The following is a 142,225-nucleotide window of genomic DNA, read 5'->3' on the forward strand; positions in this document are numbered from 1 at the left end:
GACCCCATTCAGTGGGATGGGATGAGAGTGGGGTGTCGTGTGTCCTGTGGAAGTGTGAGTCACTAGAGACTCCCTTGTGACTTTCAGCCAGAGTGAATGCTATCATGTATCACAGCTGCAAAATCCTTCTAGCAGGGCTCTGGATGTTATTAATTTTAAAAATTCATGTCTCCAAGAACATCTCCTTTCTGAGCTCACTTCCCACCTGTCCATGCAGGAGGGTGGCTGCTTCTGTCTCCCTATGTTTGGTCTACATTATTCATCTCCAGCTTCATTTCATGGGCTATTTAGTTTCAGGAGGGTTTGTGTGTGTGTCAGCACTACCCAGTTCCTCAGCCCTGAGCTGGCAGATGACACAGGACTCTGGCCGTTGCCATCCAAACAGCTGCTGGGAAAGCCAAACTGTAGACGAGGCTAGGGAAGGTGACCACAAGGTTTTTGTTTTCTGTTTTTTGTTTTCAAGACAAGGTTTCTCTGTGTACCTTTAGAGCCTGTCATGGAACTCACTCTGTAGCCCAGGCTGGCCTCGAACTCACAGAGATCCTCCTGCCTCTGCCTTCCGAGTGCTGGGATTAAAGGCATGCGCCACCACTGCCCAGCTTGACCACAAGTGTTGTGGCTGATGCTGAGGGCAGGTGAAGCCTGTATCCTTGTTTAGGGTCCCATTGACAGGTCACCTGTCTCCTAAATCAGTGGGGATCTTAGCAATCTGACCAGTGTGAGCCACGTAGGTGAAGGCTCACTCAGAGTGCTGGCCTCTAAATGTACTTACCCAGGAGGTGGTAGAGGCTAACCCAGAGTCTGGGGGAAGTTTAATGGGTTCCTCCAGCACATTATTGAGTATCTCTTGATCCAGAGTCCATCTAAGAAGAGAAGAAATGAGGTGAATGTACCTCCCAGTAGATCTGCTCTGATTATAGGACTCACAGCTGTCCTCCTCTTTTACTCATGAAAGATAAACCTTGCAGCTCAGCACTCTGGCCTTCCTGGACACCCAGGCCAGCTCCCTCCTCCTGGTGTGGCCAGAGGACCTCCCTACACACCTGCCAGTGAGCATTGAGCAGGCTGCATGGCCAGCCGGACACGACACAGGGCACTTCATTACTGAGAGGCTTATGGATCAGAAGGGAGCTTGCAGCAGGGGGACAGGGAACATTTTCAGTCTTTGCCCTTTTGGTTTCTCCACAGCCTAAACCCAGAGCAGAGATGAACAGTGAAAAGAAGGAAGGCAGGATTCCTGGGCAGCGACAGCCTTTTAAAAACCAGGAAGGAGACTCCTAGAGTCCAGGAGCGATGCTGAGGACAGGGACAGAGAGGCTCAGCCACAACAGCAGAAGGAGTGGAGGAGGTCACATAAAGTCCCCTGATCTCAGGTGGAGATCGGGGAGAAATGTGTGGATCATGCCAGACGTGCCTCTGCCCAGCTGTCACCTGCCGCTGAGACACATCTCTATGTAGACCTGGAACTAAGAGCCAGTCTTATGTGTGAGCAGTGTGAGCGTGTGCCTTCTGATATGCATGTGAGCCTGTGTGTGAGCAGTGTGAGCGTGTGCATTCTGATACACACACGTGAGTCTGTGTGAGAGCAGCACGAGCATGTGCATTCTGATAAGTATGTGAGCCTGAGTATGAGCATGTGCATTCTTATATGCATGAGAGCCTGTGTGTGAGCAGTGTGAGCGTGTGCATTCTGATACACACACGTGAGTCTGTGTGAGAGCAGCACGAGCATGTGCATTCTGATAAGTATGTGAGCCTGAGTGTGAGCGTGTGCATTCTTATATGCATGAGAGCCTGTGTGTGAGCAGTCTGAGCATTTGCATTCAGATACACATGTGAGTCTGTGTGAGAGCAGTGTGAGCATGTGCATTCTGAGATGTATGTGAGCCTGTGTGTGAGTAGTCTGAGTGTGCACATTCTGATATACTTGTAAGCCTATGTGCGAGCAGCCTGTGTGTGTGTGCATTCTTATATAAATGTGAGCCTGTGTGTGAGCAGCCTGTGTGTGTGCATTCTGATACACATGTGAGCCTGTGTGTCAGCAGTGTGCACCTGTGTGGGAGACCCACAACAGTCAGACTGAAGCTTGTGTGCCAATGCCACACCCCAAGCCCCCACCATCTTTACATGCTAGACAGGACCCAGGTCAGTGGGGGAATGCTCTTCTAGGAGAACCCTGCAGTGAAGAAGAAGAAAGGCAAGAAGAGACCCCTGGGAAGTGTTGCCACAGCCCAGAGCCTGAGAGCATGGTGCCCCGACACAGCTCTCTGCCTGCAGGCTCTGCCTGCTCAGCTCCACTCATCAGGCCCGAAGCAAGCCTGATCTTGTGAGTCCCTGCTTCTACCCTGGTCCTTCTGCCAGCAAAGCAGGCACCATGGGTCTGGCTGCATACGGAGTCCAACTTGCCTCCAGGAACCGTTCATATACTCTCCCTTGTTCTGGGCACCAGCCTGCCCCCACGTGACCAACCAAGAGGTGAGTTACCCACTGAGCTCTTGATCACCCCAAGATTGGATGGCAAGTGTGGGGACTCCCTGAATGAGCCACTTTGGTCCCCTCTGCTCTGCTATAATTGTAGCTAAGTTTTTTTTTTAAATGATTTTTCGAGACAGGGTTTCTCTGTGTAGTTTTGGTGCCTCTCCTGGATCTTACTCTGTAGACCAGGCTGGCCTCGAACTCACAGAGATCCGCCTGCCTCTGCCTCCTGAGTGCTGGGATTAAAGGCGTGCGCCACCACTGCTAAGTTCTTGAAGGGCAGTTCTGTGTGGCTTTTCGTTGCCACTCTCCTACTCTGTTACACAGAGAAGAAATCAGTAAATACTCGGCTGGGTGGCTGAGTCAAAGTTGGATTAAAGATTGAGATTCAAGTGAGTGCATGCTTTCCTTCTCAGGAGACAAAGTTACGTTTTGAAATCGGACCTACCTGATGTGTGTATTGTTTCTCCCACTGACCACCCATTTGCCTTTGGAAAGTTTATTCAATGCCTTGATTTCCCCATCTGCGAAAAGCCCATGGCATCAATGAGGATTAAATGGCAGTATGTGGAAAGTATAGTCACACAGTGAGACGCACAATAGGTACTCAACCAGGGCCAGGCCTGTCTGCCTCTGACTCTACAGTTCCTAGAGCCTTCTGAAGGCAGGGTTGCTTTAATGAAAGCTCCTGGGTGTGGGAGCTGCTGGGAGGCTTGTTCTTGAGGCAACATTTGAGCCCAAGAGCACAGAAAGGAAGTCCAGGCAGGAAACCTGAGGCTGTGGTAAATACTTTGCTGCGAACAGGAAGGAATCTGGGGCTGGCGAGGAAGTGTGTGCCTGTCGTAACTGCTTAGTTACCTTCCAAATGTCAAAGCAATTTACAGGTCTCTCTGATGGTCTTCAGGCCAGCAGAAGGCAGATGTCGTCATCTCTCACGATTGCTTGCTGGGGAATCGGAATTAGATTATATTTTAAAAATACCCAGATTCCAGACTATTGCTCCCCATGGAGTTAAGCCTGCTATAGCCAGGCCTGGGCCTTGAGCAGCAAGACGGCACGAGGGAGATGGATGAGGATGCTGCTTCAGCATGTGATGGTTTTCTGTACAGTTAACTTTTCATATAGGAAGAAGGACATGTTCTGAAATAGCAAGTCATGTGATAACATGTTGCATGAATTCTAGAAGGTCTTGTAATAAAAAACTCAGAGCCAGATATTGGGGTAATTGCTGAAAGATCAGAGAGACAAAGGAGCAAGCCACTAGAGAAACTTCTCACCACTACCGAATCCCCAGGCCGAATGGAAGGCGAGATCTTATCTCCACAAATCCTCAGACTGCAAGCCTCTGAGTCTTCAGCCGAAAAGGCCTCCAGTTCCTGTCTCCTCACGCCTTATATGCCTTTCTCTGCCCAGCCATTTCATTCCCTTCCTAGTGCTGGGATTAATGGCATGTGTGCTTCCCAAATACTGGTAGCAAAGGCATGAGATCTCAAGTGCTGGGGTTAAAGGCTTGTGACTTCCAAGTACTGGGATTAGAGGTGTGTGCCACCACTGCCTGGCTCTGTTTCTTTCCTAGACTGAATCAATCTTATGTAGTCCAGGGTGGCTTTGAACTCACAGAGATCCAGACAGATCTCTGCCTCCCGAGTGCTAGGATTAAAGGTGTCTAATCTAGTGGCTGGCTCTGTCCTCTGATCCTCAGGCAAGCTTTATTGGATACACAATACATCACCACATAAACACATAAAAACAGCATAGCCCTTTACCAGCAAGTCCTGTGCACTGTACACTATGAGCAACGGTAGAGGCCTCTCCCCCCTCTACTCTAATTTCCCTGAGGACACCCTCCCAGACACACCCATAAATAAGTCCTTGGAGCTATGATGGTACCCCTCAGTTCAGTCAAACTGACATCTGGAACAACTATCATCAACATCCACCATATTGTGAACAGGTTCTTAAAATGTCCCTTCATTGTCCAGCTCCATAGTTGTGTGAGGTTAGATTATCCCTACATATTCCAACCAACCAAGTCCACCCACCAAGAGAAGGGAGAGCACGCATCCACATGATGGGAGCTATTCCTGGAAGTTCTGCATTGAACAGCCTGACCTTACTGAATGCCCAAGTGGCCCCTGAATGAACGGATGGACTCATTGTCACAGAGTGACACAGTCCAATCGGAGGCAGTCACTGTATGTGTGGGTTTCAGCTCTGAGCTCTGAGTGGAAGAAACCACAGCAAAAAGCACTTTGCGATGACTTCTAAAACGCTGCACTGTGCTGAATTACCAGGGAGGAGGGGCTGTGTAGGGGTTCAAAAGAAAGCCAGGAAAACATGGAGTGACAGCGTTACTGGAGTTTAGAGGGTGCAAACCTGGGCTCTGGCAGTCCCAGCCAGCACGGTTTGGCTCCTGTCTCCAGCATAGCAATTACAGAAATAAGGGATGTGAGAAGCAGAAAAGGGTTTATTCAATGTGGCCACAGCAGGAAGAGAAACAAATCAGTATGTCCAATGACCTCAAGTCTGTCTTCTGGGTGCTGATATGAGGTTTAGGTTTATCGAGAGGGTATGAGGTGAATCACTCAGTAGCCCTGGTCCGTTCGATACTCATCATTGGCCCATCATGGTCTCAGCTCTGGTCTGTCCTGAGAGATGGTCTGTTAAGTTGTCAGAACGGCATGAGGTCTCTTCCTGGGAGGAAAGTTCCTTCTCTGGCTGGCTTCAGGTCCCCAGCCTTTCCCTTCCATCCACACCAGATTCTCAGGGAAATTTTAACTTGTGGGGTCCATTTATTTAATACTCTGAAAGCACGAGAACTTATTTTTGAGCTATCCTCCTTCTTACCAAGACAGCTACAATGGATGTGTGTCAGAACGTGGTCCAAGAACGGAGTCTTGTGAGATTTCTGAGTGCTTGTGAGAAAACGCCAAGAAAATAAGACACGAGTCTTGTGATCTCTGTGTCTTCAGAACACAGAATTGTTCTTGGAGTGTGTTTTCACGCCCCTCCCAGGTGTAGTGGACAGGAGTGAGTTTGCTTCAGCTGTTGCTATTCATACGCGTCTATGGAAAAACATGTTTTTGCCACGTGTGGCTTGTCCTTGGGATTGTACACTTTACTGAGGTGACTCTTAACCCTCAGAGCACAAACTGTCTGATGCTCTGGGTAAAGTTGGCTATCGCATGAGACTTTGGTCAGCCTTGTTTTTAGGTCCCACTGCCTCTAGAATGGGAAACAGATGTGTCCCCATCATGACTGTGCTGGTGATTTTGTGGATGTATATGTCAAAGTCTGTGACATGGCGCCAGGGACACGGCTCAGCAGGTGAAGGTGCTTGTCACCAAACCTGACGATCTGAGTTCAAAGCCCCGGATGGTGGGAAGAGAGGATCAACGCCCCCACAAGCCATCCTATGACCACCACACTCATGACATGGCACATGTACAAGCATGCACGTGCATGTATAGATGCATGTATGCATGCATATAAATAAATGTATTTTTAAAATATCTATTAATTTTCCATTTCAAAAAAGTAGAGTTTGTTGTATGCCAATCACCTCTCCCCAAAGGAAGCTTTTAGTGGTGCTCAGACACACACCTCATTGCAGTCTTCAAGAGAGGGACTCCTAAGACCTACTAAGGAACTCAATCACTGGCGTGCAGCAGACATCCTCAAACTTAGTTATACCAAGCTGTGTTGCTAATGTGTATACACAACCCTTTAGACTCAGAACAGTCAGTTGTGGCCAATTTTGTAAAATACTTGGCATGTCTCCCACTTCCTGTAGTTTGGACCAGGGCAACCGGGCATCTGGTGTTCACAGACCCCCCTGGGCAAGCTCCTGTTAGCACCAGCCCCAGGCCCCTGCCAGAGCCTGCCTGGTTCCTGCAGCTGCATGTGGCACCTGCCTGTTCCCTGTCCTCTGTTGGCTGAGCTGGAAACATGCCCGGTATCTCTTTAGAGGCCATCTGTCTCCACATCTGCATCCCTACCAGGGTCTGGGATCCTCCAGGGCCAAGCAGGGGCATCTCTCTGCTTGTAGTGACTAGCTCCTAGCCAGGTCTGAGCAACCAGCACTCAGAACAAAGGTACTCACCTTGCCTGGCTGCTACTGCTGCCTAGATTTCCTCCACACGGAGGGAGCTCCCCATCCCCCCACATCCCAGGCGGCTTAGACACCAGGGGTCCTTGGAGAGTTAGCCAGATGATGCCATGGGTAGCAGATGAAGGAAGGCTGGGCTGCTGGGAAGGGTGTGCCTGGCTTGACCCATGCACACAGTTGGAAACCCCTTTCAACCTCCTCACATTCACCAGGAAAATTTCTCTCTTCCTGCAAAGGCTTTGGCTGACTCTGGAAACTGGCACACAGAATAGCTGCTATGGGTCTGGTGTTGGGAGGGGACAGCACCCAGGGCCCGGCTCCCCAGGACAAAATAAGCCTCCTCCCTCCTCATCCTGTGAACAATTGGTGATCTGGGAAGAGGCTCTGTAGGAGTTCCCGAACTATTCTTATTTTTAATTGTTTTTAGGAACTGGAAATTGCTCTGCTCTGTGCTATGCCTCAAAAAAAAAAAAAAAAAAAAAAAAAAAAAAAATTAAAAACACCTCCCAGAAACCATCCAAATAGCATGAGTGTGTTGATGCATAGGTACCACTGACTTCTCTGTACCCTGACACAAATACTAGGCAAGGTTTCTCCCTGTAGCCTAGGCTAGCCTCAAACTCATTGACCTATTCTTTCCTCAGCCTTCAGAGTACTGGGATTACAGGTATGAGACATCGTTCTCAGCTTAATTCATGACATTTGTATCTATAGGCATACTCAATGGCATTTATGTACTGGCCCCAGCACCTAAGGTGCTAGAAGACTGATCACAGAGTCCCTGTTACTGGTTATGTACTGGCCTCGATGTTTCTGGTAGTCACAAACCAGCCTCAGTGCACAGGTGGTCATTTACCAGCCGCAGCATCCCTGGTGGTTATGCGCTGACTTCAGTGTCCCTGTAAGTCACGTGCTGGTTACAACACTCTTTGAAATCACACACCAGCACGGTGTGTCTCTGACCTAGCCATGTCTCCTCCTCTGTGTATCTATCTTGGTCAGGCCACTGTCACGGTGCACTGGATCCTGACCTCCTAACACGGGTCTTGGCTCCTACAGCGGCCTCTCAGTGGCTTAAACAAACCCCAAAGCCCCCACACATTCCTTAGAAAAGGGTCTGAGACCTTTTAGTTTCTTACATGCTAGTTCTGCACTCTCTGGCATGCGGACCTTCTCTAATGTCCGAGCCCTTGGACTTACACCTTATCTCCATACACCAGCATCTTTATCTGCTTTGTTCACAGCTATGCCTCCCAGTATGGGGAGAGTGTTTACAGTAAGACAGAGGCTCAGGAGAGTACTGAGAGGTCAGACACTGCTCTGCAGTCACTGTGGAGATTTCACTCTCCCCAGGTCTCTCTCTGACATCTATTTAGATTGAGCTGTACAGCTCCTGCACTTTGGGTGCCCTGTGATTTCCCTGGCTGGCTCGACTTCTTTCTTCCCTGGTGATGGACATTCTGTTTGGGACCATCTGTGCGGCTGTCACCGCCTGTGAAAAGCATTTATGGGACCCATTTTTCTGTGTCTCAGTGGGTGTCTATAAGGGCAGTGGGGGTTCCCAGCAGAGGCTGCACTCCCCGGGGGTGCGCTGCCTCAACCCAAGAGTAATTTAAAAAGACTGGAAGATTCTGGCAGCACCAGAAGGGTAGAACTGCAGTTCCTCCTAAGGACTTGCTAAGACTCTGTTCCTGGGCTTCTCTTAAAGCCTGCTGGTTTGTGGGACTATCATCAGCGCACCTGAATATTGCTTGCTGAGTGGTTGTACAGACAACCCTCCCCTTCACTGTGGATGCACTAAGTTCTCTCCACTGTGAGCAGGCTAGCAAGCAGAGTTCCTCCAGGGTCTCTGCGTCAGTTCCTGCTTCGGCCTCTTCCAGTGATGGACTGTGATTGGACACAGCAGCCCGAGAAGCCCTTTCCTCGCCGAGCCGCTTTTGGTCATGGCCTCTTTAGTGAAGCGATAGAAACCTAACTGGGCTATGTCCCGTCCACCCTCTTGTTTCTTGCAGCCCCTCCCCTCCTTCCCACAGCAGCCTTTACTCAGCCTGCCCCAAATGACCTAATCGTCCTCAACTGTGTCTCACTAAGGAAACAGCATTCAAGTGCCTTCCTTGGGGAGGAGAGGTTGATTTCCATCACTCTCTCAAGCACCCTCCTTCCTTTCCCTTGTCTCTATTTTTTTTTGCCGTTAGGGATCAAGCCTGTGGCCTCCTGCATACCATACAAGCCATGTAAGCACACTCTACCATGGAGCTATGTGCACACTCTATCATGGAGCTACGAGCTATGTAAACATTCTACCATGGAGTGCTATACTCTTGATTCTCAAAATATTTTTTAACAATACATTCATATTCTTTAAAAGACTCCCTGCTGCTATGCATGGTATCCAGTCTTGTCTTATTTTATTTTATTATTTTTTTTTCAACTTGACACAAGCTACAGAGCTACAGTAACCTGGGAAAAACCTCCACTGAGAAAAAACGTCTCCATCCTATCCCTCATGGGCACATCTGCAGCACATTTTCTTAATGACTGACGTGGGAGGGCTCAGCTCACGGGGGTCTGAAGGAGCCAGGAGCTGAGAACTCTCCAGCACCTGTGTAGAATCCCTGGTCTGCACCTGCTGCGTTTCTCTGTTTCTCTGGGCCATCCAGTTCTCGGTCCGTGGCCACCTCTGATGGAGGGCTGGGCTCAGGCCAGCAGCCCACAGTATTTCTCTAGGTACATTCCTCCTCAGTGGGTCTGTCTTTTATCTCTGGCAGCGGAAGCTCAGGGTCCTTTCCTAGACTCTGATTTCCAAGGGCTGGAGACTGGAAGGGAAAGAGAACAGGGGGAGGAGGAAGGGGAGGGGGAGGAGGAGAGAAAACGGAGGAGGAGCCACAGGCACCAGGACCTAGGAGGGAGGAAGGGAGGTGTAGGAGATGGAGGGGGCAGAAGGGTGGCGGTGGAGGGAGAGGGGAAATGACCAAAGGAGAGAGGAAGACAGAAGGAGAGGGAGGAAGAAGTGTCCGTGGAGTAGAGGACAGCGGATACAGGGCTGCGCTTCTTGGGGCTGCTCCTGGGCCTCCTGAAACCTAACCAGACAGAAGGAGCAGTGGCCGCTCAGCGCTGCCCTCCCAGCGGAGGGCACTTCGGGAATGCAGCCGCTCCCGCCGCCTGTGTCTGGCCCTCTGGCTCTGCTGGATACCACAGGTGGGTATCTCTACCACCGACGGGCAATTTGGGGGCCCAGGAGCTGGGTTAGGAGTTTCTAACTCCTCTAATAGGGGAACTACTGGCGTAGCTCAGGGCTCTGGGTGCCGGACTCGCTTGGGGTTGGGGCTGGGGATTCAGGGCTGGTTTCTTGAACTTTGAGTTCATGTGGCACGGGCCACAGGTGCGTCATCTTTCTGCTGCACATCAGTCTATGCTCCACACCATTCTGTTTCTGTCCGCTACTCTTATCTTTTTATTAACGGACCCGGGTTCTTCTAAGTGGTGCTGTCCCAGATCGCCACCTTTCCAGTCCCACTGTATTTATTTCACTTTCTAAACTTTTCTGGGAAATGTTTGTTTGAAAGAACCAGGGAGCGCGTCCTGCCTGAGAGAGAGAACGGTGCTCAGGGCATTTTGGTATTGTTGGTGGCAGCGAGGGCTTCCACCCACCTCACTACCCAGCCACTCCATCTCTAACTGTTTGATTTCCCACACCAAGCCCGAAGCAGCTGAAGCCAGGTCCTTCTGGGAAACCAGGAAACCTGTTGCAGGCTCTGGCTCCCGCCACTTGGGCTTAGGTGCGCCTCTGGGAAGCAGTCAGGCCTTGGAGGGGTGCCAGGCATTGTTCCAGGAGGGCAGAGGGTGGGAGAGACTTAAAGGACTTTCTAACCCTGCGTGACCCTCTGCCACGCGATTAAAGGATTGGTGGGGGATGGAGGACTCTGAAGGATGCTTTCAGAGCAGACCCATCATTAAGAACCCAAGTGATAGCCTCCACCCTTCACTGAGACACTTTAGGGGAGTCTTCAGAAACTAGATTGGTAGTGTTGTTAAATAATAATGAAGGAATCTGGCTTTGAAGAGACTTCTGTGCACGCTCCTCTCTAAGGCCAGATGCTCTGTGGTCATTCATTCTCCAGTCGGCTCCTAGCTAGCTAGTATTGACTGACAGCTATTCTGTCACCAGCTGCCACTGCTGTCATGTTAGGGTGACTTGGTGATTAACAGCAGCAGCTTCTGGCTTTACCCTTTTCTTCCGATAAGGAGTTCCAGACTTTAAAGTGGTCTGTGGGAGTCTTTTACTGAGACAGTCTTAAAAGCGACTAATGGCCTGGTGGCTCCAGGCTGTGACTGTTACATGTCGATGCTGCTTTGCTTACAGCTTGGAGCAGTGTTAGATATAAAATCAGAACCTGGTGACTGAGCAGTGCCCAGCTCTGTGCTACTTGGGGTCACTTTGCCTCTGCTATAGGATATGCCCTTGTGGGATCGCCTACTTGGGGCACTCTTTGCCTCTGCTACAGGATATGGCCTCATGGGATCTCCTAGGCTGGTCTCAAACCCCCAGGTTCAAATGATCCTTTTCCTTCAGCATCCCCAGTACCCGAGACCATAGACACAGGCCATCACATGAGACCCCAGAGGATTAACCTCATTCTGGGGGTTCAGGTCCTATAGGCATCAAGATCATGATGAAGAGCCCTGCTGAGTCTTATCCTCCGGGCTGGGGTATCTCTTCCTGTCTCAGTTAAGTGGGGAACATGGTCTAGTACAGAGCACAGTCTGCCTGCTGTCTGTCAGTGCCTGAACCTTCTGGGCAGACCACGTGGAACTATGAGTGCCCGAGTCGGCAGTTCGGCCAAGACAGGCAGAAGCCTGGAAAAGAGGACAGCATTTGGAAATGAGGGGTGAGGCAGGGATGGGTTAGGAATGGGTGGGTAGAAAATGGCTAGATGGCACGCTGAGGTGTGTGTGTGGAGGGCATCCTGCAGCTAAGTAGACAGAAGCTCTAAACAGTTGAGAAAGTACCTACCCGCTGGCTCAGTGGCACCCGCAGAATATTCCATGTGCTTTTAAAATGAGTAGGACAACTTTCACAGACAGGTTCTGGGGACCTTCTCATAGGCTCAGTCTACCGGGTTGTTAACATTTCTGTCTCCACCCAAGGGAAGTCTTTCACTTATTCACACCGGGTGGAATCTCCTCCTCCCACTCTGAGCTGGACACTGGCATCCTGAGAGTGAGAGGCATGGCCCTGCTTGGCCGCCTTCTCTTCGTGGGCTTGAGTGCAGTCATCACCCACAGTAACTAGGTAGCAGTGGTTTAATTAGCACTGTCTAGGCACAGGACAACAGCACTTTGTTGATGGGATAAAGGATGGAGGGAGATGGTGCAGTAACTGTCTGGATATCTGTCATGAGTGAAAAGCCCTGATGTAGAAATGCTTGCATCTGGGGATTTCAGAGATCCCTTCACCTTCTGGTCTTGGGCTTGTTTTTTTTTTTTTTTAACTTCTGTTTATTGCTGTACTGTGTATTCAGATGTATTTATAAAAGGCACTTTGAGCAGGACAATCGATCCCCCTGTCTGTCTGGCGGAGAATCCATTAATTCCCAGCCAAGTAGTTGGAAAGTGATGCTCAACTGCCCGGTCCAGCACCATGCAACTTTCCAGACCTTGTTATACCTGGGAACTGTGGACAGAAATGCTGGCAGACTGGCCTAGCTCATGTCTCTGGGTTTTTTTTATTATGGAATACTCTAGGACAGTGGTTTTCAACCTGTAGATTGCGACCCCTTTGGGGGTATCGAGTGACCCCTTCACAAGGCTTGCATCTCAGATATCCGGCATATCAGATATTTACATTATGGTTCATAACAGCAAAATTACAGTCATGGAGTAGCAACAAAAATAATTTCATGATTGGGGGTCATCACAACATTGGGAACTGTATTAAAGGGTTGCAGCTTTAGGGAGGTTGAGAACCACTGCTCTAGGGGGGGGTAGTAAGACAGACTCAGGAAAGGACTGAGTAAGAAGGCAAATTGATTCAAGGATATGAACAGCTGAGAGCATGATCTGAAGAGCCTGACCTTTTGCCAAGTGGCTTTGTTCAGGTCAGAAACCGTTAGCTCAACAATGCTAAGTGCCCCCAGCCTAGGATGTCATGCTAATGACCCAGCACAGAGGAGGACATGATCCAGGGTGCTGTGGGCTGGTGCCACCTCAGGTGAAAGATGTTTCTGCAGAAGGGTCCACCCAGATCTCAGCCATTCTGGGGCATTCTTAGTTGTTTGGAATACAATTGGCATGTGATGTACTTAGGAAAAAAAGGGGAAAGTAAAGCCCTTTAGGTGAGAAAGGGTTCGCTACATAGTTCACTACATTAGCACTTGCTTGCTAGGTAGGACCGAGCTCCAGGTATGACCAGGTGGTAGCTAGGCCCATCCTACCTCAGGCGGCTTGCTCCTGAGACTGAGTGTCTGCAGGTGCTGGCCAGCTCTTGGTGGAGCCGTGGACACTGTGGAGAAGCCAGGAGCTGCTTTCTGCTTCAAAGCATGCTTCTCCCATGTTCTGCCAAGGGTGTTCAGTGCACGGTGCTCTCTGCCCTGTTCCTGGTGCTTTCAAAGAAGGGTGTTCCCTTTGCCTCCTGCTAGCCCACCCTCACTCCTTCAGAGGCCTGAGCCACCTAGGGTGGATTCCATTCAGCCTACCTTGCTTCTTCTAAATTTACTCAGAGGTTGTGGATGTAGGAGAAAGTGGAATTAGAGTTTCTCCCTCCTGCTGACCTGACTACAGTAGCCTCTCCAGATCCTATTCCTTCAGCTCCCAGGCTGCCCACTTGCCACCACCAACTTCAGGGCTTTCTCAGGGCCATCTGGACCCACTGCTGGACCTGCTCCCAAACACCTCGGGCCCCATTTCCTGGGAGGTGTTTCCACACTCCTTCCTGAGTTCTTGTCCCCCGGCTCTGCTTCATTTCTCTACTGAATTAGGCACTTTATAAATCCTACGTGTACTGTGGCTCATCTTATATCTGTGGGTCTTCTCTCCCAAGACCAAAAGCTCCCAACGGTGGCAGGATTCACCTCGTGTTCACGGCAGTGTGTCTGGGGTTTGGAAGCATCTGTACATAATGAATGCTCAGTTAAACGGGGGATGGGGAATTTGGGGAATGAGTGTGAGGATGAGTAGGAAGCAGCATAGGGGTGAGTGAACGTGTGTGGTGTTTCTGCAGGTGGTATTCAAGTAAGCCCATAGGGTGAGCTGAGGCAGATACAAGGGCCCCATGGACTCTGGACATAAACCTTCCTCTCAGAGGCAAAAAAAAAAAAAAAAAAAAAAAAAAAAAGAGGAATGGGAGTGGGAAGGAGAAACTGACCCATATTTGAGGCCAGGACTTAAAGAGCCTGGCCAACAGGAATTCCATCCTCTATGACTCCTTGGGGACCTCAGAAGCAGTGAGACTTGAGGTGGAGGGCAACGCTTGCCCCCTCCCGGGAGCCAGTGATTACTGTGTTGGGGAATGGTAGGTCTGGTCCCTCCGGGGATGAAGGGCGATTTAGGATAAGATTCTGAGAAGACACCTGTCACACTCTGGTCTGGAGAAGGGTGAGAAGGCTGAACAGGGATGAGCAGAGCCCCTGGAATGAGGTCTTACTCGTGGAGATGTGCCCTTGCTGGGTCAGCCAGATAAAAATGACTTTCTCCAGTCAGTTGAGTCACTGGGAGTGTGAGAAGTCATCTGAAGCTCTTTGAGAATTTATGTCTCAAGTTTGTAACAATCCCTTTCTTGGGGGGTCATAACCTTGACTTGTGTTAAGCTTCACTGGTCGGATCAAAGATGTGTGAAATCCTCAGATGGGAACTTCTCGGAGCGTGAAGAGTTGCCCGTTCAGAGGCAGTGGTCATTTGAAAGGGGGATGTGATTGGGTAGGCAAGCCACTTCCTGATGAAGCTGGCACTGTGCTGTGTGTACGCACATAGAGGCACACGTGAGTACACACAGTCGCAGGTGTATCCACACTCAAATGTTGACTCGCTAGGACTCTGGGGTCACGAAGCCCATCAGACGTTCCTTCCACCACACTTCTGTGCGCAGGGACTTGGTCAAATGCCTGGCTGGATCAGAGCCGAACGTGGTTTTCTCACTACGGTTTTAGCCGTCGCCTGTGGTTCAGGTGTGTGGCTGTGAAGCCATTAGGGGAGGCAGGTGTGTCTGGCAGTCAGCGGAAAAGCTGGATCCAAGAGGTCCAGTGGAGGCCGAGGCCTTTCCTGAGAGCTGGGCAGCACTTGGAGTTCAGCTGCACAGAGCAGGCCGTCCAGAGGAGCACTTGACGGTGCTCAGGCTTGTCTGAGGAAGGCTGGAGATTGATACTCAGTGGTATTTCCTCTCTGATGTTCTCTGCCTGCGACTGCACTCCAAAGTCCTAGTCCAAAGTGGCTGCAGGGCCCCACCATTGTATCTGTATCTCAGGCAGGAGGCAGGACAAAGGCCCAGCAAGCAGCAGTGCCTTTGAAATGCTCCGTGAGTCCAACAACCTCTGCTGAGCTGTAGCATGGGCAGAGCTCAGTCTCACAGCCTGCGGCTGCACGTGCAACCTTCTGGCCGGGTGGGGAGGTCCACACCCAGGAGCCCCCGCGGCCACATCTGGGTCACAGCTGCCTCTGACACTTATGGCACCTCCTCCATTCCCCATGAAGTCATTCTCTCCTTGGACTTGAGATGGATGAAGACAAGCCACTCTGCAGCCTCAGGCCGTGACCCCTGACTATGCTCAGCACCATCGAGGAGCGGGGAGCGGACAGGCTGCTCGCCTGCCTGGCACAGCTGGGACCAGGTTTCCCCATTGTTGATAGAGGACAGGTGTGGAGCTCACGTGATTCCTAATAACTGGGTCTGGAACAGAGTGGGTAATCAGCACCCGGCTCACTACCCCCCTCTTTTCCTCCTCACAGAGGGCTTTGGAAGGAGGAGGAAGATCTCTCTGTGGTTTGTGGGCTCTCTGCTGCTGGTGTCCACGCTCATCCTGACCATCGGTCTTGCTGCCACCACCAGGACAGAGAATGTGACCGTGGGCGGCTACTACCCAGGGATCATCGTGAGTCAAGGGCCTATGGGGGGCTGGTCAGGATGGTCAGTGTTCTATGTGGACTATGTTCTATGTCAGAGAGACACATTCTCTGTTGATCCATGGTGGGAGGGGGCCAGAGTCCCAGGAAAAATGACCCCAGCCTAATGCTTAGTATTGGAGAGCGTTTAGCAAAGAGGGAGGACTGAGGGCTGCTGGTCAGAGGGCCCTAAGCTAGGCCATTGTCTTGCACCATGCTGGCGGGCCAGTGTTGTCACAGGGCCTTGGAAGTAGAGGGGGCAGGAGAAGAGTGTGACTTGTCGAGGGTAGGGTGAATTCAGGGCCACATAATTTTCCATGGTGAAGTGGGGAGGGGTCTGAGGCTGAGAACGGTCAGAGCCTGTGGAAGTCTGAAGAGATAACACACTGTCAGATCCCTGGAGGTCCAACCCTGCTGCCCCATGACATTAACACATGCAGCAACCCCAACCTAATTCCTGGAAGATGGGCTTGTGGTTTTGAGAGCCCCGTGGGGAGGTCACACATTGAAGCCGTTGTTCACAATGCCACCATGAGAACAAGGAGAAGTGTACATTTGTGCTGGCTTCTCACTTCTCACAAAAGGGCAAATGACTCCAGTGACAGCATCAGTGACATCAGCAAGGCAGGTCTCTCGGCCCTCAGGATCTAAACCTGCTTTACTGTTCATTTTATCTTTAGATTGGTCTGTATTTACACACCTTGTGAATCGTGTTATCTGCCTGAGTGTAATCCACAGATGACTGTGTAAAAAGTGTCCATGCAGGAAAAGTGGTCCTGTAACATTGAATGAAGTGCATTCCAGAGATGCTGGCCTTACATAAGCTTCTTCTGCCACACTCCCTGGGCAAAGAGGGAATCCTAAAATTCAGGAGCTAGAGGGTATTAGGGGCGTTTACCCACCAACCCTACAGTTCCCCAGAGTTTTCTTGAGTACGAGCAGCAGGAAATATTAGAAGGATTTATATTGCTGAGGTAAACAGATAGAAAATAAAGGATAGCCTTGAGAGGGCCTGGAACCTATTCTAATGGGCTCTGACCGTCTCTTCCCCAGGGTATTTATAGAGATGCCAAGGGGTGGAGCAAAAGACCTCCCCCAGCACAGCCAAGTGCAGACCATTTCAGACACCTGCACTCAGGCCCGTGGTCCAATCATCCTCTCTATGATGGCCTGCTGGGTAAAGCCAGGAGGAACCTGAAAACGGGCTCCCACAGGGTACAGCATCTCAAATTCTCAGAAAAATATGAAGATCGGCCCGCAGTGGGCTGAGTCTTCCCACATCAGCTATCTTAAGTCAGTCTTCTAAAGACAATGGCCACATCAACCCGATGTAGACAGCCCTTCACTGAGACTCCTTCCCCAGGTGTCTTTAGGTTGTGACAAGCTGATAAAGCTAATCACCACACGATTACATTCCAACAGTACTTCTGAGGGTAATACACAAGGAGATGTTTTCCTGGGGGATGAACTAACACTATATTAACCAGAATTAGCTTTGTCTCAGACTTTGTATTGTCATGGAGATGATAGTGAAATTAGAGAAATCTGAGTAAAAGTCAGGTCAGAGAGACACTCTATACAATAGAGCTGAGGAGTCCTGGCTATCTCGGGGAGAGCAGCCTGGAAATGAAAAAAACTCATCATTTTGGCAAAAAAAAAAAAAATTCACATCCAAAAAATAACAAATTTAGTCTAAGTCTGACATTTGTGAACTGTGGGCAAGGAGTGTGGCCTTCAGAAGCTCAGTACTTGGAGAGATACCATTCTTCAGAGACTAGATGGGCAGGGCCTCCTGGGCCAGCAATTGACCCCTCAGACCAGCACAGGCTCAGAGCGGTGTATACAGAGCTGGAACTTGGGCCTGATGCCCCAGCTTTAAGATGAGGACAGGTATAAGCATATGACCCTAACACCCAACTGTGTCTCCATCTAGGAGAGCTCCTGGACCCTAAACCTCCATCCTGCCTTTCTCCACATCCAATCTGAAGACTCTAGTGTGGGCAGGGTCTTGTTCTTAACAACTCCTCTGCTGAAACACCATACATGTCCCAGCTGCCAAATTTCTCTCCATCTTTCTTGGGCTGGCTGGAGAGGGCGTGTCAGAAGCTCAGTGTGAGGTCCCTACAAAGGTGTACCAAGATGGAGTCCTGTGACCAAAAGTTGGACTGATCTCATGGAAGCATCAGCTTCTGTCTATCCCACCAGCAGGCTTTGGTGGGTGTGCTAAACCTTTCTAGGGAAAGCAACTCCATGCCATGTGGTGCTTCCTACGGTGGGAGTGGCCACACTCTTCTCCCGACAAAGTATTTAGTTTTATTTTTAGTTGTTTTTTTAAAGACATTGTCATTTGTTACCTCAAGTTGGCCATTCTCCTGCCTCAGCTTCCCAAGTGCTCGGATTATAGGTTATGAGTTAACATACCCAAGTAGACAAAAAACATTTTAAGGGGTTATTAGTAAAGTAAGTAAATTAAGGGGAATTAGTAAATATTTAAAAATTATATTTACTTAGCTTGGGAGGGTGGAATGTATGCTATGGTACACGTGTGGAGGTCAGGGGATTGATTCTTTGCCTTCTGTCCTGTGGGTCTTGGGGATTGAACTCATGTCATCAGCCTTGCAAGCAAGTGCCTTCACGTGCCGAGCTATCTCGCCTGCACAGGGGCATTGTTAACTGCGATGGGTCAGGATGATGCTAACCAAACGTCTCTCTTGTTCTTTTCATCTCAGCTGGGCTTTGGGTCCTTCCTGGGAATCATTGGCATCCACCTGGTGGAGAATAGAAGACAAATGGTAAGAAACGTCTCTTTCCACATGGGGTTGTGGGAGTGTTGGTCCTTCAATACAGGATGCTGCAGTCACAGCTGGGGTTTCCTCTCCACATTCTTCTGAAACCCCTGGACTCGATATACTATACACCCCACGACTCCGGACCTAGTTGGTGCCACTCCACAGCTTGCTCTAAATGAGCGTACCCCACTGGGGAACAGAGAGAAGCAGAGATAAAAGCAGAGCCGGGGATGTTGGGGTCAGATCTTAGAAACAAAGTTACTGTTCTATGGCTGTGAAGAGACACCGTAACTAAGGCAACTTAGAGAAGAAAACATTTACTTGGTTGCTGCAGTCAAGCTTCAGCAGGTGGAAGAACCTGGAGAGGAGATGGTGGAGCGGGTGCTATTAAACACACAGACTTACCTGAGATGGTGGAGCGGGTGCTATTAAACACACAGACTTACCTGAGATGGTGGAGCGGGCACTATTAAACACACAGACTTACCTGAGATGGTGGAGCGGGCGCTATTAAACACACAGACTTACCTGAGATGGTGGAGCGGGTGCTATTAAACACACAGACTTACCTGAGATGGTGGAGTCAGCACTATTAAACACACAGACTAACCTGAGATGGTGGAGCAGGTGCTAATGAACACACAGACTAACCTGAGATGGTGGAGTCAGCACTATTAAACACACAGACTAACCTGAGATGGTGGAGCGGGTGCTATTAAACACACAGACTAACCTGAGATGGTGGAGTCAGCACTATTAAACACACAGACTAACCTGAGATGGTGGAGCGGATGCTATTAAACACACAGACTTACCTGAGATGGTGGAGCGGATGCTATTAAACACACAGACTTACCTGAGATGGTGGAGCGGGCGCTATTAAACACACAGACTTACCTGAGATGGTGGAGCGGGTGCTAATGAACACACAGACTTACCTGGGGGGGGGTGTAAAACTTAATTCTTCATTTTAGTTTTCTCTTTCTCCTCCTGTCTATTCATTTTTCTCTTATCCCTTTTATATCACTTAAGACAAAAACTTCCGTGCAAGAAGAAATTACCTGACAACCACACATTACATATTTTCCAGAAACAAATGAAAATCTTTACAAGGAAGAAATCATATTATGATCACATTACATGTTTTTCTTAGAGGCCCACAAGTAGTTAATCATTTTCCTTTGTATTATTTCTCCCACCATAACATCTTCATCCCAAAGCAATGATCCTTTTATTATTGATTAGCAAAGTTTTAAGCAAGCCGAGTATATCTCGGCCAGTTCCTTTGCACCAGCAGGCAGCTGTCTGCCCTTTCATTGTAGCAGATTCCTATTTCTACTCTACAAAACTTTACTCAAGTGGTCTCTAACCATTTATTTTTTTCTTTACACACAATGGGGTCATCTAATTTTCTTTCATAACTTTGTTTTTTCAAGGTGTATACCGAAGCCTGTGATTAATTCTGTAAGCTACATGATCAAGGAACTCGGACCTAACCTTGGGTGTAGGGACATAATTGCTTTCTTTGATCATCAGCCTGTTTTCCCACAGGCAGAATTCCTGGGTCTACAATGCATGAAACTTCCTTGTTCTTATTTTTCATCCTCAGCAAGTCTTACATCTAGGAAAAAAGGAAGTTGACTGCTAGCCTTATTTTTATTTTTCTCGTGTCTCTTATTGGAACAATTGGCAGAATAACCTAGACCATTTCCCTAATCATCTTCACTAACTGTCCTAACCACCTGTATCTTTAAATCATTGATCTAACTAAGCATCATTGCTCATAAAAATCATGTTCATTATGATCTGCAAGGAAACTGCCCAGTGAAGAGTGGGACTTTCCCATGAACTAATCACAGTATACTCGATAGAGTGGGATTCTCTCACATAGCAATCACACCTCGCCAGATACAGTAGGAACAGGACAGCAGCAGGCAGGAGAAGGCACAGCAGAAGCAAGGGGCATTCTGGAGACCATTCCCCAGGGCTTTGCCTCTCCAGGCTACACCCATAGTAGCCGCGCTATCCGGTGAGCTGTACTCTATGAGCTCCATGGCTGACTGCAGCTCCTCTGACATGGCCACTGCCAATTGGTGGCTCACTTACAGTTTCAGAGTTGAGTCCATGATCATCATGGCGGGGTGCATGGCAGCAGACACAGGAAGACATGGTGCTGGAGAAGTAGCTGAGAGCTTACATCCTATCCTCAAACACCTGGTGGTGGTGTTGGTGGTGGGGGGAGAGAGCTGACGGGATGGTGTGGGATTTTGAAACCTGAAAGTTTACTTTCAGAGAGACACCTCCTCCAACAAGGTCACACCTCTAATCCTTTCCAAGTAGTTTCACCAACTGCAGACTGAGCATTCAAATATGAGCATATGGGGGGCCATTCTTATCCAGACCAACACAATAGTAGACATTTAGATGATGTTTGTCCAAGTTCATAGAGTATTAATTGCCATGAGTAGTACAGAGGACTGTAGACTATATTTGTTGGTGAACTGTTGTGAATTATTGTTGTAAAACTAAGTTGGTATACTTTTTTAGGTCTTGTCTAAGCAGCCATATTGTTGAGGTACCATGGGTGAAGCTCTGCTGTTGTTTCTAGGAGACACAGTCTCACAGTAGATTTCCTGGCCCTCTGGAATCTTTCCTTGCAATCTTTCTGCTCCCTCTTCCATGATGCTCTTCAAGCCTTAGGTATAGGAGTTGTGCTGTAGAAGTATCAATCAGAGCTAGTAACCTCATGACTTCTTGTTCTCTGCATTTTGAACAGTTGTCCATCTGTTGCAAAGACAAGTTTCTTTGAGGGCTGAGGGCTAGCTATCTGGCTTGGCTCTTGTGCAAGATGTGTAGGACCTAGCTGGGCTGACAGATTGGATGTGATGCATGAGAGATTGGAATCTGTTCTTTCTCCATCAAATGGGCTTGGTGCCTCTGTCAGTCATCTGACCGTAAGTATGTGGCTGGTTTCTGGGCTTTTGGTTCTGCCCCACTGGTCTATGAGTCTGCCTATGAGCCACACCATTTTGTTTTCTTCAACTTTGTCATACTCTCTGCAATCAGGATATGAGTCTTCCGGCTTTGTTCTGCATTTCCAGGTTGTTCGGCTTAAGCAAGATCCCTTGTAATTATCATGGGTTGAATCTTCACAGCAAGATCTCTGGTAGGGACCGTGCTAAATGTGCGGTGCTAAGGCAGAAGGCAGAGGGCTCAATCCCAGGAATACAACCATTCCCCATTTGTCTGGCATGTTTTTTTTTTAAACTTCTTTCACAAATGTTTTTGGTTATCTTGTTAACTTTGTTAACGTTATTCCTAGTTTTATTCATCAAAGGGTATTATGTGGCTTTTGCTAAGTTCATTCCCAGCCTGCAAGGCATAGAGCTCATTTGTTGTTTCTGATAGCTTTTCAGTGGATTCCTTGGGATTGTGTCTGCAAGAATGTGTCACCTTGCAGGGAGCAGCTTTACCTTTCCTGGTGGAGTCCAGAAACCCTGACCATGGCTCCTCTGGGCCTGGCAGATTGAGCATAAAGATTCAGAGACGATGTAGTGTCAAGGGCAGCAGGTAGGTCCCCCAGTGGACAAGTGGAGTTGGTCCCCCACGTCCTTAGATTCTCCTGATAGGCTGTGTGTGGCTCCTGCATACTCTTGCTTCTGCCCTTGTATAACAAGCACACATTTCAGTCTAACACACATTTATGATTGGGTACCTTACTTGTGCACAGCTGGAAGCTTCACCCCTGCTGACTGGCCTTCATGGTGCTAGAAGGTCCTCTGCATGGTCCTGGTGGAGGAACGTAATCATTGATACCACCAGCTATAAACCCTGTGACCTACAACAGTGATCTGCCTGTGAGATATACTGGTATAATAGTGGTACATGTGTCATGGGAGTAACCAACCATTAAAAAAACAATTAAGGTCCATTCCATGAGATGGAATCTATTTACCTGACACTGATCAACTGGCCGAGAACCTGAGACTGAATAGCCTGTGGGCCTGTGGGAAGCCTACTAAGGAAATTAAAAAATGGTATTGGACACCTTACACCTGAGCCCACCATAAGTGCTGTAGTACTAGGGAACTGAGCCACTCTGGACTTCAGTGCTGTCTGGGGCAGGGCTGGTACTCAGAGTATCTGCAATGAGCATTCAGAAATGGGGGCCACTATTTTGTATCTCGGGGGGGCATTTAGGTTGTTCCAGGGAATGGCATCAGGCGGGCAGCTTCAGCCAAGGAGAGGATAGCTATGTTTAGCTGTGCAAAATGCTTTTCTTTTGGGTTCCCTTTATTTTAAAATTGTACTGTAGAAAAAATTTAAACATATGCAAAAGTAGACTAGCACAATACCCCCATGTACACCCATCACCTCTCAGCCAGTTCAGAGCCCATCTCTGGTTCCTTCTGGACTTCCCGTGGGAGGCTGAGGCAAGTCCCAGACACTTACTCCATTTGTCCTTGCTCCAATCTGTCCACTCTGAGGGTGGAATCTAATTAGAAATGATTTCACCGTTATCTCTGCCTATTATTATGACAATCTCCAGTGGAAACCAAAGAAAGACTCAGAGGGAGGGCTCTCCTACAGTGAGGAGGATGAGTGACATTCCCTGGAGAGGGCTTCTGTGCCTGCCCAGCTTTGCTAAGCATCATCCCCTCCCTTCCTATGTTCCCTTCACTCAGTAGTTCTCAGCATCCAACCGACTCAAGATGACACTTCTGTGACTGGGAGGAACAGCACTGTCACTCTGAAACAGAAAATTCTTGTGGCAATTTGTGGCCAGAGCAGAAATGCTGGCTTCCTGTACATGGGACACAGGGGTGCCCAGCCGTGGCTCTGTTTTTGGAAGGGCTGGGTTCTCCAGACCTTGCTTCAGAAAGCAGGCAGCCTTTGTGCGGTCACTTTTTTTCAGCACCTGGAACAGCTCCCACCACAGCCCCAGTGCTGCCGGGTAACCGTGCTTGTGGTGGGGACTGATGGGGTTAGAGACCAGGTGTGTGGGTAACCCACCTGCCCTCAGCCTCTGTGGTGCGCTGCCCGCTTGCCTCTCTTGTCTAGTACTTGAGCTTAGCCTCTTTAATGCTGCCGCTTCCTCCCGCTATCACAACACGGCCCTCAGGTTTTGGGATGACTGGAGACCTGGAGGATGAAGAGGACAGAGTGCTGGTTGGGATAGACCCCTTGGTTGGCTGGCAGGAACTGTGGAGAGCAGCCGGCATTGGTCAAAGGTGGCATGGTAGCCCCAGAGGCTTCAGAATGAGATGTTCCCATTGGGATAGGCTCCAAGTTGTCTCTGTGAGGTGTGTTTTGTTGTCCCCAGGTGGCAGGGTTGGCTGTGAAACCATGTGACTGATGGCTGTGACTGGGTGGGTGGCAGTGTGGAGGATGGAGAGGGAGCTTCATGAGTGTGTAATTCACATGGATGGAGGATGTGGAAGTGACAGACTGGCCGTGTGAAGTCGTGATGGTCATGCCCCAGGCATGCATGTGACGCATCTTGTTAGTTCCCTATGAGAGGAGACTAGTTTCCCTAGGCAACTGGCATGGGTCTCCACCATGCTGTGCATTCCGGTGTTGGGCTGAGATCTGTTTCCAAGGCTCTTGGCCTCCTGGTGACTGCTTGTTGATTGATCTGCTGCTCTGGAGGCTGAGAAGAGGATGTGAGCAGCACTCCAGATGCTGCTGTGGCTCAGTTGGTTGCGAAGCTGGGTGACTACATCAGGATTCAGGTCACACACACAGGAGGATTTGGGTGGCAACCTTGGAGGAGGCCTCTGATCTTACCTTCCTTCCAGCAGAGTTCTGACTTTTGGGTTCATGTCGAACAAAAGCTGAGTTGAGTGAGGACAGAGTGGCAGAGGACACCAGGGTTCAGCTATATTACCAGTGCAAGGACCAACCCCATGCCTAAGAATTCTGACACTACCCCCGAGGCTAAAGAGAGAGCTGCTTGTGGCTTGCTATACTTGGCTATTTCCTTCCTCCTTTCTCCTCCTTTTCTTTCCCTTTGAGACAGAGCCTTACTGTTTAACTTGGTCTAGCCTCAGACTCACTATATAGACCAGGCTGACCTTGAACTCACATGGCATCCACCACCATCTGCCTCCCATTGCGGGGATCATAGATGTATACCACCATGACTGGCCTTTGCTTGCTATTTCTTGGTGGTCGTCCTTCTCTCTCCCCTGTGGCTGGTTAGTCACAAAGACTTAATGCAACTCCCAGGACTGAGCAATAAACCCACACATTGAACAGATTTCTCCTGCTGGGGGTGGCGGGAAGTGCAGGGCTCACACATGTTTTAGAAGCTATAAATAAGCTGGGTGGTGGTGGCACACGCCTTTAGTCCCAGCACTTGGGAGACAGAGGTAGGTGGATCTCTGTGAGTTTGAGGCCAGCCTGGTCTACAAAGCTACACAAAGAAACCCTGTCTTGAAAAACAAACAAACAAACAAACAAACAAAGAAGTTATAAATACCTGGCGGGGGGGGGGGGGGGCACTCCCAGGAATGAAATGCAGGTTGATTTCTTTCCAGATAGGATCTCACTGGGTAGCGGAGGCCTTGAACTCACGACCCTTCTGCCTCATCCTCCTGAGCACTGGGGTTATGAGTGCACTACCACACTCAGGTCCAGGGGTCCTCTGAGTTTGTTTTCTTGTTTGTTTGGTTAATCTGGAACTGTGTCACAAGAAAAACTGAAGATAAATGTGGTCAACAAATATAAGGAGGTTTTCAGTCTCATAGTCAGAGAAGTATAAATTGAAATATTAGTCAGAAATGTAAATTGAGGCAAATATCTTTTTTAGCACCAATTTCATGTTGTTCTGTATGCAAGAAAGTGGACATTCTATTGTCAATGGCTAAGTGTGTTCATAGGACAGTGTAGCATTCCTTGTTAAAATTTTAGAGTGCAAAGAACCTAAATATGCTGCATGTCAAAGTACCGTGTTAATGTATATTCAAGGAATTTATCCTACAGAAACTGAACCCATACATTTTTATATATTGTATATATATTGGAATCTACAGTAGATAGTTTAGATACCACGGGCAGGTACTCGGTCACCTGTGACCAGATGTGACTCTCAGCCCCTGCAGGCTGGGATGGTGCAGAATGAATCCAGTTGTTGGAGGCCCAGGGCAAGTACTCATGTGTCTGGAAATGGGGCACAGTGCAGCTGGGTGAGAAGAGGTGAGGGCAGAGAGTATACCTCATGCAGTGGTTGCCCCTTGTGTCTCATGATACGGAACCCACAGAGTGGACCGGTGGGCGAGTATGTGGCTGAGTCACTGGTGGGTGGAATTAAAGCGGTGGTGGTCTGGCCAGGGCGCCACAAACATCCACAACTCTGATTGTGTCCCAGGCTGTTTTTAGGTTAAAACCCCACACTCCTCTATCTTCTCCTCCTAGCTGGTGGCGGCCATCGTGTTCATCAGTTTTGGTGTCGTGGCGGCATTCTGCTGTGCCATAGTCGATGGCGTGTTCGCAGCACGGCACATTGTGAGTACTACTTTGACTGGCGCACAGTCTATCTCTAGGGCTCAGTGCACACGTGGGAAACAAAATTTCAGTTACAGAGCCCGACTCCGACATCTTCACACCAGCTTCAGCTCAGCTGCCATGGCTGTCCTTCCTTTTCTTGCCGAGTCTGGCTCCAGCAACTCCAATCCTCTGCCTCCCACAGGTCACACACACACACACACACACACACACACACACACACACACACACACACACACACACACACACCACATGTGGAAGGCACAAACACAGCCACACACAGCAAATACAAATACCCACCACACGAGCAGGCACAAACACACATGCTACACACAGCAGACACAAACAGACACTACCACACACAGCAGACATAAACATACACAACCACATACAGTAAGCATAAACAACCACACCCAATAGGTGCATGCATGCGCAGACACACACGCACACAGCAGGCACAAACACACAGCAGATACAAACATCCCTCACTATTTCAGTTACCCTCTGCCCCTACCCAATCCTCCCCAACCACTAGGGAACTCTTGTCCCCACCCCCTCAGTTCTGGAGCTCTGTGTCCAGGTGACTGTCCACAGCACACTCACCGCACTTAAAGCCAAGTGCACTGTGAAATCTCGGACTTTGCTCTTGCATGTGCTTACAGTTCCGTGTTCTCTCTTCGAAGATGGTTGCTAATGTGGGGCTACATAGATGAAAAATCTTCTTATCTGTAAGAAACGGACTTTAAGAGGATGTAGAGTCCTGTGAGTGGAACAGTTCTGGACCATGGAAGGGAACCCTGCCTGCATCTGTTTGACCTGTAGCTAATCTGAACAGGTGTGTTTATTCGCCTGTTTAGCAGCTATGGGGTCAGGCAGGTTCCCAGGTGCCATAGGCAAATGATGAGCCGCCAGGCTTCCTGTTGAATGCAGCAGATCAAATTAAGGAATAAGTACGTGGAGTATGTCACATGACATGCTCTGTTGTGATGTGTGCTGTAGCGTGAATAATAGGCACAATATAAAAGGCACAATAGAACATGGTGTGTGCAGCGTGATGTGGTATAGACTATGGTGTGAGAGAATAAATAGACCGTGATGTAGGAGGAGGTGACAGAGCATGATGTCATGTGATATAAACATGCTGTGATGTGGAGTGGCAACATGGTAGGCTGTGATCTGAATGATGTGTACTATGGCACAATGTGGTGTGGTACAATGTGCTGCGACACAGGAGATGATGAGTAGCATCATATGGTGTGATATGAGATGTGAGTGACATGATGATGAGGATGACGATGAGGATGATGAGGATGATGAATGGCTTGATATGTACCAACCAGGTAGGAATTCTGTGCATGTGCATTTGCACGTATGCACTCCTCTGTATGTATGTATGTACAGGTGCGTGTAGCTCCCCCAGTACCTGCAGTTTGGTGTTCAGGCATCTGACCATTTGCCTTCCCTGGACAGGTGTATAGACTAAAGTGCTCCCAAAAGAATGTGCCTGTCTTGCCTTGAGATTCTGTCCCTGTGTAGGGTAAGGTTTCCTTAGTCCCATGCCCTCTCAGCTCTTTGGTGCCTGTCTGGGAGAAGTCACCTTCCAAAGACTTCTGTCTCCAGGTAAGTAAAGTCTCCTGCCTGCAGCCATAGGTGTGAAAGGATGCTACTCATCCTTCCTGGCTTCACTGATGAGAAGAGTCTAGAAGGTAGTCTGTCTGTCTGCATATCTGTCTGTGTACCTGCCGCATGCAACCACCTGAGCATGCCCATCTGTTTGTACCCATCCCCGTGTACCTGACTTTGTGTGTAGATAGGACAGGACCTCTGAGGAGTGGCCAGTGTGGTTGAGAGTCCAGCAGAGGGTCCACATGAGCAGCACTGGCTGGGCCCTGACACACAGTATCATCCAGTCACCCTAAAGTCTAGACCCCTGGTGTCCTGCGGTCGGTTACAGTTCTGTGGAGTGGGTGGCCAGACTGTTGGTGACTCATTGGGGTCTGCTTCTGAGGCCACTGTTATCACATGCGAATACACACTAAGCTGCCACCACTTGGGAAGACGGTGTGAAGACTCTATCCCACTTCACACCGTCATCTATCTCTCCCTGGAAAATCCACTGGGGAAGGAATCTGAGTCTTGTGATGAAGGCCATGCAAGTCTGAGGACCCTGAAGCCAGCTCTCCAGTCCCAACTGCAGCCACCTGTCTTCACTGCCTTCCCTGTACCTGTCACGTCTGCTCCCCTCATCTATCACCCGGGGCCAATAGGGCTGCGTCCCATCTGAATCCGTCCACGCCCAGCCTGGCACACAGCTGCTCTGCCCCACCGTAACTGCTGCCTACTACTCGTGAATGACTCTTCGTCTGCTGCCAGAATTACTTGTGGTTTCTAGACCCCACTTAGGTCAGGAGTAGTGCTTTGAGAAATGGCATTGATACAGAAAATGAACCCGAAGAAGCATTTACAGACTATATGGCCTTATGGCACTTTAAGTCCCAGGCCCCAACTGTCTTCTGCCTTAGCAATTGTAGAAATTGCCTACTTGCTGCTCCGCCCCGCTTCACTCACCTACAGCTCTAGCTTACCTTGGCTTCCTCGTGGTTCAATGCTATGTTGGATCCATGAATGTTGGAGACACAGGAGTGGGGACGTGGTAAGCTAGGAATGGATGAGCTTGTGTCAAGTGGTAGGGCATGACATATGGAAGGAAGAAAATGGATGGATGATTGACGTCTAAGTGAATAGATGGGTGGTTTGGATGGATGAGTGAATCAGTCCCAAATCTTTTATTCCCTTCCTAGTAGAAGAAACTCATTTTTTTCTTTTAGGAAGAGAGAAGCCTAGTGCCTCTGGCGAGATATAGACCACCCCTTGGCCCGCTCAGCAGCATTCCCCTTGTCCTTGTGCTGATGTGTGTGCCCAGCAGGTAGATGGAGGGTGTCTGTAATTCTCTCCTCTGCAGCCTTCTGGACGACACACACACAATTGCTATGCAGGCAATAATGGGTGTGGCCTTGGTCCTGCTCCAGTCCATGGAAGGCAAGCCTGAAATGACCACTCCTGGTTGGGGATGACCAGTCTGTCCCATCTACATTTATTTCTCTAGGAACCAAGACCTCTCAGCGCAGGAAGGTGCCAGTTTTACTCCAGTGGGACCGGGTACTTGTATGATGTCTATCAGACAGAGGTGAGCCCCTTTGGCCCACGTGGTTTCCGTATCCCCCAAGTCTTCTGGGTCTGGTTAAAATGGCTGTCTTAATTCTCACCTATCTTCCTGCTGTGTGGATATCAAGTCATTGAAAGCTAGGAGCTGTCCGTGACAGTTCAATGCACGGTGGCACTCTCTTTGGAATCACAGCTGCACCCTTTCCTCTTTGACACAGTGTTAGGATTCATCTGTCCAGTTCTGTGTGGTCAATTAGCATTCCAATTAGCATTTTCACTGACTTAATCATTGCCATGAAACACTGGGATCACACATGTGCAGTGTTCAAGGGACTCTCTGGCTCTCTCTGGGCTGGTGACAGCTGTAGTGTGACCTCACTCTTAAGCTGAGTGAGATGCCAGGAAGAACAAGTGCTCCCAGCAGTTAACCTATGAGACCAGCCCAGGTGGGCACTGGCCAGTGGCTCAGTTGGGCTGTCTACACTAGTGCTGTGGGGATTTCAGACCTGTAGAAGGTTGAAAATGCATGCGCTGAACATTCCAGAAAAAAGATGTCAATGATAGATGCTTGGGGGATGTGGGTGGGGATTCTCACCTAGTCCTGTTCTGATCTACCTAGTGCTGTCCTGTCCAGCCATATCTTGTCCTGCTTTGCCCAGTCCTGCCCTATCTAATTCTATCCTGTGTCCTGCCCTGCCCAACTCTGCCCCCCCCCCCAGCCTGCCATGAACCAGGGAGGGTCCTGGTAATGCAGCCCTGCTTTTAGACCTAGGCTGCCTGCTGTCTATGTAGGATAAAGTATGAACCTGCCTGTCTCTACCACAGGTCACCTGCTACTCTCTGAGTGGAAGGTGTCAGCTGAAAGTGAGGAGCAACACATGTTACTGCTGTGACCTGTATGCTTGTGGGAGGTAAGGCTGCATCAGGAGTCTGCACACACATGTAAACATATTCGGCATGTAAACACATACACATACACACTCACATGCACAGAAGTGAAACCTTGCACAGACATCTGTCCATGAGAGAGGCCCCCATTTCTCCCTTCCTATATCTACTTGCATTTTCTGTTTCTTCCTTTGGATCTAGTTTCAGCAGTGGAAAAGTGGATTCTTGGAGTGATCGGGTCTCCACCCAAGAGCACACACAGAGTGTGGAAGTACTTAAACATGGCCTGGACTCTGTTTGTCGCATACCTTGAGGCAGCTGACCACCAGTTAGCCACCAACACATCTCAGTTCTGTTCTGCTCCCTGTCAGGGCTGAGATCCACCTGCAGCTTTCTGTTATGATATACATGGAAAATTCTGGCATGGAAGGTAGCTCAGCCACCGTGCTTGCTCTGGTCATTAAGGGCCCAGGGCGTAGTAAGTTGGGACATCCTGTGTCCACTTTCCACCCCACTGTGAGCCTGGTAGAGCCTCCCTGGCTAGCCCCACCAAATGAATCCCCAGAGAAGTTGAGAGGTCTCTAACTTGTTTGAGAAGTTTTCAAGTTTGCAAGTTTGAGAAGTGGGAGGAGATAAGAAGTCAGCATTGGAGGAGCCAGAGGCCCCAGGTACCGGGAGCCCCAGGGTTGCTGGTGTAGCTGCTTCTCAGGGTCTGTCTATGGGGCTCTAGGCCTTTGCCACACCTCACACGAATATCCTCCCCACTGGAAACATTCCCCAGGTCTCTGGACGGACCTCAGTGCTTTATGCCAGGCCTGATTACCATCTGCTGCTCTTCAGTGGTGGGGAGGACCACTCTAGTGTGATTCTTGTAGGGTGTCCATGTCTGAATGATGTCTTGGTGACTAGAAAGAAGTGTCACTATTTAAATGGTCCCCTTTAACTGGCTTTCTAGATCTGTGAGGGTGAGAGTTAAAGTGATAGAGTTGGGAGTTACTATTAGGGCTAGAAGTAGAATTCCAGCTGGTAGTGGAGTTGGGTTTGGCATTACGGTTAGAGTTAGGGTATGGCTAAGGCTAACGTTAGGGTTAGGGTTAAGGTTTAGGGTTTATGTCATGGTTAGCACTAAGGCAAGAGCTGGAGTTAAGTTTTTTTGGGGGGAGTTGGAGTTAAGTTTAGTGTTGGGTTTGAATTTGATGTTTAGATTAGGGATTGGGTTAGGCTGGTTTAAGCTGGTGTTGGTGTTGGGGTATATGTCAAAGGCTAAGGCCGGGGCTAGGATGGGGTTAGTTAGTATTACCCTAGAGTTACCATTGTGGTTAGGTTTAGGGTTGTCGTTGTCCTTTGGGTTGTATATTAGTCAGGGTTTGGACCAGAGTCATTTCTAGGGTTTAGGTTAGGGTCATTAGTTTTGGATTTGGAGTTAGTTATGACGATTATTGGGGTTTAGTTAGGGTTAGAGCTAGCTCTAGGTGAGGGTTTGGTTTGCACTAATACTAAGGCTCGAGCTAGGGCAGGCTTTGTGTCAGGGTTAAGGTTGACACTGATGTTAGAGTTTTATCTAGTTAGAGTTAACGGTAGGGCTAGTTCAATGGCTCAGGTTGGGGCCTGTGTTGGGGTTTATGGTTAGATTATGATTATTCAGGGCTTTTGCTGGCTATAGTGTTATGGTTAGGGCTGAGGCTATAGTAAGGTGAACTGTTAGAATTTGGCTTGAAATACAGGTAGGCTTAGGGGTGCTGCTCTGTTTTGAAGTCTAGGTTCAAGTTTAGGGTTAAGTTCGTGGTTGGGTTATGGCTTATAGTTAAGGTTTTGGATAGGGTTATGGTTACAGTTAGGGTTAGTGTTTGGGTTAGGATTAGGGTTAGTACTAGGCCTTGGGCCAGGGCTAGTTTAAATAGAGAATTGGTGTTGATATTTGAGTTAGGATTAGGTTTTTGATTAAAGTTAAATTCAAGCTGGGCATGGTAGTGTACACCTTTAATCCCTGCACTCAGGAGGAAGAGGCAAGTGGATCTCTCTGAGTTCAAGGCCAGCCTGGTCTACAGAGCTCATTCTAGGACAGCCAGGGCTACACACTGTCTTGAAAAACAACAGAGTGCTCAGTGTATTGCCAAGACTAGGTTAAAACTATGGTTTGGTGTTCAGGTTGTGATTTAGAGCTATGGTTAGTTTTGGGTTTAGGTTCATCCTAGAGTTAGATGGCATTGGTGTTTGGCCTTAGGGTTAGGGTTATGGCTATGCTTAGGTTAAGTTTAGGGCTAGGACAAGGGTTAGAGTCAGTTTTAGGGCTAGGACATGGGTTAGGATTGGTTATAGGACTGTGGCTATGCTTGTAATTAAGACTGTGGTCATACTTGGTTTGGGACCTTAGGGTTATATGAAAGGTTAGGGTTGATATTGGAGTTGAGATTTAGGATTAATGTTGGGGTGACAATGTGTTTGGCATTAGGGTTAAGGTTAGGGGTAGACATTAGGACCTAGAAGGGCTAGTTATAATTTTGGGACTAGAGCTAAGGTTGAAGTTTGGTTAAGGGATAGGCCCAGGGCCTGCCCTAGGTTTAAGTCTAGGGCTGGCTTTGGCTGGTAGCTATCTATGGTTATGGTCACAGCTAGGGTTTAGGATTAGGATTGGCTTTGGGATTAGCTTTAGAATTGTGTTGTTTTCTGAATTCTTGCTTAGGGTTGGTGTTAGGTTTGACATTGAATTTAAGTTTAATTGTAGGGTAGGGGGTTATTATTAGGGCAAAGCTAGCATAGTTTTAGTTTGGGGTGGTGTTGGGATACTGGGTGTGATGAGGGTTAGGGTTTGTCTTAAGAGTTGGAGTTTAGGGGTTGGGGATTTAGCTCAGTGGTAGAGCGCTTGCCTAGCAAGCGTGAGGCCCTGGGTTCGGTCCTCAGCTCTGGAAAAAGAAAAAAACAAAAGAGTTGGAGTTTAAGATTATGTTAGATGTAGGCTTGCTGTGGGGTTAGGGTTAGGAATGACTTTCTGGTTGGGATTTAAGGTTAGGGCTAGTATTGGAGTTTGAGGGTTAGTATTAGAGCTACATTTAAGAGTTAGGGTGGTTGTTGGAGAATGGTTTACTGTTATATTAAGATACAATAAATGTTAAGGTTAAGCTTAGGTTTGCAGCTAGGTCTGGGGTTAGACTTAAGGCTCAGACCCAGGACTATGGCTTGGTTTAGGTTGTTATTGGTGTTATAGTTAGGATTAGTGTTGGAATTGGGTTCAGTGTTAGAATTAGGATTGAACTTAGGTTTAGGGTTATTGGAAGGCTAGTTATTGGAGAGTTAGCATGTGGTTGAACATTCAGATTATGGCTAATGCTAAGGGTAAGGCTATGGCTAGGGCTGGTGTTTGGTTATGTTTGGTGTTGGCATTGAGTTGAATTTAGTCTTAGGTCTATGGCTAAAGTTAGATTCAAAGTTAATTCTAGAGTTGGGGCTAGCTTAGGGTTGGATATGCTTGTAATTACAGTTAAGACCACAGTCGTGTGGTTGTGCTTGGTTTGAGGGTGTAGGGTCATGTGAAAGGTTAGGGGTGACGTTGGGCTGGGGTTAGGGTTAATGTTAATGCTAGGCGTTTGGGGTTAGTGTTAGGATTTTGACTTGAGATAGGGCTTGGGTTAGGGACTAGGGCCAGTTTATGCTTACGTTTAGGGATTGGTTTAATGGTAGAATTTGGATATGGATAGAACTATGGTTTGGTTTAAATTTGGTGTTGGTCTTAGGATTATGATAGGTGAAATTTTATCGTTAGAGCTACCACTGTGGTTAGAATTAGTAATTTGTCGGTGTTGTAGTTAGGATGAGGGATAGGGATAGGACCAGGGTTAGGGTTTGGTTTTGGTTTGGAATGGGGACCTGATAGGATTCGGGTTAAGGCTATGACTAGTGATATATTTAGGCTTTGGGTTTAGGTTGTGTTTGGAATTGTAGTTTTAAGACTATGGATAATCACTTGGTTGGACATTTGACTGGTAAGTTTGGGCTCTGGGTTATTTTCATAGCCATGACTGCCTCTAGAGCGGTCTTAGCCTTGTTGTTAGGGTTAGCTTTTCTTCAGGGAAAGTGTTTGGGTATAGCTACTTTCATGATTAGAGTTGTTTATGTTTTTGGGGGTGTCAAGACTACTCTAGCTTTAAGATTGTAGTTGGGGATTATGGTTAGGCTTAAGGCCAGTAGTAAGGCTGCCTAAAGCCCCACTCTGCTCTCTCCCTTCAAGAGTCAGAGTGGCCCCAAGTCTCCTGGGTTTCTCCGGTTTGGAAGCTGAGAGCTTCCATGGCTCCTTTACTAACTACCCACCAGCCCTTTACTAACTACCCACCAGCCCTTTACTAACTACCGGACTGCCCCGGGGTAATGTTCATGACTGTGGCTCTAAGCTATGAGGGCTTACTGGCTAGACACAGCTTTAGCTCACAGAGTGGTCCCCTGACTATGGCATGATGTCCTGGGCTGTTGCCTGACAACAGTTCCTACGCATAGGTTGGTCTACTGGCCATGGATCTGGCACTCAGTGGTGGTCATCTAACCACAGATCTAACACTTGGGGGTCACCTGGCCGCGCTCTAGCGATGAGGGCAGTAACTTTGCTCCCCCTCTCGTAGCACAGAGTCCTCCCCTGCCTACTATGAATTTGTGGGTGTGCGGAGCTGCCAGGATGTGGTCCACCTGTACCGGCTGCTCTGGGTGTCCACAGTGCTGAATGTCCTGGGCCTGTGCCTTGGCATTATCACAGCGGCAGTCCTGGGAGCCTTCAAGGACATGGTGAGTAGTACCAGCCTACGTGTTTCCAGCCAGGCGGTCATAGCCCAGAGCTCAGTGGCTCTCTTGACAAAAGACCTAAACTCCCGAGTGACCGGCATGTCAGATGGTAACTCGGATTACCAATCACTTGCCCTGGAAACTGTACTTGATCACCTGCTGGTTGAGTCTTCTCCCATCCTCTGAGGCGGCAGAACTTGTCGCCATCTAAGAATGGAACTCACCTGCAAAGCTACCCTGTCACTGTGAGGCCCATGATTGCCTGGGTTGGTCATGGTTCTGGGTAGGCTTGGATTCCATTTGAACAAGCTGGATGGGAGAACTGAAATTCACCCACACCTACCTCTCTCTGAGCCAGCCCTACTGAACCTGCCCTAGAGCTCTGGCCTGCTACCCTTTCATCACTGGGTAGAATTGTCCTTGTGTCCTTTCAGGGTCCATGGCAAGCCCTTTAGGGGTTCTTCCAGATCCACAGGGCTGCAGAACACATTCTGGGCTGTTCTTCTTGTGCTCAGCCAGTTGTCCTGGGGCTTTGGCCTTTGGTTGCAGCCCAGAGTTGCTGCTTAGCTCTTTGTTCTCAGATTTCTTGTTGCCAAGGAAATTTAGGGATGTCTCTTTAGAACCTGAATTCCCACAGTCTAGTTCTTGGGCTCTACCAGGCTGCCTCTTCTGGTGGCAGCTCCAGGTGGTGACTCCAACCCAGAGACCATATGTAAGGATGTGGAACTTTCTGTGAAGTCATGAAGAGAGGGCTGGCCTATTCTTCATGGCTTGGGTTAGGGCTCCCCAGAGGACCAAGCTGTAGTAATGCCTTGAATGGGTTTGAGGGTGCATCGGCTTGGATAGTCACTTCCTCTTTCTTCACAGGTCCCTCTGTCTCAACTGGCCTATGGCCCATCTCCACCACCTCAGATCCTCTACAACCCTGCCCAGCAGATCCTAGCCTACACTGGCTTGTGCCCTCCATCTATGACTGTGCCAACCTGTTCCTCCTACCCTCTGCCACTTCAGGTAGGCAAGTGTTACCTGCTGGGGTTGGGGATGCTGTGGAGTCAGTGGTTGTTTCTGTGGGCTCCTTAGTACACAGGGTACGGCTGTGAGTAGAGAAGGATGTGCTTTGATCTAGATGATGGAGACTGGGATCATTATGGAGTGGATCATACCATTTTCGAGGTGTATTACTGCTCATGGCCCTAGTAACCTATGAGAGTATTCTTCCTACTGGAAGAACCATTTATTTTTATATACTGTTTTTAGCTGCTTTATACACTGTCTATCTTAGCATGAACTGTCCTTATATAGGCCGGGGGAACTGAGGACGCCACTGGCTGCCTGGGTTCTGAACTCTTGTAATGACACTGAGTGTTCTAAGTGGACCCAGGTGCATGCCAACATCCACTGAAATTTATCTACAAAGCTACCAACCCTGTAAGGCTCATGTGCCCAGTGCTGTGGACCATGAGGCCATCGGGGGAGGAGGTCTGGAATAAGATCTTGTTTGAACAGGGCTTTGCCTCTATTCCACGCTTGGCTTTGGCTTGTTGATGTCCTCTGAAGCTCTGGTGGCCATGAATGAAAGGGTCCTGGCTGTCCAGTGGTATTGACTTGGACTTTGCACTGTGGACTTGTGGTCCTCCTGCCTTGCTTCTTAGCACTGTGAGGTGCCAGGCAGGCCCTGTCCTCTACCTACCTGTGCAGAAACCCCCAGTCATGGCAACCAAACCATCTGTAGACATTGCTCGGTGTCTCCTGCGGGGAGATAGAGAACAGGCCTAGACCAACCTTTCTAGATGGGGTGATGCCCGCTCATGCAGCCTGGCTGCTCGGTGGCTTGTCTTACGGCACTAATAGAAGCAGTTGTGTTGAGTGTATCTCTGTGTCATCACACTCCGCTGAAATGAGATTCTTTGACCTGTGGGCTCTGGTGAATGGAGTGAAGTCATTTGTTTTGAAGTCACATGTTCTCAGGTATCCCCCAGGAGACCTGCACCTAGTGAGCCACACAAAAGTCAAGGGAGGCCTTGCCAAGCCAAAGGACTGTTTGGGGAGGGCTTGAGTGTCGAGCTCTGACCATCTTGGATAGAGAAAGCTGTCAGGGCCCCAGGACTGACCCAGCATAGTGACCAGGTGTGAGCAATACTTGGGAGTCTTTCGATCATCTGGGCTCCACATTTGTGAAGTGTGGGGGCTGGTAGCAGGTACAGCTGGAAGAAGCCATGGGAACCCCAAGAAGTACAGCTTCCTTCTGTTTTCTGGGGCTCACTGGTGCCCTGGACTCAGAAAGGTGAGGTCACTGTACCGCTGCGCTACCCACTCCAAGGTCCCTTTTCTCTGTACTTCCACTTCCTCTGCTTCTCTGCAAAAGGAGCTAGCTGGGGCTGTAATCCCTGGATTTCTTGGTTCTTTTTGGGTCTGTTGCAGTGTTGGGGAGTGGGTCTGGACTCTCAGTGTGGCACCCCCAGGCTGTGCTAGTGGGATTTCCCAAAGGGAACTGGGCTCTCATCCACTGGAATCACAGAGACCTCAAGTCAAGGAACGTAAGACCCTGTGGGTAAAGCCTACCTCAGGACCATCTCCGCTCTCTGGAACACTGGAAGCAGCTATGTCTAGGGTCAGGAAGTAAGATGGTTCAAGGCCATCAGCAGGAGCAGCTGCAGCTCCAAGGCCTCTGCCTTTCCATGGAACTTCCTGCGTTGGCCTCGAGAAGGATCTCCCTGGTCTCCACACAAGGAAGGATGCTATCATCTCAGGCCACAGCTTGTCCTGGGACCTGCTCCTCTCTCCTGGTCTTTTATCAGATCCACATGTGAGACACTTAGGACTGTCTCTGGATAGACCCAATGGGTCTCCCTTAGCTGGCCCGGCTGCCTTTGGACACACGCAGCCACTAAATCACGTAGATGCCAAGAACAACTCCAGAGCACAGCCTGAGGAGGCTGTCTTCTCTCAGAACACGTGATGCTCCGCGGGGGATGATGATGATGAGGGGTTCCATTTCCTCCTGCCTGATGTCTGGAGTGTTTGGGCCAGCCCTGGTGCCTGCCTACCCCTCTGTCTTGAAGGCCTGGCCTGAGGAAGAAGGGACTGCTGTGGAGGGCCTACCAGCCTGCTCTCGAAGAGTGTGAGGCTCCCCATGAAGTGCTCATCCCTGTTCCACATAGAAAAGGACAAATGCCCCCTGTGGTGGTGTTCAAGGGGCGGTCTTTCACCATGGACACATTTTGGGAGCCTGGAAGATGACCTGCCAAGTCCCATGGGTGCTCTTTTCTTCTCCTACCTTCTGGGACCTCTGTTGCAGAGAGTGGATGCCTCCCTTCCTCCCAGAGGAGGGCTGGGGGCCCCGTGTTCGGGGCTAAGCAGCTTTCACAGCAGCATGTGTGGGAGTATAATTGCCACATATGCTTAGTAATCAGATTTCTGTGGAACAGGCATATCGGATGAGCCCGTGTGCTTCCGAAGAACAACAGCATGGATGCCGTCTCCACTGGTCAACCGACGGAAGGAGATACTTTAAGTGTCCTGTTGAAGTCATTAGCAGCCAGCAAACATCCCTGAAATTATTCCTATTAAGGAGGGAGTGAGATGGCTGTGTGGGGGTGTTTTGTGAAGTTAGTCAAAAGAAAACCTTTAAAGGGGCCTGTCCCAACACCCAGCAGTTTGCTCAGTGTGACACTTGAGTTTAGCCTGAATGGTATTGCTGGGGTGGTCCTCTCCATGTGGGCAGGGCCTGCCTTCACGAGGCCTTGTTTAGGGAGGCAGTTTCACCCAAGTTTCCTAGTGGTTTGTTCTGTGGCTCCTGGTGGCTTGATCTACGATTCTTGGTGGTTTATCCTGAGGTTCCTGGTGGCTTATTCTGTGGTTCCTGGTGGTTTATCCTGTGGTTCCTGGGGGCTTGCTCTGTGATTCTTGGTGATTTATCCTGAGGTTCCTGGTGGCTTATTCTGTGGTTCCTGGTGGTTTGTCCTGTGGTCTCTGGTGGTTTATCCTGTGGTTCCTAGGAGCTTGCTCTCTGGTTCCTAAGGGCTTGCTTCATGGCTTATGTATCTGCTTTTTTTTTTTTCTTTTTCAGAAAAGAGCAGAATGGCTAGGGTGAGAAGCCCATCCTAGTAGACCTAAAAGGATGATGATCTTTGGACATGCACTGGCCCCTGTGGTCAGAAGGATGCACACACAGATTGGAGAGAGAAACAGGAGAAAATTCCCGAGCTAGCAGTTGAATCACACAGGAGTCACTTTTAAAAACTCACTTCAAAATTTGCTTTATTTTTTTTTTAAAATGCTGATTTTAAGTTTCAAACTTCTAGGACTTAAGAGGGGAAAAGAAAAATAAGAAGACTTAGAAAAGATTTACTTCAGATCTGTGCTGTTCCCTAAATTTCTCCTCTCACATTAACTCATCCTTGATTTTGGGGGTGTCTGTTGAGGTTCCTCAGAGACACAATACCAAAAGGTGTGTATACATGAGAGACAGACTTGTTTAGTGACTGGCTTTCATGAGTGGAGTCGAGGCTGGTTCACTATCCCCAGGACCAGGGAAATACTGTTGAAACTGTAACCCATGGTCACACTCGGGCAGGATTCCATTCTCCTTGAGGGTCACTGCCTTTTTTCTTAAGGTCTGCAACCAATTGGACCAGACTCTCCAACAGTAGGGAGCTGTTTAAATGTTGACTGCCTCTGAAAAATGCCTTTCTTAAACTTCTAGACTATGGCTGACCACATTTGGTCCCTGACCTATTAACCACCACGCTGTGTTGGGAATGTTAATGATCTTGCTCTCTTCAGTGAGTGCCAAGGATCTGGCTCTAGGCTGTCCCTGGTTCTTCTAGTCAGTGCTGGTGAAAGTTGACAGGGCTAAGCAGGCCAGGAAGTCTGGAGCTTGGGAGACCTTCCCGGGGAGTCCCCGGCAGCTTTAGAAGTCAAGTTTGTGTCACTCAGGCACAGACAGGCCGACGCTTGACCTCTCTTAGCTGTTCCTAGGCCTGGGAGGCTTCCTGGGGGTCCTGGTCTGGTAGGGTGCTGGGCCGAGGCGAGACTGGTATATATTCTGGATGGTGTAGCCGAGCCCCCCACCTGCTGATCAAGGACGCCTCTCTGTTTAATTGCAGCCCTCCAGTGCCCTGCCGGCCTCGTCCTCTGCTGACCTCTCTCGGCCTGAGGACACAGAGTCTCTCTCTCAGTGCAACTCCAGCCATGGGCATTCTCCTAATGCTCCTTCACTCTGCACACCAACCTACTTCCTCCCGGGGGAGAAGCCTCCCCCCTATGCACCCTGACACAGAGGCAGTAGATTAAAAAGTAACTTGGTTTGGGGGTTGCCAGAAATAAAACAAAAATAATAAAGCCATCCATAGGAAGTCTGCTTCCGCAGCCAGCCTCGGAGAGGATTCAGAAAGTATCTCGAAGCTGCGCACTGCTCTTGGACACACCCTGTGCCAGCACAGGCCAGGACCAGAGGCGGAAGCAGAGCCTCTGCTGTACCCCTCCCCCACATGAAGACAGCAGCAAACCATACTAGACCCTAGTCCCGTCATCCAGAAGGGCTTCTCTGCACCTGCCGTCACTCACGGCTGCGTCATCTCTCGTCTCCTTGGTTATCAATTGCTATTATCCTGCAAAGGGAAGGGAGCCAGGCATCTCTTTTGGTGAAGATCGTTCCTTCAGGAAATGCATTACAGGTTGACAGGCTTCTATGAGCACGTCCCCGAGAAGGAACAAACCGAACCACTTCTGTGAGCATGTCCCCAAGAAGGAACAGACCGAACCCCTGAGCTCTACTTTTCTGTTTTGAAGGAAAACAAGCTTTGAGTAGATACCTAAAGCTACTTCTAGAGGTCTTTGAGTTCTGCCTCTGTGTAAGATCCACCTTTTGGTGGACTCCAAATCTCACACTCATTTTTCCCTGTGGTGCTCTGCTAACTTGTGGCCACTGGTTTATTCATTAATTAGCTGTTGTGTGGGCACTGGGGCCTTTCTTCCCCCTCTTTATGAGGTCCAGAACTAGCAGGTGGGGATGGAGGACCAGTCTGTGAAGATGTAGCTCCTGCGCCCCCTGCTGGTCAAGGCCGCTCTGTCCAGCAGATCTCACGAGGGCAGGCTAGAGAGGTTTTCTAAACAGGGTTTCCCACAAGGGCCCACAACACAGGTCCATGTAGGAAGGTGATGACAGGTCTGTCTGTGGAGAAGATGTGCTGCAGCTGCTCACCGATCCCTGAAGGGCTGAGACAGCCACTGGTTTCTGAGGACTGGTCACTGTGCACTCTTCATTTTATTGAGAAAGTATCTTGGTTTCTATTTGATACTGACGGACCTTGGATCTAGCACAGTCTTGCTTCCCTACAACATCCAGGAGCTTGGCCTCTGCCTCTCTACGACCCTGGACCAATATCAAACAATATTCTGCTGACTTATATTTACACCAATGTATATACTAGGATATTTAACACCTCTTTGGACTCCAGTTTCAGAGGCAATTGTGAACGGCTCCTTAGAATTGAACCTGGAGGCAACAGGACAAAATCCTCTATATTTGGAGGGGGCCTTGGGCACTGCTCCTTGATGGGGTCAGTGGCGAGTTGGCTCTGGTCCCTGCCTTGCATCTACCCAGCATGCACAGTCAAGCATCTCTACCAAGGGGCTTGGACATGCCACCGTGCTGGCTGTGGAAGAAGTATCCTACACAGCAACGGCAAGACTCCTGTCGCTTGTGGGGGTGAGGTTCAGGATGACGAGAATGACCAGAGGCACAGAGGTGCAAGGAGCCGCATAGTGGGCTTTTTTTTTTTCTTTTTTTTTTTTTTAAACAGGACTGGGCCAAAGAACACGTCATCCATGTAATGACCACACAGAGAAGAGCCAAGGTCTGGAGGCTGATGGGAGGAGGGTTTCCAAGGCACTGGAGCCTCCCTGGTGCAGGGCCCCCACACTTCCCTATTTACTTTAATATTATAGCACCTCAGTTTTGTATTCAGTAGTCCTGTGTCCTGGGCCCAATGGGATCGACTTCTGAACTTCCTAAAGCTGGCCCCCAGGTCTCTGAAGAACAACAGAACCGCATGTCTGGGTATAGAGCCCATGCCCACTGGAGGCAAGAACTATTGAGAAACGTTGCATGCCAAGGTCAATAGTTTTGTTCATTGCCACAAAAAATATCTTTCTCCCTCGTCTTGGAGAATGTAAGGTTCTGTACCCTAGTCTCCAGACCTGCCCTCACAAGCCACACTAACCTACAGCGTGGGCAGATGCTCTCCAGTGTCCTTGCCTTTGTGTGGACAAGGCTGGGAAGCCAGCTGGAGCCTGCAGGCTCAGTGGCTTCTGGCCCAGCCCTTGATGGCTTTGCCTCTTTGAATGTCACCTGAGGGTCTGCTCTGTGCTTGGTTTCTGCTCTGGTTAGTGAGATTTGCTCATGGCCACCCGTTGTCACTGAATCTATCACTTGCATCTGCTTTTGGATCGATGGGAGATGGGGTTGTCCTGAGTCTGCGGTATGGTACCAGCTGATGACTCACATGAGTGTGTGTGGTCCTGTAGGTGGTGGGCCATGCCCCACTGGTGAGAGACACTGAGCTAAGCTTTTCTGCTTTACCAGATTAGCCTGCCGGAGTCAGGGTTCCACTTGCACCCTCTCCTCTGTGGGTCACAGAGCCCTTAAAGCTCTGCTTCTCAAGACCCAGTATCAATAGCCTGGTAATGGATGGCATGGGTCCACAGACACGCCTCTGTGTGCACATCCTTGTTGATCAGCAGAGGATGCTCTGTCGGGCCTGCCTGGGTCTCCTCCTTGTTTCTCTCTCCGGTGGTCACTCTGTCAGGTTTGTAGGAAGTCATTGTCTGTTCTGGACAGGGACCCTGCGATCCTGGGTGTCTCCACTACCTTCAGTTAGAGCACATAGCATTCCTTTATGTTTAAATGCATGAGCTGCAGGCTTTGTGATAAGAAATACAGTGAAGTGGTCTCCTGCCCTGAGACAGTGGTTTCTAAAAGGTGACTTTGCCCTAGGTATATTTGGAAAAATCTGGAGACACATTTTTTTTTTTTTTTTTACCAGAGTATTTGTCTGCAAGAGCAATGTGATAGAACCTGAGGGAGGATGGGGTGCTGACAATCCTGAATGCGTGGGAGGGACCCAGGCTCAAGAAACAGCCTCAAGGATACAAGAGCAATGCAAAAATGCTGAAAGTCCTTCCCTAGAAAAGGAATTTTGCAGTCAACTCAGATGATAAAGACCATACAATCCATCCCACCCTCTTCCTCCAAACAGTCCGCACCATCCCTCAAGTCTCCTGGTGCTTCCCTTGGTGCTCTGTAGTTTGGCCACCTGGACCCAGGGGAGCAAGGAGCCCATGGTAGGCAGCTGGCAGATGCATTATTGCTTTGTTTGGCAGGAGATGGTATAAGGCTTGGTGCCAGCCGAGGCTGAGGCTGCAACCTCAGGGAAGAGAGGTGTCTGTGTTCTTCCCGCACACTGGTGTTGCCTCCCTAAGGCAGATAAGGAATGCCAAATATGTGGCTCCCCCTCTCTCATCTGTGTGGTTGAGCTCCAAACCAGCATTTGTCCTACTCTGTTCTTGGCCTCATGACCTTCTGGAGAGAATTGGGGCTGGTTGGAGGGCACTCATGAGAACATTCCAGGAAAACATTCCAGAGTTGCCTCCAACACAAGGAAAAACCACTGAAGGTCTGGGGATGCTGTCTCACCAGCTGAAGACATATCTGGCCTCTGGGAGGCTGTGGGCTGCTGAGGCTGCCTGAGGACAGAGGCAGCGAGGAATCCTGGGCAGGACTGTACTCCATACCTTGTCAGAGCTGTGCTCAACAGTGTTGTTCCTGTCCTGTCTTCACCAGAGTTTCCAGGATGCTGGGGTTAAGATCAGTGGCTCCCAACTTCTTCCCTTATTAACAAACAGCAGCCTGGAGACACTGAGTAAGCTTCTGTTTCTTGTGCCTCCCGCTGCCCAGGGACGGTGCAGCTCCCTCAGCTCTGCTCGTAGCTTTGAAACAGAAAACCAGACCTTTTCTTTTAAATGAACAGAGGCAGCCAAGAGAGGCAAATGGCCAGTATAGGAAGAGATCAGAGAATATGTACAGGTTGATACACGACATACTGGGTGCCAGGGGCAGTTTTAAGAAGGGTTCTATGTGTGGGGCTGATGGCAGAGCCATGCAGGACTGTCTGCACTTGCAGAATTAACCGAGGCACTGCGGCTTGCTGGTGAACCCTGGCTCCAGCCCTTGCCATCATTCTTGTGAAGAGAGACTCCTGGGGTAGGCCACAGCAGCTGTGGGCCTGTGTCATGATGCGCTCAAAGCCCTTTGACCCTGAAGGCAGCTCAGTTCTGAGACACCTCCAGGACAGAGAGACAGAGACCAACCCAGGGTTAAAAAGGTTTCTGTAAATATTTTATTTTTCCATATTTCAGAATCAGAAAGAAGCATGTGGTAATAAAAATAACAGAATTATTTTCTTCAAATCCACTCAGCTGCAAACTGCTGGCCCTGCAGCCCCACCCTCGCCAGCCAGCTCCCAGCAGGCCAAGGGGCTCTCTGAGCAGCCGCTGACCTGAAGCCAGTCCCATTATGTACAGATATGTTACAAGGCAAAGAAATCTCTCAAGAAAAACCAGCCATGAGGGCAGCAGCCCACCCACTCCAGTGTTGGAGGATTTGCTCAAGAGGAGCCAGTGCTGTGTGTCCATACCTCTGCTCCCCTTTGTCTGCAGGAAGGTGCAAAGGCCTCTTGTGCATGGGTACTAGAGCAGCTTGATCTAGAGTGTGGCATGTTCCACAGGCGGGCAGGAGTGTGAGGTGATGTCACTGTGCTTGTAGGCGGCCTCATCCAGGTCCAGGGTCTTCTGGTTTACCTCCAGGGTCATACATCCACGGTAGAATGCCGTGACAGGTGCAGAAGTGACTGGAACATCTGAGCGGTAGGAGACCAAACATTGAGCAGAGCTACATCCAGGGAGTACCACTTACCGCCCTCGATGTTGCGCAGGGCATTTCCTCTTCAGGGTACCATCCCATGGGGATACAGATCTGTCCAGGCATAATGCATCTTTACCCCTCGACCTCCCAGGCATGCATATGATCTCTCTGCATTATGAGTTCCCATGCTTCAGGGACTACAGGCTCTTAGCTCCTTTGAAGCCTTATTGGTTAAAAAAAAAAATCTGTTTGCTAAAAGTAAAGACCTGTCCTAGCAAAAGGCCTTGGGCCTCTCTACAGCTCCTACCCATGTTCCACCGCTGGGCCTGTGTAGGTTGGCTGCCCCTGGCAGTCATAGTCAGGTACCTGACTCTTGTATCACCTGCTAATCCTCCCCTCTGTTTGGTTTCCTGGGTTCCCAGACAACACTTCCCAGTTGGTGACCCAGAGAAAGGACTGTACTACTAAGAGCTCCCCGCACCCCAACCCCAGCACAGAAGCCAGTGAATGTCAGCCTGCATTTATATTTCCCATAACTAGAACCCCGTCTCCATCATTATCACCGGCCATGTGCGAAGCAAGTCAGCCATACTGGTTGAGGTGATGCCCGCCATGGGCATTAGGCCAGAGTGCTCCTACCTGGCAGGCCTCCAACAAAGGTGAGCACAGTGCCTTGCAGATGTTTCCCTAGTGTGTCCAGTCTCTCCTGCAGCTGGGCAGCACTCACTTCACTCTGGCCCTTGGTACCGTCCACTTCCAGGGTGGCCTCACCATCCCGAAGGGAGACGATGACTACGTGTTCCTGGCTGTCGCACACTTTGAGTTCCATCAGTGCCAGGGCAACGTCCTCCACTGCCAGGACCACCAGCTGCAGGGCACACCAGTGCAGTGCTCAGGGGATACAGAAGCATAGGAGCTACGTGGGGTCAGTGCACCCCCGTTCTGTCCTACTAGTCTCTGGGCTTCAGAGGCTGGCCACCTCAACACTAGCCCCTTAGGGGGGATGGTAACCTTGCAACCCTGGGTATGAGGATGTCTAGGAACCCTGGTACTTTCCTATCCTGGGGTTCGCTTTCTTTGCAATGTAAAGCAGGGAGCAGCTGAGAGGTGATAGGGGGGATGCCTCAGTGGATAAGAGTACTTCCTTGGATTTTCTCCCCAGCATCCATATAGCTCACAACCATCTCTAACTCCAGTTCTAGGAGATCTGCGGCTCTCTCCTGGTCTCCACAGGCACATAGTATGCATACCCATAAAATCTTTTAAAGTCCCTGGGAAACTGTGAGGACTTGAGTCACCCAGCCTGAGCTGACTTCTCAAAAGGGTGTGAAAGGACACATCTGTAGCTGTGCTTCCAGCATGGGGAAGAGCACACACTCTGCCTGGCCTCTCCGGGGTGAATAGTCAGTGCTGGCAGTAGTTCATCATACATGCTAGGGCTGGTCCCCTTGGTGGTATGTAGCATGGCTATGATGCTAATTATGACTAATTAGTATAAGGAGCCAGCATGGCTCTATGGCCTGGGCAGGTGGGGGATAGAAACCCTCCTGCCTGACCCACATTTCTCTTTGGGACATGAGAGAGGAAGACAGACTTCCTTTCAATAGCCTCATGTTCTATAAGAGACCAGCAGAGTCTTCAGTTAGGGAGGGCTCTGTCTGAAGGACAGCTGAATCCAGGGCCTCGCCCACCATGAGCATCTGATAAGTTATCAGAGGTTAGTGGGTCTGACTCTGAAAGAAACGAACTGTCCCTGAGTCATATGAATCACTGCTCTAGTGTGGGACACCCTGCACCATGGCCCAGCAGTAGCTCAGATGAAGGAGTCAGACCCTGGCTGCACCACCCGCCCCCTTGGCCAGCAGTGATGTGGCTTCCCAGTCCTGCCTGTGTGATGGTACTGCAGCCTTGGCCCCAAAGCCGGAGAGCGCCACCTTGCTCTGTGTACTCAGACCTGGGGAGAGATCTGGGTCTGGGAAGTAACCTCCAGGGCAGGGAAAGGTTGTTCAAGTCAATAGCCCAGAGAGTGGGCAGAGCCTCAGGACTTTTCCTTGAAGGGGAAGGGTGGGGGTCAAACGGGGGTTGCTCGGACCTCTGGGTAGCCTAGTCAAGGCCGGCCCCATATTCTAGCTGCTTCTGTGCGCCATTCAATTCTACCTGTTTCTTGAGCTTCTTTGTAGAGTGGTAGTCGACCAGGGCCACAGAGAGGGGGACGACGTGGTTGTCACCCACCAGTGCTAGCAGCACCCCCGTGTCAGTGGCAGGGCGAATCCGGGCCACAATCTCTACTTCCCAGGTGGTCTCCGTGCCGACATCCAGCGATGTCCGGGCTGCAATGAAAGCGGCACATTACAAGGCCATACAAGGGGCAGAGAGGCGACGGTAGCAACTCAGACTGGAGTGCCCCAAGGGACAGCTCTGCACACCCCGGGAGGGGCCCTCCTGGTGAAAAGGCCAGCGAGGAAGGAAGTATGCACCAAGACCGGACCTCCAAGACCTGCCAGTGTCTCAACAGCCAGCATGCAGGAAGAGAGTGAGACAACCTCCACCCCTGAGTGTAGACCATCGACACTAGACACAGGGGATGGCTGCTCCCCTCTTCCAAGTGCCTTCCAGGTAACAAAGACCGATCCGGGGAGCCACAAGGCCAGCGCCAACGGCCATCCACTGCCCTGCTTTCACATCTCCCCCTGCAGAGTTCACGAAGCATCTGCCGTAGCTCCAGAAGACACTGAAGCATGCATGGTGGCAGGCACTTACGAGGCCATGCCCATGAACAGATGTTGTGAGACGCATCGCTCCAGCAAGCCCTATGTGTGTCTGTGCTCTGGGTGGCATGGCTTGGCATTCCAGAGCCTTATGTCATGAACTCATTCTCACACCATGCACATGGGGGCCTTGTGTCTAAGACACAGCTAGGCGACACTTCATGTCATCTGTATCTAAGGTTATACACTGAAGCGGACAGGTGGATTCTGTTTCTTCCAGGGCAAACAGCTTGTACTCCCCACCATGGGGAAGCCCTTCACGGACTGAAGAATGCCATAGACTAGAGAGAGCTGCTGTGAGTGAATCAAGGTTGGCACACACTTGGTCAGCCTCACTGCTCTCTATGGTGTGTGGGAGGCTCTGGAGCTGGCGTATTCTCCGCTCCCTACCATCTATCAAATCAAGTCCTCTGCCCTCTCCTACATGACATCTATAGGGGTGAATTCTCAATAGTTCATTGAGTATATGAATATAAATTGCAAAAGATAATAAAAAACACTTTGTCGTGACTGAAGAGGTCAATGTACCTTAGCTGGCAGGTTCTCAGCCAAGACACCAGACCTTGCCTGTGTGCTAAGTTTCCTCAGCATGGTGACTCTCAGATGTCCTTACTTTTTCTCAGAACTTGAGGTTGAAGGGCCCCAAAATGACCCCCAAAGAAATTACGGGTTCTGCTTTAAAGGAGCCAAAGACCTGAGTGTCCACCCTTCTGCCCCCGGGTCATCCCCTGGGGACGGGTGGCTCTCGGTTCCAGCACTGGCCTGTCCACGCATCAAAGAGAGGCAGATCTCATGCATCCTCCCTCCCCGATCCTGTTTTTTGAGAAGCACAGCAGAAGACACTTTTGCCAGGCCCCATCCTGCTGCAGAGCCCCTTCCAAGGGTGACACAGACTGGCCTTCCTGACTTCATGTTCCTTCCACCTTTCCATTGCCTCTGATTGCTAAGCCTCATGAAGTCACTGGCCAGTGAAGGCCGGGCACGCTTCTGAGAATTGTCACGTGCGTTCGGACATGTCCAACCGTCCAGATTTTCTTCCAGGTAGCCCCCTCCCTACACAGGCCTGCCCATTCTACCACTTTCTGGCCATTGGACCATGTCTCCATCACTTCCTCCTCCATGGCTAACTCTATGTGACGTCCAGTGAGTTGTCCTGGGAGCTGAGCCCTGCCCCAGCTTGTGGGGAGCCAGCTTGTCACTGAGGTAGGAACCATTTAGATGGATGGATGCCCACCCTTTAGCATATCGCTGCCTGGAAGTCCCACCACACGGTCCTACCCCAGGTAGGGCGACACCCACTTACTGTAGTTGAGGCTGTAGAAGGCGAATGCACCCCCAGGGAAGAAGGAGCCCCTCTCGGTCACAGAGAAGCACTGCATTTTGGTGTTTGCCTTTACCGTTTCCTGGATGGCGCTATCTTCCCCATTCAGCCAGTTCCAGCTCCTCATGCACCCGTCCAGGCGAGGGTTAATCTGGAAAGACACATAACTCCTGGTGGCTTCCTGAGCCAGGAAACCATAACGGCAGGCAGACCCAAGCAGGAGAGGTCACCACGAGTCTGGCGCCATTGAACCTGCTGGCAGGGCCCTCTGGCTTGTGTGTGTGTAAATCTATAGTGTAAAAACAATATAGGAAGATTTTTTTTTTCCTTCACAAAAGAGCTCTTCACTTTTCAAAACATTTCAGGACACCTATATCCATGCAGGATGAGAGCACATGTGTCAGTCAGGCAGCCACCTGCTCCGTCTGCTGGGTCTCCTCATTGTGGGTGTAGGGACAGGTACCTGACCCCTGACTGCACAGGTCAGGGCATTTTACTGTGTTGTACTTTCCTCTACCTTGAGCCTACAAAGCAAAGCTGAAAAACCAGGCCAGGGATGCCAGTCCCAGCTTGCCCATACACTGTGTGCAGACTGTTATATAATCAAATCAGGTCACCCTCATGACCACACACTCACTGTGTGCAAGGCTGTTATATAATCCAATCAGGTCACCTCATGACCACACACTCACTGTGTGCAAGGCTGTTATATAATCCAATCAGGTCACCTCATGACCACACACTCACTGTGTGCAAGGCTGTTATATAATCCAATCAGGTCACCCTCATGGCCATATACTGTGTCCAAGGCTGTTATATAATCCAATCAGGTCACCTCATGACCACACACTCACTGTGTGCAAGGCTGTTATATAATCTAATCAGGTCACCTCATGACCACACACTCACTGTGTGCAAGGCTGTTATATAATCTAATCAGGTCACCTCATGACCACACACTGTGTGCAAGGCTGTTATATAATCCAATCAGGTCACCCTCATGACCATACACTGTGTGCAAGGCTGTTATTTAATCAAATCAGGTCACCCTCATGACCATACCCTGTGTGCAAGGCTGTTATATAATCCAATCAGGTCACCCTCATGACCACACACTCACTGTGTGCAAGACTGTTATATAATCCAATCAGGTCACCTCATGACCACTCACTGTGTGCAAGGCTGTTATATAATCAAATCAGGTCACCCTCATGACCACGCACTGTGTGCAAGCTGTTATATAATTCAATCAGGTCACTCTCATCTTATGTGTTGAAGATCTGCAATGGTGTGTTGGATATTATCATCCCCTTGGGACTCTCCTGAATTGTGGTGACTGGGTCAATCACCTACCAAACAGGTTTCCATCTGTGGTGGATATTGCCATCCCCAAAACAAGGGTTCTGACCACTGGGCTAGAGACAGATGAGGTACAAAGGCCAGGTGTGGCATAGGACAGAACAAAATAGGACTTTGAAAAGTGATCCAAAGCCTCCCATTTAGAACTTCCCCCACAGGAAATCTAGGTATGGCTAACAACCCAAAATGTTCTTGAGACATGTTCAAAAAGTTTTTTCTTTTTGTTAAAAAAAATGAGGTGTTTTATCTTTACTGCAAAATAGACTTTTTTTTGTCCTCAAGTCAGAGGAACACTTAAATGAGAATCATGAGCGGAAGTGGCTAGTTACTATGTACAGTGACTGGCTGCCCGCTGGGGCCCCTCAAATTGTGAGATGGGCTCAGTAGAGGGCAAACCCCTCGAGGCACAGCCAAGCCTGAGCCTGCTGCATTCTCCTCCATGGTCAGGGCTGGACTTACGGGCTGGACGAGGTCATGCTCCTTGAAGGGAATGCCACCGACGGTGAGATTCAGGTGATACAGGCCTCTCTCCAGCTGGAAGAGCTCACCAGCCACGGCAATCTTCATCACAGCATCTTTGTTGACCTTGATTACAAGGTTGCGTTCCAGCTCCTCCACAGAGATCTGAAGGGGTCAGGCAGGGAAGGCAGGTAGATGGTCATTTCCGGAAGGCCCCCATAGCGCATCACCTGGGTCAAGTGCACCGTACCTCAGGGTAGACATGGCATATTACTTGTGTCTAATGGCCCAACCTACGAGACTATACCCATGTCACCTGGGCCAGAGACACCTGACCTCAGTGGGGACATGCTATGCCACCTGTGTTTAGGAGCCTGACCCATGAGACCATGCCCATGTCACCTGGGCCAAGGACACCAGACCTCAGGGGAAATAACACCCAAGTTTATCTGGTCCAGGAAGAGTCTGACCTCACAAGACCACACCCATATCACCTGTGTCCAGGAGACACTAACCTTGTTAGAGCCCATGCTCACTCTCACCTCTGTGGGTTCTCCCCACACCCTTCCTTGCTCAGAGTCACTTCTGTGGCTCCCCTTGTGAGCTCACAGGTCAGGGTTCATGTGAAGAGGGCTAGCCTCTCCCACATTTGGGAATGAAATCAAAACAGACCACCACCCAGTGTATTCTAGAAGACAGTCACAGAAAGGTCCTACTGATGCTCATTCCGGTTTAAAAGAACTGGAGAGCCATGTCTGATGTGGCACGGGCCTCTTGAGCAACTGCAGCCTGCCCGTCTATGGTGCCTGCTCTAGGGCAAGCACAGCACGTTGTCTTGGGTACAGTGAGATGACATCTGTTCGCTCATCCTCAGATGTCCTTCAGGCCTGAGACCCTGGGCATTGGACTGGCATGGAGTGCTGCCCTCAGTGGCTCGCGTGTCTGTGTGAGGAACCTCCAGGCTACAAAGTGGAATCCGAATCCAGCCAAACGCTGGCTCAGAGCCAAACTGAAGCCTAGCCTGAGCTCCATGTTTGAACTCTTCTCACATGTGACACAAACACAGTGTCATCTAACAGCCCAGAGGAGCTCTGTAGAGCCGACAGCTGCGCCCCAGGCCCCAGGTCCTCTACCGCAGACTGTACTGTGAAGGGTGCCATGACCTTGGCTTCTGCATAGATTTGTTAACAAGCTAAAGTTCCACAGTTAAACAAGTTCAGTCTCTCAGTTCTGACCCCAGCAAGTACGATTACTGTGGGCAGGAGGGTTATCAGCGTGGGCTGGACATAGGCTTGTATGCCCTACATTAGTGCTGCAAACCCTGGGCTGATCTCATCTGATATAGCAATGGGTCTTCTGCTGTCTAGGCTCTAGAGGACCAGGAGCAGAAAATGCAGCTCCTGGATGACCCTCAGCCAGTGTTATGCAGATGATGAGGTTCTGCCCAGCAGCAGTACCACAGCTGACTCTGGGATCCATGAAATGACCTCTTATAGCAGAACCCAACTCTGGAAGACTTTCATCCCCGAACTGGGTGACATACTTTCAGCTATGCCCAAGGTGACCACAGTGGCAGACGCTGTGCTGGGCGTACAAAAATGCATTTACTAAAGGTGTGATCTCCTTTGTGTGAGAAGGGACTGAGTGGGTGATGAACTCGTTCACTACTGAAGCGTCGGGCGGTCTGACATCCAGGACTGAGCCTAGCCTGACAGGGGGCCTGGCAGCCCAGCTGGCCAGCACAGCTGACTGTGGCTAGGTGCCCATAATGGTCCAAGGGGGATGGGATAGTTATTATGAGAGAAGAGTCATTGCTTCCTTCACATGCGTTCACTGGCTTCCAGGTTTCTACAGAAGAAACCCCAATATTTCCTCAGTGCAGCCTAGGCCCGAACATCAGTTCACTCTAGGTCTCCTATTGGTGTGTCTACTCAACTTCCTGCCTCTGCAGTCTAAAAAAGACCCCACAACCACCTCACCTCTGTGGCTCATGCAAACTCTTGCTCTTCAACCTATACAACCCCTCTGCTACTCACAAGGTGCTCCAGCTCCTAATGCCTGCTTCCTTTGCTCATCCTCAGCCCTGAAGTATCCCATCAGCCGGTGAGCGGTCTCTATCATGGCTCTCCCTATACTGGTGCTGTAGTTGGAAGAACATACATGTTCCGAAATTTTCTAAACTCCTAACAGTTAATTTACTGTCTAGGGTGGAGCGAGGTTGAATGATCAAGCAAATTCCTCAGAAACGTTGCACATAGGAACGCCTTGAAGCTGTGTAGGAATGTACATTAGATATGGTACGGTTCCCTGCCTTCCAGAACATCGGTATCCTTTTTAGCTGAGGTGGAGGCACACTTAGTGTCTTCCTGCATCTGTCAGAAGAGCAGAGTTATGAATGACTGGGCAGGGAACACTGAGGGGCAGAACTTCGCCTCCTGGGATGCTCTCTTACTGAGCCATGAGTTCAGGGTATGTGAGTTGCCATCTAGACAGTACCAAGTCATAGTCACTGCTCCCAGCCAGCAGTCCTGCCTGGGTCCTAGTCCAGGCTTGTCCCCGTGGCTGTGTAGAGGGCACCCTCTCCCCAGGCTTCTTCTTTCCTTGGACCCTCCCCTGTTCTGCTACAGACACTCTGACCCCTCAAAGCCAGGAAGGAGGACAGACAGCAGTCAGTAGCTGGAGAGATGGCAGGGGTCCATGTCTGTCTGCAAAGCAGAACATGGATTTTTCATTTTGTCTTCACTGCAAAGGGAAAAACCATGTCTTTCTGTTTTTCTTCCAAACGTTAATTCCCAAGCCTGTTTTATTGCCTGGGGTATAGGAAGTGACTCCTGAGTAGGAGGTCACTGTCTGTCACCCAAACTCCAGTGGGGGGAAGCAGCTGGAGCTGAGGGCAGAAGACGCCCCCGTTGATCAGATGAACAGAAGATCCCGGTCTCAGGTGCTCAGGTTCCTGGGTGTTCTGAGCTAGTTCTCTATCTTCTCTGTTGGCCTTCAATGTTTGAGCATCCTCATGCAATTATTCTAGTACCTTCTGGGCCGATGCCCACATGGCTGTCACAGGAAGCCCTTTCTGAGTAAGCCACACTCAGCCAATGAAGCAGCAGCTCTGGTTAACTAGAGCAGGTGTCCTACCCACGGGCCACATCCAGCGCTGAATGCTAGGGGTAGCCTGAGCCTTCCACTCACCGTCTGCCACATGCCATGGTTGATAATGGGCCCGCTGCTGGTGATCCTCCCAACACCGTTGTACCGCAGCTGCAGCTCAAGCCGCCCAGCCCGCAGCCCCAGGACGATCCACGTGCTATCTGAACGGCCGCCAGCGAAGAAGAGGACTCCTTCAGGGTCAAAAGTTCGGAAGTCAAACTCAGCCAGCAGCCTGTAAACAGACCCGAGAAACGAAGTGGGGCAGAGGGCAGGTGGTACAGGGCCGCCTAGTCCCAGGGCCAAGACCCCTGGGACACTTTCCAGGACATGGGGAGCTGGTTCACTCAGAGATCTTGAGTGGCTTTGGGCTCCTAGAAATTAGGAGCCCTGGCTCAGTCTTCTCACCTGGGTTCTGCCATCCTGTGTGCCTGGCTCTCACCTGGTGGGTTGAAGCCTCTTAAAGCGTAGTCTGATCACCGGGGTGCCGCTGAACATGCGTCCCAGGTACAAGGACTTCACGCTCTTGGCCATGGTGAAGGGCACACACGGTAAGATGTCCTGCCATGAGATAGGAAGGTGTTGGGGAGTGGAGGTGCCCTGTGGCTGCCTTTTAAACAACTTTGAGGCCCTGGTCACAATGGGGGAGATCCTCTGATCTTCCAGAATCCCAAGGCTAGCCCACCCATGGAAAACCCAGAGTCCATAATACCTATCCCATGTTGGTGCCCCCAGGCAGAGGCCCAGGGTTCTGGAGTCTTCTATCACCTGCTTCTTTCTTACCTGTTCTTATTCGCTAGTGGTGTTTAAATTATGAAATTCTTCCAACTCACAGAGGAGCACAGAGACTCATAAAAAATTAGTATACTATTAACAAAATGAACAGAACCCAAAGGCTTTGAAGACTATGGTTCAAGAAACTGATTTATGCTGTAGGCTTTCCCACTGACCAGAGAGAGGGTAGAATTAAAGCAGGTTAAGCTGGCTTCCAGTGGGGATGAGAGACAGAAGGGTCCTGCCCTGCCACACTGGCCAGCATAAGCCTAAGGCACACAAGTGCTGGTCCCCTGGCCCTTCAGGAGGACACCATCTCATGCAACGGGAGCCTCACAAAGGAACTAGATTGGACTGGTGAGATGGCTCAGAAGTTAAGAGCACCGACTGCTCTTCCAGAGGTCCTGAGTTCAATTCCCAGCACCCACATGGTGGCTCACAACCATCTGTAATGAGATCTGGTGCCCTCTTCTGTATACATAAATAAAAAGATTTCTTTAAAAAAAAAAAGGACTTAGATGACTTGAGCTTCAGACTCATAACTGGAAAATGCTTATCCTGCTTCCTAGACCTGTGACTTGCAAAGTCATCATGGTACGTGGTCACTTGCTGCTGTTTTTCAGAAAATGCCATCAACGCACAACTTCTCTAAAGTTTATTTAGCTTGGTACAGAGTCCTGAGTGAATGGGGTGTGTGTGTGTGTGTGTGTGTGTGTGTGTGTGTGTGCGCGCGCGCGCGTGCACTGTACACCCTGGTGTGACCACATCACACCTTGGGTCTGCACCAGCAGGCTACGTGGCTGAGAGTGGAGAGTTGCTAGGGAGATTTCATCAACACAACCAAACAGAGGTTTGGCTAGCCGTGTGGTCCTGAGAGCTAGTGGGAGTTTCCAGTCAACCAGTTAGTAGCAGAGGGTCCCACACAAAGCACAGCACGGGGCTCCGCCAGGCCATCCAGTGGACACTAGGGTCACCTACCTCGCAAGTATCCATGTCTGGGGACAGCTTTAGGCCCCCGCGCCCGTCACAGTGGCAGGTATAGCTGCCGGGGGAGTTGACACAGGTTTGTTCGCAGCGTCCCTGCTGACACTCGTCCACATCTGCCGGCAAAGGGACTCAAGGTAGGCGTGGGGAAAGCTCCAAACACCGAGCAACCCCACTTACCCTTCCCAGAGACACGCTGTAGACATCATTGCTCAGCCTGCCGCCTCAGAGGCCTGTCTCTTAGGTCCTTGCTTCCCAGAGAGAAGTGAAGAGCTAAAGGTGTCTGAGGACTGTGCTCAGACTGACCGGCTGACTGGCCCAGGGCTGGAGGGACCGAGCATGTCTGTGTGGGTTGTGGAGAACGGTGCAGGGCAGGAGCCTCTGAACCCTTAGCTCCGTGTTCCCTTCCCTGGGGCTCAGTTCTTCTCCAGGGCTCCCCTAGCTATCTCTCAGAGTCTCTTGTATGCCTCTGCTCTCAGGACACGGTAAACCTCCACAGTGAGGGAATAAGCACACCATTCCCCATCTACTGAAGGCACAGAGGGCTGGGAGGAAGCCAAAGTCTAGCAAGGAATTCAGGATCTTCACTGACTCTTCTGAAGGCGGGGGAAGGGTAAACACAGGTGTGTCCTCATTTGGGCACACACTGGAACACATGCACATGTACGAGAGCACTCTGTGTGAGCACACATGTATGGACACAATGGGTTCAGGAAAAAGGGATGAGACAGAGGACTGACTTTAGGGGTCATCCTCAATGAAGGTACACAGAGACCCCCTGTAGGTCCTGACATTTTTCCAACCTTCATGTGTATACAATGACTTCCTGGGAGGTTGGACCAATGGGTGCCAGCTGTAGAGCAATGCAGCCCACGTTCAGGCAGCGACCAACATGTGTCCTAGGCTAAGGGTCAAAGAAGGAAGTAGCCCGGGTGGCTGCGGCATGGGTACCTTGGCACATCTTCTCCTGGGAGCTGTACATGTATCCCTTGTCACAGAGGCAGGAGTAGGAGCCCGGCAGGTTCTTGCAGCGTGCATCCCCACAGGTGTCTGCATCTGCGCACTCGTCTACATCTGCAAGCAAAGCCAGCCAGGCCAAGGCTGTACAGGTCGGTCTGGGACAGCTGCAGCGGCCACTGGGGATAGAGGGCGAGAACAGCCCCGACACAGGAGGGTGGAGAATGGGAGCGGGGAAGGCACGATGCCTTCACCATGGGTGTCAAGCGATGGGGGGCCCAGGGGCCACATGCTGCTCACCCCACACTGGGTACACTGTAGGCTTCATTGCTCAGGATCCACAAAGCAAGGCAGGTCTCCTCAACCTGCTACTAAAGGGTGGGGGCTGTGTCCCTTGGTCAAGGCCAGGGACAAGAGCCACAACGAGAGGGCCTCTGTTCCTGGAATAAGGACACAGGAGGGGAGGCCTATACATTCCCATATGCATTTCCCACACATTTCCCATAGGTACGAGGACACGGTGACGGACTGTTCCCGTACAATCACACCTTCTAAGAATATTCTTTGTGACTGTCAGAGGTGAACTCTGAGGTAGATGAGAATAAATTTTTTTTTCCCCAAAAATGGGTGAGGGAAATAGTCATTTGTCTCATCAGATTTGCGCTCAGATCCCAAGTTGACCCCACCCCCTGCAGCCATCTGGACCATCCACATAGGTGGTTGTCCCCCAGTCCTTGTGAGTCTCAGTTCCTCAGGGACACTCTGGTCCATCTGCATTGGAGCAGAGGTTGAGCGCCATCCCTCTATACCCTAAATCAGCTCAGGGGAACAGCTGGAGCATGCACTTTGAGATGATTGTCTGGGTGTTCTCAGGCTCCCTGCTCCAGGCCGAGTGGAAATGGGACCACAGAGTGGGGAGGCCCCATCTGCTCCTGTGTTGGTGGGGGGCAGGGAAGGGGGAGTCTGCGCTGGGAGGGTCTGGAAGGTGTGGCAGGTGCACAGAGGTACTGTGGCCTGCCATCTTGCCAAGTTCCCCGCAGTCAGCTGCAGAGATCTACGCCTTGTCACCACACAGGCTGTCTTGCAGGCTCTGTGGGCTGAAGGTACCTAGACACACTAGTGTGGATGGGCAGTCCTTGCCCTTGCTCTCAGAGCTGGGGACTCATGTCCATGATGCTGGGCTGGACCATTTCCAAAGGATGCTCATTCCCTTCTCGGGACAGGGAGGTAGGTGGGGCACAGTTGCTCAGCCAGGGACTTACCTTGGCAGTTCCTGCCGTCTGGGGCAAGTGAGAAGCCGCTATGGCAGGCACATTGGAAGCTTCCTGGCTTGTTGTGGCAGACCTGGCTGCAGCCCCCGTTCTTCTGGCCACACTCATTGACATCTGGACATGGAGAAAGAGTGAGGGGGCTTCTACCTGGACACTCCCCTGCTGGCCTCAGGTAGGTAAGGTGGACAGCATGAGAGCCAGAGAGATATGAACTGCTGTGGGTGGGGATGGCCACAGACTCAGTTCTGAAGGTCTCTAGGTGCACAAGGGATGGGATAAGAGACAAAATGGACCCACCAATCAATCAGTGCTCAGCAGCCACAAGACCTACACACAGCCTTGTCTGGAACCCTGAACAGAACTATCCAGATGATCTGTGGACGCAGCCAGGCTGCCCGGAGTGAAGGGCTGGGCAGGGTCTGCTATCTCGTTTGCAGCTTTACCTGATGCCTCACCCTCACCTGAGTAAACCAAGGTGGGGCCCCTTAGCTGGGGTGCTAAGACCCATGTGGCATTTCCTTCTTTTCAATCCTGGTCCTAAAACAGCTCTCTGGCTGCCTCAACTCCCTAGGAGCCTGCAGCTTCAGTGAGCCTTGGGGCTGCTGCATGCCACCCTGGATGGGCAAAGGGTTCCCGAGAGGGATGCTGAGGTTGTCCATCAGGGCCTTGTCCCAGGACAGACTAGAAGTATGGCTGAGCTCCCAGTCATGGGTCGTGGGTGAGGAGTAGGTGGAGCAGGGTGTGAGCAGAGTGTGTGGGACAGAGGGTGGGACAGGGAGAGGGTGGGGCTGTGGACTCTCACCTTTGTTACAGAGCCGGCCTTCCCAGCCAGCTTTGCATAGGCAGAAGAAGTTGCCCATGAGGTCTTGGCAGAGCTGAGTACCCTTCTTATCACAAGGGTTTGGGGTGCACTGGTCAGGCAAGTCTGAGTTGGAAGATACAAAAAAGTCACATTAGATTTCTTTAAAGTCCTACCTCACATAGTTGGGGGTGGTCAGAGCCACTGGTGAGGCCTCAGGGGAGCTCCTAAGGGTTCCAGTGTGGGCTAAGCTGTGATGGAGGTCCCCACCCTGGACAGGAACAAATGTGAGGGACTTTTAAGGCCCTGGGACCAGTTCCAGCAATACCACCCAGGTCTACTGGGAGGAGGTGACTGTCACTGGGCCAGGCAAAGAGGGACTGCTGGCCTAGGTCTCCCAGGGAATGAGTCTTCTAGATCCCTTAGAAGGACACAGAACACAGGACACAAAATTGGTGGAGCCTACTGCATAGGCAGGAGGGCTCTTTTCAGACACACACACGTACGATCTCAGCACTAAGGTGTCAAGTTAGGTGTGCAGTGGCCAGCTGAACAAGACACGGGGTGTCTGAACCACATAGCTTCAGGCTCTGGCCTATAGTCTGCAATTAAAAGATCTTTCAATGTCACTGACCTCCACAGAGTACCTTAGGGACACAGCTGAGACCTCCAGACACAACCTTGACTATGCCTTGGGTGGGGGTGGGAAAACTCGGCATGTGCTTCAACCCCAAGGTTAGGGAAGTCACAGAAAGAACCATTATTATATCCCGTTCTCAAAGAATCCTTTCAGAGGTTGAACAGATGTGGGCATGACCCAGGACCCAGAGCATAGGAGCCTTGGGCCCTTCATTCTGCCCCATCTAAAGGATCTGTAGTCTGCCTGGATGGGGTAGAGGGTGGGGTGTCTCCTACCTACCAACAGCTAGATAGTTTTAGAGCAGTGATTCTCAACCTTCCTAATGCTATGACCCTTTAATATAGTTCCTCATGCTGTGCTGACCCCTAACCATAAGATTATTATTGTTGCTACTTCGTAACCAATTTTGCTACTGTGATGAATTGTAATGTAAATATGTTTCCTGATGGTCTTAGGTGACCCCTGTGGAAGGGTCATTCGATCCCTAAAGGGGTTGTAACTCACACGTTGATAACTGCTCTTCTAGAGGTTTTAGAGACACATGGGGTGCCACTTCCCAGCCCTGATCAGTCTCTGCCAGGTTGGACAGCATGCCGACTGGTGTCTTACTTGGACTGGCATCCTATTGCCCAGGGTATTTTACCACCTCTGTTAAACATCTGGATGGTCCCCTGCTTCCTGCCTTCAACTCTGCCCTGTGCAGGGTCTGACGGAAGACCGGTTCCAGACTGTCACTGTTAGAAGGTAAAGATGGGGCTGACTTCAGACAGCACACCCAGAGCTCTGACTGGATGAGGGTGACCAACCCCATTTCCCTCCTGTCCTCGAGTGTGGTCACTGTCACCTGGCCACTTGAATCCCACATCTGCACCAGAAGGTGGGGCTCAGCTGTGGTCCAGCACACCAAGAGCATAGTCACACTCGTATCCCTCAACACCGGCCAGCCCATGCCTCACACTGGCAGGTGATCTGCACTCCACCTGGCATCCAAAAGGGACGTTCTGAGTTAGGTGGGCCCTCTGCAGCACACGAAAAGCCAAGACCCAAGAGCTGAGGACCAGGAGGAAGGCTGAGCTGTCCCTCTTTGAAGAAGCAGTGATGAGATATGCATTCATTCATTCTCTCCTCTCTCTCTCTGCTTTCAGTTGGTGACAGCCATTTTGAGTCTCATGACAATCCCCATCTCTGGCTTTGGTTCCTGGGCACCCCTATTCTACTAGCCGAAGCCAGCATTTGGTCCTCTTTGATTTACAGGAACAGTTTCAGGCCAAGCCAGAAGAGCTCGGGAGCACCGGCCAATGTCTCCTAGAGGCCATCCTGGCAGGATGTCAAAGTCTTCCCGGTTACTCACACCAGTGCTTGCTCCATTCTTGGGGGCCCTTCCCACAGGCCTCTGGTTCCCACACCTGAACTCTAGACAAAGAGGGTTCTTGCTACCCGGCAGGGACGGGGTCGGGGGTGGGGGGAGCTGGCAGAAGATGAGGCAGGAGCCAACCTCTGGATTTCCCAGATGCATTCCTTTGCTCATCCAGGATTTTCAGGTCAGCCCCATGGCTGGCAGCTTCTACTTGGACTGGGCCAGGCTGGGCTGGGTGCCGAGCCCACAGCGGGCCTGGGAAGCAAGTCTAGGCTTCTCAGGGGAGCTCTGCGATCCCCTCTGTTTGCCTTTCCCCCCCCCTCTGTGGTCTTTCCACGTTTACATCCAAAGTCTGCTGAGTTTGTACACATGACAGCCAACAACGTGCCTGTGAGTCTTCAAGTGTTTTTGAGATTCTTTCAGAGTGGTTTCTGGCAGATCATTATAAAATGCCATTTTTCTCCTGAAGCATGTAGGGGCTGGGTAAAGTCAGAGTGGCCTGTAAATAAGGGGTCAGGATGGGAGGTCCTCGTCATTCCACAACTTCCGTGGCCTCACGGGAGCCCACCTGAAGCCAGGATACAGTGTCCAGTATGCTTAAAGTGTCCGGCTGGAGGGTTAAATTTATTTCTAAAGTATACACTAGCAAATTTGGCACAGGGACTGGTTAACTTGGCCAAGAATGCCACATCCACCCCTTGCAAAAATCTGTCCTTAGGCTGAGAGATGGTGCAGAGCCAACTTCCAATGGGGTAATGTTATTTTTTTAAGAGTCCCAACACGGAGCCAATACCACAACCCTTGTCCCTCTGTCCCTAGAGGAATACCACCCACTACACGTCATTTCTTTTCCTGTTGGAAATTTACCAAGTCCAATGTTTGACCCTTGGCAGGTGCCTGGAGATCTCTGCAGCGAGACCGGCACATTCCCCAAAGGTGAAAGAATGGACAGTTTTGTAGGCACTGTGGGGCCTAGGGAGCGATTCCCCAGGCAGGTTGCTGTCCTTTTTATTTTATTTTATTTTTTGACCAGTTTCTCTGTGTATGGCCATGGCTGTCCTGGAACTCACTCTGTAGACCACGCTGGGCTTGAACTCACAGAGATCTGCTGTTATTCTTAACAGTCTACCCTGGTTTGCTCATGTGGCTGTAGGTGAAGAGTGAAGTGTGAGCTGGCTCTCCAGGTGGCAAGTCAGGACCTGGGCAGCCGTCCTGTCCAATCTAGACCCTTTGTTCTGGGCCCAGGAGCCCTGACCCCTGGAAAATCCTGATGATCTGACTCATCAAATAGGGCCTGATCGAGTGCATGGGGAACAAGCTTCCTGGTGACGTGTGTGTCAGAGGATCCCACTGGACATGGCAGGGGACCTGGAACGGCTTATAAGAAAGGAACGAAATGGAACCCAAAGCCTTTTCCAGCATCGAAGAGAGCAGAGCCCATGTGTAGTCTGTGACTTCTCCCTTGTCACTTTAGTTACTGTCGGCATGGTGATCAACCCCCATGCGGTGAGGTGCTGGGCTCCAGAAAGCCTGTTAGGGTAAACGCTTGTCTAGGACTAGGTCTAAGCTCTCTAGAAAATGCCAGAATGGGGCCTGCGAGACTTTTGTTTTAATTTTTAACAAAAATGGGTATTCAGGGCACTCAGTGACATACCACGGGCGTCGAGGTAAAGGACCAGGTACAAAGGGCAACAGCCTGCATAGCTGGTGGGCCTGCCCTATGGCCCTGTCTTTCTGTGGCCCTGCCCTGTGGCCCTGTTTTTCCGTGGCTCAGTAGAAAGATCTCTGGGTCATCGGGGCACTTTTGTACAGCCACCATGAGGGGCCCAGACAATGACAACTCAGGCGCATGCTCCTGAGACCTGTGAGCATGAGCAGAGCCAGGCAGGAGGTAGCCTTGTGTCAGGGACTTTGGCAAAGCCTGTGCCCAGAGCAGGCAAGGCATCTGGCAATTGAATTCAACATATTTGGCACCAGAAGACACAGGAGATTTATCATCTAATCAGCTCAGGGACAGGCTCTGGGGGTGGGTACAATCTTATCCCCCTCTTCCAGGCCACCTACCACCACAGCAGGGTGGGGGTGGGGGGTACAGAATCTCAAGTCTCACCCAGAGAATGTCAATGCAATTCCAAACACCCTAAGAGGCTCTGAAGTCACAATAATGGCCACAAACCAAAGCAACAGAATAACTCCACAGAGCCCTGGGGGCAAAGGTTGACGTCCAGGATCAATGTACCATCACATACCAACAAATTAGAAAGTATAAGGAAAGAAATTACCATACTTGATAGAGCAAGGGTCAAGAACTAAATTCGGAGAGAAGCGCAAAACTAAGCTAAAGACAAAACCAAGTAACACCACAGTGACTGAAACAAAGGTTTCTTTCCGATGGGAAAGGAACACCTGAGTTACAGAAGCTGCTCTCAAAGTGAAATATGGTGCAGGTCCTGTCTCTGACCCTTTCTTAGGAACCAGAACTATGAACAGATGCGTCAGACATCATTCTGCTTCTGCATGATAGAGACAAAACAGCCCCAAAGCCGGTCAACCCACTTGGGCTAAGCCGAGCCAAGGCAGCTGACATCTGGTGGGAGATGGGAGTGCCCTTGCCCCGGAAGGGACTCCAAACAAGGCAATGACTAGGGATGGGGAGGGGACACAAGTGTGCAAAGGCCATTTCTGTACTCTAGGTACAAAGAGAGAGCTGAAAGATGGCCTTGCCTGCATGATGTAGGGGTACACTTCACACCCTATGAAATATTCAAACCCCCGTAACAAGTGCATTTATTGTGCATTTGAAAACAAAAACAAGATGTACTTTCTTTAAGAGAAAGTTCAGTGTACAAGGAGCAGACTCCTGGAGGGCCTGACAACTTCTCATGCTGCTGGAATATTCAATGGTTTTATCCCAACCACAGAGGAGCCACAGCTACCCAGTATGTGCTTCCAATGAGACAGGAGGGGGCACTTACTCTGAACGCAAGGGGCAAAATTTGGGTTTTTATCTTCAGGCTTGCCATATTTCCTCAAGCATTCTGAAAGAGAGACACAGACAACACAGTCAGTTGTCATCCCTGGGGTAGCACAAGTATGCAAATTAGCGCCAAGTGACAGTTTCTTTTCACCTGGACACACGGATCTTCAGTGAGTGTATGGTCTAGCTGTCAGTAAAAAGCACTTGGTGGTAAGTAGCCCCAGTGTGACAGAAAATCGACTCCAGAACAGGTGAGTGCTGGAGCCTCCCATCACACAGAACACCATGAACTTTAGTATGGTCTGTCTATGGCCAAAGAACTGAATTTCAAGATCTCAGTGGTCCGGGGAGGAAACATTGTCCTTCGTCTGAAAGTAGAACTGCTCTTGGGGTGCCCTCTCAAGCCTGCAGGGCACTAGACCTGGCAGACGCATGTGTTCCACAAGGGAGCCAGGAGCACAGCACTGGAACACAGACCATACATGATGGCTGCCTATGATGGTGTTCAGCCGCTCCGCCTGGCCCTTCTTAGGTCACTGTTGACCGTCCACATTTGAGAAGACAGTGTGGACAGCGAAAGTACAGTTAGGATGCATGGACAGGCTATCTCCCTCTGCTGGGCACTAGAGATGGCCCAAGGCTAGTTGGGCTACTGTAGGGATCAGAGAGAGGTCTGAATGAGTGAAGTCCTGAGTGAATGTGTATTTGGAGATGGGCAAAGCTTGCCAAGGACTCCAAGGTCAATTGATCCATGGGAAATTGGCAAAACCATTACCCATATGGGCCAGGATCAAGAGGAATGGCAAAGCTTTCCTTGAAAAGGTGTGTTTATGAGCGATCGATCAGTGTGTGCAAAAACTCCACCCCCTCCCAGATGTTGACAAGCTCACCTACAGAGGCCAATGAGACTGGCTAAGCCCTCCCCGCTCTGTGTCATACCTACTAACCCCCCTGAGGGTCTGGGTGGCAGTTATTGCGAACTCCAACGGATCCCAGCTTGACTGTAACTGTCTGTCCCTTCTCTAGTCCCCTGTCTCCGCTAGCCCAGATTCTGGTACCCAAGCCTGGAGAGTCACAGCAGGCAAGTCACTGGTCCTCTGTGCTACAGCTTGATACAGACTACAGTCAGGTGCCTCCTGGACAGGAGGCTAGCCTCTTATCCAAAAGTGTGTTGATAAGTCCAAAGACTAAGAACAGACTCTTCTTTTTTTTTTTTTTTTTTGGTTTTTTCGAGACAGGGTTTCTCTGTGTAGTTTTGCGCCTTTCCTGGAACTCGCTTTGGAGACCAGGCTGGCCTCGAACTCACAGAGATCCGCCTGGCTCTGCCTCCCGAGTGCTGGGATTAAAGGCGTGCGCCACCACCGCCCGGCGGAACAGACTCTTCTTACAAGCAATATACAGCCAAAGTACTTTGGGTATTGACCAAACAGCACCCAGAGAATTTAGGACTTCTTGAGGGAGCAAAGTAACTGCCCTCTAGACTAAAACCCTATTTTTTTGTTTCTCCTGTAAGAGAATATTGGTATTTCTGCCACTATGTGCTGAGCTGAGAGTATGTGTGTGTTCCTGTTCAAACTACGTAAAAACCTTCTGCAAAGTTCTAAGTTTTAACTGATACTAGAGCAAATATTGATAAACACATCACACAGGAGCAAATTTTTTTGTGTGTGTGAGGGGGTTGGTCCTCAATAATCTCAGAAGTACAGAGTCCTGAGACCAGAAACTTTGAGGGCATGCAATTAGCCATACTTCCAGATGTGGGCAGGGCCTGGAATCAAAGAAGATATCTGCAAATGGCAGTGTTAGTCTGAGGCACAGGCAACTTGGAATTAAAGTGTGTGTGTGTGTGTGTGTGTGTGTGTGACATACACACACACACACACATATACATATATATATATATATATATATATATATATACACAAAAAAAAAAAACCACACTCATGTTTTGATCCATGTGCTCTCAACAGCTCTAGCCTCACAGCTTCCTCCTCCCAGGAATAAGATGGCAATGGGATTTCCCCGACATGAAACAGACACTAGGCCTGTATGACAACGAAGCTACCATAGCAACTTTGACTTACCTTGGTATCTTGGGTAGAAATAGTCCTGTGGAAAGAGAAGAAGGCGACAGTTAACCGACACAGCATGAGGCCTCATAAAGAGGATGTAATTGCTTAATCAAGCCTGGAGACAGGGACACGGAAGCAAGAATCTTGCACTGCGGCTCCCTCAACAGTAGAGCTCCTTGGTAGCCCTGTCAGAAAGGATGACCCCTGAGAGAAGCATGGGGGCAGAAAGCCTCTGCTGACTCAGCTTCTGCAGGATCACTGCAGAGCATGACTGTGCGGCCACCTTCAGGAAGAAGCAAGTCAGCATCACCCATAGCTAGTCAGAGGGTGCCTCCCACGTTTCCTGAGAGAATGCACGTGGAAGGATAAGAACATTCCAGGTAGCCCAGTGTCAATCCAAGGACACAGAGTCCTTGTCTTAGGGATTCTAATGCTTGAATGAAACACCATGACCAAAATCAAGTTGGGGAGGAAAGGGTTTATCTGGCTTACACTTCCACATTGTAGTCCATCATTGAAGGAAATCAGGACAGGAACTCAAGCAGGGCAGAACCTGGAGACAGGAGCTGACGCAGAGGCCATGGAGGGGTGCTGCTTACTGGCTTGCTTCCCATGGCTTGCTCAGTCTGCTTTCTTATAGAACCCAGGACCACCAGCTCAGGGAAAGGGCTGGATGCTCTTTCATTAATCAATAATTAAGAAAATGTCCTACAACCCAAGCTTATGGAGGCATTTTCTTAATCCATGTTCCCTCCTCTCAGCTGACTCCAGCTGAGTCACACTGATATAGAACTATTCAGCACAACTGATCCCTTGTCAACTTGACACGCAAACACACTGACATTAAGTCAGTCACCTTTCCTCTCACACTCATCCCCAAGATCTCACGTTAAAAACATGGATAACATAGTCCCACAGTCTTTACAAATTCAAACATATTAAAAGCTCAGTCCCTTTAAAATATCCAGACTCTTAAAGATCCAGAACCTCCTTTTTAAAGTTTGAAATCTCTCAACTGTGGGCTCCTCCAACAGGCTTGGGTCACTTCCTGGCTCTGTCCTCTGCAGCACACACGGATCTTCCAGGCTCTGGTTGTCTCCACTCCACTGCTGCTGTTCCCGGTGGTCATCCACGGTCCTGGCATCTCCAAAATGCTGGGGTCTTCCGCTGCAACTGAGCTACGCTTTCACCAATAGCCTCTCCTGGGCTCTCTTCTGGGACCAATCCCGCCACACAGTGCCAACTTCAGCTGCTCCACATGACCCTTCACGCCTTCAAAACCAGCACCACCTGGGTGACTCTTACACTACCAAGTTCGGCTGCCAGCACAAGGTACAACCTTGGCCATGTCTGGAACACGGCTTCTGTGTATGCTGACTCGCAGGAAACACGTTACCTCAATGATGCTGTTCTACCGCTAATTCCTCAGCTCCAGCTGGCCAGCATCCAGTAGCTCAGCAAAGCAAAGGTTTCACTTTAGGAGTTCTGGTGTCTTGTTAACCACAGCTGATAATTCAGCCCCAGCTGACCAGAACCACAGAATGTTAATTCAAAATAACAAATGGCCCTGATGGAGTCTCTAAACCTCCCTCTGAAACTTCACAAGCCAGGCCCCCACTGTCCGCACTGCCCTCAACATTCCTGTCTTCCAAGCTCCCACAGAACAGCTCCCTGAGATCTCAACACTCGTGGCTTTTCTAGTCGAAAGTTCCAAACTCTTTCCACAGTCCTCCCCTAAACCCATGGTCAGGTCTCTCACAGCAATAACCTACTCTCCTGTACCAACTTCTGTCTTGGTCAGGATTCCATAGCTGCAATGAACACCATGACCAAAAGCAAGTTGGGGAGGAAAGGCTTTATCTGGCTGACATTTCCACGTTGTAGTCCATCACTGAAGGAAGTCAGGACAGGAACTCAAGCAGGGCAGGAACTTGGAGGCAGGAACTGATGTAGAAGCCATGGAGGGGTGCTGCTTACTGGCTTGCTCAGCCTGCTTTCTTATAGAACCCAGGACCACCAGCCCAGGGATGGCACCACCCACAATGGGCTGCCCCGCCCCAATCAGTCACTAATTAGGAAAATGCCCTACAGGCTTGTCTACAGCCCGATCTTATGGGGGCATTTTTGTAATTGAGATTCCCTGCCTGCAGATGACTCCAGTGTGTGTCAAGTTGACATAGAACCATCCAGCACGATTCTCTTCAGCCTCAGGTGTTCCCTGTCATTGGTTTGTGTACATTGTCTTGGTAAAACAAGTTCTCTGGCTAAGCATAAGTCTGTACACGAGGGGCCTTTTCTGTCTCTGTATCCCCACACTCTAGACAAGTGTATAAGAGTGCTCTGGCCATCCGGGGACAGTGACAGGATGGCTAAAATGCCTGTTCAGGAATGTAGTGAGCAACAGGCAGCCAGACAAGCCCAAAGCCACAGACCCCCCAGCAGAGATAGAGCGCGCGGGCACACACACCCACATACCCGCCCTGCAACAGGAAAGGCGGCTCTGTTTGCCTTCCCCCACTGTTGGTCAGGGGCTATGTGGATGAGAACAGTGGTAACAGGGATGGAATAAGCCGGAGTATGGTTCCTGTGACTGGGGGGTGAGAGGCTGCTCAGGTGATTTTTTCCAGGTTTAGAAACAATATCAGGAAAGCACATAGATGACAAAATGCCCTTCCTGTCACAGTGTGACAGAGCCAAGTGTGGGGATGCAGCCAGCAAGCATGGGGAGAAGTTTGTTGTTTACGTGGACAGGAAGAGCCTTCCCAGCCATTCGCATGGAAAGGCCAAAGGTAACAGAGCACTGCCTATTCTCCGCCATGGTACTGCAGTGGGGTCCGGCTTGAGGCCAGCCCGAGGCCAGCCTGAGGCCAGCTTTTCTCCTGGAAGGATGCAGCCATTCTGACATCCAGCTCAGAAGGACCCAGTGACCGTTGAAGCTTCCCGAGAGCGACATGGCTCAGAACGGATCTCCCCGTCCCCCTGCACAGGGACCAGGTGGGACCCACGGCTTCTAGCTATCATTCTTCCTGGCCTCCTTAGAGGGCCTCACCAAGCCAGACTGCAGCTGGATAGCTTCAGTGCCTGCCTGGTCAGACTAAGTCAGACAGTCCACGCTCCAAAGACAGACAAAACCCATATAAGAGGACAAGGTCGGCTGCATGCATTATCAAGATGGAGAAACATCTGAGCCCAAAGTGGGGTGAACTGACATCACTTTTATAATTACAAGAAGGACACCCCAACTGCCAACCCTACGCCACACAACTGGGAAGGTTCCAGTTTACAGCTGCTACCTGTAGAACATCCTTCTCACCTGGATCTGTAAGTCCTCTCAGACTCTTAGAGGCCAAGACATCTTTGCCTAGCAGAAATGAGGCAGTGGACTAAAATCTGAGCTTTCAATCCTACTCTTGACTTCCTCATGGTGGGGCATCGGGGGGCGGGCAAGGTATGTTACACAGCATCTCCGTCATATACAGGCCTCACATAGAAAGGCACCCCCCCCCAAAAAAAAATTGCTTCCACAGGCAGCATCGGGCTCACACCATACACAGGTCCCATGAATGCTCTCACCATACACAGGCCCCATGAATGCTCACACCATACAAAGGCCCCATGAATGCTCACACCATACACAGGCCCCATGAATGCTCACACCATACACAGGCCCCATGAATGCTCACACCATACACAGGCCCCATGAATGCTCACACCATACACAGGCCCCATGAATGCTCACACCATACACAGGCCCCATGAATGCTCTCACCATACACAGGCCCCATGAATGCTCACACCATACACAGGCCCCATGAATGCTCACACCATACACAGGCCCCATGAATGCTCACACCATACACAGGCCCCATGAATGCTCACACCATACACAGGCCCCATGAATGCTCACATCATACACAGGCCCCATGAATGCTCACATCATACACAGGCCCCATGAATGCTCACACCATACACAGGTCCCATGAATGCTCACACCATACACAGGCCCCATGAATGCTCACATCATACACAGGCCCCATGAATGCTCACATCATACACAGGCCCCATGAATGCTCACACCATACACAGGCCCCATGAATGCTCACACCATACACAGGCCCCATGAATGCTCACACCCAGACCATCCGTAGGCCTCAGGAGTGCTGCTTTTCATAGACCTTGTGGAGAGCTCATTCCCAGTGAACTTTGGGCATTAGGTGCTCCATGTGGAATGAACCCATGTTCTACCTCACCAGCTTGTACACAGAGTGTGAAAGCGTGAGGTGTAAACGGTATTGCTCATCTGAGTTTGGGGAACATTCTATGTACGCATGCACACACCACCACCTATGGCTCCCAAGGTAGTCTCTATCAGAGCAGAGATGTGGAGGCCCAGTTGCAGGGGGGAGCTTTTAAATTCTGGGGAAACCCCCCTGAGCTTCTAAAGGTAGATCAATGAAGCAATTCTACAGCGTTGGACCTGTAAGTGGTTCAGTCTGTCTGTGACCATTCATGACGAGCAAAGGGTCCAAGGAAGGGCTCTGGGCCCACTGAGGAAGGAGCTGCTGGCTAATCCCTAATCCCTCTCTGAGGACAGAGCCTGTGAGTGTAGAGCCTGGGCCCAGAAGTGTGCTCTGAGAGATCCTCCCAAAGCTAGGTCTACAGCAGGTTTGAGGGATCCGTGTGGTAATGTGGATGTCACTATCATGGGCATGAACACTAAAGCAGACTCTAATACCCATTGCTTTTTTCATGTACTGCATGTCCATGCAGCTCAGAAGAAAACAGCTGATGTTTTCAGCTTCCTCCCCTACCAGCTCCTATTTAAAAAAAAAAAAAAAAAAAAACCCTTGAAAATACAAAAACACACTTTATAAACTGTCAAGGTCAAACCCAAAGCATGTGCAGACGGTGCTGGCACCGTGACTGTCAACAGAGAAAGACTCTGACAGCATCCCTAAGCCTCAGACAGGAGCTCTGCATGGCGGGAGCCGCTGCAGCTTTCCCCTGAACATGTCTTGTCGCCTCTGTGAATGAAGGAAGTACGGACCTTGCCTAGGAGCATTGGGGGAGTAACCTCAGAGGGTCTGGCTTGCTGATCTCCAAGCTCTGATGGTGGAGCCCTTCACTCTGCCCGTTTCCTGAAGGATATTTTCCAAACACCTTCGCCCTGGTAGACCCCTCACTATCCATAGCACCCAGTGCCCACAGAACCAGAGGGGCTTGTCTCCTTCCCAAGCTCACCTCCAGGACCCTAGGAGGCTAGTCCTGTCTCCTGACCCATTTGCCAGACTCAAGCCTATGCCAGGCCAGCTCTGAAGAGTGACAGACAGTTTGCCCATGGCTTGGTGGCCCAGGACTGCAAAACCCTACCCTCAAGGTCTGCAGTAGCAAATGCCATGAAGAAATTGATGAGGGAAGAGGACAGGAAACTTGCAGAGGGGGACTCAGAGAGCAGCCGAGAGAATGTGAATGTGCGCTTCTGTGTGTGTGTATGTATATCTCAGTGTGGGTACATGAGTGTCTATGCAGGCATATGAATATGTACACATGCGTTGGGGGCATGTGTCTAGGCAGAGTATTTCACCTGATGTCCCTTCTCTGCCAAGTCTCAGAGAGTCCCGTTTCCTGCTAGGATATCCCCTTCCTTAAACTTCCTAAACTGGGTCTGTCCCTGTGGTGTAGTGTTCTAAGAGGAAATGGGGGTGGGGCTTGGGAGCAGGGTGGGGGGTGGGGGGGTGGGGGGTGTTCCACCTGCCCTGGAGCTGGCCTTCCCCAAGCTGTCCTTGGAGAGCCCACCATCTAGGAAAAATGTCCTTGGTGGGTAGACCATGGTTTAAACGTGGGCACCTAGGTCTGAGTTCAGCATCAGAGAAGGGCCACGGCCCTGCTGGCTAGGCAAGGAGAGTGAACTAGGGCTACTGAGAGCTAAGGGGTAGTCAGGGTAGGAGGGGGCTCTCCTTCAGCTCCTGGGGTGTTAATCCTCACAGCCATCCAGCCAGCCCCGTGAGGAATCTTGCAATACTACACTTTGTATCTTAAATAAAAGAAGGTACCAATCAGGCCCCAGGCTTGCGTTTTTCTTGATTAGGAACCTCTGGAGACAAACGTCCTAAACTGGAGACACAGATTTAAAGGATTAGGGAAATTACTGAAGAGATTCTGCAGGACCTCACCTGCCTGCAGGGCTTCAACCCCGGGCCTCTGTGAAATTAACAACTGGGACAGGGAACCCAGCCAATGAGAATGAAGTGCCCGGAAGGGACAGTAACAATAAAATGGGAAAAAAGCAGATAACAGAGAAGCTGTGGGGGAGAGAAGGGACAGGGTGAGAGTGATTAGAAGTGGCCAGGGCTGCCACCACAGGGGAGCAGCCACTGAGGAATGTGGGTGGAGGCGCACAGGAAATGTGTGGAGGGGGACCTGCACTCCCTCCCGGGAGAAAGTTAACCAGAAGCTCCCAGTGTGTCTGTGAAGTCTGCTCTGCTCACTGGAGGGCTGAGGGCTGAACACTTGGCTTCAAAGGGTCAGAAGAAATCCTAACAGAGCAGAAAACCCTGTGGTTCCTCTCGTGTGTGTGTGTGGGGGGGGGGGGCAGGGAGCGGGGGTTAGCCGCTTGATTCCAGAGGCCTAGGCCTACCCCGTATGGAGGGCAGGACCACGCTCTCATTCCCTTCCCAGGGCCCTGAGAATGAATAGCAAGGGTAAAGAGCCACAGGTGTGCACGTTTGTGATAGCTACAATTGGCCAGGACACCACTCAGAGCAACAGGTGGGCCCGTCTACCCCAGCCCTGTAAATCCACGAGGGCAGGGAGCATACAACAGGATTCTAATTAGGCACAGAATACAATTCTAGCAAGCGTTGAGTGCTTTTACCAAGAAAACATTGACTCCTCATTCAGGCCCCCAAGAGGACTTGGATGAAGGCCTGGCACCTCTACCTTCATTTTTATCTGTCTCCTTTATGTTAGGTCACGTGCTCAGCTTTGCATGTAAGCATGCTAATCACTCAAGCATTGTCTACATAGGAGACACACAGCTATCTCATCCCCTGCAAGGCTGGCCGCACAAAGATAAGAGCACACTTTGAAGGATCTGTCAACATTTTGTGTCTTGTCCCCCCCCACACCCCTGAGGGAAGCTAAATGTCTCAAGGAACAACAAGGTCTCAGAGAGATCACTGAGAACAATTATTATGAAGGAAGCTGCGCTCCCAGGACCACCTTGTCCCTGCAAAGAGTAAGGACTTCTTCTGACCACGTCTCAGAACCAGAACTGAGGCAGCACCAACCAGAACACACTGGTCAAGCCCTGCTTACCTCGGCATACCTCATGCCCCCATGCCTCAAGCCTTCTATTAAAACTTAAAGCTCATGTCAGTATCCCAAAGACAGCCTGAAGTCACCGACCCCTTGATCCGGTCCTTTTCTCAGTGGGCATTGATTAAATCTCCACTCTCCGCTTCTCACCATTTCGGGTCTCCGTGGGTACAGCGGTACAGGTGGCTAAGTCTAAATCTTGGGGACTCCAAAACCTGGCCCTTCTGCCCTAAAATTTCACTTACAAGATCAGCCCTTATGTGCGGTCCTGCCTGACCCAGCAGTCAGGATCTCCTAGGACCACTGGGCAAACTGGTCCGTCAGGTGTTCTGTAGACCACAGCTTCTCATTGTCACACACAATGTCCCCGGTAAGCCCAGGCCATGCCGCTTGTCTAGACTGTCCCGTGGCTTCCTTCAACACAAGAAACGAGCTACATTTCAAGGCCAGGAAAACTGAACTAGCATTTTCTTAGGAAGAGAAGTCCTTTCCCATTCTTCCGAGGCCATGAAGATGAGTGGTGCTTGCGGGACCATTGGCCCCGGTCTTAGGTCTCCCCAAGGATATGGAGTAGGGGAGACTCCAGTCAAAGATCCCTGCGGGCAGACACCATGTCTCCGGAGCACAGCTTTGCCCGGCCCCTTCCTGCAGCTTGCCTCATAGGGTCATGGCAACAGGAGAAAGGTGACCCTCAGCCAGATCAAGGTGGGTAGCAGCCAAGCAAGAGCTTTGATTTGGAACTCTGTGCAGAGAGGCCAGGGGGCAGGCTGGGCACCAAGGCTAGTAATTCCCACACCACAGGCAAGAGGTACAGGTCAGGCACCCAAGCTGACTCATGAGAGGAAAATTCATGTGTCAGGGTATAGGGGTTGCAGAATGAGAGAGAACTGTGGACCATTCTAGATGGCTCTGATGGAACAGGTGTCTGCCAAGTCCTGATGGAGACAGGCTGTGACAGGACCAGAGGGACTGCCTTTTCCAGCATGATAGCTTGGAGTTTCATCCAAATACAGAAAGGAAGGGAAAAGCTTCCCATGGACTGAAGAGAAGTTTGAAAGAGACAGGGGTGGGGGTGGGGTCCTAAATACACTGCTCTTTTTCATGTCTTCATTTCACACCTTTGCAAATCAAATTACAATTAAAACATAAAAGCAATGGAAACCAGAGGGACTTGACTCAAAAGGAGCAGCTCCATGTCCAGGCAGCCAGGAGGGGCCAGCTTGGGCCTGTCTGCCCTGGCAGGCAGGCAGGCAGGCTGCGGAGGGGCGGGACTCCACGGTTGGGCGGTGGCCTTCTCGCTTTCAGCTCTTGTCATCACAAGCCCTGTCCACACTCTGAATGGCAGAGAGCTCCACCGGAGGGAGGGTGGAGTTGTAACTCACACAACCAGCCACCTAAGTCCCCAGCCCAGGCGACCAGGGACCCGGAGCCCTGCCCTGGACTTGGTAGCTGGACTCCTTGGGTGGAGAGTAATCATCATCAAAGACAGGCAAACAGCAAGGGTATAAAAAGATTAGCAATCTGCCCTTCTACCGCTGTTGATGCCTCGGGCAGTACCCTGGGGGGAGGGGGAGGACACACAGCTTGTCACCTGATCTTGGCTTCCACGCTGCCAGAGAGCAGTGCCAAAGCAGCTCCGTCGTCATCGACGACAGCTGTAGCACCGGTATCCGAAAAGCAGCTTTGACAGGGATTGTGTCCAGTCAGCCGATTAGACGCGAGTCAAGGCAAAGGCCCTAGCGGCGCACACAGACCCATCCTTTTTTATCACGTGGTCCTTATTTCATCCCAGAAGAATTCTTTGAAAGGAAAATGCCAGCGGAACCCAAAATTGTGAAACCAATACCAATTTGGCAGGTGACGGGAGGCCCTCTGCACCACTGCGGAGGCCTGGGTGCTTAGAATCCAGATCTTAACCTCGGGCATGCCCTAATCTGGGGCGTGTTCCCCCGTGAACCCACTCAGCCCTCACATTCACCTTTATGGAGGCTCCTGTGCACACACGGGCTGCTGGCTGCAGTTGGCTGTATGCCTGCTCCGTTCCCCAAGGACATTATTAATAGAAGTTTGTCCTGGGCCAGCACGGCCCTCACAGAGGCAGGTGCTGGTCCTTCCCTACGCTCCTCCCCGCCCCTCCATATGCATGCTCTTTGCACAATTCCAGCCATCGTATTTTTGGACCTGCTGTAGCAAGCAATTCCAGCCTTGAGATCTTTCAATTCCTCTTTCAGGAAAACCCTGGGTCCCTCTGGAGGAAGACCAAAGAAGAGCTCCGCCCCTCACCTCCAAGCCAATTTAGGAACAGGGCAACCTGAGGAAGCCTTGGGGTTTCAAACCACTGTTTCTTTCCCATGGGCGCCTTTCCTTTAGGGATAGGAGAAAGTTTAGTTTGAACATGTCTTCAAAAGGGCTTCCCTCAGAGGCTCCTGCATGGGCCTCAGCGGACCTCACTCTCGGACACGCCTCCTCCTGCTCCTGAAAAGGAGAGGACTTGGGGTCCCCAGAGGAGCTGGGCTCAAGAGTGGTGAAGTGCAAGGGGGTGGGCACAAAGCTCGGTGTCCAAGAGTTCTGCAGTGCGCGCAGCGGCACGATCCCCACAAGGACCTCAAGCTTCCAGAAAGGGTGTCTGGGATTCCACAGTTCCCCCCACCCCGATCCCCCCAGACCTGCGCTGGGTGGGAGTCAGGACTCGTGGCATCCAGAAGTACGGGTTCTGGGACGCGCAGGCCCCACCCTGAGACCTCGGCGCCCACTCACCGTCTCGGGGTCATTCTCAAACACCTCTCTGGCCTCCTCCTTGGTGCACACCTCCTCCACGCACTCCCGTTCCAGGTGGCCCTGCTTGGCTTCCTCAAAGACTTGGTAGGCGCGGCGCTGCCTGGGCCGCAGGAACTGCGCGGCTTCTCGTGCCCGCAGCAGCACAGCTGCAGAAAGAAGGGTGTGCAGTCAACCTGCACCTACTCGGGGGTGGAATGTCTTGGGTCGGGGTTTCCGGGGACCATGATGCTGGTGTATCTGGGATGCTCCGGGACCGTGATGCCTTGAGCCCCAGAGGTCCGGGGCCAGGATGCCTGGGGGTCTGGGGCACTCCGCACTAGGATGCTGCGGCCGGGTGCAGGCCTGACGCCCCACTGCAGGGGGTGGTGGGGTTTGGGGGCCCGCGCGGTACTCACTGTGGGAAGACTCGGAGGCCAGCAGGAGCAGCAGAAGCGCAGTGCCCAGGGCGGCGGCGGGCCCGGGCGGTGGCGGCATGGCGAGGCCCGGGCCGGGGAGCCGGGCAGCCGGGAACGTGCAGTCAAAGCACCCGGGAGGCTGAAGCGAGCCGCGGACGCCGCGAGACAGGGGCTCCGGTCATCCTGGCCAGGCGGCGGTGAAGGTCACATCCCGGCGGCGGCGCAGCGCCGCACCCGGCGCTCGCTGCGGTTCTGGGCCCAGAAGGAGGCTGCGGATGGGGGCGGGGCTTGGGGCGGGTGGGGTGGGGCCTAGGCCGGGTGGGGCGGGGCCTTTGGGGGCGGGGCCGAGCTGGGTGAGGCGAGGCGCTGACTGACTAGTTTGACTCCAGTATCCTCAAAGAAATTTCTCTGCCATCATGACCTAGAATGCGGTAAAATAAAGGAGAACAAGATCTGGCGCCCTGGTCAGGTGCAATTTGGCTGTTTTCTACCCCTCCTCTGCAGACATCGTTTTTGGACTCTTCATTCTTGGGCACATTTTTTTAAAATTTAAAATTTGGGCATACCCAAATGTCATGGAGGTCCACAGTGCTAGATGATGTTGTTCCCTTTGTAATCTGATTTCCACACCACTGGCTGAAAGCAGCGTTGTGTGTTCTCCAGGACCAAAGCTCCCTGATCTCTTGTCTCAGAACACTTTGCAAAGTTATAGGCAAACACACACACACACCCCTTACAGACCAACCATAGGACGCAGCTATGCAGCAGCCAGCCAGACCCCAAGAGAGGATCTGCTGCTGTGACACCCTTACCTCAACATGCTGATGGAAAAGGATTAGGGAGTTACTCCCTTTCCCTGGGTGAATGCAACCCAGATTCTTGGAAGCACGCAAGGTCATTACTGGTGGAATTCTTTAAGGTCATTCATTTGAAGGTGGAGTTAAACAAATATGTCAATTTCAGAGAAATGAATGTCATGGGAATAATCTTGAAAGGGAATTAAAAATTGAATAGATAAGCCATCTGTGCTTGCTTCCAAACTGGAATCCCGGCACTCCCATGAAACAAAGCCAAATGCTTCAGAAGCCAGAGAGCACCCCAAATTCCCAAGGCTGCTTCAGCCCTATAAACACTATCATGCACTTGGGAGGAATATTTGCCTTATTAATTATCTGCTCTTTCTTAAGAAGAAACACTGTTTCCAAAAATGTGGGTGGATATTCATGAATCTCATGGTGAGGATGGCATTTCTGTCCACCATTTCCTAGGGTCCTAAGTCCTAAGTCCTCCATGGTTGGAGGTCAAGTGGTTTGCAGGCTGCTGCCTGTGCACCTGTGGAATTCTGGAGGATCGATGCAGTTCCATCCCCACCCCACCCCCACCCCCGCCCTGCTCACACCCACCCACCCATGAGAGGAGGCTTCTCTGGCTTCTAGGGTGTGGCCATGGCTCAGATGACCCAAAGCCAATACTGCCTCAACTAGGTGGAAAGTCATCCAGGTCCTGTGACTCCCTGAAGCCCAGACCTCAGTCTCCCCGTCACCTCACTCTCAGTGCAGTCTTTCTTCTGAGTATACCAGTGAAGATGCCTCCCATTACAGTTACAGTATACCAGTGAAGATGCCTCCCGTTACAGTTACAGTATACCAGTGAAGATGCCTCCCGTTACAGTTACAGTATACCAGTGAAGATGTCTCCCGTTACAGTTACAGTATACCAGTGAAGATGTCTCCCGTTACAGTTACAGTATACCAGTGAAGATGCCTCCCGTTACAGTGTACCAGTGAAGATGTCTCCTGTTACAGTTACAGTATACCAGTGAAGATGTCTCCCGTTACAGTTACAGTATACCAGTGAAGATGCCTCCCGTTACAGTGTACCAGTGAAGATGTCTCCCGTTACAGTTACAGTATACCAGTGAAGATGTCTCCCGTTACAGTTACAGTATACCAGTGAAGATGTCTCCCGTTACAGTATACCAGTGAAGATGTCTCCTGTTACAGTATACCAGTGAAGATGTCTCCCATTACAGTATACCAGTGAAGATGTCTCCCGTTATATAGACATTTGGCTTACTAAAGTGTATTCACTTCCTGGTTTTGATTTAGAAAATGGAGCAAGGAAGAAGCAAATGTGGAGGGCAGTGGAAGATTGATGACTGGAGGTCACTTTAAAATCTTCAAACAAGTTACTGGTACCAAAAAAAAAAAAGTTTTCTAGGGCAGAAATGGAAAATGAGTAAGAAAAAACCTGGGAAGTATTCCATGTTTGATGTGCCCTGACCTGGGAAAGGTGAGGCGGATGGCTCAGCCCCACAGAGTGGGGGGTCAGAGCTGTCTGGGGTGTTGTAAAAAGGAAAGCTGCTGACTTCTCTCATCAGGAACAAACTGGGATGACTTGTGGAGGCCGGGTGGAGGCAAGGCATCTGGACAGAACCAGTTCTACACTGTCTCCACTGCCACGTCTCTGTTCAGTACACATTAGCTGCGAACCTCTTGTTTTTGTTTAAAACGAGTTGTCCTGGGTGTGGACCAACCAACATTCCGTTTGGTTTCTGTTTGTTTGTGGTTTTGATAGCCTCATCAATACATGGACAAGCTGCACCTCTAAGCTAGATTTTGACATTCCTGAGACCGATGTGGATTCCTGTGATGCCACCGTAGTCAGATGGCACCACACAGGTGCCCTGGGCCCCTGTTAACCCTTCCTTCTCCGCGTCTCTCTCCTCCCCTGAGTTCCCATGCTCTGGAAAACAGCTTCTGCCACTACAGACGCTCCTGCGGTTTCTCGCATCGCATCTAAAAGCAAATCTGTATTATACACGTTTTTCTGCTCGGCCCTTTCAACCTTTGCTCAGCATATTCTGTTGTAAGGATATATCCTACCTATTGATGGACATTAGACTTGTTTTTTTTTTTTACCTTGGAAAATAGGCTGTGAACACTTATGGACCATTTATGTACAAATTATCATATGCAGATATGCTTTCGTTTCTCTTTTTTCATTTTAAGCAAGAAGTTTATTTAAACAGCAAGATGCCTGGCTTGAAGAAAAAAACTATTTAGGATCATTTTGTTCAAGAGTAATTTACAGATTGTCCTACATGTAACAGGCTATGTACAAAAGAGTTATAAAATTGTCCTTGGTTTTACAATGATCAATGAAAAACATTAAAATTCTCCAACTGAACAAGGTATGTGTGGTAGTTTAAATGTCATTGGCCCCCATAAGCTCACAGGAAGTGGCAGTATTAGTAGGTGTGGTTTTGTTGGAGGAAGTGTGTCACTGTGGGGTCCAGCTTTGAGTTCTCCTGTGCTCAAGCTGCTCCCAGTGTGAGACCACTCCCTGTTGCCTATAAGATGTAGACTTTTCAGCTATTTTTCCAGCACCATGTCTGCCTGCACACTGCCATGCTCCCCACCATGATGATAATGGACTGAACCTCTGAAACTGTAAGCCAGCCCCAATTAAATGTTTTCCTTTATAAGAGTTGCCGTGGTCATGGTGTCTCTTCACAGCAAGAGAAACCCTCACCAAGACAGTGTGCAAGGATTTTATGTTGTTGGGTTCTCCTGTTAAAACAATGAGAACAAAATAACTTACTGGGATGTGAAGATAAGAGATGAATGAGCATGCCACTGATGGAGAAAGGGGGATATTTTCACAGAACCAATACTTTCCCCAGACCATCCTCATCTGAAGTCAACTAAAACACAACATTGGCCATTTAGTTAAAAAGAAAAAGAAAAAAATTGCAATGTGCTTGTGCACATACCCAGTTATTTTATCTACATAATGAAATGGGGATGGGGAAATGAAAGAACAGAGAAAACTATACTGTAGTAGTCAGGCTGTGGTGGACCCAAATTGCAGCTAATTGAGAATGTATTCTTGGGCTATAACAAAATTCTGGAGCAAAGCAGCAGGTTCCCTTTTTAGTAGACTCCTGTCTGCTGCTGGAGCACATCAATCGTTTCTTCGCCCGCCTTTTCCAGCTGTGCAGGTGTGTCTGTACCATTGGTTGTGGCCCATCAAACGGAATCCGATCTGCCTCACTGACAAGCCTTGTCCTTCACAATAGGCTCCGTTAGTTCAGGAAATGGTGTCTGGCTCCTAATCTTCATCTGCGCCGCACAGCCATCTGCCCGCCACCTTCAAATTAATATGACGGGTGTTCTTGGTCTCAACTCCTTCCTTGGGTTTCTCCTCGGCTGTGGTGAGTGAGTGCCAGAGCCTCCTCAGCTACCCCTTCACAAAAGAGGCACCAGGTCCCCACTGAAGGAGCACACAGCCGGCACCAGGGTGGCAGATTAAGGAGGTAGCTTGAATTTCTTTTTTACATTCATTCATTTATTTATTTATTCATTCATTCAGTGTGTCGCACATTTACAACCTGTAGGAGTCTCTCTCTCCTTCAACTATGTGAATCCCAGGGGCTGAACTCAGATCTTCAGGTTTGGCTGCAAATGCCTTCACACCTAAGCCATCTCAACAACCCATGCTTTCATTTCTCCTTGGAAAATACCTAAGAGCTGTGGTTGGTATGGAAAATAAATGAAAAAAAAATTTTTTTTTTAAAAAAAAGGAAAACACCTCAGAGCAGAGTGACTGGCTCACGTGGCAGATATTCATTTAGCTTTTAGAGAAAACAGAAGCACTTTCCCTAAGTGATTGTATCCTTTCACGCCCACCTACAGTATATGAAGGTTCTAGTTCCAACTTCAGCAATATTTGCCGCAGGCTGTAAATGTCAGGCGTTTTAGTGGATACACAGGGATATCTCGTTGTTTAAACTTGAATTTCCCTACCAGCTCCTGATTTTAAATAGCTTAGTGTGCCTTTGTCATCCAAAGGACTCCTCTGCTGAAGTGTGTGTTTAAATTTCCTTCCTCCCTCCGTCCCTCTTTCCTTCCTGCTGAAGATGTTTGTTTTTCCAATCGTTTCAAGAATTCTTTAAATAGTCCAGATAAAAGTCCCTTATCAGATGCGTGGTTTGTAAATATTTCTTTCCAGCCTGTGGCTTGTGTTTTCATTCTATTAGAATTGTCTTTCAAAGGGCAGGCTTCTTAAGTTTGAGATAATGTCCCTATTTTTTTTAATGCTTTTGATGTTATATTTGTCCAATCAGATATCATAAAGATTTTATTCTAGAAATGACTGCAAAGTTAAGTGTTATGTTTAGGAACGCGATCCATTTTAAATTAGGGATGCTTTATTCAGGTGAATAATCAGTTGGTCATCAATAGTGTTGACCTATTAGTCAGCATTCTGAATAAACGGTTGAGGAACAGATCTCTACATGTGTGTACACATGTGGTAACCGTACGCAGTTGTCCTGGCACTGGTTACCCAAGACCACTCGACCTCTGGTCTCTTGTCTTTGTGTCAGCAATCAATTGATTGTACATGTGTACGTCTGTTTATTGACTCTGTTCTGTTCAATTTATTTCTCTTTAAAGTTAATACCACACTTTTTTTTTCTTCTGACAGGGTTCCTCTGTGTAGCCTTGGCTGTCCTAGAACTCACTCTGTAGATCAGGCTGGCCTCTGCCTCCTGAGAGCTGGGACCATACTTCTTTTTTTTTTTTTTTTTTTTTTGGTTTTTCGAGACAGGGTTTCCCTGTGTAGCTTTGCACCTTTCCTGGAACTCACTTGGTAGCCCAGGCTGGCCTTGAACTCACGGAGATCCGCCTGGCTCTGCCTCCTGAGTGCTGGGATTAAAGGCGTGCCTCCTGAGTGCTGGGATTAAAGGCGTGCGCCACCACCGCCCGGCCAGGGGGTACCATACTTCTTTATGATAGTAGATTTATAATAATTGAAGTCAGGTAGTATGAATATTCAAATGTTCCCTTCTTCCTCAAAATTGTTAGTTTATTCTGTTTCTTCATTTGCATATGAATTTTAGGGCAGCCCTCCTGAAAAGATGTGCTGAATTTTAATTGGGCTTACATTGAATCTATAAATCAGTTTGGAGAGTAAATATTTTTACAGTCTCCTGTCTCCTAATCTGTGGATGTGGTTAGCATCTTTTAATTATTATACAGGCCTTAGGTTATCTCAGTAATATTTCACAGTATTCACTGTCAGGAGTGGTGTATATACACCAAGATGTGTTTCTCAGCATTCCATCCTCGTTCAGTGGGTTTTAGTTTTGAAGCAGGATTTTATTATGTAGTTCAGGCTGACCTCAAACACCCACCACCCTGTCTGTGTGTGTGTGTGAGTGCAAGCCAGAAGTCAACCTCTGCAGACCTCCAAGTTGTGGAGAGTGGGTCTTTTATTCGGCTCTAACTGGCTGGCCTGCAAGCCCCAGAGATCTTCCCATCTCCACCTCCCTAGAGCTGGAATTAAAAGCAGTTGAAACCATGCCTGGATTAAAAAACAAGCAAAGCAAAAAACAAAACAAAAACAAAAACCCAACCAAACAAAAAGAACCCACTTTTTAATAGGTTCTGGGGATCAAACTGAGACCTTCATGGTTGCATAGCCAAAACTTTACCAGCTGAGCTGCTTCTCCAGATCTAAACTCAAACTCTTGGTCCTCTTCCTTTATTCCCCCAGTTCTGGCGTTACAGGTGTGTGCCACCGTGCCTAGTGTGGATTTTTTAAAATTAATTTCTCTGTATATGAGTGTCTGCCTGCATGTGTGTGTGTACTCCTTGTCTATGTATATGAGTGTCTGCATGTGTGTGTGTACACTCCTTGTCTATGTATATGAGTGTCTGCATGTGTATGTGTACACTCCTTGTCTATGTATATGTGTCTGCATGTGTGTGTGTACACTCCTTGTCTATGTATATGAGTGTCTGTCTGCATGTGTGTGTGTGTATACTCCTTGTCTATGTATGAGTGTCTGACTGCATGTGTGTGTGTGTATACTCCTTGTCTATGTATATGAGTGTCTGCATGTGTGTGTGTATACTCCTTGTCTATTTATATGAATGTCTGCATGTGTGTGTGTACACTCCTTGTCTATGTATGTGTCTGCATGTGTGTGTATACTCCTTGTCTATGTATATGAGTGTCTGCATGTGTGTGTGTATACTCCTTGTCTATGTATATGAGTGTCTGTCTGCATGTGTGTGTGTACACTCCTTGTCTATGTATATGAGTGTCTGCATGTATGTGTGTACACTCCTTGTCTATGTATATGAGTGTCTGACTGCATGTGTGTGTGTATACTCCTTGTCTATGTATATGAGTGTCTGTCTGCATGTGTGTGTGTACACTCCTTGTCTATGTATATGAGTGTCTGACTGCATGTGTGTGTGTGTGTACACTCCTTGTCTATGTATATAAGTGTCTGACTGCATGTGTGTGTGTACACTCCTTGTCTATGTATATAAGTGTCTGACTGCATGTGTGTGTGTACACTCCTTGTCTATGTATATGAGTGTCTGACTGCATGTGTGTGTGTACACTCCTTGTCTATGTATATGAGTGTCTGACTGCATGTGTGTCTGTATACTCCTTGTGTGCTTGGTGCCCACAGAGGCCAGAAGAGGGAGTCAGATCCCTGAACTAGAGCCAAAGATGCTTGTGAGCTGCCATGTAGACGCTGGGAATTGAACCCTGGTCCTCTGCAGGAGCAGCAAGTGCTCTTAACCTCTCAGACATCCCTCCATCTCACCAAGGATTTTTGTTTGTTTGTTTTTTTCAGTTTCAGTCTCTGATTGCTTAAACATTGAATTTTGTATGTTAATCTTGTATCATATGATTTGTAACTCTATTAATAGTTTTGGTCCTATTTTCCTTTAGGTTCAGTAGGAAGTTTTGCAGAGGTGATCGATCACACCATCTGTATAGCTAAAACCTTCAATTCGCTCCTTTGTGACACATTTTTACTTCTTTTCTTGGCTCATCATACCACCTAGTGACCTCTGTTGCAATGCAGACATGTCGGGGACGTCCCTCCTATTCCTGATCCCACCAGGCAGTATCCCAGTCCTTTGTCCTCCCCACTGGCTGTCCTTCATCAAGTTGAGAAAGTCCCTGTTTATTCTGGGTTTTCTGTGAATCCTCTTTTCTAAATTAGGGATGGGACTGAAGAGAGGGCTCAGCCATTAAAGGTTATTAGGCTCACAACCAAAAATATAGGGATGGATATTGAAATGAATGAAATGCTTCTCCTATATCTGTCGAGGTGACCATGCTGGTTCTTTTTCCCTTCTTTAATATGTGAGTGGCCTTGATTGATCAAATGTTGAGTGAACCCTGTGCTGCTGGGTTGGCCCCACTTGATTCTGATGAATTATTCTATTATTGTTGCTTTGCTGATGAGAATCCTTATTGTAAAGGGATCGCTCTGCTGGTTTCTTTCTCTTTTTTTCTTTTTTTCCATTTTTTCCAGACAAGGTTTCTCTGTGTAGTTTTGATGTCTGTCCTGGATCTTGCTCTGTAGCCCAGGCTGGCCTTGAACTCACAGAGATCCGCCTGGCTCTGCCTCGCAAGTGCTGGGATTAAAGGCGTGCGCCACCACTGCCCGGCTCATTTTTTATGTTTATCTGGTAGGGTGACTGATGGATTCTGGCCTCATAGAATCAGTGTTTAGTTCTTCCGTTTCATGAAGAATGGTATTGTTTGGTTAAGTGACTGCCATCAGTCACCAGCGATGCCATGAAGAACGCGGACTGTCATTGTGGAGATGGCTTCACGGTTACATTTGGCTTCTGTAACAGGCACAGGGCTGCTCTCTCTCCAGGCTGTGGTGGGGACTCTTACCTTTACCTTGTCAGTTTTCCTCAGGGCACACTCCCCTCTGCTACCCAGTGTCCAATTCCTCCAAATCTGTCCTTTCCTATGATTGTCTATTGCTAACTATTTCAGGGTAGGTCTAGACCCTGATATTCTGCCCTGTCCAGAGGCAAAAATCCCCAGTCACATTTTAATGAATATTTTCCAGCCATGCTTTGCTACCTACTATAGAAATGAATTTAGTGTTTTACTAACCAATAGATTTTAAAAATAATTTTATTTTATTCTTATGTGTGTGGGTGTTTTGCCTGCATGTGTATCTCTGTATCACATGCATGCCTGGCGCCCAGAGAAGACAGAAGAGGGCATCAGATCTCTTGGAACTGGAGTTACAGATGGTTGTGAATCAGCATATGGATGTTGGGAATTGAACCTTAGTCCTCTGTAAGAGCAGACAGGGCTCTTAACTGCAGAGCCATCTCTGCATCCCCCTAACCAGTAAACTTTTAAAGGTACAGAAGAGAGAGCCTCGGGGCCTGTCTTCAGTGGGCCGGAATCTCCCATTTCCACTATACATGCTTGTGTGCACACAATGAGTCGGCTATAATATGATGCTAACCTTTGGGAGTGAAAGTGGTCTCGTCACTCTGAAGGGAAAGTCCTTGTGAAGAGTATCCCAGCGGCTCTAGGTGCCGTTGTATTCTGCCTTTTCAGGATGCTCTCAGCGTTAGAACCCAGAATTCTGGCCCCAGAACCAAGATGTCTTCCATTCACTCTATCCTCTTGGAGCCTCCTTTTACAGGCTGACATTTAACAATGGCATTTTCAGCCTGATTTTCCAACAGGAAACAATATTTATCCCCCAGGCAAACCTGCTTGCTGTAGCCTGGCTGATGGTGGTTTACCACACACAGTCTCAGCCTGGTGCCAGACCCTGGGTTGCGCGTGTTTGAGAACACCAAGGATGAGGCAGAGGCTAGGCGGCTGACTAGCAGGAGCTGTCCAGCTCTTCCGCTGTTGCCTGTTTAGACTTTGAAAGCCATTTTCCCTTTTCACACCCAAATTCCCCTAGGCACAGAAAGGTGTAAGACATGCCCTGGTTGAGGGTGCAGTGTGATAATTAGAGGAGCAATCGAGTGTGGGCTCCTTGGTGTGCAGAAGTGGGAGACATTGTGCCCACTCACTCCCATCCTGCTGCAGCCAGTGCAGCCCCTTCACACCAACACAGTCGTGTCCCAGCTCCAGACTGCCTCCAGTCTAGAAGATGGCCAGCAGCTCTCTGCTGACCTTCTGTCACAGGGTCTATGATACTAGGTACTGATCTGCCCGGGAAAACGCCCATACTCCAGTCTAGCACAAAAATGGTGCTATGCAATGAATATATGTGTCCTTCAACGGCCTATATTCAATTCTTACTCAGATTGATGGTGCCATGGATGGGGCCGCCAGGGCTGGGTTGGGGTAAGCGTAGGTCATGAGGGTGGAGTCCCTGATTGGATCAATGTCATATAAGAAGAGGCAGGAGACCTGAGGCATCCTTCTTCTCCATCACAAGAGGACCTGCTCAGAAGCACCTGCCTCTACACTCAGACCTATGGTTCCAGGAAGCCTCCACACTTGACCTCCTGACCACGGACTTCCAGCCCTAAGCACTGTGAGAGTGACATTCGAGCCACACGGTCTGTGGTCATTTGCATCAGTGGTCCACACTGAGACAGTAGAAACCCCAGGAAGGGCCGGCACAGGCCGGTTGGAGGAGGGTGGGCAATGAGCCCCGCTGGCTGCAAGGGCTAGCAGGTCTGGAGACCGGGCACAGGATGAAGAAATAGGACCATGAAGAACAAACGCCAAGTTCTGCTGGTCTACAGAGTCTGGAAGAGTGTGGTCAAAGGAAGTGGAAGTATTGAACAGCCTCTACATGCATTGGTCTTTCATCAATATAGAGGCCAGAGATGACCTGGGGAGGGGATTTGAGAAAATGGTTGTGCCTCAGATGGCCTCCGCAGAGGAACATAATTTAAACAGACTGGCTGGGGCCAAGTCAGAGCAGCAGGCAGAGCCCTTAGCAAAAGGTGGAGGGGCAGACAGCTTCAGGTAGGAGCTCAGTCCAAGAGAAGTGCCAGACACATTGGATAGCTCAGGATGTGTGGTCCACCCCGCTGAGGTTCCCCAAAGTCAGGTGTGCTGTGCCCAGAGCTGCCTGAGGGACTTACCCAGGGCTGCGCCTCCAACACAGAGACATTGATTACAGCTTTCTGAGAATAAGGGGGAGTCAGGACTAGTAACTGCTGTTCTCCAGGTAGGGACCCAGGACAGGAAAAGTAGCACCTAAGGTATGGAAGGAGCTTTGTGTGTGGCCCCGAGGGCAAGGGACAGAAGCAAGCTGTCCCAGCTGGCCCTTTGGGGAGTTGAGCTACGACTCCCAGACTTTATGTCCCAGGCCTAATAAGACCTTCTGTACCTACATTACCAGGGAGAAGAAACTGGCCTTTTACAGCATTTTCATATGCCTTCATCTCAATTTTTTTCTAATGATCATCTATTTCATTCTAACAAGCATGATTTAAAAAGACCTGGGCAGCTCTGAGAGTGAGTTTTGTCTCCTGCAGAAAGAGACTTTTATAGCAACTGGGGCATGTTAGTCTCAATAGAAGCAGAGAACCCAAGCCCCCAGTAGCCTACAGAGACTCAAAGGAGATGTCCATGGCTCTCTAGCGCTTGGGTGGCTGCTGTGACTGGGGTCTTGGCCTGAAAAAGCCTAGTGATGATGGAGAGTGAGTGACTGCTTGCTTTCCTGCTGTGGTGGCCCTCAGAGGCCTTTGAAGACTCACCACATAGGAAAGGAAATCATCCGTGGAGAAGACCAAGGTATCCTGTGTCATCCCCATGGCGAGATTTGGACGCTATTTTGGCTTTTCTGGCAAAAGCATTAAAGAACAGGAATTCTGGGTTCCCACATGGTGATCGAGTCACTTGTGGGTCTTTGGGACAGGAGCGCAGGTGAAAGTGTCCTTGCATAGCCTGTTGGACAAAAGGCCAGCTTTTTACTTACAGTTTACATAATAGGAATATAGGACAGAATTACAAAGAACACACACAGTCCCAGCCCGGACACCTCCCTCTGACCGGGAAGGGAAGACGGGCAGCTGTGCTCAGCTCTGCCCTTGTGATCTGGAAGAAAGGGATGTCCACAGACTGTGAGGTCTTGCTCTTCTCTGTCCATGTCCATGTATTTGTCACACCATCTGTCCTCTGGGGAAGGACTCAGGGCCACCAGCACAGGCATCGTGTGGAGCTGCGCTGAATCTGAAATGCTCTTCGTGACCGGCTGGAGGCCATGGCTTGAACTGAGCCTATGGTGATTCAGCCACACTGCCTCGTAAAGCCAGTGTCCACAGGGATCAGGCCCTGGGTTACGAACACTGAGGAAAGTGTATGCAGAACATCCCAAAGGAAAGCGAGCAGGCTATAGTGGACATCTCCTGCCACAGGCTGTGGTTTGCTGATGTCTCGTGTTAAACAAACTGATGAGCTTTGCACTCATTGATTTAGAAAAAGGAACCTGGCTCCCCGCAGAGCCGGAAGAGGCTTACAGATATTATTTTGGAGAGTATCCAAGGCATTTACAGCAATTGCACACGTCTTTGGAACTGACACAGCTACTTTGGTGTAACAGTGGTTTTTTTTTTTTTTCCTTTTTTTCTTTTTTTTAACCTCCTAGAATGGCCAGTCAGCTCTAGGCTGCTCAAGGGTAGCCCAGCTCTGCTAGCTAGACCTATATACCCTTGAGGGCATAGGCTCTGTGTATGCCAATGCCCTGGGGCAGCCAAGCAATTCATTTATTGGGGGTCTTAAAAAACTGATAGAAATTTATTCTATCAGTCGTGCGTGTACCCCGAAGCCCAAAGTCAAGAAAGCCCACCTCTCCCAGGAGGTCCTTTCTGTCTCTCCAGCTTCATCCATCCACGTGTCTGTGTTCCTAGATGCACACTTGGTCTCTGCCTCTTTTTGTATGAGTTCTGTGTCTGCACCCATCTCTCCTCTTCCTAAAGAAACAGTCCTATTGATCAGTGCCCATTTTACCCGAGTGTGAGTTCGCTTTAACTAATTATATCTGCAAGCAAGCACCCTGTCGGGAGGTGTCAGCCTGAAATGCTGAGGGTTAGTAATGGAATGGCGATCTAGGACAGACTCATGGGTGCTGGCCTTCACTGCTGGCCTCTAAGATGGGATCTATAATGGCTGGGATGGATCTGGATTGTCCTCTGGGTGCTATTGCCCTGGAGCTGCCATGCCCGGGTCCGCCTTTCCTTCTCAGGGACAAAAGTGCAACTTTATGATCCTTAAACTTGGCTCTCATGCACACAGCATGAACAGGTGTGGAAGAATCGCCAACTTGGTAGTTAGTAAAGGAGGCAGAAAGCGGATAGAACAGGTTACAGAGGTGATTTAAGAAGGAATTTTCTCCAGATTCAGAAAGGAACATGAGACCCGGATCGCTGGGTCAGGCACGAAAGGAGTCTCCGTCCTTCGATGACATTGGATGTATAGAGACACGGCCTGTAAGCTTACTGACTCCTGTGAGCAAATACTGGGTGCCTCTTTACTGGAAAAGACCCGTGGATTAATGTGTAACTTAGAGTCAGCAAGTGTTCACAGCAAGTAGCAAGGTGAACAAGGGCACCTGCCAGATGCCAAACATCCTGGTGAGGCTGGGGACAGGGCTGTGCCCCGTGCTTCCTGACCTGCTTTCCCACTCAGGGATATTTTCCAGACAGACACGAGTGGCACTCTACCTAAGAGGCCACAGTCCCTGCCACACAGTATTCTGGAGAACTTTTCACAACGTTGGATGTTCTCTGTGTCCTCTGTGACAGAACTGTTCCTTCCAGACAAGAAGAGACCATTTCAGGATAAACTCCTTAATTACAAATTCCGTTTTTAAAATTTATTTGATGTGTATGGGTGTTTTGCCTGCATGTGTGGCTGTGTACGGGTGTTTTGCCTGCATGTGTGGCTGTGTACCATGCGTGTGTCCGGTGCCCACAGAGGCCAGAAGAGGGCAGCGGAACCCCAGGAACTGGTTGGAAGCTACCATATGGGTGCTAAGAATCCCAACAGAGTTCCCTGGGAGAGCAGCCAGGGTTGTTAACTACTCAACCATCTCTCCAACCCCAACCACAAATTCTCGATATACAGATTTCAAAATGTGCTGATTTACCTGGTAAATTCAATACAAGGGTACGTAGGAAGACCCTCGGCGACCACTTACATCCCCCAAATGGCCCCTGTTTTGCATTGGCTCTTTATAGAGAATCGGGGATTCCTGTTAAAATTGCTATTGGAAGCTAAGAGCAGGCATGAAAAAGGCTACATCCAAAATCTAGCGTAAGTTAATTGGACATCACACGACAATGATATTCTTAGGGTGTACCAGCCAACTCACCCTGCCGTCACATCTGCAGTGTTCAGTGGAATGCTCATTCCCAGGCAGGGTATAGGAAAGGCGTCCACAGATCTCTCCTAAGCCCTGCTTCTCCTCCAGCCTGAATGGATGGAGCATGTTACCTAGCTCTCGTTCCCTTTGGAGAATTTGTTCTTGTGAGACTTTTCTCTAAGAGAAAGGTGGCCTCATACAACAGCATCTTTGTGTCCTTTGGAGGCAGAATGTCCCTTGTCTCTCCCGATCCCTGCAACTTATAAAATGAAGGACACAGGTATGACATCCTGGGACTCAGCAGGAGCAGATCTGGCTGATAATGAAAACTGCCCATCAATCTTTTTGGGTCCTCAAACAGCCAACATTTGTTACCAGGGAGAGTGGCAGGGAACTTGGATATAGCAGTCATTTGATCCAGACCTGTCACCTGTCCCCTTGGTATGGCCAGTACCTAAGTCCTCACACAGTGGCAGGGACAGGAGCTACGGGTTAAAGGCTGAGCTGTGGGCTGGCCCAACTTCTCTGAGAAGCTCATAGCACTACTGAGAAATGTCCTTGAAAAAATGGGAGAGCAAAAAGACCAAGGGACTGGGTCAGGGTGAACATGTGGGATTGGCAACCTTGCAAAGATGCTGAGGAATGAATTCCATATTTCCAGAAGTCATTGTGTTTGGCTCTTCTTCGTTACCAACCGAGGTTTGGACGTAACCCTGGTCAGCTCAGTGGCAGGGCTGGGACGTAAGTCATAGCAGCTTTGATACCAGGCGAATACCGGAGATGCTGCAGGATGGATCATGGCGACCTTGGCTTCCCCAGGACTCCCACTCACACATTGCTGCCTCACTTGCTGGCTGGCTCAGGAGGGCACCTCAGCCTGCCCTTGGCCATGGGCCAGCCCTACCACATGCCGTCCTGACTCAGCAGGACTGGCATTAGGCCATGCTGCACAGAGTGTGTGTACATGAGGTTATATTTGTCTGTCCGGGCTGCAAAAGTCAAGAGCTGAATCGTGACTGAGAGCTCAGATTTGGCTTCTTGTTTCTGTCTCTGAGACTTGGGGGATAAAGTAACAGAGGGACCGTAAATTCAAGGGCCATTGACATTTGTGACATTCAAGGTGGTATTGCCAAAGGAGGGGGACGATAGTAAAGATTTTCATCTGTTTGACACTGTGGACTTGGCCTTTATATCTCAAGAGGGACTGGTCTCTGGGCTCAGGTGTGTTTGTGCTGAAGAATGTGGGAGTCACTGTACTGCTGTAGAACCCTGCAAGGCAACATGGCTGCTGGATGCTTTCTCTTGCTTCCCCAGTGGAGAATGGGTACCCGGCCATAGCAGAACTGAAATGTTGACAGGTGTTCTTGCCCAGCTTTTCTCTGCTTTTCCCTGCATGCACTGTGGGGTTCTAAGAAGGTACCTCCTCTGTGAACATGGCCGTGGTGTGTGTGTGTGTGCGTGTGTGTGTGTGTGTGTGTGTGTGTGTGTCCGTGTCCCAGATGTCTGGTCTGTGGCCCCCTGCCTCAGGACAGCTTTGTCCTGTCTTGTCATGACTGGACATGGGACACTCAGTGTGGGTCTGGGGAGTTGAAGCCCTGAAGAGAGACAGGTGAGCAGAAGGCAGGTGTAGCCAAGCTCTCCAAGACAGCGGTTTGAAGTATATCGTGGTGTGTTCCATACCCCTGAGCTCCTCCTAAAACTGCAAGTCATGGTTGAAGAGCTGATGACATCCATTTCAGAGACGAGGACAATGATGACAGGACTGGGAGACAGACGAGTGTGTGTGCCCGAGATATGGGTCAATGCACAGAGGAAGTCCCTGCAGGTGAACCCCACTTCCGCTCCCTCACAGTGGGGGCCACACACTGGCCTCATGGCCCAAGGACACCTTGTACATGGAGCTTGGGAACCAGAGGCTGGACTCCCAGCTCCAGCGGCTTGCTAGTCTATAACCGGAGCACCATGCTCAGACACGGAGTATTTATTTAGAAGCTCTCAGACATAAAAGAAAACAAAGGCCCCACACTGGCCCACGTACCTCAATTGACTGCCATACTAGCACTCTATACACACACACACACACACACACACACACACACACACACACACACACACACACACCTTCCTCAGGGTTATTTCAAACCAGTCCCAGATGTCACAACATGACATAATAACATTGTGTTCGGGAACAGAAAAGAATTGTAAAGACAAGCACGGGAATCCTTCACCACCTGGATTCTACATCTGCACCTGAAATAAGGGAGGCCTCAGAAGGCCAGCTAGTGGGGCTGGGCTCCTGGTGGCCCGCTGCCCCTCCTCACTACGCTTGCTCGGGGGCTGCAGGACTTGTTCTTACAGCTCTTATCTTTGACTCTCCAGGCCTGGAGTTGGCTAACTGTACGGGGTACCCCTCAATTCTCGTCCTGTCCTGGGCCCAGCGTGGGTCCCATGTCTTGCCTGTAGTGTGGCCCATTGGGCAGAAGTCCTGTGCCAGCACATCCTCTGCTGCTCCCTGGGGTAGAGGGCTAGGACACCCTTTGCACGCTACCGTTTCATCTCACAGTTGCAAAGCAAAGCTGGTTTCTGTCCTTCCTCTTCTGTCTCACCGGCTGTAACGCTTCTTCAACAGTTTGTCCTCGCCCTATTTACCAGCTTCCATAAAGGTAAGTCTCCATCTCCAATGGTGACTTGTTGCTGTCTTCAGTATTGTTGTGAGCCCATGAAGTCTGCAGAGCTGGGAGTGTTTCCCTGCAGATATTCACACGGTTCCCTTACTGATGGATCGGAGGTCCCCTGTCAAGGATCATCACAAATTTTGGCCAATGAGAGTGTTCAGTGTCCCTTGGCATATGTCCCACATGATGTGTAATGGGTGATTTTTTATGCGTAGTAACTTTCACGGCTGGAGTTTGAGCATAAAACTGGAACCAGTGGTAGTGAAGGCTGGTCTTTCTACTTTTCAAAAAACTTCCTGGGCCTAGAACCCAGATGCTTGCTCTGTGACCGTCTTCTCGCTACCACATCACTGCCTGGACTTCTAGGCTATGTCTGTGTACATCCCAGGTGACATCCTGGACCTCAGGCTGGGGTCTGCCTTATACAGACCTGGGGAGAGGTGTCCCTGCCATTTTCCCTTGTTCTTGTTTGGACAGGAGCAAAGATATTCCTGGTTTTTGTTTGTTTTTGTTTATTTGGGTTTTTTTTTTTGAGACAGGGTTTCTCTGTGTAATTTTGGTTCCTGTTCTAGATCTCACTCTGTAGACCAGGCTGGCCTTGGACTCACAGAGATCTACCTGGTTTGGCCTCCTGAGTGCTGGGATTCAAGGTGTGTGCCACCAAAGCCTGGCAGATATTCTTAATATAGACACGTGTGCCCCTCCCTTTGAAGGCTATGACCAAATAGTTGGTCTATCAGATTATTGAAACAATGGTCCCTATGCAATTAGAATTTCTCCAGGAATCTCAAGCTGGGAGAAGGGAAAGCATGATGCCTGTGTTGAGTAGAGGAAGAGATTGTTTCTCAGATTTCAAACAATTCTAACAAGTTCTCAGAACACCTTGCAGTAGCATCTAGAGCCGAGACAACAATGTGTCAAGGATGGGCCAGAAACACACCCATCCTGGGACTGCTTAGATGTGTATTCCTCTTGACCTTTATTTACACCCAAACCTCATGTTAGAACATTGAAGATGGGCTTGGGCGTGGGCTCTGGTGGCAGGGGGACACTGAACTCTATCTGCTCCTCTTCCTAATGTGGCCACATTGAATTACTCTCCTTTCTCTGTGTCACTGTTACTTGTCTGTGTAATCAGTATATTGAGAATGCCAGGGCTGAGTCTAGCTTGTTAGGGTTTCCAGGGTCCAGTCTCTGAGGCTAACATTGTCAAGAAAACTTTTGGCGAGCCAGCCAGGAGCGAAGACACATTTTGGGTATCAGTCACTTGTAGCCAGCTGACCCCAAATAGAAAGACTGAAAAGTTCCCCCAGCTGCTGGAGTCGCCTTTATGATCCCCGACTCCAGCCAGCTCCAGATGCTTTACACCTCCATTTGGTGAGTTTCTCTGGGATTGGTGCCCTCTGACTTTTCCCTTCCTTTTAATGTGAGGCTCTTTGGAGCCGTTGTTTGCTTTGAATCACTCTGACAACCGTCATTTGGTGACTGTCTTTTGGTTTATTCTGAGCTCCCGGGGTTCCCTTGAACCATTTGGGCATTCCGCTGTTGATGTGACTGGCTTTGTCAATTTGGAAGCTTCTTGAGCAAATCTGGAGTTACATTGAACTTTTTGATCATCCTGAAGTTAAATTGTGTTGGTCTTTTGGGGTTCAACTGGCCACACTGATTTTGTTGAATCTTTGAGGCAGGAAATACAGTTAAGAGGAATCTCTGTTGTGACCATGTAACCATGGAGAACATGAGGTCTGTACTGCCTTGGTGCTGCCTAGGGAGAATTTCAGCTGCCTAGTCTTTTATAAATGTATGATGACTTAATGTAATTATTTTTGTGTCATTTTGTATCTGACAGAGCATGAGGAAAAAAACTCAATCTGCACCTAGTTAACTAAATAATAAACCTCTGACTGCACATTTACATTTTTAACTTATGACAAGGCGAAAGCACTATCCATGACATGTATAATTTAAAATGTATATTTATATATGAATGTGAGTGTTTTGGGGACAACTTTTTTGGCAACATTAACATATAGAAGTTATTGCTAATGTTTTCTCCACTGAAAAAGAGGTTAATTAAAATACAGGAATTTAAGAATTAGCTATAGAATTTAGGACTGAAGAAAAACTAATTATACAATCATGCCTATAAATATATGTAGTTACATTAAAATTGTATCTCTTTATATATATATATATATATCTTTATGTATATATAATGTACCCTAATTGAAGTGTTAATTTTGAGACTACTGGTAGAAATGGTTTGTGTCTGGCACTTTCAATATAAATTCTGGAAACTGTGGCTGAGAAAAACTTTGTTATAGGATTACAATATAAGCAATTCATATCTTAAATTTAAAGAGCAACTAGATTGTTAAACCATGCTTTTGTTAAAGCTCGGGAAATTTCTAAAATTGCCTTTCAAAGGCAAACTTAATTTAAAAGATTAATTTTATGAACGGCTTGTTTGTAGAAATACTTTTTTTTTTTTTGTTTTTTGAGACAGGGTTTCTCTGTGTAGCTTTGCGCCTTTCCTGGAACTCGCTTTGGAGACCAGGCTGGCCTCGAACTCACAGAGATCCGCCTGGCTCTGCCTCCCGAGTGCTGGGATTAAAGGCGTGCGCCACCACCGCCCAGCTTGTAGAAATACTTTTATGGTCCCTAGGCTTTGCCCCATATGACATATACATATTTTTTTTTCAATACTGAGAAAGGTTAATTTTGCTATTGGGATAATAGTTATCATTCAGTATTAATTCACTGCAGATAGATAGCATACTTTGTCGTAAATAATGCTGTGAGATTAGCTGTTTCAGTACCTAGTTTTGTTACCAGGATTTTATGTTTTACTAAGACAATCATTTTTTTCCTACTGATTATGTTGGACTTTTAACTTCTAAAGAATTGTGTCTTGCAGGGAGCCTTCATGGGACTGACCTAGGCTCTCTGCAAATATGTGACAGTTGTGTAGCTTGGTCCTCTTGTGGGACTCCTATCAGCGGGAACAGGGGCTGTCTCTGACTCTCTTACTGGCTTTTGGGACTCTACTTCTCACACTGGGTCACCTTGCCCAGTCTTAATACATGGGAGGTGCTTAGTCTTACTGCAACTTGATGTGCCATGTTTTGTGGACACTCATGGGAGACCTGCCCTCTCCTGAACAGAAACAGACAGGGAGTGGATTGGGGGGTGGGAACTGAGTGGTGGGGAGGAGGGACTGGGAGGAGAGGAGGGAGGGGAAACTATGGCTGGGCTGTAAAATGAATAAATAAATAAATACATTTATATAAAAAAAGAATTGTGTCTAAACAGTCAAGGTTCCTTTAAGTATCTGTTTATAGTAAAGCTTTTAAATGACCACTTTATAAACAACTATTTTCAGGTGACTTCAGTACATTTAATCCATGAATCCATGACTAAAAATGTGTAGACATTTGTGTGTTAACTTTGTGTATTGTGCAAAAGTTTGTAGTGCTAATATATTATAATACATTAATATAATTTTTGTTTGTTTGTTTTTTTGAGACAGGGTTTCTCTGTGTAGCTCTGGCTGTCCTGGAACTCACTCTGTACACCAGGCTGGCCTTGAACTCACAGAGATCCGCCTGCCTCTGCCTCCTGAGTGCTGGGATTAAAGGCCTGTGACACCACTGCCAGGTTAATATTTTAAATAACATCATTATTTTATAATATTGCTATAAAATAATAATAATTACTTTAAAGTATATTAACTATTATTATATTTACTATAATAAAAGTTTAATATATTAAAGTACAAGAATGGACTCCAGGTAGGCTTTACTCAAGAGCCTCCCCATCTATAATTCTTAGTTGCTTAATATTGGACAGAAAGGTTTTTGTTTGTTGTTGTTGGTGGTTTTTTGTTGTTGTTTTGTTTTGTTTTGAGACAGGGTTGCCCTGGCTATACTAGAACTCACTCTGTAGCCCAGGCTGGCCTCAAACTCAGAGATCCACCTGCCTCTGCCTCCCCAGTGCTGAGACTAAAGGCAGACAGGAAGATTTTATCGGTACTAACTCCTTGACATTTTTTCACCCCCCCAACACACACACACACACACACACACACACACACACACACACACACACACACACCCATACACACACCCCCATAGGGTAAGATCAGACTCACCAGAACTGATCTTGTCCTGGTGACAATAGGCAGATATAAAACCACAAGGCAGATAATCAGCAATGTCATCAGAGAAAATTGTTCAGGGCTACGGCAGGAAAATTTCTGAATCAAAGCCACACTGGGCGTGCTGACACCTGCTCCTGACTCTAGCAGCTGGGAGGCTGACATGGGAGGATGGGAAGCTTGAGGCCAGCCTGTGCTTCATGACAGCACTATCTCCAAGCCAACCACAAAAACTGTCCCTATGCCGGGCGGTGGTGGCGCACGCCTTTTATCCCAGCACTTGGGAGGCAGAGCCAGGCGGATCTCTGTGAGTTCGAGGCCAGCCTGGTCTACAGAGTGAGTTCCAGGACAGGCACAAAGCTACATAGAGAAACCCTGTCTCAAAAATAAAACAAAAACAAAAACTGTCCCTTGTGCCAGCCCTTCCAAATGTAACTGAATCCAAGAGGTCACAGAGAAATGGTTCTTAAACACCGTCACCCAACAGCAACTGAGCACCCTCTAGAATGCTGGTTCCTGCTTGTATTGTTTGTGATCTTTCAGACGCAGGCATATTTCAGGAAATTTCATGGTGAATCCCTCAAGATTGAGATGGTTCCACAGGTAAGGACACTTGTCACCAAGACTGACACTTGAGTTCAGTCCCTAGAACCCACATGGTAGGAGAGGCCAACCAATGACCCCTACACGTTGTCCTCTGACCGCTACGCACACCTTGGCACGCACACATGCACGCACACGCACACTCTAAATCAATATATAGATTGATAAATGTTAACATTTTTAGAAGATTGAGGTGTAAAAATGAAGAATGGGAAGCTGTTCCTGGAGGAACTGAGACTCCCGGAAGGCAGATATTTTTGCCCTTTTACTACCAGAGAGCTGAAACAGTGGCTTCTGAGAAGCTTGAATTTCCCCAGGAATCTCCTGCTGGGAGAAGGAAGAGAAGGAAGTCTGAGGCCAGCGAGAGACAGAGCTTGTCTCTCAGGAAGAGGCTTCACACACTCCTGACCTCATGTCAGACTACCCGGGAGAGACTGGAGCTGAGACCATGATGGGCCAGTGACGGGCAGGACCACACCTTGACGAAACTACAGAGTTACATGTACTTCTTGTTCTCTTTTAACCTAAGCCTCGTGTCAGAACCCTGAAGATGGACTTAGGGGATAGAGGGGCTCACTGGGTCTCTGTATATGTTCCTCTTCCCAGTGTGGCCACATTGACCACATCTCCTCTCTCTGCCTTTCACTGTAACTTGTCTGTTTAATTGGTGTGTTGAGGATGGGCAGCTGAGTCCTCTTGTTAGAGATGACTAATAGGTTCTTTAACATCCTCTCAGGCTGGACCCAGGAGGAGACAGCCAGGCTTGCACAGGGTATAGTGTTTATTAGGAAACCCAGGGGTCCTGAGCCCCAGGAATGTTGACAAAGATCCCAAAGCTCTCTTGTAGAATCTGTAAACAAGGAGTCTTTCAGAGGAAGGAGGCAGCTTGAGCCACCTGTGGAAAGGTCCTTTGGTTAGTCTGACATGTCCCCTGCTCTTGGACCACCCAGACCCTATCTGCCCAGTGCTTACATATCATCTGCTCCATGCAAGAATGTTATTCTCCTTGTGAGCCTGTGTGGGCCCAGGAGGCCTTCCACAATCATCCCCAAAACACGGTCAGGTCTATCACAACAATATTCCACTTCTGGTACCAGCTTCTGTCTTAATTTGGGTTTTTATTGCTGTGAAGAGACACTATGACCACAGCAACTCTTATAAAGAAAACATTTAATTGGGGTGGCTCCCTTACAGCTTCAGAGGTTCAATCCATTATCATCATGATGGGCAGCATGGCGGCATGCAGACAGATGTGGTGCTGGAGCTGAGAGTGCTACATCTTGCAGGCAACAGGAAGTCAACTGTCACACTGAGGGAAGCTTGAACAAAAGAGACCTGAAAGCCTGTCCCCACAGTGACATACTTCCTCCAACAAGGACTCATCTCCTAACATTGCCACTTGCTTTGGGGGCCATTTTCTTTCAAACCACTACAATGAGGAAATCCCTTTCTTCACCTGGAGGAAAGGGACTGAGAACACACATGTACACATGCATGTGTACAACTGTGATATGTGCTCATGGTGCAGACCACAGCCACTTCCTTCTCAGATGCATCCTGGTGCCTGCTGAGCCTGGAATCTGGCCAACATTTAACAGATACTTCTTGAATGTTTATTGAATGAAAGAATTACCTTTTTTCTTAAAATAGCATACATTTGGGCTGGAAAGGTGACTCCTCAGTTAAGAGCACTGGCTGCTCTTCCAGAACTCCTGAATTCAATTCCCAGCACCTACATGGTGGTTCACAACCATCTATAATGGGATCCAATGCCCTCTGCTGGTGAGCAGAGGAACATTCATACAGAGCACTCATACATAAATAAATCTAAAAAACCAAAAACCCAGCACACATTTATTATCTCACAGTTCTGAAGCAAATGTGTCCAGTTTCACTCTGTAGTTGTGCAGGGGTTTCCCATCATTTGACATTTCGATACAACATTGTTATATACAAGTTCACACTATAGAACACAGAATTAAATTCCAAAAATATATCAAAGGGCTGGGAAGACGACTCAGTCAATAAAGGATTTTTTTTTTTTGAATGCACACAAGGACCTGCATCTGATCCCTACTATTCACATAGAAATAGAGTCTGGCTACGTAGGCCTATAATCCTTGTACTGGGGATGGAGAGGCAGGAGGATGGCAGGGATGGAGGGGACACTGTCTAGCCAGCCTAGCCTAATCCATAGGCTCCAGGTTCGGTAAGAGAGTCTCAAAACCTAAGGTGGAGGGCAATCAAGGAAGATGCCTGATGTTAACCTCAGGCCTCCACACACAGGTGTACACATGAGCATCCATGCTCACACATGTGTACACACACACGCCCCTCAGTGTTTTAAGTAAGTTTAAGAATTTGCGTTGGATCACATTCATAGCCATCTTTGGATACATGTAGCCCATGAGCCAAGGGCTGGACATGCCTGATAGAGGGTCTGGAGGCATGTCTGCAGTGGTTCCCATTCCTAGGGGTACTGCATGCCTGCCTCACAGCCAGCCCTCCATCCTTAGGGAAAGCATAAAGGTGGTCTGTCTTTCTCTCAGAAGGGCCTGTGTTTACTCAGGGCCCATTGGATTTTCTAGACAAACTGCACCTCTGTTCCTGACTCAGTTACCTCTGCTAGGACTCTTTCATGGTGTAATGTGACAACCAGGTTCCGGGACTAGGAGGGACATTAGGACCATGTGGTCCTGCTGACACTCTGGGAGCAGATGCATCTCTATGGTGCAAGCGCAGGCACCGCTGATACTCACCCAGTACAATTTGCTGGAATTCGGTTGTGTGTGTACCACGTGTTCCAAAATGAAGTTCATCCAACCAGCCACAGAAAGTATAAAACGAGAAAACCTGGACATTTATGTGGGTGGAGGACGCAGCACACAAATGTTTGGACATGGTTTGCTGGCCTCTGTTCAGAAGTGCTTTGGTTCCATTCAAATTCCTAAGAGTGAAAATCTGCCCTGGCCTTAGGGAGTTCAGGGTTCAAGATCACACAGTGCCGTCCCTTCAAGGATGGGATGGATAGTGGGCGATGGCTGCCAGCTCCAGCAGCCAGAGAACCTATTCACTGAGCAGCTGGCTTCTCCCTCCTTTCCTCTAGCCCTGGCCATCCTCTCCTATTTCCTTCTCTGTGTGGGTGGGGAGCTGAGGTGAACAGGCTTTAGCCTGGATTAAGGGCCTTACTTAGTTCTGTTGTGTCCTGCTTGGACGTCAGGACAGGGTGGAGGAAAAGCAGCAAACGTGTTTCTCACCTTGCCCCTATCTGCAGACAACACCGCTAACTCACTAGCTCATGATACCACGTTAGCTCTAGAGCTGCCAAAGTGCCTCTCTGTAATGATTCCCTTGTGAACGGATCCTTTATTCTACAATCCTGTGGATCACATGATTCCTTAAAACAAACTTGTATTGTGAGATAAGGCAGATCCTCTCTTCTATACTTTGTCCACACTCTTGTGTTGTCTGGAAACTTTTTAAATTTAATATATTGTTTTGGCCATGGGTCTACTCTTAACAAGTGAGGTATGGTCGCTGTATCAGCCACTTCTCTCTCTCTCTCTCTCTCTCTCTCTCTCTCTCTCTCTCTCTCTCTCTCTCTGTGTATGTGTGTGTGTGTATGTGTGTGTGTGTATCAGTCTGTCTGTTTCCTCCTCCTTTCCTTTCACATTTTAATCCTGCATTTATTTTGACATTTTAATACATGAGATGAAAATATGCAACAGGAGTTTTGTGCTCACCAAGTGGATACTGGTTGTCCTGACATTGATTACTGACTAGTTTATCATTTAAACATTTTGCCTTGAGTCCTCAGTGCTCATCCTAGAATGTGGGTGTCACCCCCCCCATCACCAGTGACACATCTGAGATCGAGTTAAACACAAGGTTACAGGTTACACACAAGGTTCCAGGTCACACACACAGTCCCAGGTCACACACACACGGTCCCAGGTCACACACACACGGTTCCAGGTCACACACACAAGGTTCCAGGTCACACACAAGGTTCCAGGTCACACACAAGGTTCCAGGTCACACACACACGGTTCCAGGTCACACACATGGTTCCAGGTCACACACATGGTTCCAGGCCACACACATGGTTCCAGGTCGCACACATGGTTCCAGGTCGCACAGCTAACAACTTCCAATGCCACGGTTCAGATTCCCCAGACTTCCCTCCTATCTCTGCTGAAAACAACCCACACAAGTCAGACTCACAGAGGCTGCAGGACCCCTGACTCACATCTGAGAGCTTGAAACATGGACAAGTTATGGGTTGACCTGAGGTTGCCCAATGCAAAGAGATCTTTGGTCTCCTGGGCCGAGTGGCCCAACCACAGAACTGGCTTTTATAAGACCACGGTACAAAAGTGACCAGAGTCTCTCACCTGCCAGGGCTGTCTTCATGTGGTAGTGTCAGAGCACCTTCTAATCATTCTAGGAAAACAAGAGGAGAGTGTGTAGTAGGAAACTATTTTCAAGAAATTGGTTTCCGAAGAGTAGTTTTGGCAGTTCATGCCACTGAGTTACTTTAGAATGAGTGACAGTTAAGTAGTAGTCCTAGAAAGCATGGGCAGACCACATGAGCACCTGTCCTGACCTGAGGCCACAGCGGTGGAGGTGCTGGCCTGCAGGGTGGGCTGGTTGGCATTGCCAAGGGGCCACCCGGGGTGTAGGCTGAAGGAGGCTGTGCATTGTCTTCCATGGCCTATGGTTGGATTCTTGCTGAGGCTCTGTTTTCCCTCCAGCAAAGCCAGGGGTTTCGATGCTCTGAGATGGCGTCAACAAAGCCAGAGCTGTGGCTCATCAGAGAGGGCTTGGACTCTTGTTCCAAACCTTAAAGGCCCCAGAGTAAGAACATGCCACAGTTAATTGGATCCAAGCCTCAGCAAAGCAGCAAAAGACCACTTTATCAGAACCACCCAGACACTTGCTGGAGGAAGATGAAAGCCGCTTCAGTAAGATCTGGACCACAGGCCAAGCACACACAGCTCGGCTCCCCAGCACTCTTGGCTGCCAGCCTGCAGATCAGAATCTGACCTGGTAGGAGAGAAGCCACTCACCCAGCAAGCCTGGGTGGCCCCTCCTTGTCCTCATCGTCCACCCCTTTGGATGGATGGATTGCTTCCTATAGAACCTGTGGGGTCATTTCAGGAGACAGAATGTGCTTGACTGCCCTACCAAAAGCAATAAATTACTGAAAATGAGGCTCCAGCTTCATGATCCTGCTTCCCTTTAGGGCCTGTTTCCTATTCCTGTGGGCTGGGAGAGCGCAAACGCTCAGCCAGCACGTGCTGCTGTGTCCCTCTGCAGGATGGAGCTCTCCGGCAAGAATCAGGGCTCCCCATGACTACCTCTACCCCAGGACCGACGCTCAGAACATCCTTCACTCTGGACAGGACTCCAGGAAGGGATGTGGTGTGACCAAGTGTGGGGGACCAGCCCCCACATTTATTTACCCCAGGAACTCTTGAGGAATGAGAGATAAGAGACTTAGAGAGTTACAAAGCAGAGAGAAACACAGGATAGACTCGGGTGGACCTGGATCCTGATCCATCGGCCCAGAGCTCTATTCCAAAGGTCTATTTATAACAATGCCAAGGGGTGGAGCAAAAGACCTCCTCCTTTCTAGTTACAGTCAAGTGTAGACCCTTACAAACACCTGGTACCCAGGCCTGTGGTCCAATCAACCTCTCATGCAGTCCTGCTGCGTACAGCCACTAGAAAACCTAGTGGGCTCCAACAACCAAGGAGTGGGAAGAACCACAGAACTCATTCATCCTCTTCCTAACCATGTCTGAGCATCTTTTTCGTTATTCTTCAAAGCATGAAAACAAACTTCGTCCTCAAACACCAACACAGTAAAAACGTTTCTGTGATGAATACATGTCATTAACTAGGAGGCTGGCCTGGCGTGAGGTCACAGTCCAGGACACCACAGTCTCTGGGGGTGTTCTTCTTCTTGGGGTTTTACTCTGGGAATGAACCCAGAGGAAGAAACTGAAAGTGTGGAAAAAAACTCAATGCCCCCCAAAACTCACTTCTAGCATAGTATGTTTCTTTAATCATAGTGAAAAATCTCAATGTCCCGCAGGAGGTAAATGGGCTGTGGAAAATTCTTAGTGGGCGCCCATAAGTAACAAAAGTTAGTCATCCAGTGAACACTCACTCATCTATCCCTGTGTATGGTAACAGGTTCTGCGTGGCAGTTTTGTTCCAAGAAATGTCAAATTTTATGTATGACACAGAAGAACTACGGTTTTAATGACAATATAAAGCTCTCAAAGAAAATATGTCATAAATGTTCATGATTTTTGCTGGGATCTGGTGATCTCCCCCCTCCCTGGTCCCTTCCCAAATCTCCTGCACTGAGTATATTATAATGGAAAATTCCAAAGAGCCTTGGCTTCAACCCGCACATTATTTTCTGTTCTTGCCTGTGTGGTTTCTGCCCTCCTGACACCTCATTGCATGTGCTTTCCTACTCTGCCCTGAACATTCCTGAACAAATGAGTTGCTCTAGAGCCCTGGAGCCCACAGTGCCTCTTTGGGCTGCAGAGCTGTGGCTGATCACAACTTACCTGTACATACCCACACGGTTAAGAAACGGGCAGAGGGGGAGGATGTGCGCACGGCACAACGTGGTGGAGTCAGGGTGTTAGGACACTGGTACTCTTTGTGGCTTGTAGATGGCCTTCTTGGAAACAGCATGAGTCCTTCCCAAACACCTCCACTGGTCTGGTCTCACTCCCTCCTGAGACGATTGTGTTGCAAGCAAAGTTTTCCTGATTTCCAAGCATAAGTTGGCCCAGTTGGTAAGCTGGGACACGTTCACAATCCAGATACAACTTCCAAGACCTTACTGTAGGCATTACCCAACAGTTACTTCCAGAAAGTTCCCGGACCATCAGGGAGTCCTGGCATCCTTGCAGCAGACATGTAGACAGCAGTTCACCCAGGGCAGCTCTGCAGCGAGCCCACCTACTTGGTACCTGCTTACCAAGCTGAAGATGTTAGGAGGAAAAGGCAGCTCATGGGAAGCCCTGGAAACAGGAAAATGGCGGTGGTGGTATTTGAATAAGAAATGTCCCCCATAGGCTCGTATATTTGAACGCTCGGTCCCCAGTTAGCTGTAATATTTGAGAAGATTATGAAACCTTTAGAACATGGAGCCTTGCTGGAGGAAGAGCATCACTCAGGGTGGGCTTTGAGGTTTTATAGTGTGGACTTACTTCTTGTTCTCTCTCTCTCTCTCTCTCTCTCTCTCTCTCTCTCTCTCTCTCTCCCCCCTCTCTCTTCCTCTCCCTCTCCCTCTCTCCCTCCCTCCCTCTCTCTCTGCTTCCCATGTGTGGGTGAAATGTGATCACTCGTTCCCTGACTGCCGTTGGCCTCACGCTCCTGATGCCTTGCCATCCCCACCATGATGGACTATTTTCCCTTTGGAGCTGTAAGCTCAAATCAACACCTTCTCTTCCAAGGTGCTTTACATCTGGGTGTTCCATCACAGCTACAGAAGGGTAACTAATACAGGTGCTGAACAACTTGGAATTTGTTCCCCGGAGATGGACCTCTTTGGGGATAGGTGACAGTTTGTCACCCATCTATAACATAGCCCAGTGGATATTTCAAGGCAAGCCAATCGACTTGGCTCTTCCTCAAACCAGCACCAACCCCTCTGTGGAGCCCGTGGACAGTAGCTCCCTCCTTTTCTCCGCTTACTGTACCCACGATGCCTGAAGGGTCCCCTGCATCCAACTTTCTCCCAGGCTCATTGCTCAGGAGAGTCTGGAGTCCCTTAGACAGCCTGTGCTTCCTAGGCATCCAATAACCCCGAATCACCCCGGCTAAGTTCAGACCAGAGCAGTGAGTGGTATCAGTGGGCACAGAGTGGGTGTGGCTGCTGAGTGCTTGACTAGCCTTCGAGTCAAGCAGCCTCAGGCCTGGAGTCCCACCCAGCTGTCTGGGTGCTTAGATCACATATGTATTGATAAGGAGGTTTTGTTCTATTTCAAAACAGAATTAAAAGATAGAAATGTGTCAAAACTTAAGGGATACAGAATGGCAAACGAGCCTCTCACTCCGGAGTCTGGTTGGGGGGTCTCTCAACCAATGGGCGTTAGAGAATTCTAGCCGGCCACTGAGATGTTGACTCAGTGGATAAAGTCTGCCTCCAAGCATGACAGTGTGTGTTTGATACCTCACTCCTGTATGGTGGGAGGAAAGAACTGACTCCTTGACTCTTTTTCAAGTTGGTTGAAATAAAAATAATAAAAAATAAATATTAATAAAAATAAAAAAGAATTCTAGCTGTAAAAGTTGCCTTCACAGAGACAATATTCCTTTCGTATAGATATTTCAAATAAGGATGTTAAAAGAGCAATCAACTGTTCTTAAGGCCTAAGCATGTGTGACCAAATGTGGCCTTTCTTCTTCCCCAGCTGTGAACTGACAATTTCCTAGAATCTCACAGGAAACCCTCTTACCATAAAAGTCCTGTCTCAGCCTGCTTCTGCAACCCACGTGATCTATCACATTGTCTTAGTCAACTGCTCCTCGCGGTGCCTCGGGAACCATGCTACGGTCTCATTGATCAAAAGGCAAGAAGGGTTGCTCAGCAATCCTGTGAAATGTCGCTGGAGATTGACCAGAATCTTCTCTATGGGCCAGTGAGATTGAGCAGTAGGCTTTCCACCCAGCCTGGTCACCAGAGGTCAGTGGTCATGACAGACAGACAGACAGAAGTAATTCCTGAAAGGTATGCTATGACTTCCACATGAGCACACACACACACACACACACACACACACACACACACAGAGACACAGACACAGGCGCGCACACGCATACACACACACACACACACACACAACATACACGCACACATGCACCAAGTCATATGGCTACTGCTTACTGCTGAGACCTTTAAGCATGACTCTCTTTTAGGATACTCACACTCATGCTTGTATGTACTGTCCTTTCCCTGAGCCTCCTTTTATTCACCTTGTGATTAAATCTATTTTTAAATCTTTTTTTTTTTTTTTTTTTAGACAGGGTATCACTATGTAGCTCTGGCTGTCCTGAAACTCACTCTGTAGGCCAGGATGAGTTCAAACTCAGAGATCTGCCAAGGGCCATGGCATAATACAGCAGATGGCAAGCAACTAATATCCAAGCTGTCAAGCCACCAGATGAGTAATTCTCTGATGGGTGGACCTCATTAGGCTTGGACCGTGAGACCACAGACTCCGCAACATTGTTGCTTCTGTCTGCGAGTTCACGTGTGCAAGAGCGGCTGTGGGAATTCCCACCACCTGTGCTGTTATCTGTCTCACAATCACACCTCAATCTAACGGGCACTTAGATCTGTGGACCGTCTAGAAGAGGACTCCCCCTTAACTGCATTGTGCACTTGATATCAATGACGTTAGCCTACACAGAGTTTTGAATACAAAGAAATATTGCACAAGTCAGGAATTATATAGTTAGTCCCTGAGAACTGTCCTGGAACTCGCTCTTAGACCAGGCTGGCCTCGAACTCACAGAGAGTTCTCCCTCCCGAGTGCTTGGGATTAAGGGAATGCACCACCACCACCCTGCCTTAAAATCTCTTCTTAATAAAAACTCAAACTCTGCTTGACATTGGCTCATCCTAAAATTCTTTTCTGAGATGAAGTCTTGAGTCCAAGCGCTAGGGTTAGAGAGATGGCTCATCAGTTAAGAGCACTTCCAGAGGATATAATCACAGCTACCTGTAATTCCAGTTCCAGGTGACCTTTCCAGAGACCTGCACACACATTGCGCATGTGTACACACACACACAGGTCTCACTATGTCCTGAAACCACACTGGTCTCAAACTCAGTGATCTGCATGCCTCTGCCTGCTGAGTGCCGGAATTAAAGGCGTGCACCACGATGCCCAGCTGAATAAATCTTTAAAAACAAAAGAAAAGTGTCAGCTTCATCTGAGTAGAGGTTACTGAAAAGAATCCCTTGGATGCTGCCGACATTGGGGTGGACTATGGAACTGTCTGTACCCTGACTCACTCACGCTGAACAACAATAACACTGGAACACTGGACAAACTAAAGATGTCTTTAGTCAAGTCTGTAACACGTCTGTGTGAAGCTGGGCATGGCAGTGCACACCTGTAATCTCAGCATTCAGGAGGCAGAGGCAGGAGGATTGCTTGAAGTTTGAGGCTAGTCTGGTTTACACAATGTCCAGGTTGGTCAGGACATATAGCATATATAGAGATTAGTCTCACATTTAAAACACACACACACACACACACACACCTCTTCTCTCTCACTCACTCTCATATACACTACACACACACTATACACCATACACACAAAACATCACACACACACCATATACACACCATACACACACACCACACACTACACACACACAAAACAAACACACACTGCACACCACACACACACACACACACACACACACACACACACACACACACACAAAGAAAAACAAAACAAAAAAACTACCAAACAAAAAATGCATCCCGCCGGGTGGTGGTGGCGCACGCCTTTAATCCCAGCACTTGGGAGGCAGAGGCAAGCGGATCTCTGTGAGTTCGAGGCCAGCCTGGGCTACCAAGTGAGTTCCAGGAAAAGGCACAAAGCTACACAGAGAAACCCTGTCTCGAAAAAAAAAAGAAAAAAAAAAAAGAAAAAAAAATGCATCCCATTACAATAACATTGAGATAACAGGAGAAATGATTGTTTTTTTTTTAAATTTAAGGGTACCAAGATTATCATCTTCTGTAAGTCAAGGCAGAGTGGCGTTTCTAATGAAGCAATTGGAACAGAACTTAGAGCAGTGAAGATAAGACAGTGTGGTGATATATTGTGCACCCCAATAAAACTGATCTGGGGATTAGAGGACAGAGCCAGCCACCAGATTAGACATGGAGGCCAGACAGTGATGGCACACACCCTTAATCCTATCACTGGGAGGCAGAGATCTGTCTGGATCTCTGTGAGTTCAAGGCCACACTGGGAACAGAGCCAGGCAGTGGCGGCACACACCTTTAATCCCAACACTTGAGATCTCATGCCTTTGCTTGGGAAGCACACACACCTTTAATCCCAGGAAGTAAGATGGCAGGGCAGAGAAAGGTAAATAAGGCCTGAGGAACTCTCTCTCTGGAGGCTGAGGACTTTGTAGAGGTAAGAAGGTGGCTGGCTTGTTCTGTTTCTCTGATCTTCCGGCTTTCACCCCAATATCTGGCTCTGGGTTTTTTTTTTTTATTAAGACCTTTTAAGATTCATGCTGCAGGACAGTGCACGGGCCTCTGCAGTGCGTCCCGAGTGTGGCTGCCCCTTCAGTGTTTTCCACCCATCACCCTCTTGTGTGCTGTTGTGGAAGTTTTACACGACAGACCGTCTAGGTCAGTGGTTCTCAACCTTCCTAATGCTCTGACCCCTGAACACAGTTCTTCATGTTGTGGTGACCCCCAACCATAAAACTATTTCGTTGCTACTTTATACCTGTGATTTTGCTCCTATTATCAACTGTAATGTAAATATCTGCATTTTCTGATAGTTTTAGGCAACCCCTGTGAAAGGGTCAGTAAACCCTCAATGGGGTCGCGACTCACAGGTTGAGAGTAGCTGCTGTATCTCACCTTCTGACTAAGCTCATCGTAGTAGACTCGTGTCTCAGCATTTAATTGCACTTGGTGACACTGGAGAAGCATGGGCCTGCTTCACTGTCTTCCTACAGGTCACCAACGGGAGTTAGAAATGTTAGGGAATACCTGAGTGCCGCCGCCGGAAGCATCTTACCCACAGGCTACAGGCACGCAGCTTCCCCAGAAGACGCGTCACACCGAGAGGACAAATGAGGGCACTGTTGGCCACTGTAGAGTGGAAAGGTTGATGCCTGTCTAGGGAATTCTCCATTTGAAAACAGGCAGAATTGGGGGATGTTACTGGATTCTTGCTAAAACAGACGGAGCTCATCTGTGGGATGAGGGAGGGGGGAAAATCTGGACTTATGCAGAAAAAAAAGTAAGACTAACAAATACTTCTTTCTTTTTTGGTTTTTCGAGACAGGGTTTCTCCACGTAGTTTTGGTGCCTGTCCTGGATCTTGCTCTGTAGACCAGGCTGGCCTCAAACTCACAAACATCCACCTGGCTCTGCCTCCCGAGTGCTGGAATTAAAGGTGTGTGCCACCGCCACCCAGTCGGACTAACAAATACTTCAACAGTGACCAAGGTGAACAGTTTGAAATGTTCCAATGTTAGTGTTGTTTGGGTGCTGGGGGATCAAACCAGGCCTGGGAAATGCTGAGTAAGCACTCGGCCCTGAGCCAGCCCCTACATGATTTAACAGGCTCCCATACAGCCCTATCCAGGGCGCTCCCAGGTGGCTGTGTTTGACTTGGTTAGCCTAATTCTGCTTTCCTCTCCGCCCAACCCAAGGCCACGAAGACTAAGCTTCCCTGGGCTGTGGCTGAGCTGAGGGCTCAGTGGGAGTCCGTCTGTCAGTCCCAGGCTTATGTCATTTCTCGACAACAAAACTCAGCCTCCGTGAGAGTGATTTGCTGGACTGAAACTGGCAAAATGTCTCCCAATGCAATAAAACTAAAGGTATCCAAGAAAAAGGTCAAATGCAAGAAAAAACGAAGACTCCAAAGGATCTGTCGTTTGTGCTACCGTGAAAGTGTCCGCAGTCCACCCAGTGCAAGGACAGATAAATCAAACCTGAAGTCACAAATGCTGACTTCAGAATTCCTACAGAATTTATACTTTCGCCAAGCAGAGGCAGACATGCAAAGAATTCCGAGACGGTCGCCCAAGAATGGTGAGTCAGCCTACACACTTTAATATTACATACTAAGTTATGATGAAGCGTCGAGATTCCTACGTTATCATTGCTAATCCCCTGCCAGAGCCCACTTTTCACTTATTTAACTAAATATTCGACACACACATACACATACACACACACATACACATACATACACACACACACACACACACACACACACACACACACTCCTGAGCATGCGGTGCTATGGCTCTCCATCCAGTCACACGGTTTTCTCCTGTCCTCAGACCTACCACCTGTCGGTCTTCTGCTGCTGCTTTTGGTATTAATATTAGTTACTTTTTAAAAAATAATGTGACCAAATAACTAATAAATCTGAGCGGGGGGTCTAAGTGCTTTGGATGGACTGGGCCCTGGGGTCTGAGCCCTTGGATGGCCAGGCACTGGGATCTCAGGGTCTTGCAGGATTTGCCTAAGTCTAGGGGTCTATGTTCCCTCAGCGATTCCCCCGTGGGGGCTCTGCCTCAGCCCTTCTACCTGCCGGCCACCCTGAGAGAGAAAAGGCCTCACAGAGACCTTCTCGCACGCTCTCTTTTTGTGCCCCACCCCCACTTATCTTAACATTTAAAATAATGTTGAAATGCGCTGGGCAAAGCCAGCCGGGGAGTATTTCCAGTCAGAACAGCTGTCATCGCACAAGGATTTACGGTTTTTCTCTGGATGTTCTGCCAGGAGAGGTGGATAAAGCTGGCACGTCGGCACATTGAGGATAGTTTCCCACCAGCTTACAAGAGAAAAAACCAATCTCACTATTACATAAAGTCACAGGTAAAGTCACAAAATTTTATCCACATATTTTCAGTATTAACGGCAACAAAATAAACCTTCCAGTTTTCTTCCCTGACCATTTCCTTTGGGTGTGTGAATGGATCATGGCATCATCCAACATTGACCTGGTCTAGCAAACTTAAGGTAAACATGGATTGGTCTCGTGGACTGTTCTACTATGAAGCTTGAACACTGCTTGCTATTATTTTGTGTAGAAATTTCTTTTTATATTTTAAAAGATAGGATCTTATTATGTAACTGACACTGGTCTTGAACTTTCAATCCTCTTGCCCCCAGCCTTCAGAAACCCATTTTGCAGTCCTGGATGCCAGATGAGCAAAGTCAAGGTTTTCGCCCATCTGTGGGCTGATGTTGTAGATCTGTTCTTGGTCCCACTGTTTCTCAGCTGGATTTTGTCTCCTTAGGTCAGGACTTGCCTTATTCCAGGGTGGACTCTGTTAATTCCATTATCTGCAAGGAATTTATTTCAAACAGAGTCACACTCAAAGAGGATGAGGACGTTAGCCACCCCTAACAGTGGTGGCATGCCCTCAGGGGGCCAGGATGAGGAACAGGAGGGGAGTCTGGGTAGCAGTCACGGGCAGAAGCAATGGGACTGTGTGGATTCCCCTCCCTCCAACAGAGATGTCACTTTGACCCCACTGTGCAGGGGCAAGAGAAGCCCCTGAGGTGCCACAGCAGGGAGAGACATCAAGCCAGAGACCCAGAACCTGCTCCTTCTCTCTCTTCACTCAGCAGAATCATCTCAGAGACCAGCAGTCCCCTGATGGAATGAGGGACCATGGCAGGGACCACGGTAGTTTATGCAAGTGACTTCAGAGACTCTCTGAACATTACAAAGCTGACCTGTTTCTATGCCAGCATTGGCCCTATGACGAAGCTGGAGCAAGGCAGTGGGCGCCCAGGGGCCAAGGGCAGAGGGCAGACACCTGAGGGGGTGCTTCTTGGTCCTAAAGGCTGAAGCACCAGCAGGATGTGCAGGACCTGTGGTGTGAGGATGCTTGTCCTTGATTATTAAGAATTGGGGGGTGGTGGGTGGGACTGGAGAGATGGCTCAGTGGTTAAAATCCTGGACTGCTTTTGCAGAGGCACTTGGTTCCCAGCACCCACATCAGGCTGCTTACAAACGCTTGTAACTCAGCTCCAGGGGATCTAAAGCTGCTGACTTCCACAGGCACCAGCACTGGACACACGGATAGATGGGCGCACACATACTCGCACACGCATGTGCACACATGCACTCACAGACACAAATAATTAAATCTTCTAAAAAAGACTTTCAAAAGGGCAACGGCTGAGTATCGAGCAACAAAGGAAAACTCTTCAGTGTGGCTGGCCAGCCTGGAGGGCTCCTGCGTGATGTCCATCCTCCTGTCTCTGCACACGGTGTGACTCTTGGAGCATGAAGGGAGCCACAAAACAGCTGTGCTTCCATTCCCCTGCACATGATTGCAGACACCTGGCTCTGCTCCTTCTCACGGCCTCCCAAGGCTCAGGGGCTGGGGCGGGAGTTTCTCTCGCATCCCTCCATGCTGTCCTAGACGCCTGTAGACCTTGAGTGCACAGCTCTTCTCCAGCACACGGCCGAGCTGCGCTCCTGCATTTCCCTCCCTCGGTGATGAGTCGTGGTGTGCACTTGCACTGTGGGACTTGGTAGTGTCACGATGTCCTTCCTCCTTACCCTGTGTTCCCAGCCCTGATCGACACACTTGAGCTTTCGCAGCTTTAACGTCTACATCTTCTGCTGCATGTATGTCATTGTCACACATGTGAGGACACTGGGGCCCAGACACTGCACAGAGCATCTGATGGACAGCCAGGAGTCTAGGACATACCTTTGCAGCCTGACTTGAGCTCTTGGAAGGTAGCATTGAATTTCTCAAACATTTCATTTGGTGTTAGAAATGTCAAGGAATGCGACATTTTTCCTGTCGCCACCTTCTCTGTTTTCTCACATGGCAGGGAGCTCAGGATGGGGCTCCGTATCTCTTGTGATAAAGATATTTATTTCCTTGTGGGCGCTTCACTCTCACAACCTCATTTAAACCTAATTATCATGGGAAGGCCCCCATCTCTAAGTACTATGAAAACGAGAGTCAGGACTTCCGTCTGTGAGTGGGGATGGGTGAAGTCCAGCCACAGCGGCGAGCACCCCACATAGTTCTCATTTATTCTTTTGCCCACTGTTGGTTCCCAGAGCAGTTTTTAGTCACTGCTTCTTACAACTACGCTGACCATGAGTCTTGCTCAGAGTGCTCTATTCTCTGTTACCCAGCAGGCTTCAATGAGTTCCGCATGCGGGACCTGCACACCACTGTGGTGGCACATTGAGCAGACACAGTTCCCTGCGTTCACAAAACCTGTACTGCTGTTTATGGCCTGTGATGTCCAGGCAATACAGAGACTGCCATTATGACATCAACTGTGTCACCCCTGGCTCTGCCTTGTGTGGAGAGATCGAGAGTATAAATCTCTTCCTCACTCACACACACGAAAAACCTCTTAAGCTGGGTTCCGGGATTTCCTTAAGGCTCTTACAGGATCGGGATGTAATTTCAGCCTTCAGTCTCTAGCAAGGCCTCTGGGTGTTATCTGACTTGCCCTGATGGTCGGTAACCGGTTCTCTCTACAAGCAGTTATTAGCTTTGAAAAACAAAGGTACTCTTTCATGCTTGCATATGACTTGCTCTGCCCTCCGGGAGCAGATTGGTCTGCAGGCTGCTGGAGTCCCCTTTCTTAGGTCCTTTTCCATGCTAAATCCTTCATCAGTGAAATCTACCCTGTCATCTTTGACTCCCTGAGGCTTAGCCCTACGGAAGGGAGCAAGTCACCCCCACTCTGTGTACTGTGCAGTCCCGAGTGTCAGGGCACTGAAACAAGTGGCCTGATGCCCGGTCTCAGCTCCCCACTCGCTCACCCAGTTCTAGGGAGCAAACGAGTCAGAGCAGGCCATCTGGCCAGCAACGGTAGTGAGGGGGTTGAGTCAGGACCCTGTGAGAGCAAATGGCTTCCTTCCTATCAGCATCCATTTCCAGAGAAGAGGCCGTGCTACAAAAGCGGGTGTCACCAGGAGCTGGCATCACCAGGAGCTGGCAGTATTGTCACCCTGCAAATGTCCTTCTCCTGCCCAGGGGACACTGTGTTGTGCTCAGCACCCGAGAAAGCTGACCTTGGGCTCAGAGGGGAGAGACCTCAGACTAAGTGCTGAGGCTAGCAGCTACGGCTCGATCAGAAAGCATTCAGTGTTGGCCCGGACAGCACGGGAGGATGTGCTGGGAGCAGAGAGGGCCATGGTCCCGGGCTGCCCTTCACTCTAAGGGTAGCCCCTGATTCAACACCTCATTAAAATCCCGATGCCTTTTAAGCACAGGTATGGCAAAGCAACTCCGGGACTTCAGGAGGAACTGTAGGGGATCCCGAATCACCAAGCAATATTCTAAAAAACAAAATTAAACAGTGCTTTCCTTCATTAGACGTGCCTTAGTCCGGACAGTTTAGAAACAAGGAAACTTACCGCACACAGCTCTAGAGGTACAAAACCCAGTGGGGGCATCAACAGATCTGGAGTCTGATGAGAAACTTTCCTCCTAATGCGGCCTGCTGTGTGCCTTCAAGAGGAAGAACCGAGGGCTCCTCAGGAATAAGCAGAGCCTCCATGACCTAGTCACCTCTCAATGCCCCACCTCCACCACGTCACCGTGAGTGTTAGCTCTCAGTATATGAATTCAGGAAGACAAGGCTTTCAGACCAGAGAAGGTGACTCACACATCCCCCTTCATGACAACTGTGAAGGGTTCCCCAAGGACAGACATGTAGATAGATACCACAGACCTGGGGGTTCAGAGGAGACAAACACCAGTGCTTTGGGGGCACGAAGGCCGCATAGTCAGAAGAGCAACTGAGTCAAGAGCTCAGAGACAACTGGGCAGCCAATGCAAAAGGATGGACTTAGAGTCCTCTCATTTCACATATAAAAGTCAACTCAAAATGGATCAGTGACCCAAATATGAAAGCTAAAAATCCTTAAAACTATTAAAAGAGAGTAAGGATAAATATACAGGATGTTAGGTTTGTCAACAGACTCTTAGATCTGACCCCAAAAGGCAGACACAGTGAAAAAGACATGCATTGGATTGCATCAAAATAAAGACTTAATAATGCATATCAATGGCATTATTAAGAAAAGGAGAAAAAACTACAGAATGCAAGAAAATACTTGTAAAACTTCTGATAGGGGCTTAGTGTCCAAAATGTATAAAGCAGGCTGTGGATATAGCTCAGCAATTTTTAAAACACTTATCTAGAATTTGTGAGGCTCTGGATTTAGTCCTCAGTAATACACACACATACACATACATACACACATCACACACGCATCACACACATACACCACACATCACACAAATTTCACACACACAACATACACACACGACACACACACGCTCACACACACATCACACAAATTTCACACACACATCACACACATCACACACACACACTTTCATTGCTGTGCTGAAATATTTGACAAAACAACCTAAGGCAGGTGTCTTTGGCTCACAGAGGCAGGGCCCAGCTCATCGTCACAGTAGGGAATTGTAGTCATCAGCGTGGGAGGAGACTGGTCACAGCACTCCAGTCAGGATGCAGAGAGGCGTGAACACCGGTCGGGATTCAGTTCCCTTTCATTCTGTCTAGGATCCCGGACCATGAAGTGGTGCTACCCACATACTCACGGTGAGTCTCCTTACGTCAATTAGCCAAATCCCTCGCAGACCTGCCCAGAGGTTCATGTCTCAGGTGATTCTGTCAAGTTGACCATTGATATTAACCATCACTATGTGTGTGTATGTGTGTGTGTGTGTGTGTTATATGTGCATTTACACATATATACATATAGACACATGATTCTTGCATGAAAGACAAAACCCAATTCAAAAATAGATAAAAGGTTTAAACAGATGTTCCTTTGAAGATCTACAGATGTCCAACAAGAACATGGGAAGACAGTCGGCATCATTTACCATTTAAAGAATGCAAACCAAAGCTGCAGTAAAATACTGCTTCATGTCATGGTGATGGCTTTTTTTTTTTTTTTTTTTTAAGCATGAAAGATGAGGGTAGAAAGACACGGAAGCCTCCTACTGTGTTAGCAGAAGTGTAACATGGTACTGCTGCTGTGTAAACGCTTAATGGGCCCTCAAAACTCAAATACAAAATTATCAAACCCAGCAATTTGACTCTCATGCATATACCCAAGAGAAATGGAAACGTGTCCCGAGGAAACTTCTATGTTCACAGCTGCACTACTACAGCCCCTGGAGGAGATACCACATGTCCAGCCATGGAGGAACGGATAGAGATTGTGCTATATTGTACAAGGAATGTTATTCATCTATGAAAAGGACTCGAGGCCTGATGAACAGAACTGGGGTGAGTCATGAGAACATTGCATTCATGGAGAGAAGTGACGCATGAGTTCATGCGTTGCTTGATTCCTTTCTTGTGGGATGTCCAGAGCGGCTGCGGTGGTTTGAATAAGAACGGCCCCCCACAGGCTCATAGGTTAATGCTTGGTCAGCAGGGAGCAGTACTATTTGAAAGGATTAGGAGGTGTGGCCTTGTTGGAGTAGGTGTGGTCTTGTTGGAGGAAGTATGTCCGTGGGGGTGGGTTTTGAGGTTTCAAGGGCCCAAGCCAGGCCCAGGGTCACTCTCTCTTCCTGCTGCCTATGGATCCGGATATAGAACTCTCAGCTACCCCTCCAGCATCATGTCTGCCTGGGTGCTGCCATGCTTCCCGCCATGATGATAATGGACTAAACTTCTGGACCTGTGAGCCAGCCCCAATTAAATACTTTTTATAAGGGTTGCCATGGTGTCTCTTCTCAGCAATAAAGCACAGACTAAGACAGAAGTCAAGTCCATAGAAATAAGAGATAGTGTGTGAGTCGCCAGGGAAGTGAATGGAGGGGCACATGATGCCTGTCTGGAGTGATCAAAATGTTTTGAAACTCAAGAAAGGATGTGGTGGAACACTGAGAGGCCCTTGAAGGTTGCTAGGTGATGTGACTGTCCCCTTAGTAAGAATAAGTATCAACAAAAGAGGGTGATTCTGAATGGCAGTTACAGATGAAAGTCACTGTCACAGACAGTAGGCTCCCTCCCCTGCTGTGTGTGTTCTTATTCTCCAGTCTACTGGAGGCGATCTCACCACTGTCCAGAGCGGTGGAAGATCTCACCTTTCCCATTTGTACCAAGGACTCTGCAGAGAGCCCACCTTCTCTGAGCCTTCAGCCTTTGTGTCTGTCACTACTGACTGTGTGGGGTTTGCATACACACGCACACACACGCACACGCACACACACGCACACACACCGAAACACAGCTCCCCTTGCTGGTAGAGGAAAGTACCTCCCCAGTGGGCCTTACTCAGCAAGAAAATAGCAATTCCTGGAGGGGCCCCTTGGTTCCTGTCCTGGGGCTGGGAACTGTGAAGGAGTTCTAGTTACTGAGCCCTCAGTGGGGCAGTGGTTGGACATCTCGCTGTAGGCATGCTGCATGGCTGTTCCACGGTTCCAGGCTCAGTGCTGCCATCACAAGTACCTCAATCACCTCACCTCTTCTCCTGGCCTGTCAAGGCCTGTGGGTCTTCTGCGGAGATGCGTATCCCTCATTTCACGGCTGATGCTTCACCCCAGAGACCTGCTTATCCCCAGTCTGCCCAGTGTTTACCATGCTCGGGTGGGTGGCTTGTGCTGTACACACGCACATCGGCGTCCTTGCTTCAGTACGAGCTGAATGGTTAATAGTCATGACTCAGGTTTACTATGTCTGAATCTGCCAGAACTCCCAGCTTGGTCAAGCGCAGATGGCCTCACTAGCAGCTTAGGAACTGTCTTCCTCCTGGTGCAGACTCAGTGGGCCTTGGCTGCACTCTACGGCTGTCCATCTCCAGCTCTGCTGAGACCCCGGACCCTTTCCAATAAGCTTCAAGCACACATGCCCAGAACCCTGAGAAGGGCTGTCTGTCCATGTGAGTGATGTGAACTCAGACCCATTTCTGCTGGTGAAGGAATGTGGTGTAGACTCTGTGGCAGCCCACAGAGCTCAAGGAGATTCCTGGAAGAGAAACTCCATGTTCTTCCAGATTTAGAGCCATTAACTCCAAGTGTAGCCAGGGTGTTTAAAAGAAAGTGGAATTTTTGTTTTTCCTTGGAATTGGCGGTTATTTATCTTGTCAGCTCCAGAACACGTGAGGCACAGGGTTCTGGCCTGACCACCGCAGAGCCCGAGATTCTGTTGTCTGGGAAGACAGCTGCATTCCTGAGGTGTGAGGCCGTCAAGAGTGTTGTTTTTATGGGCTCTGTGGAGACACTGTGGCCAGGAAGAATGTTCTTGTGGGTACTGCCTGGTCTGGAGCGGGCTGGACTGGCTTGCATTGGGACCTCGGCCTTGCACAGGGGTGAAGCTTCACCCATGGCCTCCTCAGCTCACAGACTAGCTGGAGCCTCCCTGGACCCTGGATGTGAGTCAGCTCACGGATGGACAGAGGAAGCAAGTGTAGCTCAGGAGTCCAGCGAGCAGGCGACTGAACCTGAGAGGCGGCAGCGCCTCAGCCAGCCGCTGGCCCAGTGTCTACAATACTAACGCTCCACACTCCTAGGCGATTTCACCAAGGCTGCTAGAAGCAAGCAGGCTAGAAGTCACCTTCCGGTTCCCCATCTGTGGAAATGAAAAGTACGTTTATCCCACGTGCAAACACACAGATGTGTGCCCGGCCTGGGAGCACCATTCTCTCCCGTTCTGGGCTTCTTGCAGATGAATGTCTTCCCCTTTCCAAGGGTTTCACACCCTCGATGCCCGTGAAGACCTGTTCCCAATTTTGTTGACACTGGTTGTGTTGACATTAAGTGCCTTGTTCCGGTCACTGTGTCCCTCTGTCTGGCCCAGTGTGGGGCTTACTGTGCTCTTGGTTAGGTGGAAACTCGGAGTTGAGGTTTTGGAGGCTGGGACTTAAGCCAAGGCCAGAGGGAGCCAAGCCCTGACTGTCCTCGCCAGAATCCACAGGATCCAACTACCAGGGCCGTCAGCCAAGACAGGCGTTCTATCTGCCACAGACTTGAGGAGAAGCTCCTGTCCTGCACACAGGGGCCCTGCAGCCACTCTGTCCTGCCCTCCGTCACCTCCAGACGCCACGGGTAATGAAAGGGCCGTTGATCTTGGGGGTCTGAGTTGTTGGGGCTTGGGGGATGTGCTGTTCCCCTGTCTGTACACTGTACCCCCAGGGATGTCCAGCTCCCACAAATGACTAGGGAATCACCATGGCCAACTATTCGAGTCCTGGTCCCCCACTGTCCCAGGATGGCTAGTTCTAGATGGAGGTCCCTGCCACAGGCTCACACGCAGCTTCCTGAGCCGGGCGGGGAAGGGAGTCACGGCGAGCTCGCCACTGCTTACAGGGCTGCTCCGGCCTGGCTGTGTCCTGCTCTGGATTCTCAACCTATTGGCAGAGAGTGGACTTGTGGAGACCGAGGCAGCGCTGTGCATCGCCGGTCACTGAGAGCTCAATGTATGTATGAGAGGTTGGAGGGAGCTTCATCACAAGTGCAGGTATGCATGGCCACTCGGGAGGACTCCACTTTAAGTGATGGCCGCACCCCAGTGGCCCTCACACCCCAGTGACACTGCCAAGGCATCGTCTCCGGATGTCACTGGAGTTTCTAGCATTCTGACTTTTTCTATAGGTAGCTGAGTCCACGCAGCCCCAGCAGCCTTCTCCTCCTTACCCACTGGATTGCTGCCTCTCTAATAGAAAACCGTGATTCATCCTGAGACAGCCCTGGGGCCACCCTGGGGCCACCCTGGATGTCCCCCCACACACAGGGGGGTCCGGGTGATTAGTCCCTGTGGTCATGCTGGACTTATGTTGGGCCACAGTGGAGTCCTGGGTTCAGGAGGAGGTGTTCTGGTTTTATGTCCATCCGTTCATCGGCCATCTATGTTGAGCTTCAGCCCCCAAGGCTGCCACGTGGCATTGCCTCCTCTTTGCCTGATAAAGCATGGGGCGAGGGCAGGCAAGTTCCTGGGGAATCCTGAGTCCAGCCCAGGCTCAGGAGCAGAGGGCCTGATCTCCTGCTTCCGCTCCATGGGCCATTCTCAAATGTGTCACTGGCCATGAGTTGGGTGGCTGCAGGACCTCTGTGAGATTACGTAAGGCATGAAAAGCCCACCCCTCCGATCAGGCAGACAAACAAGGGGAGTGGTTTCTAAGCCATCTCCTTTGAATTTCCAGCATGATGTCCAATCAGACCTTCGAACATCCTGACCTCCATGTCAAGATGCCCGTGTCTGAGGGCTCAGTGTCCCTGACTGTCCCATGGGTCCTCGTCTGACTACAGAGTCTGAGAACTTGTATTCCTCGTGAATTTCAGTGGTGCTGGGATTTTGAGATGCTATTTCCTGTCAAGGACCTGAGCTTGGTTACAGAGTGGAAGCCACCAAGGCTCACCTGAAAGGGGGTGGGGTTAAAGGTGGCTGCAGTCAGTTGTAGCCTTTGACAAGAGGCTCAGTCATGAAGATGACCATGTCCCTGAGAGACGATGAGAGCCCACCAGTTGACCAGGTTGTAGTGGCTGAAGCAGAGGGTTTCTGGGCACTAGGGTCTGGGAGGAGCCGATTCCTGACCCGATGACTGTTGTGGGCCCAAGGCTGGCCTGGGAATGGATGACTCAAGCTGGCTGAGATAGTTGGATGACTTGGGAAAAGCGGGCAGCTGCTTTCGTGTGCCCAGGCATGATTTTGCCCAGTGTCTCTAAGACGTCTCCACATAGACAGGTTCCCCTGATAGACACACACGTGTAGACAGGCTCCAGGTTTCCTCTGGGCTATCTCAGAGGAAAACTCTACTCCTGGCTCACTCGGACTCCTAAGCCTGTTCTAGATGGTGAGATAAAGAAAACCACAGCACACACTCTATCTGGCTTCTTTGCTTGACACAATGACCATGAAATTCTCCAAGGTCGCTGGAAAGGTTTCCAGTGGATGGGGGTAACACTTGCATGCCCTGCCCCAGGGTGTCACTCTTGAAGTAGCTCAGCAAGACAGGATGTGGCCTTGAATCCAGGGAGAGGGTGACGGGGTAAAGAACTGAGGAGTGGGTGCTGCCTCACCCGGGAATCCTCCAGCTGCCGTGTATGTGACTGTTACAGACTTTAAAGGCATGGCCACTTACTTCCATTTTTTCCCACAGGTGATACAAAATAGCATGTTAGTTAGCATGCTTAGCAGACTACTTTTTTTTTTTTTTTTGGTTTTTCCAGACAGGGTTTCTCTGTGTAGTTTTGGTGCCTGTCCTGGATCTTGCTCTGTAGACGAGGTTGGCCTTGAAACTCACAGAGATCTGCCTGGCTCTGTCCCCCGAGTTCTGAGATTAAAGGCGTGCACCACCGCCGCCCAGCAGCAGACTACATTTTAAGGTCCTCACTTGTCCTAAAGTTTAAACACACCTAAGCAGTACCACAGCTCCTCAGAGACCCACGGCCTCTGGTGATGATTCTTTGCTTACTGACCTCAGCCCACTTCACTAGGATGCCGTTTTTCATGCATTTTAGAGACATTTCTATCTCTGTTCATGTATTTTTGGCACTCAGTGGAACATCTGCATCTAGGATGTACCTAAGGGTCTTGTAAGTTTTGTGCATAGCTACACAGTCACAGTCAAGACCATAAACACACTGGTCATCCCAAAGCTTTCTTCCTTCCTACCTCTCTCCCTAGATAACATTTGTCTTTCTAGTATTGTATTTTGCAGGCTTCGGAATCTGATAGAAATGGGAAAACACTTTATTTGCTCATTATTTGTTTATGCAACATAGTTTTTACCCAATAATGGTCAATGCTGTTTTGTGAGTCTCTTGGAATGTATTCATCTCCTATCATTTTGAAGGACATCTGGGTTGCTTCTGGACTGAGCAATCACAGACAGATAAGCTGTTACAAACATCTGTATTCCAATCATTGCATACACACACACACAGAAAAGGAATGTGTGGGTTGGAGAAGACAGCATCTCTACCTTGTTAAGGAACCGACAAGCCATTCTCCATTGGTTTACTGCTGTCTGTGCTGGCCAACAGTCTCTAAAAGATATTTGCTCCATGTCACCATCAGCCCTCAGAGTGGCCATTCTAATGGGTTGTAGGCCTACCTTAAACTTATTTTAATTGTCATTTGCACAGACACTATTATCTCCTGGGCTCCTCCTCTGCAGTCTTCGGAGCCAATGACTTATTCTCCATGGCTATAATTGATCATTTCAGGAACATTAGGCAATACAGTATGTGACTGGGTTTGCCTCAGCATGATTCTCTGAAGGTTCCAAATCACGGGCTAGGTCCTATTACTATCAGGGGTGTCCTTTGGTGTTGATGCACTGCCCACCTGTGTGGCCAACCCCAGGTGTTATAAAACAAAGTGGTAAAAGTAAATCTCTGGGAGCATGTCAGTAAAGCCTTATTTCCCGAGGATCAATGCCTGGGCTGGGTCATAAAGTATGTGCATATTTATTTATGTGCAATGCCAGTCAGACAGAATGCATCAGGGCAGGGGCCTAAATAGAGGAAAACATCTTGCGATTTTTCTTTAAAAACCACTTTAGAAACAAATAGGTCACATGCATTTGGTAGATTATTCTCCCTCCCCCTTACTCCTCTGCCCCCCCTCCCGAGTGCTGGGATTAAAGATGTGGGCCGCCACCACCACCCGGCACCATACCTTTTTTTTTGTTTGTTTGTTTATAAATTCTCCCTAAGTTGTCTAGGCTGGCCTCTGGCTCAAGATTCTCTCATGCCTGACTTCTGAGTAGCTAGAATTACAGGAATATCACCAGGCTTGTTTTCTTGGTAAATTAACTTTTAGTAGGGCGCAATAATAATTCAATTAGAAAAAAAAAGTCTTTCCAACAGTTAGATTCAGACTTACTTTTAAAACCCTGGCCTTTATCTAACACAGCATACACAAATAAAACTCAAAATGGTTTATAAAATACAAATTCTAAGTTACAAAAGAAAAAAATTCTAAAAATCAAATTCTAAAACCTTAGCTTTTATCTAACACAACATACACAAATCTCAAAATGGTTTATAAAATACAAATTCTAAAACTATGAAAATCATGTAAGGAAACACAGGATAACACCTTTTACTTGGGGCAGGTGAAGATTTCTAGAGAACATAACCATGAGAGTCAGTTGGATTTCATTACAACTAAAAACTGCACTTTAGAAACTGCCGAGCGAAAGAATCCAAGGCTCATCACAATGTGAGCAAAGCCTGCAGCATGGGCATTATATCCAGAGTGAGCAAGGAACTCTGTTTTGTTCAGATTTGGATGTGAGCAAAGCCTGCAGCATGGGCATTGTATCCAGAGTGAGCAAGGAACTCTGTTTTGTTCAGATTTGGATGTGAGCAAAGCCTGCAGCATGGGCATTGTATCCAGAGTGAGCAAGGAACTCCGTTTTGTTCAGATTTGGATGTGAGCAAAGCCTGCAGCATGGGCATTGTATCCAGAGTGAGCAAGGAACTCTGTTTTGTTCAGATTTGGATGTGAGCAAAGCCTGCAGCATGGGCATTGTATCCAGAGTGAGCAAGGAACTCTGTTTTGTTCAGATTTGGATGTGAGCAAAGCCTGCAGCATGGGCATTGTATCCAGAGTGAGCAAGGAACTCCGTTTTGTTCAGATTCGGATGTGAGCAAAGCCTGCAGCATGGGCATTGTATCCAGAGTGAGCAAGGAACTCCGTTTTGTTCAGATTTGGATGTGAGCAAAGCCTGCAGCATGGGCATTGTATCCAGAGTGAGCAAGGAACTCCGTTTTGTTCAGATCTGTGCAGGTGCTCACATAGGAAGACCCATGGTGGTCAATGTGCTCAGAAAGAGGTGTGCTGCCATTACCGCCAACAGAACCATCTGATTAAGCAAGACACATCGTACCAAGCTGGGGATGTGGCAACAGGTGCCTCATACACAGCCTCCTTTGGAAAACTAGCTACATCCGAAGCATTACTGCTCTACAGTCCAATACTTCAACACCTACATGATAGCCCCAAAAGAACACACACCCGTTTATACCAGGATGTGTACATGAGGCTCTGCCTGGGACAGTCGATATCATGAGCTCCAAATGGCCACCATTTGGTAATCTGTGCACAGGTGCTGAGATTGTAGATGTGCCCCATCAGGCCTGGTAAAGCAGAGATGAGAAGGAGGGTTTTGTCTTGGACTCCCAAGAGTCTGACCCTGCTGAGTGTCCCTGTGACCCTGCTGGGTGTCCCTGTGATCACACACTTTGAACTTGGTCTTCCTTTTAGCTCAGGGATCTTTCGAGCTGTTGTTCGCTTTGGATCATGTTGACTGTCACTTGGCGATTTTGTCTTTTGGTTTATGCTGAGCCACTGGGGTTGTATTGAGCCATTTGGGAACTCCACAGTTTATGTGACTGGCTTTGTCAATTTGGAAGATTTTTTTTTAAGCAAATTTGGAGTTATGTTGAACTATTTGGCTATCTGCCATCATAGGGAAAGTTAAAGTGTGTTGGTTTTGGGGTGTTCCGTAGAACCATAGGGGTTCAGTTGAACCTTTGAGACATGAAAACAAGGGTTTTGAGGGAGTCTCTGCTGTGACTCGTGTGACCACATGAGCACAGCCTTGAGTTATATAGGAAGGTTTCAGAACGGCTACAAAGGGTTAAAGAGACCAAGATGGCAGGGTGCTGGAGGACACTGTGTCCTCACAGTGTTGGGTGTCTTCCTCTTTATGGTGGCCTTTTCCTCAGCTGAGTATGTCTGCTGAGTTCTCTGGCTTTCTTGATATGGTTTTAACACACCCATGTGTTCTCACAGCCCCAGCTCACCCTGATGAGTTTAGAGGGTGGTACTCTCTCTATCCCCAGGAAAAAGTCATTTACCAGTGTGTGCTATGTGGATAAGGCCAGGCAGGTAATACCATTCACCTGTCTACCCAAGTTCACATCTGCTTCCATCCTCAAAGAACTGCTTCTAAAATGGAGTCTCTGGAGGCACGGCACAGTATGGAAAAAAAAAAAACCAAAAAAATGTTTTATACAAAATAAAGTAACTTTGGGCAAGGCACAATCCAATCTCAGTAGAAAAGACGACTCTCTGGTGGCAGCCAGAGGGGAAATCGCCTCCCAAAAGGAGCCCAAAAGGAGATCTCAAAGTGTTGATAACTTGTCAGACCACTTTGAAGGAGATCGGAGCCAATGATGAGCAGTTATGCATTTACTTCCTGCCCTCTGCTTCAGTCTAAAAGCTCCTGTCAGAACTCTGAAGATGGACTTGGGGCTGCTGGACCTCCTCTTCATTCCTCTCTGGTATAGTCACCTTGACTAAACCTCTCTCTATGGTTTTTACTATTACTTGTTTCCTAAGTTGCTATGTTGAGGCTGGGTAGCTGCATCTGACTTGTTAGGGCTGCTAGGATCCAGGATGGGACCCTAGCCACTCTGATGCCGATGATAGAACCTCACTGGGGACACCCGGGATTTCTGATCTGTCACCAACTCCAAGAAACTACACCCTCTTCTGTCTTCAGGAAGATCCTCTGTTTGGTTTTTGATGTAACAGGAATCTGTGTCCGACTGGCATCATGCTTCAGTCATACCTTGACTCCCCCAAGGATCTAATAGCTAAGAGAAGTGAAAACCAGCTCTGAAAGGCCATTTTCAGGATTGAGCACACCAGGCAGAGAGGTCTTTGGCCCTGGCTTTTTTTTTTTTTTTTTTTTTTTTAAATTAGCAACTTGGCTGTGGGCAGTCTAACCAAAAATGCTCGGCCTCTCTACCCCCTGCTGTGAGAGGCTAGCCTTGGGATCCAGAGGGGGGGCAGCTGCACGAGGCTTGGCTGTGCTTGGGCTGAGAGTCTGCCAGCCCCTTGGCCCACATTCTTGGTGCATTTCAAATTGTCCCCTCTAAGAACCCACGAAGCCAAGCCCACTCCTCTACCCCCACCTCCCCAGCCCCGCACTAAAGCCCTGCAGGATGCAGCTGGCAACAGCACGGTCAGGCTTCCTTGTCTCCATGGCAACGACTGTTTGGGTAAACTGTGTCCAAGCCCTCCAGCTGGCAGGGTGAGAGCTTTCTCCTGGAAGCCCTTTCATGTTTACATCCTCTCGCTTGGTCCTGCTCCTGGTCACCAGCCTGCAGCACCAAGCCAAACAGAGGGGATCCTGCAGCCTGTGTGGGAACTGAGTGGTCACCACGCGCCTGCTAAAAAACAACTTTTATGACCGGGCATGATGCCTCTCACCTGTAATCTTACTTAGTGTGTAGTGGAAAAGGGTAAATTACAGGATCCACAGTTCGGAGTTGGCTTAGACTGCATAGGCCTAGACTCCATCTCAAAACACGCCACATAGACACCACACACACATACACCCCACATACCCCCCCTCACACTATGTACCACAAACACACACCACACACACATACACCCCACATACCCCCCCTCACACTATGTACCACAAACACACACCACACACACATACACCCCACATACCCCCCTACACTATGTACCACAAACACACATCACACACACACCACACATGCCACATCATACACGCCACACCACGCACACCACATCACACACACATACCCTACCCCCCCCCCCACATACCCCAGATAACACACACTTCTGTAAGTCCTCTGTCATGTGATATGGATACCAGCAAGTAAAACACTGGCTTTGACTCCAGAATTGAGCTGTATTGAGCTGCTAATGACAAGGACTCCATCAAATTCATGGTCCTGTAGTTCTAGACAGAAGGACACTCATTCATACCAGGCTCGTGGTGATGATTTGAATGAGAATGACCCCCTTAGGCACATATGTTTAAATGCATAGTCACCAAAGAGTGAGATTGTTTGGGAAGGATTAGGAGGTGTGGCCTTGTGGAAGGAGATGCCATTGGGGTCAGACTTTGAGGTTTCAAAAGTCCATGCCATACCCAGTCTTGTCCTCTCCCCGCCCCCACTCCGTCTCCCCTCGCCCTGCGGATCAAGATGTAAAGCACTCAGCCACTGCCCCACCTCATGCCTATCTGCTTCCCCCCATGATAATCACAGACTAACCTTTTCAAACTGTTAAGGAAGCCCCCAACTAAATGTTTTGTTTTGTTAAGATTTGCCCTTTAATTCCAGCACTCAGGAGGCAGACACAGGTAGATCTATGTGAGTTCAAGGCCAGCCTGGTCTACAGAGCAAGTTCAAGGACAGCCAGGGCTACACAGAGAGAAACCCTGTCCTGAAAAAGCCAAAACTTATAAAAAAAAAAAAATAAAAAAAAAAGGTTTGCATTGGTCATGGTGTCCACAGTGAGAAAGACAGGCATAATACCTTAGGAACCAAAGATTGGCAATATATGACTTAGTACTCAGCTCAGTTTGGGGGTTGACAGTGGCCTCCAGAGTCTAGTCCCTTTGGCTGTGAGGAAGAGCTTGCACAGTCTGAAGTCTGGATCTCAACCTCCTGCAGTAGGCTGTGTTGTGGAATATTATTTTAAGATGTGTTACATTTGTTTATGCTGTGGAACATTTGATGATACAAAGCTGTGTTGCATTCTTTTATGATGCATTTGTTTAACTCTGAAGCTGTGTTACTGTGCCTGTCTAAAACACCTGATGGTCTAATAAAGAGATAAACAGCCAATAGCGAGGCAGGAGAGAGGATAGGCGGGGCTGGCAGGCAGAGAGAATATATAGAAAGAGAAATCTGGAGAGAGAGAGAGAGAGAGAGAGAGAGAGAGAGAGAGAGAGAGAGAGAGAGAGAGAGATATCTAGGAGTGAGAAAGAGGAGAGGAAGACTCCAGGGACCAGACACCCAGCTACACAGCCAGACTCGGAATAAGAAGGAAAGAAAAGATATACAGAAATAAGAGAAAGGTAAAAGCCCAGAGGCAAAAGATAGACAGGGATAATTTAAGAAAAGCTGGCAAGAAACAAGCCAAGCTAAGGCATTTTTAAGAAAGAATAAGCCTCAGTGTGTGATTTATTTGGGAGCTGGGTGGTGGGCCCCCCAAAAGAGCAAAGAATAAAGAGTAAAACACACACACACACACACACACACACACACACACACACACACACACACACACACACACACAAATACAAGGCTGGGTGTGGTTAGTTGCTAACAAGATACAGTTCATGCTGGGCCTAGGTGAGGGCTTTTTCTTTTTTCTTTTCTTCTTTTTTGAGACAGAGTCTCAAGTATTCCATGCTGACCTTGAACCCCTAAGCCTCTTGTCTCCACCTCCCAAGTGCTGAGATTATAAGCACGTGCACTATGCTTGGTGTCCAGGAGCTCGTCTGGCTATCCAAAGGCAAGCACTGATGGGGCTGCAGCTTGTCTGTGAATTCTGTCACAAGTCAGCCACTTCTGCTTCAATGTTAGTGATGCTCCAGGAAGCTCGGGGTCCAGGGCTCTGGTTGCTGATGCTTGTGGACCCCCAACATGCCCCCAGAATGATTGACTGCTCATAGGCAGGCTAAACCTGCATAGAAAATAAACATACCTACAAGCAACACTAAATGACCTCAGGTTTTATAGTCATGGCACACACTGCATTTTGCACGTGTGTGTGTGTGTGTGTGTGTGTGTGTGTGTGTGTGTGTGTGTATGTGTGTGTATGTTTAACAATAATAAAGAATAAGAAACCATGAGGCAGGGGCTTAAGACACATTAGAGGAGGAAATGAAGTAAACACAGTACTTACACATGTAATTCTCAAAAATGATAAAAATTTTTAAAAAACCCACAAGATTATGGGGGGAGGAAAAGAGGTTGGGTGGGCCTGGGAGGAGTTAGGGAAAGGAGTGGGGTTAAATATGATCAAAACATATTGTATGGACTTCTCAAAAAAGAAAGGGTTTAGCAGACTTAAGCATAGGAGTTAGCAGAGAGTCACTCAGGTAAAGTATGTAACCCACTCAAGTGTGCATGGGAGTGTCTCAAGATTCATCGAAAAGAGTGGCTAAGGAATTTAAATGAGAGCATAGTACAATGGGTGGAATCAGGGCTGACCAGGAGGCCTGAAATCAGGAGGGCTGCATGGGAAGCTAAGATGCTTTTTACTGCAAAGAAAAGTTTATTGTCGTTGGTGAAAACGACAGAAAACATCCGAGAAAGGGAAAAGGCCATTCTCAGATATATGCCTAGGCCCTGAGCACGGTTTGTTGGTATTTTAACATTATTTGATATATATATCTGTTTAAGAAAGCATTCTGTCAGCAATCGCCACAACAAATATGAATTGTGCTGGGATCTCGACTCTCAGTCAGTGAGAGGCTTCAACTCCAGGGCGAGGGGCTTCTTTTCTTCCCATATACCCCGGTTTCTCTTTCTACCTCAGTCTGGTGTGTGCATCCAGGGACCAATAGGAAAAAAACCTGACTGTCCCCTGGGACTCAGCTCAGCACAGTCCCCACTCTTTGCCATGACTCATTCAAATCTGTCTGGATCAGTCTTGTATCGCTGTACCCTCTAGCAGGTCTCCGGCTGAGTTCAAAATCAGCTTATCTAATGACTTGTAATATCTGTCCTTGAATGTGTCTATTTCCTGAGTCTGCCTTCAGCAAGCCTCTTTACTGTGTGATATGTGTGAGAGTGTTACTAATTAAGGTTGGAATAAAAGATCCTTTGATTGCCAACGACCATGGTACAAAGGGCAATCAGCATTACTTGATGTGATGGTGACACTCAGTTGTCCATCTGAGATCTAGAATCACCTGGGAGATGGGCCTCACTGTGAGCAGACCTGTGGGTGACCACCTTAAGTAACTGAGGTGAGTAGCACCATTCCTTGGCTGGGATCCTGGACAGTTTAAGTGGGGAAAGAGTGAAGTGGTCATGAGCACTGGCGTATCCCTCTTTGCTACTCAGTTCTGTGTGATGTGTGCCCAGATGCTTCAAGCGCCTCCTGCCTTAACCTCCCACCATGATGGAACGCACACTGGAAATGTGAGCCAGAAGAGACCCTTTCTCCAGATTATCTTAGTGCAGCGACAAGAAAAGATCTACAACACTAGGAAAAGTGCACCCTCTGAGTGTGTGGATTTATTTTTATTCAGTAAATTCTAACATTGTGGAGAGACACACACGTGTCTATTTATTTCTGGCAGAGTGCATTCATCTGACTCTGGAAGCCACAGCTCTTTGCTGGAGATGGCAAACTCCCATAGTTCCTCACTGCTTCGTGTCGCCCATGTCCAGTGCACACAAACAAATAGTTTTTCTCTCCTTGGTCTGCCTTTTGGTCCAACCACGGACTTGCGGAGGGCTGAGCCCTATAGTTGGTAAGTTCCATGGAACTCAGTTTAAAAAGCCTGAGGACAGAGCAGGGTAATCCAAGAAGCATCCTGTGTCTACTGTCTGGGGACCTGCAGGACCCAACCCTTCCCTGAGAGAATGAAGGGATGGTGTTGAGATCAAGCTGTGTTCTGCCCCAGGTTAATCCATAGCATATAAAATGGTTGTTTTTTCCAGGCTGTGCCTTGCCTGTGTCTTCGGCAAGTTAGGGTGGCTATTGCTTTGATGAAACCCCATGACTAAAAACAAATTGGGGAGGAAAGGGTTTATTCAGCTCACACTTCCACATCATGATTTATCATCAGAGGAAGTCAGGACAGGAACTCAAGCAGGGCAGGATCCTGGAGGCAGGAGCTGATGCAGAGGCCATGGAGGGGTGCTACTGACTGGCTTGCTCCCTATGGCTTGTTCAGCCTGCTTTCTTATAGAACCCAGGACCACCAGCCCAGGGATGACACCATCCACCATGGTCTGGACCCTCCCCCCCATCAATTACTAATTAAGAAAATGCAGAATCTTATGGTGGCATTTTCCCAATTGAGTTTCCCTCCTTTCCAGTGACTCTAGCTTGTGTCAAGTTGACGTAAAATTAGCCAGCACAACTGACTCCTTGTCAACTTGATGCATGAACATCATTATTAAGTCACAAACCTCCTTTCTCACTCATTCATCCCCAAGATCTCACATTAATCTGAACATCACAATATAAAACATTCCAAATTTAAAAAGTCTCACAGTCTTTAAAAATTCTCTTAAAAATTCAGTCTCGCTCCAACTCCAGCAGACACTCCCTCGGAACTCATAGGCCACTCTGCCAGGGAAGCAGGTAGGCTGACTGCAGATCTTCACCTCTCCTTCTGCTCCTCTAAATCCAAACCCCCCCCCCCCCCGCATCTCATGCCCAGCTCTGTAGCAGAATACATGGTGCTCCCTTTGCTCTCTGACCCCATCTCCAGTGGATCAGGAAGACCTCCTCCCCCAACTCATGCCAGTATCTCAGCCTCCAACTCCAGCAGGCATTCCCTGGGCACACACCAGCTGAGCAGTCCAGGGGAACAGGTAAGCTAGCTGAAGACCTTTGCCCTCTTCCTCCTCCTCCAGATCCAATGCCCCTTCTCATCCCTATCTCTACAAGAGAACACCTGCTGTAGCCTTCTCTCTCTCTCTCTGTTGTAGAATATTATTTTAAGATGTGTTACATTTGTTTATCCTGGGGAACATTTGTTTTAATGATGCAACTCTGTGAAGCTGTGTAACTTTGCCTGTCTAAAACACCTGATTGGTCTAATAAAGAGCTGAATGGCCAATAGCAAGGCAGGAGAAAGGATAGGCGGGCTGGTGGGTAGAGAGAATAAAATAGGAGAAATTTGGGAAGAGCAGGATCAAGGAGCGAGAAGAGGAGGGGGAGAGGGGGACGTCAGGGGCCAGCCACACAGCAAGACACAGAACAAGGAGGAAAGAAAAGATATACAGAAATAGAAAGAGGTAAATGCCCAGAGGCAAAAGGTAGATGGGATAATTAAGAAAAGCTGGTAAGAAACAAGCCAAGTTAAGGCCGGGCATTCATAATTAAGAATACGCCTCTGTGTGAGGCTTTATTTGGGAGCTGGGTGGCACCCCCTCCAAAAGCCCAAAGAGTAAAGAGTAAAAACAACCAATGGCACCCCTTGACGTCTCCTGTGGATCCTACAGCTCTTCCCCTCCTAACCGCCCCCTGACTTGTTGCTCTATTCCAGGCCCCAATTCCAGCAGGCACCCCCTGCTAACCCACAGGTCACTCCCAGGAAACCAAGTAGGCCCACTGCATATCTTCACTTCTCCTTCAGGGCCTGCAGACCCAATCCCCCAGTCTCATCCCCAGCTCTGTAGCAGATCTTCTAGAGGGACCTCATCTCACTCTCTGCCCCATTCCAAAGAGACAAAATAAGCAGATTCTGGTGGAACGCTCTGTTTTCCTCCTCCTGTGAACCCCTCAAATCCCTAGCCTATTCCTATTCCTGAGTGTCAGCTCCTAATACCCAGAAACACATGTTACCTGGAATCCCAAGTAGCCATACCTCTCAGGTCCACAGAAAATTTTCTACCAGGCAACACATAGCCACCACACTCTCCCAAGAACCAGAGAGGAAACAGAAACCAAGGAACAAAATACCCACCCAACAAAGACAAGACCAGATATCAGCACCTAGAAGTATAATCCTCCCAAGCCCAGGAGTCTAGATGCCACAAAACAAACAAACAAACAAACAAACAAACCACAACCAGTAACAGCCAGAACAGTATGTCTCCACTAGAGCCCATCAACCTGACCACAACAGGTCCTCGGTATTCCCTCATAGCTGAAGCATGAGAAAAAGGCCTTCAAACAGCCATTATAAATATGACAGACAGCACAAACAGTGGAGGGGATGACCAAAACTGTTCAGAACCTGAAAGAGGGAAACTAAATCAATAAAGAATACTCACACTGAGGGAAATCTGGAAATGCAAAATTTAGGAGTTCAAACAGGAACTACAGAGACAAGGTTCACCAACAGAATACAAGAGACGGAAGAGAGCCTCAGGTATTGAAGACACATTAGAAGAAGTGGATACCTAGGTCGAAGAAAATGTTAAATCTAAAAAACTCCTGACACAAAACATCCAGGAAATCTGGGACACTCTGAAAATACCAAACCTAAGAATAAAAGGAACAGAGGAAAGAGAAAGAAACCTACATCAAAGGCCTAGAAAATAGTTTCAACAAAATCATATAAGGAAATTTCCCTAACCTAAAGGAGGAGATGCCTGTCAAGGTAGAAAAGCATACAGAACACCAAATAGATTGGACTAGAAAATCAAAACACCAAACATACAGAAGAAAGAAAGAATATTAAAATCTGCAAGGAAAAATGACCAAGTAACATACAAAGGCAGACCTATCAGAATTATACCTGACTTCTCAATGGAGACCCTAAAAGCAAGAAGGGCCTGGACAGATGTACTTCAGACTCTAGGAGACCACAGATGCCAGCACAGACTATTATACCCAGAAAAATGTTCAATAACCACAGATGGAGAAAACAAGATATTCCATGAGAAAGTCAAATTTAAACACTATCTATACACAAATCCAGCCCTACAGAAGGTGCTAGAAGGAAAATTCCAACCTAAAGGGGTTAACCAAACTCAAGAAAACACAGGGAATAAATAATTCCAGACCAGCAAAGTCAAAAGGAAGGAAATATACACACACCACCACCAACACCACCACCACCAACAACAACCACCACCACCACCAACAACAAACAAAATAGTAAGCAACAATCATTTGGTCATTAACATCTCTTATGAGCAATGGTCTCAATTCCCCAATAAAAAGACACAGACTAACAGAATGTATGGGAAAACAGGATCTATCTTTCTGCTGCATCCAAAAAACACACCTGAATATCAAGGAGAGACATTACCTCAGGGAAAAGGGTTGGAAAAAGATATTCCAAGCAAATGGACCCAAGAAACAAGCTGGTATAGTCATTTTAATATCCAACAAAATAGACTTCAAATCAAAACTAATCAGAAGACATAGGGAAGTGTGGTGATATATTGTATAGCTTAATAAAATTTGCCTGAAGGTCAGAGGACAGAACAAGCCACTAGATCAAACATAGAGGCCAGGCAGTGGTGACACACACCTTTAATCCTAGCACTCGGAAGGCAGAGATCTGTCTGGATCGCTGTGAGTTCAAAGCCACCCTGGACTTCATGAGATTGACTCAGTCTAGGAGAGAAACAGAGCAAGGCAGGTGGCACTTTTAATCCAAGTGTTTGGGAAGCACACACACCATTAATCCCAGCACTAGGAAGGAAGTGATAGCTGGGTGGAGAAAGGTATAGAAGGCATGAGGAGACAGGAACTGAAGTTTTTTCAGGCTGAGGAGTTCTAGAGATAAGACATGGTGGTGGCTTGTTCCTTTTCTCTCTGATCTTTCAGCATTTACCCCAATATCTGGTTCCAGGTTTTTATTATAAGACCTTTTAAGATTCGAATTACAGGGAAGGGCATTATGTACTCAAAGGGAAAAAAATCCATCAAGAGGACACTTCAGTTCTTATCATCTATGCCCCAAACACAAGAAACACTACTACAGCTTAGATCATGTATTGACCCTCACACACTGATGGTGGGAGACTTCAATACTCCACTCTCACCAATATACAAGTCATTCAGACAACAACTAAACAGAGAAATGTTTTTTACTCTTATTATTCTTTGGGGGCCCTGCCACCCAGCTTCCAAATAAATCACGCACATGGAGGCTCATTATTACTTATAAATGCCTGGCCTTGGCTTGGCTTATTGCTAGCCAGCTCTCCTTAAATTATCCTGTCTACCTTTTGCCTCTGGGCTTTTCCCTTTTCTTACTGCTGTATGTCTTACTTTCATTCTTACTCCATGGTCGGCTGTGTGGCTGGCCCCTAGTGTTCTCCCCTCCTTGTTCTCTTGCTCCTTCTTTCCCTCCCAGATTTCTCCTATTTATTCTCCCTGCCTGCCAGCCCCTCCCATCCTTTCTCCTGCCTTGCTATTGGCCATTCAGCTCTTTATTAGACCATCAGGTGTTTCAGAAAGGCAAAGTAACACAGCTTCAGAGTTAAATGCAATATAAAAGAATGCAGCACATCTTTGCATCATTAAAAAATGTTCCACAGCATAAACAAATGTAACACACCTTAAAATAATATTCTACAACAGAGATATACTGGAGCTAACAGATGTTATAAACCAAACAGATCTAATAATTATCTTAAAAAATTTCACCCCAACAAAGATTATACCCTCTTCTAGCACCTCATGGAACCTTTTCCAAAACTGACCACATACTCACACACAAAGCAAGTCTCAATAGATAAAAGAAAATTAAAATAAGACCCTGCATCCTATCAGACCACCACGGATTAAAGTTGGATAGTAACAACAGAAACAGAAAGTTTACAAACTCATGGAAAATGAACAACTCTCTACTGAATGAAAAACGGTTCAAGACAAAGAAATTAAAGATTTACTAGAATTGAGTGGAAATGAACACACAATGTACCCAAACTTTGGGGGCACAATGAAGGAGGTTCTGAGGCAAGTTCATCATTCAAAAGATCAAGAGAGAAGAACCAGGGCACAGTCACAAACAAACAAAACTCCAGAAGTGTAAAAAGTCAATGTCCAATTATCAGGGGTTCACTCACCATCTTCTGGACTCCTCCAAGGGGCTTGGGTCACTTCTCTGGCTCCGCCCTCTGCAGCACACACAGCTTGTCTCATAGGCTCCAGCTGGCTCCACTCTATGGATTCTGTTCTTGGTGGTCATTCCATGGTACTGGCCTCTCCAAAATGCTGGTGTCCTCTGCTGCAACTGGCCTGCACTTTCACCAATAGCCCCCACCCCCGCCTCGGTTTTTCGAGACAGGTTTCTCTGTAGTTTTGGTGCCTGTCCTGGAACTCGCTCTGTAGACCAGGCTGGCCTCGAATTCACAGAGATCCGCCTGCCTCTGCCTTCTGAGTGCTGGAATTAAAGGCGTGCACCAGCACCACCCAGCCCAATAGCCTCTCCTAGGTCTCTCTGTGATCCTTCAATCCTGGGGCTTCAACTGCTATGGAGGCTGCACCTTCTCCAATGGCCTATCCTTTCACAGAGCCAAGCCTCAGCTGCTTTTCATGACCCCCTCAGGCCTTCAAAACCAGCACCACCTGGGAGACTCTTACACTATCAAGTTTGGCTGCCAGCACAAGGTACAACCTTGGCTGCCTCTGAAGAAACACTTCACAGATTTTACCTCAATGACGCTGGTCTCTCTTTTTTTTTGTTTTTTGTTTTTTGAGACAGGGTTTCTCTGTGTAGCTTTGCGCCTTTCCTGGAACTCACTCTGTAGCCCAGGCTGGCCTCGAACTCACAGAGATCTACCTGGCTCTGCCTCCCGAGTGCCAGGATTAAAGATGTGTGCCACCACCGCCTGGCCATTGGTCTCTTCTTTATCACCAATAATTACTCAGCTCCAGCTGACCAGCATCAATTGTCCCGGTAAAGCATGGGTTTTACTTCAGTGGTTCCGGTCTCTTGTTAATCACAGCTGATTCTTCAGTCCCAGCTGACCAGAACCCCAGATTCTTAACTCAAAAGTCCCGGTAGAGTTTCTCCTTCCTCTGAAACTATAGTCTTCACTGCTCTCAACATTATCTTTTCAGCTCCTACAGAACAGCCACTGAGCTCTCAACGCTCTATGGCGTTTCGAGTCAAAAGTTCCAAAGGATTCCATAATCCTCCCCAAAACATGGCCAGGTCTGTCACAGCAATACCCCACTTCCCTGCTACCAATTTGTCTTAGGGTTATTATTGCTATGATGAAACACCACGACCAAAAACAAGTTGGGAAGGAAAGGGTTAATTTGGCTTACGCTTCCACATTGTAGTCCACCACTACAGGAAGTCAAGCAGGGCAGGAACCTGGAGGCAGGAGCTGATGCAGAGGCCATGGAGGAGTGCTGCTTACCGGCTTGCTCCTCATGGCTTGCTCCTCATGGCTTAGCTCCTCATGGCTTGCTCCTCATGGCTTAGCTCCTCATGGCTTAGCTCCTCATGGCTTGCTCCTCATGGCTTGCTTCTCATGGCTTGCTCAGGCTGCTCTCTTATAGAACCCAGGACCACCAGCTTAGGGATAGTCCCACCCACAATGGACTGGGCCCCCCCCCCCACCATCAATCACTAATTAAGAAAATGCCTTACAAGCCGATCTTATGGTGGCATTTTCTCAATTGAGGTTCCCTCCTTTCCAGGGACTCTCGTTTGTGTCAAGTTGATACAAAACTAGGCAGCACACCGTGAGGCTCCATTTTCAGTCCAAATGCAGAGTTGGGGTGTCCTGTACCTTGTTTGGCATTTAAAAGCACATGTCCCATACCTCCATGAGGCATAGTCTGATATTTATTCCTAAGTAAAGATGCCACCCTATAAACTCAAATTGGCATTGTAGGTGTACAGAGTGTGTTAAAATCAATTCAACGTCTTTACCTAGACCTATAGAGGATACCTTAGTCAGCAATGGGGCAGTGAGATGGTCACCTCCTTGTCACCTGAGCATCCTGGAGGAGGACTGAGAGGCCAAGAGCGCCTGGCAGACTCAGGAGCTTCATCTCGGCTTGGTGTGCGCACAGGTGATACGGAGTACTCAAATTGCCTGTCTATTCAATCATCAGGAGCCAGTTCTATACTTTGTCTCAATAGCGTCTGGTCCCACACCTGGTCAGACAGCGGAACTCTGCCCAGAAGCTTGTCTCCATGCAGTGCCTCCAACAGTCAGACCTCCACAGGGTTTGGCATCAAACTCCTGCAGGGACTCTGTGTATCTGTGGCTCGAGGCCCCTGCCGGGGTCCAATGATCCTTTCACAGGGGTCACATACCAGATATCTACATTACGATTCATAACACTGGCAAAATTACAGTTAAGTCGTCAGGAAATAATTTTATGGTTGAGGGTCACCACGAGGAACTGTATTAAAGGGTCGCAGCATTAGGAAGGTTGAGAACCACTGGGGGTGCTGCCTCTCAGTGAGGTCTCTTTGAACTGCTTGAATTCTTTAACCCTTTGGAGACTTCCTGTGATCTACACATATACATTATAGATGGTCACTGTGTGATGTGGAAATGTGTAATTTGAGAATATTTGGAATAAGGGCTCAGCCATTAGGAACACACACAGAGGATCCTTGCAGAGGAGCTGAGTTCGTGGCCGGCAGTCATGTCGGATGAGTCTCAAGAGCTGGTAACTCCCAGGGTTGGGGGGTAGAGGGGTGGGAGAGCGGGGTGCAGGGGTGGGGCAGGGGGGCTGGGGACCCAACACCAACCTTGAGGGCATCGGCATTCACATGCACAAACCCATACACAGACATATACTTTGCATATAAAACTAGGTTGGAATAGACTCACTTGTTTTGCCAATGGTTAGCTATTAAAGGAAAACTGGATTACTTGCCAAACTGTAACCAACAAAACAAGTAGTTTGTGACTTGTTACTCAATGAAATCTGACAGTGTGGACACAAACATGTCTATCAGTGTGTTCGAATCCCAGACCAGACGCTTCTCAGCTATGCCCATCTGTGGCGCTCTCTCCAGCCTCATAGTTGACCCTGGGATTCCCACTGCTACAGGGAGAGACCGACACCCAAGGGCCTGTCAGTGATTTGTATGCACACTCCTCAGGTGTCCAGATTCCAGAGATGGTCAGCACCATTTTTACTTTCCAAGGAAGCTTATGAGTTTTCAGACTTCTCAGGACCCCTGAAAGTTCCCTGTACCCCACACATCCTTAACCTATTTTCCCCTGCCACTCAAGAGTCAGGGACAACCTAGCTTTAGGCTTGTAGAAGTCTTCCCCCATTTCCTAGAACACTTAGAAGGAACCCCTGCCACGATGCGTCTCCTCAGAGTCCCCGCCGTGCTGCCTATCCACGGTAATTGGAGCCTGAACGTTCCTTAGAGCCCCTCTTGCCCATGTCCATGGTGTTAATTCTAGTAAACCTCTTGCCCAACAGAACATTCTATGCCAGTGTCCCCCTCGAATCCCCAAACTGAGACCGTTCACTGTGTTCCTGATGTAGCACACTCATGACAGGTGGTGAGTCTGTAGGAACCCCTTTCCGCCCTGGAGGACAGCGCCACCTAGAGTCTCAGCTGCCGGGCTCCACGCATGCTCGGTGCATGCTCTTCAGCCAGCAGGAGACAGTGGCCCAGGGAAGGACCTTAGTACCTCCTGAGCCTCGAGGCCGTGCATGGAGTGACATCCCTGACATCGTCCTGCTCCTTGTGTCCAGCATGTCAATGGATGTTGGGCCTATGACATTAATGGTATACTTGGCTGGAGACACTGAACCAAGGTGTTCCCCAGTCTGGTTCTGAAGTCATGAGGTGTCTGAGCTGCAGGCTGGGGGTGTTGCAGTTTACAAAACCAGCTATGAGAGACACCCCTACACATCTGGAATGGAAATGACTCTCTCCCAATTACTTGGGAAACCTTGAGCCATGCCAAGCAGATGCTGAGTCAGGCTGACGGGAGAGCCTCAAAGGTCATGCCCCTCAGCCCCGCAGAGCGTGAATCCTGGGGCTCTGTTCTTTCCCGGTCTACCTATCATGCCAGATTCCCCCGCTGGTTCCTGGAATCTGCGGCTGTTCCCACCTCAGGCAGGAAACTTGGCAGCGAACTCAGGAGGATGTCACTGGGTTCCTTGCCAGCCAGTCCTCAGAGGACCTGAGTGGGAGGTGGGTTAGGCAGGCTTGGAAGCTCAGGGAAGGCTGCAGGCATGTCTCCACATGTCTGGGCCTGCCCCACAACCTGGTTCTGCAGAGCAGCTGACTGGGGACTTTCCCTGTGGTGCCAATTCCTGAGGCTCCTCTCTCTCAGTGACAGATGCAGGACTGCAGGGAACTGCTCCTAAACTGCCTAGATGCCAGGGGTGGGGTGGGAAACTGGACAGTGGGAGGCCGAGTACACAGGACTGACCAAGGACAAGAAACTGTCTTGGGATGGGGGAGTTGACTTCAGCCTTGAGCACCTGGTACTCACCCAGCGGCTTATACCTTCTTATTCACTCTATACAGCCCTGGGGCTACACTGAGCCGGAACTCTTTAGCCCCAGTCTAGTTGAGGCCACAGATAAGAATCTTATGGCCATGACTGCCACTCCTAGAAAATGAAATGGTGGAGTATATGGGAACTCCTTGGGAAACAGAGGTCTTGGATCAGAAGCGGGTACTATTTGGGTGGGATAGGGCTTTTTGGGAGACAAGGGTCCTTGAATGTGGCAAACAGGCTCTTGGAGAATGAAGTCTTCCTCATCATGGGCACTGAGAGTAGGGTTAGGTCCTTCCACAGGGCTGGATGTGTGATGAGCGGGACCAGAGCTGAAGTGAGAGGTCACCAGCTTGGGAGAAGGGGTGGAGCAAGCTTATGGGATAGCCCATGAGGATGTGGGCTCCACCTCAGTGCTGCTCAGTCTCTGGGCTCTGCCTCAGCTTCCTGCCTGCTCCCTGTACCTCAGTTCCCCCCTCTGTAAAGCAAGGGTCATCCCTTAAGATGCCTTAAGCTGTGTCAGAACCAAACAAGATGGCTGAAACCAGGGGTTCCTCCACCGAGACAGCCTCCAGCCTCCCTCCCCCTTGAAGAGCGTTTGTCCACCCCTGGGAGGGTCTGGAAACCACAGGTCACTTTTTTCAGCTGTGTTCACACTGCATGAGCTCTGAAAATGTGCCCCCAAAGCTAAGCTTACACAGGGAAGATGCCAAGAATATCGGCAGAATTCAGACCACACTGGGGCTCACTTGCAGGCTCTCCACTCAGAACCTGCCAATCTCTAACCCCCTAACAAACTCTCCAGGTGTCCTGACCCCAGGAGAATGACAGGTGCCAGCCTTACTGCCCCAAGGAAGCTCATAGGTTGTTAGACTCCAGGACACCACATGGACCACACCTCCTTACATCCTTAAAGTTGCACTCTCCACTGCCCCAGCCTCTCGCTAGGGAAGAAGAGAGGGCCTGACTACAGGGAACCTCGCCATTCCCCTGATACCTGTCAGAGGGGACCCACCCCCCCTCTGCCTCATGGGCTTGGGTGCTTATCAGAGCCTCTGGCATGCCTACCTGACCAACTCCTCCCAGAACACCGGCCTATGCTGTTGTCTCTGTCTGTACACGCACCAGTAACTCTTCTTTCTAACCAACTTCTTCCCGCATGCAAGGACCATGCGCATCAGTGGCCCGAGGACTCTTTCGAACCTTTCAAATCGAAGCCCCAACTCCACAGATCACCCTAGAATCATCACTTCTTGTCCTCTCCATCCCAGCTTGGGTTCTGTGGTCTGCACATATGCCGGGCTGCTGTCAATTATGAGTCTGATAGGGTCTTCTTGCTCTGGGACGGAGGCGGCGGTGGACCCTCCCACCCTGCCCCCATGCCTCCTAGTGACCGTGACAACACCAGAAGCCCATTAGGGGATCAAGCTTCTGCTACCCTCTGTCTTCCATGAACTCACCATGTCCACCATGTCCTTGATGAGTCCAGGCACTCAGGGCTTCAGAGGTACATGTTTGAGGAATTGTTTTGCTTTTTTTTTTTGTGTGTGTGTGGGGGGAGTCACATGGGAACGTGATTGGGGGAGTTCACATCCCCAAGCATCCTTAGAGAACCAGGCTTCCAGGTAGAGCTACTAAGGAAGGCTGTGGCCCAAGGCTTGGGGGAGCAAGGGTATGTATGGGTGTAGGGAGGGGACAGTTCAGAGGTGACTTTGGCCTTTCTCCTCTCCAGCTGCGGCCTGGGGGTTGCCTACGTATGACATCGTAACTCCAGCGAGGCGGTCACACGGTGTTGTTTTCCTTTAGTGAGCGATTAGCTGGAGCTTACACCCTGTGACGCCGGTGGGGTGGCATGCCCCTGCGTCCTGCATAGTTGGTGCCTAGGACTGAAAGCAAGCGAAGAGGACTGGAGAACCCGGGTCGCCAGGGGGCGCCATCAGGCAGGCTAAA

The 142,225-nt window shown here is 49.1% G+C and overlaps 3 protein-coding genes and 1 pseudogene across 7 annotated transcripts in view; 1 reads left to right on the plus strand and 3 right to left on the minus strand.

Annotated features, from left to right (window-relative positions):
* Positions 1-9,527: 9,527 nt before the first annotated feature.
* Tmem255b (transmembrane protein 255B) lies at positions 9,528-53,806 on the plus strand. Of its 3 annotated transcripts, none has more exons than XM_052751717.1 (9): positions 9,528-9,781; positions 15,524-15,666; positions 18,406-18,468; positions 25,882-25,971; positions 29,078-29,158; positions 29,962-30,047; positions 34,635-34,794; positions 35,659-35,802; positions 51,498-53,806. In XM_052751717.1, exons 1-9 carry the CDS (start codon positions 9,727-9,729, stop codon positions 51,771-51,773), a joined length of 1,098 nt encoding a protein of 365 aa, XP_052607677.1. In that variant the 5' UTR covers positions 9,528-9,726; the 3' UTR covers positions 51,774-53,806. The 3 variants fall into 3 exon arrangements, with proteins under 3 accessions (XP_052607677.1, XP_052607679.1, XP_052607678.1); XM_052751719.1 differs by lacking the exon at positions 51,498-53,806 and adding an exon at positions 39,900-41,756; XM_052751718.1 differs by lacking the exon at positions 25,882-25,971.
* Gas6 (growth arrest specific 6) lies at positions 44,170-76,346 on the minus strand. The gene is made up of 15 exons (XM_052751715.1): positions 76,089-76,346; positions 75,673-75,839; positions 65,611-65,635; positions 63,525-63,587; positions 58,556-58,678; positions 57,745-57,867; positions 56,477-56,599; positions 55,520-55,641; positions 54,210-54,328; positions 53,813-54,002; positions 50,624-50,788; positions 48,788-48,956; positions 46,874-47,046; positions 45,356-45,584; positions 44,170-44,711 (listed from the first exon to the last, which is right to left on the minus strand). The coding sequence occupies exons 1-15, from the start codon at positions 76,165-76,167 to the stop codon at positions 44,557-44,559; spliced, it is 2,025 nt and encodes a 674-aa protein (XP_052607675.1). The 5' UTR covers positions 76,168-76,346; the 3' UTR covers positions 44,170-44,556.
* Positions 76,347-80,023: 3,677 nt separating this feature from the next.
* Positions 80,024-87,670, minus strand: LOC128119447 (small ubiquitin-related modifier 4-like; annotated as a pseudogene).
* Positions 87,671-138,547: 50,877 nt separating this feature from the next.
* CUNH13orf46 (chromosome unknown C13orf46 homolog) overlaps positions 138,548-142,225 on the minus strand; it is an 18,325-nt gene continuing 14,647 nt past the window's right edge. For 2 of the 3 annotated variants that reach the window (XM_052751720.1, XM_052751721.1), the window contains one exon: positions 138,548-142,225. This exon is cut by the window's right edge. The gene's annotated coding sequence lies outside the window, so the exon portion shown is untranslated. The other variant, XR_008221385.1, reaches the window with a different exon arrangement.

This window comes from Peromyscus californicus, unplaced genomic scaffold (genome assembly GCF_007827085.1).
Source record: "Peromyscus californicus insignis strain IS unplaced genomic scaffold, ASM782708v3 Scaffold_23__1_contigs__length_62951481, whole genome shotgun sequence".
NCBI lineage: Eukaryota > Metazoa > Chordata > Mammalia > Rodentia > Cricetidae > Peromyscus > Peromyscus californicus.

What these genes read in the sequence shown, in the direction of transcription:
- Tmem255b (XM_052751717.1), top strand. Translation starts at nt 9,727, where the DNA reads ATGCAGCCGCTCCCGCCGCCTGTGTCTGGCCCTCTGGCTCTGCTGGAT. An exon ending in TGGGAGCCTTCAAGGACATG is followed by an intron (nt 34,795 to 35,658) that starts GTGAGTAGTACC and finishes CTTTCTTCACAG; the next exon opens with GTCCCTCTGTCTCAACTGGC. An exon ending in CCTACCCTCTGCCACTTCAG is followed by an intron (nt 35,803 to 51,497) that starts GTAGGCAAGTGT and finishes GCTCATCCTCAG; the next exon opens with ATGTCCTTCAGGCCTGAGAC.
- Gas6 (XM_052751715.1), bottom strand. Translation starts at nt 76,167, where the DNA reads ATGCCGCCACCGCCCGGGCCCGCCGCCGCCCTGGGCACTGCGCTTCTG. An exon ending in GGCCTCCGAGTCTTCCCACA is followed by an intron (nt 75,840 to 76,088) that starts GTGAGTACCGCG and finishes TTCTTTCTGCAG; the next exon opens with CTGTGCTGCTGCGGGCACGA. An exon ending in CTTCTACAGCCTCAACTACA is followed by an intron (nt 47,047 to 48,787) that starts GTAAGTGGGTGT and finishes CTTTCATTGCAG; the next exon opens with CCCGGACATCGCTGGATGTC.